Source organism: Aythya marila (assembly GCF_965140915.1).
Source record: "Aythya marila genome assembly, chromosome: 2".
Taxonomy (NCBI): domain Eukaryota; kingdom Metazoa; phylum Chordata; class Aves; order Anseriformes; family Anatidae; genus Aythya; species Aythya marila.
Window position 1 is genome coordinate 43,769,379 of NC_139043.1, and position 143,576 is coordinate 43,912,954.

The 143,576-nt window shown below is 42.8% G+C and overlaps 2 protein-coding genes across 2 annotated transcripts; one reads left to right on the forward strand and one right to left on the reverse strand.

The window, feature by feature from the left end:
* Nucleotides 1-25,322: 25,322 nt before the first annotated feature.
* CNOT10 (CCR4-NOT transcription complex subunit 10) lies at nucleotides 25,323-53,109 on the forward strand. The gene is made up of 19 exons (XM_082752109.1): nucleotides 25,323-25,459; nucleotides 27,963-28,054; nucleotides 30,194-30,355; nucleotides 30,879-31,029; nucleotides 31,695-31,840; nucleotides 32,718-32,804; nucleotides 33,508-33,591; nucleotides 34,574-34,691; nucleotides 36,508-36,657; nucleotides 37,154-37,356; nucleotides 38,911-39,032; nucleotides 39,633-39,809; nucleotides 41,292-41,372; nucleotides 46,733-46,846; nucleotides 48,206-48,336; nucleotides 49,043-49,078; nucleotides 49,171-49,298; nucleotides 51,169-51,244; nucleotides 52,822-53,109. Exons 1-19 carry the CDS (start codon nucleotides 25,438-25,440, stop codon nucleotides 52,974-52,976), a joined length of 2,235 nt encoding a protein of 744 aa, XP_082608235.1. The 5' UTR covers nucleotides 25,323-25,437; the 3' UTR covers nucleotides 52,977-53,109.
* An 8,534-nt stretch (nucleotides 53,110-61,643) lies between these two features.
* On the reverse strand, nucleotides 61,644-115,279 carry TRIM71 (tripartite motif containing 71; the record flags this gene model as incomplete). Its single annotated transcript, XM_082755063.1, has 4 exons — nucleotides 114,293-115,279; nucleotides 75,666-75,833; nucleotides 65,842-65,976; nucleotides 61,644-63,095 (listed from the first exon to the last, which is right to left on the reverse strand). The coding sequence occupies exons 1-4, from the start codon at nucleotides 115,271-115,273 to the stop codon at nucleotides 61,644-61,646; spliced, it is 2,736 nt and encodes a 911-aa protein (XP_082611189.1). The 5' UTR covers nucleotides 115,274-115,279.
* Nucleotides 115,280-143,576: the final 28,297 nt, after the last annotated feature.

Here is a 143,576-nt window from a genome sequence, read left to right on the forward strand (position 1 = left end):
CACCTTAAACATAGTCCACCCTGAAATTAACTTGGAATCAGTGGGATTTAAAATGTGCCTTATATACCCGACAAGTAAAAATATGTGCTTGCTATGCATGCATAGAAGACAACCATGCAGGGTCTGAGCAACCAAGAGTTGAGTGCCTTGCCTGCCCTTTGGGACACCAGGGACATCCCCCTCAAGGCACATTCAGTCAAAAATTTTAGAATATGTTTATTTTATTTACACAAACCTACGCTATTCCTTCCATTTTTTCCCTTTAAAAGTCTAGTAGGTCTACAGAGCTCAGAAATATGTGCCTACTTCCTTAAATTCCTGGGTTAGAAACTGCTATTTTAGCTAAGTGGTATGTTTTTTCATATGGTGGAAGGAGATACTCTTTTCTGTATTTCTATTTCTCTGAATTATGAGTAATATCTCAATTAAGAATTATGTTCTTTTCAGTAGAACTGCCTGTTAAAATCATCTTCATCCTCTGAACTGAACAAATGGATTACTTTGGTTAATATAAACAAATTGTGAATGTAATCTGATAATTGATAGAAAAAATATAGCCGAATAGAAAACAAATAGAAAACAAAAATTGGCAATATGGGGAATGAGATGGTTAATAGTTGCCTTAGAATTGCCTCACAGTTCTTTGGAAGGTTTTTTCTTAATGCTTTTAATGTGATAAAGGGAGTAATACTAGCAGTAAGAGTTCTCACTTGAAAGCAAACCTTGAAATATATCTCTATATATTCAGTAAACAGAGCTATGAAGGTTCTTTAGAGTGGAAGAAGGCTTATGTTTTTTTGGCTTTTATTTAAATCCTGAAGAAATACATCCTTATGTTGTATCGAGAGGTGCTATGTGCAAAATTCTGCTATGTAGCAGGTTTGAACCAAGTGTGCCAAGAAGATACATATTAGAAATGTGCCTGGGCAATGCAAGATAACATTTACAAAGTAAGGGGAAAAAATCAAAACGTGAATGGAAAAAAATCAGATCTTAGCACCAGGCGTTTGTAGCCATCCTTGAGACAGAGCAATGTGATGGCCCTTTGTCTGACTGGCTAAAAATAAACGCTGTGCACACTTCATATGGCTCTCTCCCCTTAATGTGTGGGAGGACAGAAAAATCCCCACAGGAACAGATGCTTCGCTCTTGTCCCTTTCCCAGCACCTGCCAGTTTCTTCTCCCTGCCCTTCTCTCGGTGAAGCTGCGCTCAAGTGAAAGGCCTGGCTTTAATTCTTAAACCTTATATGATCGCAGCAGGTTTGTAGATGTGGCTGAGGATTGACCAGTCTTCTAAAATAATGTTATTCTTTTATCTGAATTTAAAGTTTTCAATGGTATGTGGTTTCAATGGTATGCGATTCAGGCTTTAACATCAAACACTCTCCTCTTATCACTCAAACCAGAATATTTCATAGATTTATTTACATTTATTTACTCGCGATAAAAGCAAAAATCTTGCTCCTCATGGCAAAATGAAACAATTTCACCTTACTTTGGCAAGAATCTTGCCAAGGTGAAGAAAAAGGATCACAGGATTGTATTTTACTTCAGGGAAGTACTGTGCTATGAAACTCATTCACAGCAAGACTGCCTGAGTGAGTAACAGCACCAAATCAAATAAAGGAAGGAAAAAATGTTGTTTTATTCAACATGACATGCTTTATAAGACATTCGTGTTTGTTTTTTTTTCCTGCATTCTGTTCCTCACTGGACGTTGCTGAGTGTATTTTAACTTTTTTTTTCCCCTGGTTGTTTACAAGCTGCCGTGTTGCATTTGTGTTTAAGATGCTGATTTGTGGTGGAAACTGGCTGACCCCTCACTGTAGGGATACAGTAACTGTGTTTCAGCCACATATTCCTAAAGTTTTGAAATGAATATTGTTGTTTATTAACACAACGTTCAGCGTTTTGGAAAGAGCAAACACTTCAGCTGAAGAATTTGTCTGGCTCATGTCATTCAGATTGCATCTGAAATCTCTGATTGCTTTGTTTTGCCTCTGAACAGACATTTGAAATGCCAGTCGGGAGCATAAGGGGTGTATGCATAGGTATATGGATGCAGTGGTGGTGAGACATGTTATGGGGCTGATTTTTCTCTTCTACTGAATCAAGTGAAACCTCTTTTACAGTAGAGGTATTGCAGCAATGCAAAGTGAGCCTGAAAGAAAGATTAATCACAGAGAGTTTCTGCAGGCTGCTTCCTCTTATTCATTCATTTCTTCAGCACATGAGGAACACAGAAGCCAGATACAGTGCCAGAAGGACATCCATCACGACAGCAGAAAGGGAGTGAGGAAGGACCACTACGCTGCTTCCTCTACCAGGCAAATACAGGCAAATTAGACTCCGTCTAATTACACAGTCTGATTTCAGGTATGTGTTACAGATTTCCAAAATATATGTTAAAGGCTGCAAGTTGTAGCCATAATAAATTGCTTTAAAAATAAACATTTTGTGGTTTCATATTGTGGCAAATATATGCAGTCTGCATATGTGACTTCAGTAATATTTTATCTTACTTCCATAGGAATAAATATTTCATATATGATAGTCTTGTTATGTGGTTATATCCAGTACCAGCATTTAAATATGAGCAGAAGGGCAGATTTTTTAAAATGTTTCTCCATTTAATTCTTTTCCAACATATCCTTTTTCCTAATTCACCGTGTCTTTCACAGCACTTTTCCTCTCCCCATTCTAATTAATCTAAAAAACATAGGAATGTCCCTCATTTCCTTGTCCGCCAAGTCACTCTGAGCCATTGGTGTCCTGGAGCTTCTTGTGCTGTCTTTGCATTGTGATAAAGTTCTTCCTGTTTCCCTGTGTTTTGGAGCCCTTTTCTGCCCTCAGATTTATTTTTATTTTTAACATGTGTGCAGACAGTCATGCTGGTCTTCCTTTCATGATTGTGTCAAAATAGAGCCTGCTGTCCAAGCAGTTGCTCTCATTCCAACTCCTAGATCACTGCCCTTCCTCAATTTAAAGGAAGTACTAACTAATGTGAAAGTGAAGTGTTCATTCAGGTAAGCGGCAGGCTTCCTGAAGCCATGCTGTCTGTGCAGTATCTGTTAGTAAGAGTGACTCTTACAAATCTGCAGTGTGGAACAGAGCCAGAGAAGGAGCTAGCTTAGTCCAGGCTAGCTAAGCAAAATGGACTACACAGGGGAAAATTGGAACATGTGAGGAATTAAGATAGACTCTGGGGTTTTTGTTTAAAAAAAAAAAAAAAAAAAAGCAGAATCACTGACAGGTGTTGAGCTAATCTTCATTTCCTACTGCTTTATTTGAATTTCTTCTCTTCTCAGGCATCTGTTAGGAACTCTGCGATGATGATACCAGTCTGCCATTACTATATTAAGGAGGTGTTTCTTCCAGAATGGTAAGAAGTGATGTCTTTCTCACAGTAGAGTCGTCACTAAACTTCAGAATCATTGTGGTGACTCATGGGGCTAAGATTTCCAGCAAAGCTGTCAGTTCAAACTCATTGAAGACCCAGGCAAATAACACCATAATCTTTTCAGTCTTTTTTTTTTTTTTGTATGTCAGAGATTGTCATAGAAACATTAAGAACTTGATATGTATGAGAAAATTAGAATCTGTTCTGTGGAAATTCCACATTCCCAAAAGACAATTCAGAACAGAGGCAGTAAGGAGAAAGACAGCTTGGTGACCCATGGGATTAGAAGGGTACCACATGAGATAAGGAGCATAGTTGCACTGCACAGTGAACTGTGGTACAGAAATAGTTGAGCGAACCGCCACTGAACTATTTACAGATGTGAATCAGTACGGTGACACTGGTTTGGCATTGAATACATGTTGAGAAAAGCTGTCTGTCTTGGTGGCAGGGCTTATGGCTTGAAAGAAATGTGCTAGCACATCTACACAGCTCCTAGAACAAGAGATGTGTGAGTACAGAGTATTCCGTCTTTGAATATACTACCAGAGATATAAAAGCTCTGTTTAAACAAGGGAACAGCATTGGTGTAAGAGCGTAAGTCATAAGCATAAGAGCGACTAGGAAGAATACACTGAATCTAGAAATAGGAAAGATTTTTCTATGAGGGCAAAGATGCTCTGGGACTGCCATCTGATTGAGCATTTATCAAAGGGGATTTGGTCAGTTTCTGAAAGGGATTAAGAGATACAACTGCAAGCATAAGACTGGATCATTCACAGTGATTCTGGAGTTCCCTTCTGGCCCTATGTTCCCATGTTTCGTGGTTATGTTCATGGGGCAGAGTCAAACTGAATTCCACTATTGAATAATCTGAGAATAGCAGCGTCCTAATTATAATCTTAATCATCTTCTTTTACCATTTTACATATATTTCAGTCATTGTACATATATTTCATTTAACAGAATGGAAAGGTGAAAGAAGAGGGTTCTCTGGTAATCAGACTATACAACACTAAAAATATGTTGGACACTAGCCTTCTTCAGTTGTACAGTTTATGAGACAATTTTGTTCATCCTTGATTCTCTTTAAGTAATAGAGAGAGAACTGGAGATGTCCTGGACAAATTTCTTGTAAAAATATGCCAAATGGTGTAAGTCATTTTTTCATTTATTCTAGTCACAAGGACTTGAGAACTGCTGAATTCAGCCAGATGAAAAGCCCATGTAACCTAGGATCCCATCTGAGTAAGTAGGTATTCATTTTGTAAAATAAGTAAAATATTGTAAGGAGGCAGTCATGCTTGAAGTGATTTTATTTTTTTTTTTCTATCATGTTCTTCTAGCCTTCAGTGGCTAGAAGACTCTTTTGTTTAATAGTTACTGCTGGACTACTGAACAGAACTGCTGAATTCATGAAGTCATGAATTTTTTGATTCACGTATAGTTTGGGCCTTATGATATCTAATGGAAATGAATTCAGTTTATTATTACCAGAAAAATGTTCATGCCTTTCAATGCTTTTATCGTGAAAGCTAGTGGATAATTGTTCCCCGTTCACCTTTTCCATAAAATTAGTGATTTAATACATCTCTATCATATCTTCCTTTACTTTTTTTTCTAATTCAGCCACAAACTTTTTGATAGTTGAAGGACCAAAACTGCATATGTTATTCATGATGTGTCTCTGGCCTGAATATATACAGGGCAAAGACTTCTTGTGTTTGTTCTCCGACAATTTTTAGTAATTTCTAAGTGCCTCTTTAGGCAATGAGATATTTCCAGATTGCTTTCCTGGTGATGCTGACTAACACCACATGAATATATACATATGTGTATTTTCCCTTCCTCTCTTAATGTGCACTGCATTTACTGATATCAAATAGCCTCTAGCATTTTATCACCATTCAGTATTGAACCATCCTCTGAAGCTTTTCATAGCCAGCTTTAGATTTCCTCAGGCTAATAATTTTGTGTCATCTGAATTTGTCTTTTTGTTATTACGTGTCTACTTTTCATTTATGAATATGCTGAAGAACCCAGATCTCTCGTAGCTTGGACACTGTCAGTGAAACCTGATGCATTATAATGTGTGAATTTTTCTCTGTGAAGAATAAAAGCAATATAAAATCTGACCTATTAAAATCAGTTCCTTCCTGTTTTTTTTTTCATTCCAAAATAAATCTTTACTGGTTTAGTTTTATTTTTTACTGTAGATGCATTTTTGAATTCATTTTCAGGATATAGTTCTGTTTTTCAAAGGATTTACAGGATAAAGGGAAAATAAGATACCAGAAATTCACTGGTATTTGATGATTTAATTATCACACATGTTGAGTTTAATGTCTCTAATTAATGTTTTTATTTAATCTCAGTGTGAGATTCTGGCACATATGGACAATTGAGAGTGATTGTCAGGCAAGACTATATATAACATTGTTCTTTTTATTTTATTTTATTGAATATGAGCACATAAAGGTTGTCTTTAGAAGACTGGCTACAATCTTCTATTGGCTTAATCCACTATGCTTACTTATTAAGCTATGAATACCTGCAAATCCTTTAAAGGATTAACTGTATCTTCCTGCTAAGCTTTCAAGGCAGTTAAAAATAACTGCAGGCTGATTCTACTGACACACTAAAAATTGGGCCTACTCTATATTTTATGTTGTGTTTGCTGCCACTTTGACAGATAAAATGCTGTCTGTAGCTGCTGAAAACTGCTAGGAAGATTTGGGTGGACCAAGTACTTTTGAAATCCTCCTTATAACTAGCAGCCATTTTCCATTACAGCCTGTAGAGAAGCAATGTTTGTTTGTCTCATGAAAAATGCCGGTGACCAAGGACATACAAGGTGGAAACAGAAATTCAGCTTCATACAGGTGCGTGAAATAAAGGTAGGAAAGGCCAGGGCTTACAGATCTACAAAATGTAGATCTTTTCTGCATTTATGGGATTATTATCATGTTCTAACATAGTATGAGCATGTGTTCTGGATGCTGCTAGATATTGTTAGGAAAGGGAGCCAAACAGACAAAATTCACTATAACAGAAGACTTGAAGGAATGTGCAGTTTCTCTTGGTGCTCCAGAGAGTGCATGGCAAAGCAGTGCATTGAAATGTGTACTGTCTGCCTATTGGCTCTATTATTCTGTCTGATTGTCTGGGAAGAAGAGTTGGCCATCCCTTTCTTCATAACTCAGAAAAGTTATACTGTGAAATACATGAATATGGAAGCTTTGAGACAAGGCTTTTTGCAAGAGTGTTAGAAGAAAGCAGTGTTTGTGCCACTTCTGGTTCCCTGGGCTCCCTTGAGCCCCAGGTTTTAGGTCATCAGGTGTTACTTTTTCTCCCTTGGAACCTGGCCTAACATTGTCACATGGCAGAGGGATGTAAGCCAAATTATTCCTTAGCATGACGTAAAATATATGTGCTAAAAAAACTAGAAGGCTGCTCTTCATAGAAGATGGGGTTTCTCTTTGGAAAAAGCACTGAACTCGAACTACATGATTTTAGCTCAGAAATGAATAGAAACAACTGTTGTTGCCAAAATGAAATGAGACATGCTTATCTGCGGTGAGAAATATAACTTGCTCTTGAGAAACTGCCAATCTATTACTCTTCATAAGTGCAAACATCTCTACCAAAGACAGAGGATGAGCAGAATTCTTAAATCAGGACACTCCCTCCCCTGTGCTAACAGTAAAGCCCTAAGAGTGCTTGTTGTCACAGCATGGTTCACCTCATTTGCCAGATACTTTCTCTCTAAAGTTTGGTAGTGGTACAACAGAAATTCTAGGTTGTAAACCACTATTGTACATGCTGGTACCTTCCTTCTTGGCAAAACACAGAATGCCTGAGTGTCTTCCTTAAAAGATTCCATAGGTTCCTGTAAAGAAATTGAAGCTAGAGTGTACCTAACAGCTGAAACTGGCTCTAGTAATTATAAGAAATGAATGAACACAGCACTGCACAAAGCTGCTTTGCTCCCAAGTTATTTAGCTCTCAGGCTAAATAATACTTAGGGGGAGGCAAGAATCCTGTGTTTGTCGTGAGATGGTGAAGGAAGAATACTGAAAACCAAACAGAGTAACATGGAAGTATTCACAGCGTGCAACTCTGTCGGCATTGCTTATCAGTTATTACAGCTCCTGGCTGTAAAGCAATACATAGGTCATAGCTTGACAGCTCTCTGGTCAGAGTGCAACGCATTGACACAGGTACAACAGGAAAATGGCATTCATCAGCGCTGATTCAACTTTCAGTCCCCAGATATTTTTATTTATTTATTTTTAATGCAGACAGGCTGTTAAACTTCTTCAAAGTGTAGCTACTCCAAGAACTATGTAGTAGTTACTTAATTACTTAATTGTTATACTGTTTATCAAGTGAAAGGCTGTAGATTTACCCGCTTTTGTAAAAATGTGAGCAAGCAAGCACTGCACAATGCAAGCTGAAGGATCTAGCTCAGATACAGTAAGTAATATAATCTCATTAAAATTATGATGTGCTACTTTATATCTAAAATACTTTTGGAGACTGATTAAAGTTTGTACTGAAGCAACCTCATACCGAACTGAATTGGAACACATTTTCCTTTCTACTCATTCTAGCTAGGGGAAATCAACACAACTTGGGTGAGTGATAACATTTTACATCCATATTTGTAGTCATTGCTTGCCAATGGCCTTAGCCTGCCTGGAGAAGTGCCATGTTTAAGCAGATTCATTGCTTGTGATATTTTGATATTTCATCTCTTTAGTCTCTTAGCAGTAGCTGCAGAATTTCTACAACACACAGTGCTGCACTAGGCAGGCACCAGCTGACACTGAGTAACCAGGTAGATTATTTGGTTCCACCTGTTTCAATGTCAATTTTTCTAATGAGGCATTTGTTGCTTAATGTGTACTTTTATCTGAACTTTATGAGAAACTGTCAGGTTAAATTTTACCCTATGCATTTTGGAGGGAGAAAATGGACTTTTATAAAACATACTTCCTAATATAAACTATTTAGTACTTTGGTACGAATAGGATCTAGAATTTGTATGATGTAGATAAGGAGCCCTATGGAACCCAAGCTTGTCAGATCTGTGTCAGAAACTCTCTGGTTCCCTGCCAGCTCACCTACCCATCCACTTGGCAGGTTGCCCATCCTTCCCAAATACACATCTGCCTCTGTGTCAAGGATGGCAGCACTTGCAGAGCTGCTGGCTCCACAGTGGGTGGCTGGGTGGACCTCCTCGCAGGTGTCACCCAAAGGGTCCTCAGCATCACAGGGTGACGTGCCATGCAGACAGCCTCCAGATACAGCCTCCAGTCAGGGAGCTGGGCCAAGGAACTTTCGGGTCTGGGGATGTTTCATCTTGTGCCAGCTTTCGGTAGTTTTCTGAGGAAGAGGTTTATCAGTGGCCATATCCATTCCTGTCACTAAGGAAGATCCTGTATCTGAGAAGAGGGGTGTATGCACTCAACGTGCCCCTTTTTAGCAGTCTTAATTTCAAGGAACATGTAGAAATGACACAAAATGCAATCGCATGTCTAGAAGAATGTTACTTTTTAAATCATAATTTGGCTTCTGACAGAGCATTAGATTTTGCTTGGATCTTGCTTTTTTTATTTTTATTTATTTATTTATTTATCCTAACAGTCATTCCTGTTTCTCCTACAAATATATAATCTTAATTTAGATTCAGTCAGACCTCATCAGTATCTTATGGACTAACATGCATTTTTTTAATCAGAGATTCATGGTGGTTGATACACCATTTATACTAATAATGTGCTATGGAAGGACTGTGATGATAAATAAAAACTGACCTTAATAGATTTTCTTCTATCTTGTCAGTGCTGGGGACAGTACAGTTTAATAGCACAGAACAATGCTAGTGAAATTTTGGGGACTGTAACTTTTCATGTTTGTATAAAAGTAAGTGTTACCAGATGCCCCTATAAATCAAAATAAAATAAACAATAATAATAAAAAAAAATAAAACCCACTCCATTTTACTGAAGTTAAGTAACAATATTGAGAGACACAAAATTAATGTAATGAAGCAACTAGGATACAGCAAATATTTATAGACTGTTGTCTGGAGGTGATACATTTTTTATAATTACCCTCAAGGAAATGTAATAAAGAATTTTTAATTAACACAATACACTAGAGCATAAGATAATTACTGTATCTTATAATTAATTTGTCCATTAGAAGCAATGATGTTGAAAAAGATGAGATTCTGATAGATCTGCTTCATCATAGCATTAATTTACATCACATATTGCCCCAAAAGTTATTAGGTCCATCCCTGAAGTTCTCATCAGGCAGATTAATGGGTTCAGAATCTAGATGGATAATCTTTTCGCTTTATGTAATACTGAAAAATCAAACCCTGCCTTCCATTGCTTCCTTGGAAGCAATGACTTATCTAAATCGGTACAGTTTGAAGGATGGAAGCACTGTAGTTTAAAAGATAAGTTATTAGTTCTTCTGTTTCACAGCTAATGTGATATGCTGGAGTGGAGAGGGTTGACCTTGTTGCGCATTTAGCAGATGCTTTCAATAAGTCGTCCAAAATGAAACCAAACTCAATCGATTTGCATCTGTGCTACCCCAGCTTGATGTGTATTGAAAGCATTGGACCTATGCTAATAATGAGAATGAAGTAGAGATAAATCATATCTACCTGTTCTTGCTGAAATGATGACAAGTAGTTTGTCCTTGATTTTATTTCTTTTGTACCACTCAATATCAAAGTGTTGCTAATATGTTTCTCACAAACCTACATACCTCAACATTTACAGATTAAAAGTAGTTGCATCGTTGTTGTCTGCCTGCAAACTTAATAACAACATGACTGTATAAAACAATATCATGACTGTCATGTTTTCAGCTACACACTGGCATAGCTCCAACTGCATAGCTGTTGACTTCACAAGGATTTAGATACAAATTTAAAGTTAAGCATGGGCCTAAATGCTTTGTTTACGTATCTCTCTCTTCTTCCTCTTAATATCATATACATGAAATTTAGCTCATGCCAACATACAAAGGAATGTTCAACAATTTCTATACATTTTTGAAGACCAAAGTGTGATTGATTTACTCATGTTCCAAGCCCAAAAAAAAGGCTGGTGTTGTGACTTAGTATATCCACTGTGACTTCCATCATGGTGTGTTGTGAGTCCTGTAGGTGTATTTATATGTCTGTCTGTCTGTCTGTATCCATTCTCAAAGGCAATGTATGGACCTCTCATCTGACCAAAACTTCTGTAATCAGATAGATTGCATTTCAGAACAAATCCTTTCTAGTGAATCTGCTCCCAAACTCACAATCTTTTGCAGCAGATGTAAGTGAAGTCCTCTTCTTTTGTGGCTTTTGATTTAAATGGCTTGATGTTTTTCCAAAGTTATTAATACCTGTTTTTCATTGTGTTTTAAAAAGTTTTCAGGAAAATATATTAGTAATAGTAGGAAAGATTTAGAAGATGCATATAAAATAGCATAAGAGCTATTTTATAGCCTGAGACTATGTCGTCTTATATACAAGACATAAAATGTTCTAACACAAAGAAAAGTGTACTAAAATTATGGCTGTAGGCAATGGCTTTAATAAATAGTGTAGGTCTGTCTAATACTTAATAAACTAAGAGATTTTACTGGAAGTGTAACCTTATATTTCTGTGATTTATTTGCCTTCTTCCCCAAAGTAGTATTCATCTACAGTAATACTTGGGCATTTATGCCTGACTAAACTAACGAGTGTGATATTAGACTGTCAAAAGATTCATGAGTGTATTTAAACAAAAAGATTCCTGAGTGCTTTAATTGTTTTGACAAATCAGAGGCTAATTGAAAATATTAGGAAAGATTAGAATAAAGGATGTTTTAATCACATTTCCTTAGGTTTTATATCTTAAAAACATTGATAGCATGTCCATGTATCTCTCCACATTTTTAGTATTTGCTAGATGTACTGTAGTTTCTCCTGGCATACGTGTCCTGTAAGGTAAGGGACAACGGAATCAAGAAATAAACATCTGACCATGTCACAAATCCAATTAACTCTGACAAGGCTAGTAAAGTCAAGTGAATAACAAGCAGTGGTGTCTGGAAGCAGCTTTGTATTTCAGCTCATACTGAAGATGGTAGGACACCAGCTGGACAAAGCAAAACCACTCCAGGCAGCTGAATTTTCTGCATCCAAGAAGGCCATCTTATACTCTGACGAGATCATGAGCACTATAGTATTTTCAAGTGTCAGCTCTCATCTCTTCAATGCTTCCAAGTGGTAGAGAGGACGAGGGGAAGCATTCCCCTCACAGAATGTAAAATATGTGCTAATGTCACTGCGAGGTAATGCAGTGAAGCAGAAACCACAGTCAACATCACACAGCCTCTCCTCCTGAACTGCCAGCACCGTGTTTGGTTATGATAATAACCTCCATTTCAGTACAACAATCTTCAGGCAGAAATTCTGGTGAAATACTGGTGATTGTCTAATTCTGGGATCTATGCGTGTTAAAAGCAGCTTTCCTTTTTCTAGCTGTTGGCATGTAATTACTCTATGTCCCATTTAATGAAGTTGAATGGTTAAATGAGTGCTTCAGTACTTGTGCTTGAGACTCAGAAATGTGAGTGAATTTCTCATCTTGAGTGTAGCAGTGTCAACTTAAGGATGCTCCTTTGATGTTGGCAAAATTATTTGTATTTAGCCTGAGATAAGAATCCATTCCCTGACCTTCTGACTAGAAATCTAAATTGTTTCCATATAGAAAGCAAGTAAATACACCCTTTACTTTATTTTTATAATCAGTCAACACTATATTATACTGGAAATTCTACAGCTTTAATGCTCTTCACACTCAAACCTAATTCACAGTCATGCAGTACCTTCAATTACAACACTTGCTTTCCATTTACTCTTGAGTAATGTAACAAATAATAAAGACACATCAAATATTACACAACATTCACAATTATTACTGTTAACTGTTGATATTTGCAGCTCATAATAACCTATTTTTTTGAGTTGCCAGAATGGCCAAACATACAGTTTGACTCTAATATGGGCCCTAAAACTGTAACCAAGAGCTATCCTCAACTTTGGGTTGTAGAAAGGAAGGTTTTTTTTGGAAACAGCATGGGAATTGAGGCTAGATCATATCTTGTAGCTAGTTTGCGGCTGACTGGTGTTGGAAATTTCCCAGCATTTTTCTTATTTTTGTTTGATTGAAACTTAAATTGTACTCATTTCAAAAAATGTTTCCAAAGAGAGAGATTTCTCAGGTTTAAAATAGGATTTCTAGTCTAGAAATGAGAAACAAATGCTGTGACTTTGTTGTTAGGTTATTATATGATTAGATTTCGAACAGAAGTATTCCCCTCTCCTAATCCCATATTTCTTGCCCACAGGGTACATGTTGGTATGCATTGCATCTTCTGAATCTTTTTTTTTTCTCTGCAACTGAGCTTTGTTCTCACATAGAGGCCAAAAAGAGTAAAAATTGAAGTTTTTCCAGAAGTCTGTAGTGTTTGTTTTCTGGTTAATCAGAGTGTCGGTCCCATCTTTCCTGACGCTGAGAATTTAACAGGGGGTGAGATGGGTAGATTTATTTTAGCTGTCAGGATGTTCTCAGAGGTCACAAAAAGGAGTAAGGAAAGAATAAATTATGTGTAAGGTTGCTTCTACAGATAATTAAAAATTAAACATTTTTTCATGCCTGTGCATTTTTCTAACTGCACCGAAACCTGATCTTCTTGCTACAACTTATGGACACAAATAGCATTTAGCAAAGGATATAGGCTGTACGTGCAGCACAGGCATATGCTGACATACGACTCCCATATGTCAGTCCGCAGAGATTCTACAGCTCCTGAAACATGTTTCGTTCCTTAAATAGATTCCCATCTTTTTAATGTTTTGGACCATGTGACTATTTTCATTATGTTTTTTCCTCCATCCTTTGAGGCCACATTCATTTATAATTGACTTGGATTAGGCAAAGGGACAGACAGAAAGAAGGTAAAACAGCTTTCAGAGGTTTCTACATCTCTACATTTCTACAATCAAATATATTTGGAACTTGAAAGGCTAACATGAACTGTTAAAACAAAATAAAATCTACATTAATCTTTATAAGTAAATAAATCATGATATGGATGGAGATTTTTGTCCCGGATTCATCCAGGGTCATACACAGAATTTTATTTGCAAGTTAAATTTAATCAGTTTTTAATTATTAATTGTTGATTAATTTACTCAGCAAGTTAAAATTTAATCAAAAAAAAAAAAAAAAAAAGGCCTTTGTATTTAATAGCGTATCTTACATAAGGAAGTTTCAACTTGAACTGGAGGCTGCCTGAGTCTTACAGCCTTACACAGAGCTTAACCTTACAGTCTCGCACAGAGAACCATGGTAGCTGCCAATAGTGTATTTCCTGTTGGTTTTCTCAACAAAAAAATTGGATATCTTCATGTGATCTGCAGATGTGCAGTATGAAAGCATTTAGATGCGAGTTGTACAGAGGCCTACTATTTTAGGCAAAAATGAATAAGCAAACCTTCTATCTCTTCAAAATAGCAAATTGTGTGACCTATAAAATATACTCAGGTTTACATTCCTAAACTCATAAATGTTTTGGAAAAAAAAATATTTCAAGTTTACTTAAATGCCCTTGAGAATTAAAAAAAATAAATAAAATAGTATTTGTCAGCAAAATACTTAATTTATATCTTTGGAGAAAAACAAATTGCTTGAAATGTCTCAGGAAAGAAACCATCTCTTCCTGAATGCTTGGAGAAATATGAAGAATAATAACTACCACAAATGTATAATTAGTAAGAATTTACTTATCTTTTCTGATTTATAGATTGTTCCTGCCTGGTGATATAAAAATTTCTCAACAAACATCAGCTTCCTAACTGTTGCAATAGCAAGGACATCGAGCGTTAGACTTCCTGCAGTGTATGTATGAGCTTAGGCTGGCACAGGAAGAATTAAGACTGGGCCGAAGACCCAGCACTTGCTCAAGGTCTCTGATTGAACACAGGTACATTCACTTTCTATTTCTGCATCTCAGGGTCAAAGTACTCTGCAATGTGGAAGGGCATAAAGTAGTGCTTGGCGCATTGGGCAGTAGTCAAGCAGACATCTTACTGTTGTGAGCAAATCAGTTCCTGCTTGTGCTAAAAGTCACCGATGTAGTGACTAAATGAGTTAGAGCCCTGATCCTTTTCCTCTTAGCAGTGTCACACTGGAAAAGTTGCCCCCTGTGAATTAAGGATTGGGCCTCAGTATGCTTCTGTTGAAATAAATGCTCTTTTTGTCAATTTAGGATTTAAGTGGAAATTAAAGCTTCAGAAGCTTTAGAGTAGCCTTCTATACAGAAAAGTAAATAACCCAAAAAGTACAGTGATATGCCTACAGTTTTCCTTCCATGACCATGTTGATTTTCAGAGAATTGTAATCAGATGCACAATTGTTTTCTGGATGACAACAGAGAGGGGAAGTGACAAAGATGATATAAAAAACATTTTGTTTCTTACCGTAGGAAAGAAAGTCTGACAAAATAACACGATTTGGGTGATCTCAAAACTTAAAGCTATTAACAAAAAAAGATAATGAAGCTATCACAAAAGCCAGATGGAGAGAATATACATAAGAATTGCCTATACAGGCAAAATCAGAGCAGAATGAGGGAAGGGGGCGTTGAGAGATGCCATGAAGGAGCTATTTATCAGGTACTACAACGTGAGGGAAAAAAAAAAAAGAACATCTTTTCAAAAGGAGAATCATAGAGATTTATTGGGGAGACTGTAGCACTGTTCCTCTAACTGCCTTAAGCTCTGCTGTTCTGTTTCCCAGTGGTACCTCCTGCACCCAGAAGCTCTGTACCCTCTGCTTCTCTTTCCACACCCCAGGGATGCTGAGGTCCTTTCAGCCTTGGCTTGTCTCCCAGTATCGTCACCTACATTTGACTGCGAGCAAAGCTGTCATAGTGGTAAGCATTGCCTTCAAGGTATTCTCCCTCTCCTTTTTGTTTGTGGAAACAAGGTGCAAGAAGGGTTTACTTAAGGTATTTTTGGGGTACTGCTGCTGTGGCTGCAGGATGAAGTCTAGCATTCTTCCCCTGCACCACCAAGCAATGCAAATTCCAGCATCAGTGTGAAAAGCAGGATCAGGAAGGACTAAACCAGTGTCTTCCAGAACCTGCAGGAATGAGAAAAGTTAGAGGGCTCCCACCTGTGAAGCTTTTACATGGAGAGTAGGGGCTGGTGTGAAACTTACCTACATGAGGCAGATGGAAAGGGAGCATGCTCCTGCCTACATGTCCCGTGGTTGAGGATGTAAAGTTTTGTGAGATGGCTGTACCTCGGGGAGTTTGAAAATGTGCACTGGAGACGTGTGGTGCTGGGCCAGCCTCCACCTGATCCAAAATAATCTTTGAGATTATACGGGAGATGTGGGGAAGCTCTGCACCAGCTGTTTACAGCTATCACTCTACTGTTGCTCCAAGCGAATTGCTAAACACAGCCTACGCTGTTTTATTCACTGCTCACGGAAAGAACAAAAACTATAATAGTTTGCAATGCTCTGTAATTTTCCAGGAAATATATTCCATAGCGCTCTGAAGGCACAAATACTGTATTTAAATGAGATTCACAGCAGTATATTTTATTGGCTTTGAGAGATATTGGCTTTGAGAGATAGATTCAGAAAAAGAGGATTACCAAACTGAGACTAATAGCTGCATTCAACATACTTACATTTACACTAGTTTACATTTTAAATAAGAACTCCATCTGTAGGGGGAAAATACAGTGCCTAAACAGGTCTTGTTTTATTAAATAGTGCCACCTAGGGGTTAAGCGCTTTTTAATGTTAGAGGGGCAAGGGATGGGAAGCCCTATTAATAGAAGATGTATTACATAAAACGATCTGTATTTTGGAATTTACTAGGAAAACAAAGTGCTGCCCAGATTTCTATACGGTTGTATCTGGACAAAGAACTGTAGCTGTTACAGTTCCCTTTGGAGCTGGCTATGCTGTTCCCTTTCTTCCTAGGTGGTGGGGGATGTTGTAAATCCTGATTTTCTCCTCTATGAGACAGGTCTTGCTTGTACATGAACAGCAGAGAGGTTATCTGCTGCTGCAAGGCTGCGTAGGAGATGGCTGTCTTGATGGTTTTGAGTATGCAAGAACTTTGAGTATGCAAGTCTTGAAAAATTGCTTGCTTAGCGAGGCCAAAATCAGAGAGGAAACCCTGGCCTAATTAATCTTGTGTATTAAAGGAAGGTACTGCATGGGAGAGGAGTGAGATGTTGGGACTACACTCTGGCCCTAAACAGACATGATTTATTCCTCTGAAACTGCCTTTTTCCACTTACACATTACAAATTGCAGTTGGGTCCTTTTTGCTTGTTTTGACATGACCTAGAAATAAGCAGAAGAAACCTAGAATAATCTGCCCATCTCTGTTCCATGCTTGTTTGTTTGTTTGTTTGTTTGTTTTCCAAACTGAGCTTTCAGCTAAAAGCCTGAATTGGGACTATTTCTTTACTGCAAAAGTAAATACTAAAAAAAAGTTGTTGTTTTTATTAATAATATTTTTTATTAATATTATTATTAGTAGTAACAATAATAATAATAATTCTCTCAAAGGATATTTGAGTTTATTCAGGATCTTCCACAGCAGATGGCGTACCTGCCTTACTGAGCCCAGTCACAGGTTCTATTATCTGCTCACTTGACAAGATCTACTACACCTCAGGCAGAATGCAAATTGGATGTACATGCATTCAAGAAATTCTTTCCCCTACCCTTACAGTAATATAGTGATGCTATCACAGTATTCATTTTTGAAGGAAAAATGTCAATAACAATTTTGATTGCGTGACTGTATGCTTGAACTGCAATGTTAACAAAGGGCATGTGTGTCTTCCCTTCCTTCAGTACCTTTCACTCCCACATAAGCAAATAAGATATGATTATTAATAAGAAGGGGGAAAATGATTTTACTTGTGACACGTTCCTTAAAAAAAAATAAAAAAATAAAAAAATCCATATTGATAAAAGGTAAAATAAAAATAAATAAATAAATAAATAAAAACCAGCAAAAATATCTGTGCCTTAGAAATTGAATAAATATTTTGATTTTGGAAATAGAAGCCACAGACATGGGAAAACAATGGAGGAAGTATATCAAGAATTGCTGCAAGTACCCCTCAGGTAAAGAAGCCCTGCAGTAAATTCATAGCATGATGGATAAAGCAAATTACCGTGACTGTCCTCTAGATGTCACGTTGTAGAAGAGATGAGAAGCTGGATACCAGTGCTGCCATGCTTCAAGCTGAATGAGCTTTGACAGGACTGTCAAAGAAGAGGTATAGTAGGGAACAGTGAATTCATCGTGGTGCCCATCTATCTCAGAGCAGCATGCCCTGGAACTAGCAGGCTGCCTTTTCGGCACTGGTGACAAACCCAGTAGCAAACCTGAGAGAGGAAGACGTATGTTCACATTGGGTCCACATTAGGCACTCTTACTGTGTCATGGTGGCTTTTTGGCAACTTTCTTGTTTTGATAATAGTCAGAGAGAAAGCACGATTATACTAGGAGTAAAGTGCTTTTGCTTTGGTAGTTTCTACTGATTACCAAACCAGAATATACCAGCATAAATAATTAATAAGGCTAGTAAATATATACACACATCAGGAGGGCTTGCTATTACTTTGTTGGCAGTTATTGTCTAATACAGGTCTGGGCTAACAGCATGGGCCAGCTGCTATTTCTCACAAAAGAAATGCAACAAATTCAGAGGCTTGGAATAAAATGCTTACGTATATGGACTGCAGGATTTTCTCCTATATATGTACACGTGTCCATAAGAAAGTCTGAAGATCAGGGTAAATTGAAGAAGATTTGCAGGAGCTGTGATTAACAGAAATCACTAAACAGAAGTTGGAATATTCCGGATTTTAACTACAAAATAAAAAAATCACCCTGATCTTGAAATTCCCAAACCAGTGTTTTAAAAAATTTGTCATTTCACACAGCTTGGCTCCTTAAAAGCTGTGATAGTTTGAAGGTGTTCAGAGCTGGTGTGTCTACACGTGTGCTTATTTCTTTCCAACTGTATCCCCTTGTTAAATACTCTCCTTACTAACCATGCATCTCCCATGTGTCGAACAGGAGAGTTAAGAAAAATAAAGTAACTGGATACTTCTGACAAGATGACCAGTAAGAAATCCTGCTTCCAGCAAACAAGTTTTGCGGTCAGTTTCCCTAAAGACAGATTTCATCCTTAAATCTTTATCTAATGTGTAACAGGCATGCAACAGGTGTGGTATGCTTCAGATAGCCTGGTCTTTCTTGACAAATGCTGTCAGCTGGCAATGAGGTTGAAATCATATAATGCAGAATCTACGAAGATCCACAGTTCCTGTTGCAAGAACAAAACAAGCTGATGTTCAGCAGGAATAGATGTGGGTGGAGGGAAGTCTTGGAGAAACAGATCCGGAGAGATAATGCAATAAACTGTTCCCATATTAACAGATGCCAAAATTTTAGAAGCAGAGTCTTGGAGGAGCTGCCCTGACACAGAGGAAGGAGAGGGGGAGCTCAGTGATGGAAAGTCATGTGCACAGAGTGGCAGCTAATGTGGACTGTCCGTGTGTCCCCAGGGACAGCAAGACAGGGCCCCCAGGCCCCTGCTCGCAGCCTCGCTTCACATCCCGCAGTTACCTGTGGGTGGAGGTGGCTCCTCCAGGCCTGTCCCTGTCCCTATGACAGACCAGAGCTGTGCATAGCTGCTGGGCATGCAAAGACCTCTCTTGGGGGTCTTGAAATGCTTCAAGGTTTACAGTATGACCAAGTCATTACAGACGCTTAAGAGTCTTTAATATTTATGACTACTCCAGACACTGCAAATGCCATTTACCCCATGTCTTTCACCTCTTGTTGTCTTGTTCACCTTGTACTTTAACTACAAGGATAATGGCAATGATAGAAAATGTTAATCAGAGTCCTTCCCACCAGAGGACAGTGGCCTTGCAGCATGAGGGGCTCCCAGCAGGGTTAAGCCACTGCCCAAGCAGCCATCCAACAAGGAATGCAGGCCGGAGGCGCAATGCTGCCTCATCCGCCCTAATGGCTATGGCGATAAGCACCCTAACAGCACTCCAGGTAGCCAGGCAGATAATCCACACAAACTGATAAATATTTTGAAGTGATTAATGCAAAACCAAACTGAAACTCCAGATGGGTTCTTTCAGAAAAGCCTGTGTTTTTTTCTTGCACTCAGGCAAAAAAATGAAACTGCAGCGTGAGCAGTAGGTAAATAATCAAATTTTGTGCCGGAATGGTGAGGGGAAAACCCTTCTAGTGTGTGATGTGGGAACAAAAAAAGTTTCTTTTTTTTTCATCGGAATTGGTAACATAAGCATAGGAAATGCAAGGCATGTTGCTTCCTGGGATTGCACAATGTATGGGGGGAAACAAGCACTAGATTGATATTCAGCGGAAAAGCACTGGCTGGGTATACGTGACCAAAAGGCTGAAAAGCTGTTGAAAACAGTACTGAGGTTTCAAAAGATAAGGAAAACAAAGGGAAGAATTAAAGGTTGATAAGGTTTGTATGACACTAGTAACAAGCGTCGGATAGGTTGTGAACCTGTAGTACTTGGCCAATAAGTAACCAGGGGAGTTGGGAACCAGGGCATAAAAGGTGTGAAAAGTGAGTCTACAAGTGCTCTCCTGCTTGTGAGATGCTCACCACTACAATCGCAAATAAAAGGTTACTTCACTGAGATCCTTGCTTGAGCCTGTGTTATTGGCCAGTGAGTGTTTCTCACAATTTGGGAGCTCATCTGGGATCCAGTGGCCTACTGGGGACCCCGACACTGCAGCAGCAGGAAGGGGCGCCCTGCTGATTTCAGTGGTCCTGTGCATTGACAGCAGTGGTTCTAGGGAGAGCTGGCAGAGGGCCCAAGACTGGTTAAAGAAACAAGAAGTACTGTGAGAAGGGAGGAACTCCGGGTTGGAGAATTGACCCGGTAACTCTGTGCACAGACCAAGGTAAGAAATATTAAGTATTGCTTTGGGAATTGGGTAAGACTCTTGAGTGATGTGTGATTGAGATGTACTTTTGTATGAAGCGAGTGTGGAGTCCTGATCCGTGGTTCTGTAGGTCCATGAGGGGCATGGCCGGAAACAAAGTGTGAGATAAGAGAGAGAAGGGAAGAGTCTTGTGAAATGTGGTGGACAGTACCCCTTGCATGGTAAAGTGCTCGGCAGTACACCCCCATTTTCTAGAACCAGAAAGTTAGTGTGTGGTACCCTACAGGGAACAGGGAGATACCCCAAAGGTAGTGCCTACTGACAGTCCTGTAGGAAGAATGCTAAGAAATTGGAAGAATAACCCCAAAACTAAGCAAAAAGATAGGAAGAAAATGGCTAAATATTGTGTTTTAGTCTGGACAAAGGAACCAAACAAAGGAACTGCAGCATTTTGGCCAAAATATGAGTCTGATGAGGACTAGGTATGTTTGGCCAAAATATGGGTCTGATGAAGACTAGGTATGTCAGGCCTTGAATTTATATGTCAATAGCAATTCTCCAATTTCAGAAGAAGAATCAGATTATGCTGCTTGTTGGATACAAGAAACACATTTGGTTTTGAGCTAATATCAGAATAAAGAAGAAAAGAGGAGGAGAAGAGAAAGAGGAGGAGAGAAGTAATGAATGGGACCCCTTAGAGAATTTATCTTCCTTGTAACCCCCAAGCTGCAGCAGCAGAAGCTGCTGTAGTAGCTGCTCCAGAAGAAGAGAGAGGAACTGAACAAAGTTAGAGGCAGGAGGTACCCCAGGCTTGTAAAAGAATTAGAATAATGTAGAAAAGATCTTGAGAATTTTCCATTCCCAAATACTAACACTATTGATGCTACCGAAGCTGCTATGTATCCTCTCTGGGAAGTTCCGCTAGGACCTCGACAAATAGGGTATGTAAATGCTCCCCTTTCTAGTGGAGAAGTACAAAATTTTAAGAAGAAAATGAAGTCTCTCACTGAGGACCCCATTGGATTAGCAGAGCCATTACATCAATTTCAGGGGCCACAATTTATATTCCCGGGGAGAAGTGATGGCAATTCTGAATATGATATTCTCAGGGGAAGAATGAGGAATGATTAGAAGAGCAGCAATGCAGGAATGGGAAAGGGATCATCCTCCAGGAGATGGGGTAATTCCAGCAGAGCAAAAATTTCCAAATGTGGACCCTAACTGGGACAACAATAAGGCTCAGCATAGGGTTAATATGACAGACTTGTTGGAAATGGTATTTAGAGGAATTAGAGAATCAGTACTTAAGTCTCAGAATTTTATTAAAGCCTTTGAGGTTCAGCAGAGTAAAGATGAAACTCTGAGTGATTTCTTGGAAAGGCTTAGAGACAGGACGAGAAGGTATTCAGGAATGAATCCTGATGACCCTGTAGCACAGGGGCTTTTAAAGGTTAATTTCATGATGAAAGCATGGCCAGATATACAATACTTCAGAAAACAGAAGGGTAGAATCAACAACTATTAGAAAACCTTTTGAATGGGAAGACGTAGAAACGGTCCACAAACGACAATACAGATGGATCGTTTTGCCTCAGGGATTCACTGAATCCCATCAATTTGTTCTGGCAAGTATTGGAGAAGATTTTAGGAACATTTAAGATTCCAGAAGGGGCGGATGTTGTTACAAATGTAGGTGATTTGTTGATATCTGTGGTAGAAAAAATCAAAGGTAAAAGAAGCCACAAATGAACTCCTGATTATTTATTTATTTATTTATTTATTTATTTATTTATTTATTTTTAGGAGAACACAGGGTAAGGGTATCTAAGAATAAATTACAATATGTGGAAAAAGAAGTCAGATATCTAGTCTCTAAGGGCAGATGGAGAATAAACCCTGAAGGGATTCAGGGAATTGTGCAACTTCCTCTCCCTTGAACAAAGAAAGAATTAAGAGAATTTTTAGCTTTAACCAAATATTGCAGATTATGGATAGAGGCATATGCACAGAAAACAAAGATATTATATTTCAAATTATTGGAGGAGAAACCCAATACATTGAATTGGACAGAAGAAGAAAAAGAGTGGAAAAACTAAAACAGGATCTGATTACAGCACCAGTCATAGCTCTTCCTGCCCTAAATAAATCATTTCATCTTTTTATAACTGTAAATGAGGGTGCTGCTTTGAGGGTTTTAACCCAAGAGTGCGGATATAGAAGAAAAACTGTAGCATATCTGTCTAAATTATTAGATCTCGTATCCCAGGGATGGCCAGTGTGTTCAGGCAGTAGCAGCAACTGCCTTACTGGTAGAAGAAAGAAAAATTGACCTTTGGAGGGCAATTCATTGTTGTTGCCCCTCACCAAGTGAAGACTACCCTTACTCAGAAAGCAGGAAGATGGCTGACAGACTCTAGAATATGAAGCTATACTGATTGAAAAAGATGATTTACTGAATCTATTTTGAATCAAATAGATCAAAGAAGTCATTTTACTTCATATATTTTACAAGGATTAATGAGAATTTTGGGAATAAAATGGGAGTTTCATACTCCATGACATCCTTCCTCCTCTGGGAAAGTGGAACAAATGAATCAGACATTAAATAAACACCTGTCAAAACTGGTTTTAGAAACTAAACTTCTCTGGACAAAATGCTTAACTTTAACTCTTCTCAAAATTCAAACTGCTAGGAAAGCAGAGGAGTCTCACCATGTGGTATGTTTGGATTACCATACCTGGGTAGGAGCAGTGAAATACGTACTCTTGAAACTAAGGTTGTTTTTCTCAGAAACTGTGTATTCAGGTTATGTTCTTCTTTGATATTTCTTAGGATTCACAGACTGTTGGCTCAGACTGGGTCCTGATGCATACCTGGAAGGAATCAAAGCTCCGGCCTGAATGGGAAGGACCATTCCAAATACCACTTACTACTGAAACAGCTGTAAGAATGGCGGAGAAAGGCTGGACTCATTATACACGAGTAAAGGCATCCATCAATCCCAATACCTGGGAAGTTGTGCCTACAGAAGACTCATTGAAGTTCAAAGTCAGAAGGCAGACTTTGTGATAGACTCTGCATACAGGCTCATAATTGTAAATCAGTGCATAATTATTTGAGACTTAAAGCTTAAAAATGGCAATAGGGGAAGGCCAATTTTTAGCCTTGATCCAGATGGCTATATGCCTTAGAGAGAACTTCTGCCAAATAACCACTTGACAAAGAGGTGGTTGGGAAATAGGAGCAGTGGGGTATCCCGTCAAGATATGGGTAAACATGACAAAGAATGAATTACCACAAAATGTCACTTTTGATGCTTGTGAGGTGTTGACTTGTGGGAACTTAAATGCCCAATGGTGATTGAACAAATATCTTTGTCCTGAACCTTAGACTAGGGGATTGTTTGAAGCCCCCCTTGCCCAGGATGGAGTAATGTATGGTGGATGACTACTTGCAAAGGGTGGATGTATACACCCAGCTCAAGTAATAGCTTAAAAAGGTTAAAGAGCCAAATTAGCATATTTAAAGGAACTGCTCAGCCCAACTGCCAACCTCTACAATGTAATCCAATAACTATAACAATTAATAAGGCTGATGACCTTATTAACCATACCTTTGGTCTCGGAGCAGATGTGACTGGGATTGACCCAACAGCCAGGTTTAGGATAGCTGTACGGGAATTGTCCCCTAAAGTCACCTAAGATGGGGAGAGACTCTAAGATGGGGAGGTCCTCTTCAAAGTCCTACAGTTATAAAAGTTGGAAAAATGAAAAAGGATCTCAGGCAAACATCTGAAATTGACACGGGGTGTGTATAGGGATGTGAATGCCTGGATAAAATGGGTCAAATATTCCACCCAGAGCCTCAACTGTAGCAATTGCTACGGGAAGACCGATTGCCCAGGTAGTGCCCTTTCCATTGGGATGGACCAAGGGTTCCTGGGGGATCTGACTGGGGTTTGGGGTCTGGCTGCTCAGGGGTAGGCTGGGCATAGGTCAGCGGGTGGTGAGCAACTGCATCATGCATCACTTGTTTCGTACACATTATTTTTATTAGTACTGTTATTGTTTTCCTTTCTTTTCTGTCATAATAAACTGTCTCTGCCTCAACCCACAACATTTCATTTGATTTTATTTGTGTTTGATACAGCAATAAGCAACCCAACAGCACTTCAGGCAGCCAGGCAGATAATCCACACAAACTAATAAATATTCTGAAGTGATTAATTCAAAAGAAAACTGAGATTCAGTGTACACTAGTAGCAAGCTTCGGACAGGTTGTGAAACAGTAGTACTTGGCCAACGAGGAACCAAGGGAGAGAGTAAACACTGGGAACCAGGGCATAAAAGGTGTGAAAAACTGCTTGGGAGATGGGGGCTGGCCTCTTCTCACAGGTCACTGGTGATGGGACCAGAGGGAATAGCCTCAAGTTGCGCAAGGGGAGGTTCAGGTTGGAAATGAGGGGAAATTTCTTCTCAGGAAGAGTGCTCAGGGGTTGGGACGGGTTGCCCAGGGAGGTGGTGGAGTCACCGTCCCTGGGGGTGTTGAGGGAGAGGTTGGACGTGGTGCTTGGGGACACGGTTTGGTGCTGACACTGGTGGTAGGGGGCTGTCGGAGCAGGTCTCTCGGAGGGTTTTTCCGACCCTAACAGTTCAGTGACCCCACGCCGGGACCCCCGCGCCTCGCAGCCCCCCACAAGATGGCGGCGGCCCGGAAGCGGGGAGCCTCCCGCCCTCCCCTCCCGAGGCGGAGCGTTGGCGCGCCCTGACGTCAGACGCACGCTCCCCAGCAACGGCCGCACGTCGCGAGCTCGCCGGGAACCCGGAAGCGGCGGCAGCGGCGGCGGCGGCGGCGGGCGGGCAGGGTCCGGGCGGCGGAAAGTAGTCCCGGAGAGCGGCGCGGATCCCGGCGAGGACCGGGAGCATCCTCGGCAGCCCCGGCCCGGTAACCCGCCTCGGCCCGCACGGCGGCGGCGGGGATGGCGGCGGACAAGGCCGCGGGTGAGCGGGTGCGGGGGGAGCCCGGGCCGTTCCGCGGCGGAGGGATACGGTCGGCGCGGTGTATGGCAGAGGGCGGAAGGTGTCCTTCCGCGGGTGGCTGAGGGGGCAGGGGCCGGGCGGGGGGGGAGGGTTCGGTGCCGTGCCCCAGCTCTGAGGGAAAATGGCTCTGGTGGAGCCGGGCTGGGGTAACACGACGGGCTCCTTGAGCAGCCCAACCTCTGACCTAACGCTAGCAGTCCCCACTAAACCATATCCCTAAGCTCTACATCTAAACGTCTTTTGAAGACCTCCAGGGATGGTGACTCCACCACTTCCCTGGGCAGCCTGTTCCAGTGCCTCACAACCCTTTCAGTGAAGAAGTTCTTCCTAACATCTAACCTAAAACTCCCCTGGCTCAACTTAAGCCCATTCCCCCTCGTCCTGTCACCAGGCACGTGGGAGAACAGGCCAACCCCCACCTCGCTACAGCCTCCCTTGAGGTACCCATAGAGAGCGATAAGGTCGCCCCTGAGCCTCCTCTTCTCCAGGCTGAACAAGCCCAGCTCCCTCAGCCGCTCCTCACAGGACTTTTTATTTTTATTTTTAAACATATGATCAGATTTAGAGGCATGATAAGACGTGTTTGTAGACCCGTCCTGATTTTTCCCTAGGAGGTGCACCAAGCAGCATTTAAAGCACTAAGTGCCACTTTCTGTTAGGCAGCTACCAGTCTTGGTTTATCTTTCACTTGAGACATTTCAGTTCAGGACTCAGGCCTCCGTAAGCCCGCTATCACTGGCAGTGCTTTGCTCGATGAGCTTTTATAGGGTGGTACCAATGGGCAACACTGGTTTGGATGGCGCTCCTGAGAGGTAAACAAGGAACACAAGGAACCTCTTGACTAGACCGAGCCTCATCAACTTCAAAGCTTCTGGCTTCTCAAGTCTTTGCGTTGTCTTTACTTGCACTAGCATAATCTTGAAGGCCTGCTGAGCAAGTAAAGCAGATAACATGTCTGTTAGCACAAAAGTTGGAGGCAAAACCTGTTTGTTTATTCACCGCTGTCCTTGAAAGGCGACAGGTTTTTGTTCAGCTGTCCAGCCGTAAGGATTTAGATCTTTAGATGTTTAGCTTGAGGAGAAGTGCTTCTTGTTCCTTTTCTCTTTGGCTGTGGGTAAACCAGGGCATCCCAAAAGTTTTCTGGGCTTTTCTGACTTTCTTTTTTTTTTCTGTTCTGCCTCTCCCCTCTAAGGAAGAGGCAGCACAAGTGGCATCGGTAACTGCATGATGTGCAGTTGATTTTGTAGCAGGTGTGTACGGTTCTGTAACACCCTAAGGAGCCATCCCTCCTGAGTGCTGAAATTGCTGAACCCCAAAGTTTGTCTAAATCACGGTGTTTGCTTTGTAACTAGCTGGTGAAAGATTGTTGGGGTTTTAGTATCTCATCTTCTCTGGCGTCTTGATGCAGGATGAAGGCTATGGTTCATGTGGAAGTGTATTGTTGTGTGGGGTGATGGAAGGGATCTTGCTGTCCTCCCAGCAACAAGCACAAACCATGAATCGATTATTAACTCTGTTTTATTCCTACCCTGGATGTTTATAGTCTATGCTTCAAAAACATTAAGTGATTTAACTCGTGCTGAAACGTAGGAAGTATTTCTAGAACTACTGCTTCCAGATACAAGCGAGTCTGGTGTGGTGACTGTTTTTTTTTTTCCTCCAGTAGTTTATGTTCAGTAAAAGGCAGGGACTGGCTGTTATTTTCAGCTGCTCTAACATGGAACATCTGTGCTGTAGTTCAGTGCAACTTCACTGAACTCTTCATTACATGATGTCAAAAGAGTTCAGCGAGATTCCTTCCCGACCAGTAAGCTCAACAGTGCCCAACAAGTAAAAAACACATTAGAAATTTTATTTAAAATGAATTGAAGACCATTAAAATGAAAACCTTATTCTATGACTGTGTAAGTGCTCAGAGGGGCCACCATCATAAATTCTACATGCTGTTCTTCTTGTTTTAACCTGGAAAAGATAAATAGAACTGGAGAAGGTGCTGGGGAAAGAAGTGTGAGAAAGATGCAAATTAAACCATGGCTGCTCACCTTAGAAGAGAGATGGGTCACTGAAAGACCTGCGAGATCAGGACTGAGGCAGCTTATAGGCAACATTTCCTTATGGCATCTTGCTGTGTAATCACTGGATAGCATTTGATCTTCCCTACAGATTTTTATGTAAATAAAGTCTATTTCTAGTGTGTGATTGCAGCTTTTAAGATAAATCTAAAATGTGTGCATATCAAGTTAGCTTGCGGGACTTTGGTTATCGACTGAGAGCACGGTAACGTAGTTGGGATTGTTGGATAACTGGAGATGTTTTAGTGAAGTTGGGACAGAGAGCTGCAGTTATATGGAGTGTTATTCCTGCTGGCAGGTGGATCTTGAGAACCAGCAGAAACAATATTTGTAGGCTGAATAGCTTTTATCACATATACAGACTTTTTTGTAATCATCTGTCCACTTTACAGATCAAGGTACTGAGAAACATGAAGGAGCAGGTACTTCAGGGATTACTGATCAGGAGAAGGAGCTGTCGAGCAGTGCACTACAAGCTTTTCTGGTAAGACAAAGTCAAACCCATCCTTCTAACTTACCACATAACTGCTAAACTTTTGGATACGTTAAATAGATTTCAGGTAAAAAGTTAAATACTGCTTTTTGAAATTCCTGATTGTGTGTTTTACTCGTTACTACTTTTATTTTTTCCTTTTTTTCTTTTTTGCTACATCAAGTTCATGTAGTTCATCCTTAAACTGACTACAGCTGATGTCTTGAGTTTCTTGTTCAATTTTTCTTTTTCAATACTTTTTTGCCGTTTGACATTTGATCCTGAGAACTGAAGGTATAGGAAAGGGTTGCCTGTTTTCCAGCTTACCCACAGATACCTAAAATACTTCTGATCTGTTGACAGCTTCAGCTTTAGTCTTATCCTGGTCCAATGCACCTTGTTTATCTCATGATCTTTCCCTTGCTTTGAGAGCTTTGTAAGCTCTGTAAGTGTGATGCTCTGAGGAGGTGACAGATGGGAGCAGAATTAATAATGTGCCTTATTTGTCAGTTTTGCTTTGTAAAGTGATTGCTCTAGGTATCCTTGTGGACTGTCTTGCATGCTATGTTATCATGTTGCACTTGTAATTTCTGTCTTGAGAGAATTACTATAAAACACATGTATGTTATATTCTAGATCCTAACTAATGGAGTAGAGTAAAAGGACAAGAGAAAAAACACCACAAAATAAGCTGAGCATTTAAGGGTTCAAGGTGTTCAGAGTCAAAGCATGTTTAGAAGCGTTGTGGCTGTGAAGTGAAAGCAGCTCTTGTTGAAGAGGAGCTCTGAGCGAGAACAAGTGAAGAAAACCCTTGGGAGGTGGCTGTCTCACTCACAGAGCCTGCCAGCAGTTGAGCTGTAAATCCCTATGTTTATGTATCTTTGCAATAGGAAGTCCAAGGTGTTGATACAGAGTTGTGGGAATACTTTGTGTCAATATCCTGCTACATGTCGCCACAAATTGTGTAACTGTGCTGTCCTAGTAGATTGAAGGGACAGGACAGGGTGCTTCTCTTTTAAGAATAGCTGCAGAATGGCTGCTTTTTTGGGAAGAACAAAAGGCTGGGTTTCTCCTGAAGGACCAGGGAGGGTTTCTCTGCAGTGGAGGTGCCCTCAGCAGAGTGAGTTAGGTGCACAGAAGCAGCTCACTGTAACAGCACTTAGAAAAGCAGGAGAAAATGTCAGTGGAGAGTGGTGGTGGTACTCAAAAGACAGTTTTGGATTGTGAAATGTTGACAGAGCTGGAAATGATCCTGTGTATCTGACTGCCCAGATGGGAAGTAAACCTGATCTGGAAGAGGTGAAGGTGATCATTTATGTATATGAGTCAAACTTTAGAAAGCAAAGAGCTACTTAGGTTTGACTTAGTTGAAAGACTCTGGAGTTCTTTCACCACTCAATGTGACTAAATTCTTACTGCCCAAAGGAGACTTAAAATACAGAAAAGACTAAAACTGAAATAGGTTATGTGTTTCTGAAGCCCTTAAAAATAATTTGCCTATTCCTGGGGTCAAAGAAAGGGATGTCTTCATTAAATCACATCTCAGGAGCGTTACGCTTGGGTCGTGGTTTCACTTAAGCATGTGTAGGTCCCCAAATGTTTGAATACTTCATTCAACAGCTAAAATGTATACGTATATACATGTAAACCTGTCCTGGGAAAGTGACTTGCCCCTCTTTTGCCAGCCTGTCTTAAGCAGACTTCAACAGGCTAAATCATAATTTTCCTCACTTCATCTGGAATGAATGTAAAAAGGATGTGCTAAGACTTAGATAAACAGCTGCAGCTGTTCAATGCACACATGATGGGGAAAGATTAAGAAAACAGAGTAAATAATCTCAAAACTTACTATGATGAAGTATCAGAATAATGATTTTCATAGAAACATCTATGTTAACTAATCCATTGTCTTCCTCTACATTTTTTTTCAGGTTTTCTTACAACCTCAGCTTTTTGCCTTGCTTCTCATACCTATTAATCTGAATAAAAAATGAATTATGTGTGTGGCTGTTTAGCTTTAGTTCACTCCCTGTTGATAAAGGAAATGTTGCATTTGTAGACTTATACAGAGGATACTTTCATTACAGCTTACAAAGTCCAAACTAACAAGTTAATATCTTCTAATACCTTTCTGATATGTGCCATTTCTAGGCTGGAAATTATGATGCTTGTTTGCAACACCTAAATACCCTTCAAGACATAAACAAAGATGACTACAAAATAACACTGAATACTGCTGTTGCGGAGTTCTGTAAAAGTAACCAGACTACAACAGACAATTTGAGGCAAACCCTTAACCAGCTGAAGAACCAGGTAATGCAAACGTATTGATGTGAAAGGTGACATTTGAGTACTATTAATGGTGATGGGATCTTCACTATTGAAATAGAAAGAAAAGTTCTGCCCCTTCTCCCCTTGATTTGATAAATGAATAGAAAAGTAAAGTTACTTTAAAACCTTTGAGTCTCTTTAATCATTTAAGACACTGCTTTTATAGTTTTCAGTTACTGTTGAAATTGATTTGGACCTTAAGCGTTCCAGAGGTTAACTGTAGTAAGAACTGCTATGTTCTTAGAATAGATGGTTTCTTAGCCTGAAAGTCTAACTACTCTCATATAACATAAAAAGCTGAAATGTTACTTTACTACTCAGCTGAAGGTTTTCTATTTCAATATAAATCTTTCACTGCATATGTGTTGAACAACAGTGAAGTTTATTAGCTTATAACTCTGACCTCTCTTCAGATGAATTAATACCTTTGGATTCTTTTTGTAAAATATTTGACACTTTAAAATCGTAAATATGGAAAGTTTGATGAAACTTTTTTTTTTTACAGGTTCACTCTGCTGTTGAAGAAATGGATGGTTTAGATGATGTTGAAAATAGTATGCTTTATTACAATCAAGCTGTTATTTTGTACCATCTGCGTCAGTACACTGAAGCTATATCAGTTGGAGAGAAGCTGTACCAGTTTATAGAGCCTTTCGGTGTGTAGACAGAAGAGTTTTCTTCACGCAGTAACAAGAACGAGTAAATGATCTTTCTGTAGTTACCAGAAAAGTGATTTGTAACTGCCTTATTAAAAAAAAAAAAGGAAAAAAATGATAGGCTTAGGAATGAAGAATATGCTTTATTTAAATCAAGGACAACATTTGAGTTTGGGATGTGGAAGGTATTTCAGAGATATTTAGCAGACAAATAATAGTGAAACTGAAGTGGATATTTGACAACTTTAAGAGGTATTTATGAAGTGACAAGTCTGAAGCATATGTTGTGTGTGGGTCTCAATAAATCTAGTACGTGTTAGTGCTTCTCTTTCAATGCCTCCCAGTTCTTGGGTTACCTATTGGGAACTACTCAGTGAAGCCAGAAATGCAGAGATGTATTTGTATGGAATCCTCTTAAGTCCTATGGGATTCTGTGTAGGCACATGGCTCCATCTGTTTAGACATTGGATCTTTGGTGCTGATTAACTTACACCAATTCTCAAAGTCTAAGTACATGTTAAGCCATAGTCTCTGCTTCCATACTAACATCATTTGAATTAATTCGTTTTTTGTGTTTATGTACTTATCCATGGTATGTAGGAGTCTGCTTTGTTTTTTTTTCTTACACAATTGTAAAGTCACTTCTGCTTCTTTGCTTTATACAGAAGAGAAGTTTGCACAAGCTGTGTGCTTCTTGCTTGTGGACTTGTACCTGCTAACTTACCAAGCTGAGAAAGCCTTGCATCTGCTTGCTGTTCTGGAAAAAATGATTTCACAGGGCAATAATAACAGCAAGAATGGAAAAAACGAGGTAAGCTTAAAATCATATGAATGCTGCTGCCTCTTTATCAGAGGCATGTTTTTACTGAATCAAAAATTAGTCTTTTAAAGTAGTTCAGAATTTTGGAACTGTTAGAACATCTGTAACTTCAGAAAATGTACACATATTAAGTGTGTACAGCAGTTGCATATTCCTTCCATTCCACCCTTTTCTCTTACTGCTAAGGAGCTAAGAGACATCTCTGAAGTCAGAGACTTGCAATAGCAAGACAGTTGTCTTCGGTGTCAAATATACTTAGTTTTTCTTATGTGTCTTGGATTATGACCATGTGAGACCCCTGAGTTTGAAAGGAAAATCAATATCAGAGGAATTGAAACTGTGTGTCATCATGTGTGAAATCAAGCATCTGTTTGATATAGTTCCTGAAAGTATTAGGTATAATTTCAAACAAAATCTTTGGTGTGTGTCTTTTAGAAAAGATAATAGAATGAATGATGGCTTAGAAGTGAAAAGAGGACACTTTTTTGCCTTTTCCCATTGATGTCATACTTGCATTTATTTTAAAGTATGCAATAATTCTGTTGGAGATAATATGAAAGAGAGAACCTAGAATGTGCATATCATCCTCCTGGGTAGGAGAATTCTTGAAAGATCTCAATGCCATAGCGGCCTAACACTACTGTTAACATGGAACTACGTGCTTCATAGGCTGGCATGGTCATTCTTGGATTTTGATCACAAAGCTCAAGTCACAATATTTAGTGGGATATGTTTTTTTTAATTATCATTAAATAACTATTTTTCTTCCTCATAAGTGATTAAAAATAGCTGAAGAAGGAATCTGTAGACTGAATGTTAAAAGTGAATACTATTAATGATTTCTTTTTTTTTTTTTCATTTGACACAGTCAGGGAATAATACTAATAAAGACTCCTCTAATCAAAAAGCTGAAAGTGGAGCTTTAATAGAAGTTGCTAAATCTAAGATACATCAGGTAGGTGTCTACGTGTGATTTATACAAGAGTATCAGTTCAGTCTTTCTTAAAATTGAGTACCACCTGCATAAAATCCAGTTCAGCATGAATTGTGATGCTATCCTTGAATTTCATCTTGTAAAAGAAAAGAATAGGTTTATCTAACTCTCCTTTACTAAGATACATGTACAGGAGAAACTGACAACCTAAAAAATCCCAATGTCAGATCCTGCATCTTTATCATATCTTTGTTAAACTGTAGTTAGCTCTGTTGATTTTTTATCAGTTTGCTGATAAAACAGTCTAAAACAGCTAAGGCTTTTTTTCATGGTACTGTTCTGTGGAAAAATACGTGAAGAAACAAAATGCTTCTCTGTCATCTTTTGCTTCCTGGTATTGTCAGTCGAGCAGGTAAATATCTGGAATTAAAAAGCTCGGTTACTTTAGTCAGTCTCATTTTAACTGCTAGTATCTCAGCATTTGAATATAGAGTTGCTGATGACCATTGAACAAAACACAGTTCTGCTTCTTGTAAATACAAAGCCTATAAACTTGCTGGTACTCTGAATAGAATTTCTTCCTTGGAAGGGCTTTTTGAGCAACTTTTTCTTGCCTATTTTTAAAATGTATGTAGAATGTTTTGTAACAGATCTCTAGCTATGGTTCATCTTCCAAGCCTGTATAAGTTACTCTTTTTAATTTACAAATTTAATGTTTTAACAGTATAAGGTGAGAGCCTATATCCAGATGAAGTCACTAAAAGCATGCAAAAGGGAGATCAAGTCTGTTATGAATACAGCTGGAAACGTAAGTATTCTTAAAGTTCTTGTTTCTGCAATCTAGGTCTGTCCCCTCTTTTAAAGCTGAATTTACTAACTTGTTTTACAAGGAAGATGTTCTTGAGAATGGATGTCTGAAATAATAATGTATATTGTCATTTGGGCTTGTATGATCATTTCTGTAAGTGTAATTAATGTAGGATTTTCTTATTTACATTGTTTTCAGTTGTGCAGAAAATTGCTGTTTATTTTTAATGACAGGAAAAGAAGTGAAGCTATATAATAAACAGGTCAAGTTTGGTTTATAATTTAAGCAATGCAAAACAAGTGTTAGTTTACTATAAATGCTTTGGGAAATAAAGTCTTCTGATGTCACTGATTTCAGTTCCTTAATAACAGATTAATTTTGGGGTACTCAGTGTCTTGTTTTTTATATTTGATGAAGTTTTTTGGAGGCTTATCTCTTGCTAGAAAGCAGTTTCTTTTTTTACGTAGGAGTTCTCAACTCAGAATTACGTCCAACATCCCAGATATATTCTACATTAACTGAGGAGCAGGGAGTAGGAGGAGAGCACTTCCCTTTTGTTGCCAGTCTCAACAGCTGCTAGTTTGACAGAAAGCTTTCTGCATCATGATGTCTGTGGCAGACCAGGAAAATCACAGCCCAGGAGGAAGTTGTTGAACTCCGCAGGGAGGGAAGCATGGGGAGGAGTGTACTAGAAGACAGGTTGGAGAAAGATCCTCTTAAAAGGGAGATTCTCTGCACTTGGCCATTGCAATGACAGAGTTCTGTAGCATAATATTTGGTTTTAGAGCAGTAACAACAAAATCTATATAGATTTATAGTTCAGCAGAGGTAAGTGTTTAACAAAGAAATGCTACTTCATGAAATCAGTAGGGCCTAAGTATCCTTAAAATGGCAGCAGGGGGCAAGCTGAGTGTGGAGTGATTTAACACTAGAAGTAGAAATTATAAAATGAGATAATTAACTATTGTTTTCTCCTTCACAGTCAGCTCCTTCTCTCTTTCTTAAGAGTAATTTTGAATATTTGAGGGGCAATTACCGTAAAGCAGTCAAACTTTTAAACAGTGCAAACATTGCTGAACATCCAGGCTTCATGAAAACAGGTAAAATAAAAAACCTTCATCCTGCAAGTACTTAAATGTGTGGTACGAATAGGGCTACTTGTTGATATTAATTTTAAGCATATTAATAAATTACTTAGAGGCAGGCTCTAAATGTCATGGGTTTATATCCTAGGTATGTTTTCAACTATATTGTTGCACTTCTGCACTTAACGCTGTTGTGGTTTTAATCAAATGTTCATTTAGTCAGTGGATTACATATCTGTGCATCATGTATTATGTATCTAAGGATTTTTGAAGGTGTAAATGTGATATTTGCAAGGCTTATATTCAGTTCTGTAGATCAAAACGTGAAACAAAAGGCAATGTTCTAGATCTAGAAATGAGATTTTTAGGTTATACCCAAAGATGAAATTATAGCAGTTATGGTACTTATCATGGGGAAAACTCAAATGTTTCATGAAGTGTTAAGGTTTGACTTCAGTCAAATGCCATTTCAAGTTACTTTTATATCTAGAAAGTATGTATGTGTACATGTGCACAGAAAGTATTTGTATGCTCTTAAAGTTATTTGTATAATAAAAACATATACATTGTATGTGTACACACAATGTATACTAATTTACTTAAGTATGTTTGAGATTTTTAGATGTCATCTATTAAAAAATCTGGAGAGAAAGCTGTCTTGTATTAATAGAGAGTGAGGGCTTCAAAAAATATGTAGCGTAAAGCTACTAAATATCTTTACTTCCATTTGGTTCAATGCTTTTTTTGTGATAGTTCTCTTAAAAGTCCTTTTAGCACAAGAAGTTACATATGTAATGTTGTTGCACAGGTTGCAATTAGATGATAGAAGTTGCAGAATTGGCCCTGGGTTTATCATAGGACTATAAAGTTTTCAAGAAAATTCTGTATTTGCAGATAAGTTTCATAATTTAGAAAAACATTCAAAATATTTGCAGTAATGCTTATTCTGGCATTAAATTTTGAGACTTTGGCATTTGCTGTAACTTACTTTTTGGCAATTCTTATGCTTAAAGTCTTTTCTATAGTTCAGCATTTTGTTAAAAATATAGGTATATTTTAAAATGACTATTTTGTGTAAGCAACAGTGGAATGTTCACTTAAGTCTCCCAAAATTATGGTTAAAATAATGTCAGGTTAATTTGTTTGTTTGGAAATCATCTGGGTTTTCACTGTTTTGATTTGTAGTGGTGTGGGTTTTTCTTTCTTTTTTTTTTTTTTTTCTTTTTAAACAATAGTAACACTGTAAAGCTTCAGTTACCAGCAGATAAGTCAAAAGTTTATTTTTCTGTCCTTTATTGTGTAGAAGGAGCTTCTTACAGTGTTATGTCAACATGATCTATTTAGGAAGGAGAGCGCATTTCCTGCTTGTAAGGTTAGCTTAACATGTTTGTTTGTTTTGTAAAATGTAGGTAGATAACGTCATTAAAGAATTTCCTTTTTACAAGAGCCATCTGTTAGAAAAAAAAAAATAGAAATGTTTATACACACTAAGCACTGAAAAAAATCAGATAAACTTACTTCAACTTGCAGTCTGTCAAATTGGCTTTATACCTGGGTGTCCTGAAACGTGGTGCATAAGATCTGAAGCTCTCTGGTTTCTTCCTTGTAGGTCAGTTTAGGTGAACTTTCCCAGAGAAATAGAATGATATACAGAAATGCAGATTATTAAAATACCTGAGACAGGGACATAACTGCATAATCCTTGAACATCTTGCTGAAGAACATATTTAATAAACTACCGTTATAATGCTAACCAATGAGTGGTGAAAGTGCTTTGTGGGTTCAGTGATGTTTTTCAGTTTATGAAAGTACTCCTTCGCTCTTCTTTCAGGTGAATGCTTAAGGTGCATGTTCTGGAACAATCTTGGCTGCATCCACTTTGCAATGGGAAAGCACAATTTAGGAATTTTTTACTTCAAAAAAGCCTTACAGGAAAATGATAATGCATGTGCGCAGCTAGGAACAGGTAGTTCAGATCCAGGTAAGACTTGCAAGAGATGAAAATGGGTGGTGGAAAAGGGATGGGCGAATGAAGAAAGTAAAAGCTTTCATTAATTGCCAACAAAATTCCTGTTCCATCTCTTTTGAAATGTTCCTTTTTCTTGTTTTCTTTGGCATGCCATGGGGCTAGGGCAATTATTTCTATCTTGTTTTTGGTCTTTGGTTTTGTCAGATCTCCCTGACTGATAGTCAAAGTTTCTGTGACACGATATGCATCAGTAAAGACTGGTACATTACCTGTGGTCCTGCTAACAGTAGATAGAAAATAAATACTATAAAGTTTTCTTGCTTTGATTACAGAGGGAGGCTAGTGAATTCTCTAATTAGAGTGATTTTTGTTGTTTGTTTTTGTTTTAATTTTTTGGGTGTTTCTCACAGCTTCCCTCCTACTTTTCCCTCTTGTCCCCCGCTACAAGAGGTCCACGGTATCAGCTCTCCTGAGCTGCACATCCAATATTACGTATCTTTTTCTGCAGGTAAAAAATTTTCAGGGAGGCCCATGTGTACGCTGCTGACCAACAAACGGTATGAGTTGCTCTACAACTGCGGAATTCAGCTCCTGCATATCGGGAGGCCTTTAGCTGCCTTCGAATGCCTGATTGAGGCAGTCCAGGTTTATCACTCAAACCCTCGCCTTTGGCTGAGGATAGCTGAATGCTGCATTGCTGCCAACAAGGGGGTAAGTGGCTTTGCAAATTCCTTATGTTTGGTTGTGGTTATGAAATACGTTGTCTTTGTGAACAGAGGAATTGAACTTTGAGACCCCTTCCAACCTGAGCCATTCTGTGATTCTTTCAGAAACTTTGCAAAGCTATTCGCAGCAGTTTTGTAGATTTACTTGTGCCCCCGTTTCGCAGATGCAACATCGAAGTTTAGAGAGCGTTGGGTCCAAAATGTCTTTGGTTTAAAAAAAAAAAAAAAAAAAAAAAAGCTAGGAACCTGTTTACAAGAACAGTGATTAGCAGTTCGGGACAAGGGAAGAAAGTTATGGGTAACTTCTTCACTTACTGTAGACCAACTAAAGCATTAGATCGTGTTAGGCACCTGGAGCTTAATGTTCTTCCTCCTACAGCTGTAACATTGTATGGTGTATCAGGGAGCATGAATTTGGGTAACAAAAGCAGCTTGACATTTCCCAAATTTGTAATCTTATGAGGTAGAAGTTAACTTTGGGTGCTGTTAATATTTAAAGACAAAAGGGAAGTGTTCTTAAATTACAAGATTTGCAACATGACAAGTGAGGCCTTAAAACCAATGGTTAAACAAATGTAATTTGACCTTGTAGCTCAATTTACAATATACCTTGATGTCTGGCTCTGGATTCATATTTATGCCCTGAACATCCTACAGAAAATTAATTTACTGAAGCAGATTTTTACTTGCTTTAGTATTGTAGTTTATAAGCTATAGACAGATGATTCCCTCACTGCATCTTTTTAATATTTGTTTTCAAGTTACTATTAACGTGATAATGGCATTTACCATAAAATATTTTTCTTTGGATTCTGATAACTTTTTCTGAAAAGTGACACCTATTTACTAGCATAAGTTTTCCTTACAACTGCAATTCTTTGTCACTAATTCTACTTACCAACAAAGTTGGCTTAGAGTTGTTTTCTTTCTGTTTATTCTTTTAAAATAAGTGTGGTGTGGAGTTGATTTTTGGGACTTATAATTAGTGTGTTAAATTCAGTTGATCTCCAGAATATCTGCATACACCAAAATCTGTTTAACAAGTTAATTCAATGTAACTTTGCATATGTTGTAGTTCAGCGTTGTGCTCCCCATGGAACAGTTTGAGAGCATTTTGAATGCTGTGTAATCAGGGTGAGAAGATGGCAAATCATAGTGACAATTCTGATGTTATTTGGCTGATCGTATGATTTTTTTGATATCCTAGCAATTCTTCTAATGCGACTTAATTCATTGTTCTTCTGCTTTCAAAACAGAGGAGAAACTAGGTCAGTAGGCTATCAGACAAGCTGTCAGAACTAATCTGTGAAAACACTGTGCAGTTAAATCCCTCTGCAACACAAAGGCAATAGAAAGTATCTGAATCTTCATGGTACTTAAATTTAAAACTGTACCCATATGGGGTGGGAAAAAAACCAAACTATTCTTGCATTGTAGTTGGGTTTGAATTCTTCCAGTTTTCACGTATTTTGCAAAGCTCTCATTCAACAGCCATAATATCTTAGTCCTCCTTTTCTTTCTTTTTTCCCTTCTTTTTTAGACTTCAGAACAAGAGACTAAAGGTCTTCCAAGCAAAAAGGGAATTGTGCAATCTATAGTAGGTCAAGGCTACCACCGTAAGATAGTCCTGGCGTCCCAGTCAATACAGAATGTTGTTTATAAGTAAGTATGCTTTCCGTGGGTCTTTATTTTATCATAGTTTTTTTAGGGGTACGTGTTTGTTCATCAGGACTCTTAAACTTTCATGGAATAATTGTGTGTTCATTTTGGAATTACTCATGTAGTGAAAAGAGGTGTGTTTAAAATGCTCGAGTCCTGCTTAAACATCATTTGGATGTCTCCTCTGTTATGGCCAGCAGAGGGCTTAATTGTGTATTTGTTGTAATTAAGAGTCATTAAAACTTAAAATTGATTTTTCTGAAATTTGCATTTCCAGTTAGCTAAATTTGTCTTTTTCTCACTTTAAAATATATATTTTTGGTAATCCACTCTAAAAAATTACAGGTGGAATCTAGTTCCTCTGTCATAAGACTTTAAGTAGTGAATTCAATCAAAACAAGAGAACTTCTTGTAATTGCCACGTAGTTGAACCTGCCTATGCTATTTGGATGTCATGGTATACTTTCCATACATAAGAATATCAGGGTGTATTTATCTTCATAAATAAAATTTGCTCTGCATCCAGGTCTTTCTGGAGCTCTGCTTTTCCTTTTAAATTTAGTAGGATTGGTACTCACCAGCTGTCTTCTGTGTCTCTTTCAGTGATGGGCAGTCTTCAGCAATACCTGTAGCCAGCATGGAATTTGCAGCGATTTGTCTAAGAAATGCCTTGCTGTTACTTCCAGAAGACCAGCAGGAGTCAAAGCAAGAAAATGGCTCTAAAACTAGTAATCAGCTAGGTGGAAATGCAGAAAACAGTGAAAGCAGTGAAGCTTGCAGGTAATCAGAATTTTGAATTACACCTTGAATTTAATTAATTTTAATATTTCAATATTTTTTGAATATAAAACTTGAGCTAACTTACCTGTTAAGCTTTATGCAGCCCATTGAAATGAAGCTCCTCTGACTTAAGCTCACAGGGCCCATTGGGGAGCAGCAATGAAAATAAAATGGTGGCCCTAACTCAGACAAGACCTACTTTTTGTTTGCTTTTTCTTTGCCTTTTCCTTGTAGAAGTAAGGAAATAAAAGCATGCTCTGGACAGGAAAATCCCTTACTACCTTCTGCTTTTGAAAGCAGATGCTTCTTCCACTTAAAGAATAAAAAAGAATCCCTCATGTCTCTCAGTGGTCCCTGCTAATTTCAAAATCTCCAGGCTCTTCTTGCATTTGTGTGTCACGTTCTGAAAGGTTCTAAAAGGGTTTGTTCCCTCTGACAAGGGACCCTCTGAGAGAGCAGTAAAAGATATAAGGCATTTGAAGAAAATCACACTAATTGAACAGGATAATTTTGAAGCAAATCCCACTAATTGAACAGGCTGGCTATTGGGCAGATTCCTCTCATTCACAATACATCTGTGAATATTTTCAGTGGTTACAGGTATTTTTACAATCTATCTTTAGCAAAGGCGTCACATGAAGTACCTTCACTACAACAGTGTCAAGTTCCCTTCAGTGCTGTTGTTTGAAGGTCTAATTTGGAATTATCTTACCTGTTTGTAACAGACACGAAACTGTACTTCAGTGGAAAAAGCTCCGCTTGTTAAATGGCTGGAACTCATTTTCAATTCAGATTGTTTGATCTGTTCATAAACCATCTCTCTGCCAAGGTGCCACTGTTAACCTTCTCTTTCCATTTTTTATTCTGGAAGGAGGTTGTCTATCAGCTTACTGGGGAGTGAAATTGCCTATGTTTAAAAATAGAGTGAATATTTGGCCCCCAAACAAACCCCAAGCCTAATTTTAAGATAGTGTTGTTGTTTTTTTTAAGGGGTGTATTTTGACATAATAAAAATAAAGGGTAGCTAGAAATCTAATGGAAGATGTACTTTGTGGGTTTTTTCTTTATAGAATATGTATGTAACTAATCACAGAGGTGTCTAGGACAGCAGCTAGTTTACTGCTTTTCTTACTGGTTGAAGGAGAAGGTTACAAATGCAGTAAGTTCTGCATCTCCAGAGCTTAAAGTTCTTGTACTACAAGGAACTTCAAAAATAACTCAAGGCTGTGGAAAGTGACATGTGTTGTTTGGTGTGTCAGTCAAATCTTTCCCAGTATATGCCCCCATTTTTCCTTATCCTAACTATTTGATAGCAGCATTTGCCTCAATTTTTACATAGCTTCATTTTCCTGTTTTTTTTTTTAGGCTATAGAATTTTTGCAGTCCTTTAAAATGAAGTGAATAAATATCAATGCTTGTTATGCTGAGATCTTAAATTATTTGCAGTTACTCCTTCTAATTAATATACTGGTTTTATTCTAGCAATAAAAGTCATGAAGGGGATAAATTCATTGCAGCTCCACCTTCTTCGCCTTTGAAGAAACAGGAATTAGAAAATTTAAGGCAAGTAAATAACAAAGAATATTCACAACTAAATGAGACCCCTCTTAATCTGTGCTGTGATTCTGGGGTCATTGCTAGCTTTTTCATTTTTTAATGGTGTGGCACTTGCAGTATAGCATTGTAGTTGTTGATATAAGGATGACTATTTTGTTTACATGCACATGCTTCCTTTCCTCAAGGCTTTGAGTCACAACAAGTAGAAACTGCAGAATTTCAAATCAGATTATAGTTACGTTTGCGTTTGATCCCACTATTATAGGCTTGCCATTAAATATCTGGTAAAACCAAAAAATCCAGATCTATAAATGACAAAGCTAAAAATCTGACAATGGCTCTTCTGACTAGCAGAAGAGGGGAAAATTACAGTATAGTACCTTTACCTTTTAAAGATTTGGTAAGGCTGGTTTGTGAAGTCAGCCCACAATATTACATTCTTCAGTGGCAAATTCTTGCTGAGTGGAACAAAAAATCAAAGTGGTAAAAGCAGCTATACTGCTTTCAAGTCAGAGTGGTGCTCTTAAAGAAGCTGAATCAAAAGCTGACTTTTTTTTGTGGAATTAGGTAAGATATTAAACAAAACTATGCATTTAATTGAAGAAATAATTAAAATCTATTTAAATAATCCTGTTGGTAACTTTATTTCCTTTACTGTAACATATAAGACAGGATTTCAAAGGCCATTTCTAGAGTAGGGTTTAAGTTTTATGTTGGTGTGTGTGGGGAGAAGAGATAGGATGTAGGGGTGGGGTGTTGCTGTTTGGTTGTTTTTTTTTTTTTCTTCTCATCTGGACTAGGGATGAAACCTTTAATAATCCACCCTTCCCCTTAGTTTATTCACTTTCTGCCTTATCCCAACCATGGCTTAGACTAAAACCTTTTTATTTTTAATTAACTTACTATTATCACTTTTTCATATGTGACTTGGCTTTTAAAGTAATAAATACCCTAGGAATACTTTTAATACTATCCCAGTTACTGAATAGTAAGTGATGGTAGCTGTTAGGTTGCTTTTACACCTTTTCAGATGTTTTGGTTCTAAATAAAGCTTTTCTCTGAGTGATAATGAATTACTGTGAGATGATTCTTGGCTTGTCAGATCTCATGTATTCTTTGTCTCAGTTTTGACTTTGCATTTTGGAAGAGATACTTAAAGAGAGCAAGGAATCTTGCACTAAATATTTGCACAAGTATCTGCAGTTTGGAGTTTTTATCTTCCTAGAATTGATTCAACATTATTTGGCCAGGTCTTATTTTATAATCTAGATTTTATCATCTATAATATTGCATAATTTTCAGTTCAGATAACCTAGTTTTCTCTGGACTCTTCACAGCTCTTTTTTTCTTTGATTGCTGCAGTACTGTAGAAACAATTGAAAATAGATTTAAGACAAATGCGAGCCTGACAACAGGTTACAGGGCTAATTAGACAAAAGAAGCCTAAGCTAGTGTACTTGGCTTTGCTTTTGTAGCAGGCTACTAATATGTAAATGCTTCCACTGTTCCCAGTGTGATAGACAATTTGTGCTGCAACTTGATTGTTGTTTGAAGCCTTAAATTTCTTGGTATTGTAGTGCAAACAACCATTTTGTCATGTAGTTTCTTTTCACAGTTTAAACTGTTACTGCATGTTATATAAAATTCCTTCTGTCCCGGGTGACAATGAACTGATGGCAAAACAGAAAAATCCCTTTCAGCAGGTAGCCTTCCCACATGAAACAAATCCATAGTTTGCGCAGAATAGAAGGAAAAGTTGCCTTTGTCCTGGCATTTGACTTCCTTACCATGGAAGAACATGAATAAAACTTGGCTGCAGTGTTTTTGTATTCCCAAAGATCTTTGAAATACTTATTTGGAGAAACATAGACAACCAAACACAATAAATTGTCCAAATGAGTATTGTGTTGTCTGAAATCTCTTTATATTTCCCCAATTAGATCATCATATACTGAAATGTTAATGGCATTGTTCAGGTGGTTGCTAGCCCACTGAGAATCTCTTAGTATAAAGCTTGCACCACCTCTTAAAAAAGAAATCTGTTGTAAGTTTCCATTATGGACAAAGCATACAGTAATTTCCCACTTAAACTCGTGAGTAACACTTTGTTCCAGCCTAACCCCAGGTAACCTGCGGTTTATAATGACCACTGTAACCTTTACTTTGCTGCCTTGTGTATAGCAAATCTACTTGTATTTGTTTAAAGGCAATTTAGCAGTAGTCTGTGAGGAGACATTACTGAGACCTTGATTATTTATTCTGCAGTGATGCAAGAGGATACTCCTTGAAATAGAAGGCAGTGGATTAAAAACAGTGGTGTGGTGTGATTTTGTGTTTTTTTTTTTTTTCCTCTCCTGACTTGAAAATGTGGTTGCCACATGTCAAAATCACACGGTGTCACATCGTGGTTTTCTTAACTGCATAGTCTTTTCTTTCACAATCAGCTGTTATCTACTGATGAAACCTGACAGCCTGTCAGGAAAAACCTACCAGTTTAGCAAGAACTATGCTGCTTCTGGTAAAGAATGTCATGTAGAGAAAGGAAAAGCATTGATCTTTTTTCTTTTTCAATACTTGCTTTGACTGCTGGTTAAATCCATGAGACTGGACATCCTTAGAGTGTAACTGCTAAAACCATTCCTAGGTTTCTGCAGATGGCTATGAAAATGTGGTAGGCTCAAATGTTAACGTATTACTGTTGGCTTGCTCACTGAGGAGCTAAGTGAGAAAGTTAAAATCCATGTCCAGTCAGGGAACATTAAAAGAGATACTGAAATGGCGAGGATTATTCTGAGGAGTAGAATAATTTTTCCCCTTGCTGACAATCACTGGATTGAGAAGTCTCCATTGCTTCTGGTACCGACATGGAGAATTTAAATGTTTGGGATTTTTTTTTATGATTTTGTACAGTTGAACATCCTAATACGAGTTTAAAATGACTGACTGTGCCCCTAAATGACTCTTAAAAATTAAAAATGGACTCTAAACCAAGCTTAAGTGTTGGGCGTATTGTTTGCTACTTGTGTGCAAATTAGTTGGACAGACTTTTCAGGTTAGCGATGCTCTCCAACTGTTTTAGAGAAGCCATTCTTATGCCTTCATGGTAAGTTTTGAAGGAGTGGATTTGCCCTGGTTAGCCTTTTTTCCAGTGGAATGAGCTACACTGAGCACATAGGTTAGGTTGTACAACCCCTCAGTCAGTGTGGGCTGACAAATCTCGTTGCCTAAACCTACCCAGGAGGTTGTTTGACATAATCTGGCAGTTTAAAAAAACATTTTTCTTTTTCCTAGTGCAAAGGCAGTTTTATTTAGGGAACGGAGGGGCTCAGTAATGCTGGAAGTCTCCAGTGCTTAAAGACGACCTGCGGAGTTTTGTCAGAATCCCGACCGGGGTGAAAAACTAGTTTGGCTTTTCCCTTGTGGTGCAATTCTTCTGCTCTGATTAGCTGTCAGATCTCCTGAGCGTTTGGTTTGGCTGGTTCAACAATGAATCCAAGCGTTGCACGGAGGAAAACGTGGATGTTTTCTTCAGAGGACTTCTGCTGAAGGATCTCTTTGAGGTCTTGAAGGGCTTAACAGGCCCTGAATCCTTCGGGCAGAGGAATAGGTTTCCATCTAGTCGGACCCATCTGCTGTGTGACCGGAGCATGCCTGTTGTTTGGATTTATGCTTTCAAAAAGCAAAAAACAGTTTTAAAATGCTGTGGTGAACAGAAGGCTTGTATTGACTTACAGGGTAGGAGCACCCAACTCTGCAGGCCTTGACTCGTGTGTAAAGGTATTTAGCATCTCTGCTCGTTGAAAAGTTGCTCTTCCTTGAGGTCTAGAAGAAAAGAAGCTGGTTAGAAGCAGGCCATTATTTCAGGGATTTTTTTCCCCCCCCCCATTTCCCTTCCCCTCCCCACAGCCACAACCTTTCAGAAATATTTTCGGTCGGGGACTTGAGCCGGGGGAAGCTTTCCTCTCTTTCTTGAAAGCTTTTGTATGTGCTCAGATTTGATGTGACATCTGGGCATGGTAAAGAGGAAGTGGGGGGTAGGGGGGAAACACTGGCGAGGTTTCTTATCCTGCTTGTGCATAATTAAAGAGCATGCCTCCTGGGAACCGGGAATAAAGGCACCCCAGGCCCTGCCGTGAATTACATGACTTACTGCTGGACTCAGAGTGGGCTTGACAGTTGCCAGAAGGTTGGCGGGGTAATAGCCCACCTCCTGGCAGGAGAGTCGAAGGCTCTGCTTGCATCTCTCCCAACGTGAGACCTCGCTAAGAGGATCCCCTCTCCCTTCCCCGGAGGAGAAAGGAGTCCGTGCTCACAGCAAGGCAAAGCAGGCCCAGGTTTGTGCCCCCAGGGAGGACGAGGGGGCCTGCACTCACCAGGCTGGGGCAGGGACATGGAGGGGAGTTATTACCAACTGGCAAGCTTGGCTTAATGCAGGCATGCTGACGTGGGGTTCTTGTGTGAAGATGGAAAATGAGTCATTCAGATTGCCTTACAAGAGCTGTCAGAGATTTTTGTGTTTTTGGAAACCCATCAAAGTCTGTGACAGCAACAAAAATGCCACATAGCAGATCAGGCTCTTGGCAGAGGATTACAACCCTCAGCGTAACACAGAACTGGAAACAACAAAACTCCCTACGGTTTGGTCTCCTTGTGTACAAATGTTGTAAAATAGAAGAGTGAAATATTGTTACAACTTAATTGACTGCAACAAGGCAGCTGTAGTTCAAGGTGATTTATAGGATTGGGAGTTACAGAAATCTGTTACCCGTTGTTGCAGGAAGAGGGGGAGGGCAGAGAAATGTGAATGAAAACCCAGGTTTTAAAGAATAAAAAGAGGGTGGAAAAGTCCATGAGAAAAATGTCATGTGTGGTGAGGTCCATCAGTTATTAATGGTCAAAACTTCAAAATGGTACTGTGTTATTTTTGGGGGTATGACTATATCTTAGTAATTCCAAATATTTTTCCTTGAATGTGAAATAACTTCAAGTAAGAACGGAATGTATGGATGCTGTATGGCTGTTAAATTTTATATGTACTTAAACATTTGTGTATGAGCAGTTAATATCTTAAACTGTTTGTGTTGTATATGAAGTTTCTTTATTGCTTTTATCCTATATAAATAATGTCTGAAATGTAGTATGAAAACAGAAGTTATTCATAGTAGGATCAGAATCATTTTAAAGATTACAAACTGTTCTGTTTGTTCCTGCTTCTTTTTATACTCTAAGAAATGTTAAATGTCTTTAACAAATGTTCAGCAAATCCAGATAAAGGATAAAATTTACAGCTGCATTTGAAATCCCAGAATTTTCTGTTTAACATATTGGTTCCCTCCTTTTTTTCTGCCTTTTTTTTTTCTCTCCAGGTGCTCAATACTTGCCTGTAGTGCTTACGTGGCTCTGGCTTTGGGTGATAACCTCATGGCACTGAATCACGCAGATAAACTCCTTCAGCAACCAAAGCTGTCAGGGTCTCTTAAGTAAGTCTGACATGACCGTTTCTTCTTTCTCAGCCCTGCTTTTTGCTGGAGAGTTCTGAGTTGAAGCTTCCCATGTCTGTAGCTGCTTGCCCATTCTGTATCTGATGCAAAGAATTGCTTGGCGTGCTCCTGTTCTTATTGAAGCTCTGACTAAATGTTCATTGACACGCAGGAACGTGAGTCCCCTTGTTTGTGTGAATTCAGTGTAATTCAGAACCGATTGCTGCTCTTGTTGCTCTTTGTTGATCTTCAGCTGCAGTTCCCCTTCAGTGCAGGACTGTCAGATCTCTGTCCTGGCTCACTGTGGGCAGCACCTACTTGTGTTGGCACAGCACAGGGGGCAGGAGTAAGCAGCTAGGTGCAGACAACTGCCCGAGCCAGCATGCAGCTGAAAACTCACTTAGCAAACTACCACCTCAGAGGGGTGGGTTTGCTCAAACAGCAGGGCACCAGACCTTGGATGTGCAGGATTGTCACTTCACATCTTGCTGTTGCTCATAGAATTTCCATTCTTTAATTTCTGTTCTTCAGTTCTAACTTGGCTTTTATCTTTTTGGAAAGATGCACAAACCTCTTTCTGTTTGTGCTCACCAATTCTGATGCGCCTCTGCAAATCCAAAAAAAGGGAGCTCTGGCCCCGTCCTTCTGACCTTGTTTGTGCATTGAGTTCCTGTGTATGACAGGAATTGAATAAAATATACACAAGGCTATTACGGTACTAATGACATTTGGCAAAACTGGTAAAGTACAAGCAGAGAGCAAGCTAACTTGTGTTTATGGATGCTGGCAGCATTCGCTAAAATTGTCCGCGTCAATTAACATCTCTGGCTCCCATGCTTCAAACTACAGTAGAAGCTCATCTTTTTGTGCAATCTTTATAAAAGCAAGATTTTAGAGGATTTGCCAGGTAACACATAATTTTCTAAAGGCAGTGTTACTGCTATGTAATGCAAGAAATTCAAGGTATTTTACAGAATTAGTTTAACTTTTTATTGAATGTGAAGTCACTTTAACACCTCAAATTTTAGGTGTATCGATATTATGGGGGAGTTTTTGTAACCATTTCTGTTTTTTAATTCTTTGAGATGAAGCCATACTGAGTACTGTCTGTCTAGAATGGCTGTTCCTGTGCATGAATTAGTTGGCATTACTCATGTACAGAATTTTTTGGAACACTGGGGTGTAAAAAGCAGATGTCAGAAAGGGGAATTACGCAAGCAAGCTTACTTCATGCGTGTGTATTAAGCAGTCGTTGTCATGTGCTGAAGTTAAAAACTGAATTAATTTTGTCTTGTGTAAGAACAGTGAATTTTGGGGGTTGTTATGCTGACATTTGTACCTGACCCTTTTCTCTTGTAGGTTTCTTGGGCATTTGTATGCAGCAGAAGCTCTCATCTCTCTAGACAGAATATCTGATGCCATCACTCACTTGAACCCTGAGAACGTCACTGATGTTTCCCTCGGGATCTCTTCAAACGAACAGGATCAAGGTTAGTGAATCCACACTTGATTAGAACTGGTCGTGTTCTCGGCTGCTTTCTTGCTGTAACATTGTGTATAAATATGATGACGATTAGGATCACTTGTTTTAAGATGCAAGATTGTTTGGGGTTGGTCTGTTCCTCCAGGCTTTAGTTCCTGCTTTGATTTTGTTTTGTCTTTTGCATGCCCGTCCTTCCTTTGGCATGTCTAATTCTGTAATATAAATAGAACCGTATATTGTAGTGGTAAGCATAATGTTGTAAAATTCCTTTTGTTAACTTCTGCTTCGTAGTTTCTCCTCCTTTTTTTTTAATCTCTAAGCCAGGGCTTGTGTAAGAGGTAGGAGCAGGGAGAATGTAATCTGTATCTTGCAGTGCTTCCAGTTGGGAGTGTGTAGTCTGTGACAAAAATACTTCAAGAGCCCACCTGCATAATTAAGACTACAGCAGCTCTGATTTCAGTCAGATGACTGCAGTTTACACTTCATTGTTCCTACTTGCAAATCTAAAAGTTCTTAGGGAAACAAAACATTAACTATGGGAACGTGTAGCTTAAATTTAGAAAGCAAACTGATATGTTCTCCCTCTGCAATGTCAGACCGTGAAGGAAGAAGCAAATTTGTATCTGTTGACCTGTAACTATAATTTTTTTTAAATGAGCTTTAAAAAAAAGCTCAGAGAAAATGATATCTTTGTGTCTGTTTTTACTTTGTAGGGTCTGACAAAGGAGAGAATGAGGCAATGGAATCTTGTAAGTACCAGCCAGCATATTCAGCAGAGTACAGGAACTTATTTGGGCAGCTCTGAATAAAGGTTTTAAAAAAATATTTTCTTCAATTGCAGCTGGCAAGCAGACCCCCCAGTGCTATCCCAGTTCGGTCACATCTGCACGAACAATGATGTTGTTCAACCTCGGAAGTGCTTACTGCTTGAGGAGTGAATATGACAAAGCTCGAAAGTGTCTCCATCAGGTATGAAAAACAAATCTGAAGGCAGCTCTAGGGACAAATGTATGTCCTTCAAAGTGCCAGGTAGATCACAGCAAATCCTGGTGATTTCACAGCTCAACATTTATATGTGGGCTTTGCTGAGATGGCAGCTCTGTTCTGTCTTAATGAACCAACCTCTATTTGTAACATGAAGGAATTCCAAAGTTACTACTTGTAAATAGTTCAGTACTATTTTTAAGGATTTCTTTTCGATTGTGTCAAAACAGTGGAAGATGACTAGGAAGCCATTTTTCTAATTTTTTAACAGTCCAGTAGTAATTGTTATATCCTACAGGAGAAGGTTCTTTAGGGCCTTGCATTTCCTTGTCTTTGATCAGTTAACTCACCATCTAAGCTGTGAAATTTAGGGCTGAGAGAACAGCTACAATCTGCTGGACGTCTGGTTCTTGCCTGCCTGGTCTCCTGGTAAGATCAGGTCGGTTAGGGGCTGCTCACTCCCCTTCTTTCAGTAGAACAGACACAAGTTACTACTGGATGCTGAATTTGAACTGTGTAGACCATTTTCTCTTGAGCAGGTCCAGTGGATGGCTGGACCAGCCCGTATTTTAGCTTGTTGAATAATTGGTTTCTCCTCGGGGAGCATCTCCACCATCTGCTTCTTGTAGAAGGATGCAGATACCAGGTACCACTGCCAGGTAGCCCTGTAGCAAATGATTATCTTGCACCTCTTTCTGATCAGGAATCAGTCCTGTTAGCGTCTCATGTTTTGTGCAGATCTGTCCTCTCTTTCTCAGGAAATGGGTTGATCTCAAACACAATTTACTTCTACAAATGTATAGAGACAAATATGCATTTTTCGTGCCCTCTGGATTGGGCCCTTATAGAAAAAGATAAAATTTCAGGGTTCAGTCTTACTGTCATCACAGGAGTCATCCTTGTACTAGGATTATCGAGTGTTCACATTTGATAAATAATTGAAAACAGTAAGTTTCAGAGGTAGGGACAAATTCTTTATTATTTGTCATTTTTCTTGCTGCTCATGGCTGGGCTTTGCCCTGCAGTACCAAACCATACACCAACATGATGCTGATATCCAGTGACCTGGGAAGAGGGAAGGCAAAGGATAAGGAGAAAAATAGCATTTTCCTTTGAAGGGCCTGGTAGCTCACTTTCACCTTGTTATATTCTCCTCCCTTTCCCAGTGAAGTTTCAGGGAGCCCTTCTGTTTGAACCGAAGGGAAGGAGCAGCAGTCTGGTACTTGGCATGACTCCCGACAGAGAAGCTGGTGAGGCAGAAAGCAGAGACTTGTCTGGGGCCTGCTGGAGGCAGTTCTGCAGGGCTGTGTTGTTCCAAAGGCTCTCAGCTTCGGACACATCTCAGCTGGAGCACAGGGACTTAGCTGCAAGCCAAAGGAAATCAAGGGCATGTACCTGGCATGCAGGAGATCAAGAGTAGGGAAGTCAGATCTGGAGCTAATACAGAAAACAGCATCACTGACTTCATAGATGAAAAAACGTACATATTTGCTTGTGATGATCCTTGTTAACTTCGTATTCTGAACTTCGGAGCAATGGAGGTTACCTTCACCCATCATCTCAGCAGGAAATCGCAGTCAATTGGCCCAAGAATGACAGACTCGTATTGACATAAGCATACAGCAGATGGTGCTGCTAATTAGTGTGAAACAATCTTGCAAGGCAGACAGTCTTTCAATCTCTCCTTGCATGCATGAATCTAACTGTGTGTATTAGTTTGAAAAATCTTGCCCTACAGATTGTTATGTGGTTTTGTCAGCTAAGATGATGTTAATGGTCTTGTCAAGAGGCATTTTTTGAGCTGGATACTTCTCTTAAGCACTCTTTCTCCCCTCTCACCTTCTTTTTCCATAAGGCTGCTTCATTGATCCACCCCAAAGAGATCCCTCCAGAGGCTATTCTGCTGGCTGTATATCTTGAACTACAGAATGGTAAATATTACTCTTCTTCCAATATTAAAATGCTGATTTAATACATAGAATGAATATGTAATGTTGAGTGTAATGTTTGGTATTTATAATACCTTAGGTCTTTCCCTGGAGTTCACAATTAACACAGGGAAAGGATTAGAACACATTTGTAAAGTTGTGAAATGTTCTGTCAATCTAGCTTTGGGATGCATGGGGAAGAACAGTTGCCATCTTTCCTGATCTTTAGAGTTGTGCCAGCATTTTGAAGGACACCCTTTAGGCCCTATCTCCGTTCTTACACTGCCATGGATCTATGTGTCTGTACCCTCATTTCTATAGAGCAATTATTTGCAAATGTGTGGGGGTTTTATAACTTCATAGTCGTAAACTGTTTTGACAGAAGGCAGTTTATCTTAGTTGGCTGGCAATTCCTGCTGTTAAACCTGTAAAGCACACGTGTATAAGAGCAGGACTGCAGTAAACACCTGACGTTCTAAACATGCGTCTTCTGAGCTGAAATCTCCCATACTTTGTCCAGAAATCAGCAGTCTTGAATAGGCCCAGTAAAACCTGTGATGAGGTTTATACTATAAGAGAGCTTTAAAGGTTTTACAGTAAAAGAAAACTCAAATCCAAGTTCCCAAAGAAGCTACGTCAAAGGCTGTGCAGCAAGTACTCTATGACGCAAAGCTTGTACTATTGGTAACTCTTCCAAAACCCATTCTTTTCATGAAAATTCAGTGAACCTTCAAAAAAAAACAAAAAACCTACAAAATGGGAAAACGTACTTGGATTCTGCAGTGTGAGCAGATTGAATCAGCATACTCGTTTTCCTTTCATTACAGGGAAGCAGAGGTCGTGACTTTTTTTATTCTGAAATTAAGTTTTCCTTGCAAAGATATTTCCAAAATTCCAATTTAGAAACACTTTGTGCAACAAAGAAGCACAGAACAGAAGAGAGTACCAAAGGGGCTAAAGCTGTGTTTTGTTCTAAGAATGGCAAGAAAAAGCCACTTCTCTTCTGAAACTAAAACATTAATGAAAGTAAAATATTTGGTAAGAGGAAAAATGTTCTTTTCAGAACTTAACAGGTTTCCTCCTACAATTATATAGGTTTAATTTTTAACAAAGAGCTCCTTTTCCAAGTACATAGATATTTAGTTGATGGGCCATGCATACAATTGGGAAAAAAAAACATGTTTTTTTTCCTTTTAAAAACAGATTTTACATATATTCTTAACACTTGCATTCCTGTTCCTTAGTGTGACGTTGTGAGGGCATTCTGTGTGAGAACCTCTCTGCCCTAGCTGTGGGAGTGAGAAGAGGTGCCTCCAGGAGTTCAGCAGGGGCTCTGGCACCTTCCAGCTCCGAGATTAAAGCTTGATGTCTTCAGCTGAGCAGAGGTGGAATCGAGTACTAGGAGTCCAGACTTACTTCTGTTAGTGTTTTTAATGGCTGTGTCCTTCAGCGAATAGGAAGCTTGCTTTTGTACATGGTCTAGCAAGGAAATGATGCCAGGGCTTAGGCATCACTGTTGACGCAAAGGAGCTGAAAAGTCATACAAAGCTCTTACAACTCTTTTTATTTTTGCATTGCAGGTAACACTCAGCTGGCGTTGCAGATCATCAAGAGAAACCAGCTTCTCCCCTCTGTGAAAACACTCTCTGACATGCGGAAGAAGCCCGTTTTTCAGCCAGTCCATTCAATCCAGCCCATTCAGATGCCCGCTTTCACCACTGTTCAAAGGAAGTGAGGGTTTTGAGTGAGCTTGCTGCTGCCCTTTCTATGAGGGCTTGGGATTTTGTATATTTTTTTAACTTAGGACACCTGCATACCCGGGGTTGCTGGAGTGTGTTCATTTCTGTAAATTTTTAATAAAACACCTAAATGCCTCTAGTCATGTCTTTTTGGTTGTAAAGCTTATTTAAGAGAGGAAGAGATGTTGGGCTCTGTTTCAGACATGAATAGCAGTTCACTTAGCAGGAAGGGGGGTGTCCTAAAAGGCCTTGTGCTGCAGCACAGAGTTGCTTTAGTCCATCTGCCTTTGTCCTAGTGGATGGTGCAGGTGAAGAGTGTGGGGTTGTAAGAAAGAGTGGGTATGTAGATAGTGGTTCTCTTTTTGTTTTTTGCTTGCTTGCTTATAACCTTGGGTTTAGAAGACTGTATTTCAGGAAAAAATTTGAGCGAAAGGCAGAAACAAAGCAGGTGTACAATAGACAGCAGCATGAACTTTGCTTACTTACCGTGAGCACCAGAAAACAGATGAGCCTTAACCCAGCCCTAAGATAATCAGGGCCCAGTGTGGAATGTAGCCACTCTCTCCCTCCCCCTTTCCTGCCTATTTCGTGTTGTTTCAGCTAATTCTGAGGTGATTTCCCAGGGGGAGCTGGGATAACACCTTATCTCCCTGTGCTGTGTCTCTGCTGCCATTGTACTTTGTCTTCAGGCCCTTCAGGGCCCTTAACATCGCCCCTCCAGAAGGTCACAGAGCCCAGCGGTTACCAGGAGAGCAGAGCCAGAAAGTCCTGCTCTCTGTAAGGTGAGTTGTGCAAAAGGTGTCCCAGCTTTGCCCCAACAAAACAAGCAAACAGCTGTGAGCAGAACAGCAGCTTTATTAAAAATGTGCGAGTTGCAGACTGAGCATAGAAGTGGCTGTCCCTTCAGCAGTAATAATGAAGCAACTATGTTAACAGACTCATCTTTGTTAGCTGATGGGCTTCCCTAACATAATTTTTAGCCCTTGCCTCAGTAAGGCATGCCATATATCAGCAACTTTTTAATCAGTTGATGTAGGAGGTGGCACCCTTGCTGTCCTCATGGAGGGAGTATAATTTTTTTAAAAATTATTTTTAAAAAAGAAAACATTTCAGGCTCACCTTTCTAAAAAGGCAGGAGCCCAGAAGCTGATCCATCGTTCAAGTCAAAGTAGAGTGACTGATTAAACACAAAAAGGTTCAAGATACTCGCTGTGTGGTCTCAGGTCCTGAATAGAGCGGATTCTTCTCTGCCCTTCCCAGCCCCCCGAGGAATGCAGGGCATTCACATGCAAAAAATGCTAATGCAGCGCCCGGCTCCACCCCGCGGCATGCAGCGCTGCCCTGCGGCTCGGGGAAGGATGGTGGAGGTTATCCTGCCCCAAGCCCCTGCACTGCTTATCGCAGCTGCACTTGCATGTGAGCAGAACCATTCCTCCCCAGCTCTTCAGAAAGAAGCAACTCTGCCTTTGGGATTTTTTTTTTTTATTTTTTTTTTCCCCGTTGCAGGAATGAAGCTGCACAACCACAAGGGAAAGAAATTATCAAAAAACCCTTCTGGGCAAGGACCTCTCTTCTCTGGCACTGACATAATAAGTGGTGGCCTCAGCTTCTTCTTAAAATCCAACACTTGAGAAGTGAAGGCCAACTTACTGGTTCCTGCCCAAGCACAGCCTGTAGAAACCCCTAGCCCCAGCCCAGGAGAAATAGGTCCCACCTGTTGCTGTACCAGCCCCCTGGAGCTCAGGTGGAGATTTTGTCAAGTAGCAGCTGTATTAATGGGGCCCAGAGTCCTCCCAGGCTGCCTCTTCAATTTCCCTCTTTTTCTCCACAGCTGTGCCAAGCACAGAGCCCCTGGTGATCTTGAAACTCACCTGTCAGCCTTTTCCTCCTCTGCCAGCTTGCTGTGATCTCTGTACCCATCATGGTGCCAGCTGCAGGGGGATAGCAGCCAGTGACTGGAGCACACGGCATTGCTGAGCAGTCCTACACTTGCACACACTCTGAGCATAAAGCACTGCAGCTCAAAATCAGTTTCAAGTCGGTACTTTAGGGGACTAGAATCTACCTCTGCTTCTTTCCACACTGGGAAGTCAGGCAGTGGCCTTAATTCTTGAACCTTTCCTCCTGTCGTGACAGTGAGACTGGTCTTTAATAGATCAGACAAATAAGAAGCTGGCAACACATCAGAACCTTTCAGGAACACAAACAAAAAGCCCACCCTGACCCCTTAGCACCTAATTTCTCCTCCCCTTTCCACTCAGGCACCTCTAAGTTTAAGTAAGCTTCCAGAATTTGAACCTGGCTGTCTCCAGTTAATAACAACACTTCTTTTTACATCCTCATAGTAGAGAAGACTGGGTGGTTGATTAATGCAGAATAAAACACAGACAAGTTTGCCATGAAAAAACTCATCACATTTATTTGATTAAACAAAAATAAAATAAACTGCATAGGAACATTTTAAAGTCCAGAGAGACACTGACTTTGTTTTAAGGCTGCCAGTAGCTGATACATCATCTCCTTGCTACATCCTTCAGCCTTCCCTATGGACCACAGAGATACATTCAGAAGCCTCCATTAACACAAAAAGAGTTCTAACATTTTGCTCGCTTACTCTACATAAAAGTTTGCACATAACCTGTCGTGCTTGCCTCTCCGCAGCACTCAACATCCCCCAGCCAGGAATGCTGCTTTTTGTCCAAGTAGAAATGTGATGCCCTTCCCGGAGCATGGCAGCTCTTGTCACAGCCTGTTTCATTATCAATTAGATACAGAAGCTCTGAGCAGCTCATTAAAAGCAAAGCACTGTCTGTCCTGCTGAGACATTTTTATTATTATTAGGAGAGCAGCATGATTAATCGCTTAAGAGAAGAGAAACAACTGCAGCAGAACGGGAAACCACAAACCCAATTGTCTCAGGATGCCCAACATCCACGGGCTGACAAAATCATTCTGGATCCTGATGTGAGCCTGCATCGAGGCAACACCAGTTATACACTAGTAATGAAGTTTTATAGGATGGGGCCATGCACATACAGGCAATTAAATGAGGGCAGAAAATGCAAGTTTGTCGCACCGGTTTCAAGTGCACGACCTCCATTTTGTCACAGGCTTCCAATTTCTACTTGAGCAAGGCCAGAGCTCCTCACACTGCAGGCACGTGTTTGACACCCTCGCTGCGCCAACCCAGCAGCACTTGACAGGTAATGCACAGCACGAACAAGAGTCACGTACAGTAAGATACCCCCACCAACTTCGGTGACTAACCACACCTTACAACCTAGTTAAAAGCTTCAGTCGTTTTAGAAAAGAAACTAAAAACAAAACCCAGAAACAGACATCTCTCCCTCTGAAGGAAAAAACTACTACATCGTCTGAAAAGTTCTCTACAAACCTATAAAAGGACTTTTTTTTTTTTTAAACTAGTCTGGTAGCTCAAAAGGAAGTTACTTAACTACGTCACTACACAGACACTTAACATTCAGTCAGTAAGGCTCCATGAAAAGAGCTTAAAAAATTATCTACCTGAGTTTGTAAGTTGATACAATCATTTAATAGAAGGTCTAAGACCATGCAGGTACACAAAGCATTTTTAGAACCATTATTGGTTAAACAATGATGGAAAAAAGATGCCACTCTGGCTTGTTAACCCGTAAGATCACTTAGAGACATCAATGTACATTTTCCACCATAACATTTACCAAACCCAACACAGCCTATCGTTATTAGGGAGTCTCTGTACCCGCTTCTGTCACCCCCGAACGTGAGCAGGGGAGGAACAAAGATCTTTCAATACAGTGATCTGAAAATGTGCTTCTGCAACTTTACTCCACAGGTAAAACAAGGGGCACGTTGTGTGTCGCCATTAGAGTTGTGTAAAAACCCAACACACTGGTTTTAAATTGCCTCTCCTGAGAATATCTGAACTTAAACCGCCCTCCAGGAATAGGAACTTGGTTGCTTTGTCATGGTGGAAAAAATCCCATTGTGTCAAGAAAGCTACTAATACAATCACCAAGTCAAAAAAATCAGTATCTTATTCCCTTCAAGCATTTGGTACAGCATTGTGTTTACAGCAATCATAACGTTAGTCTTTCCACACAGGAACAGGACATACTCGTAGGCATGCATAAAAGTTTCTCTTGTAGAGAGAAGACCTTTAGGTCTCATCGACATAAGAACACTGCAAATAAATGAAGTATGTCAGCTAGTAGTGTCATAATACTGAAAGGAGGTTACATTTCCATACTTCGTAGTGAAAACGGATCAAACTCAAGTGTTTCAGGTATCTCAGTCCTGTTTGCCAGAGTATACGAACATTTGGTTTTATTTACAGATTCTCTAGCAAGGGCAGCTTAGTATTTCCATGGGCAGGCAGAAAAAAAAAACAACAAAAAAACAAAAACAAAAAACAAAAGCCACCGTATTGTACACATTTAATATCTGTTTCAGTTAAATGCTTGTCCAAAAAGCAGGATGAATCCTTCCCCCAGGCAGATTCTCAATTATTTCTCAAACCTGTCTGATGCTAAATTGAGGTAGATGATTAACTTCTGCAAAGTGAGGTAGAACTTCAAGAAAAGATAGTGGCATCTTTAGTTGTGCATTTTGTACCACAAACTGGGTTTCAAACTCCCAAGGACAAAGACCAAAGGTACAATATTTGTCTAACGCAAGTACCAGTGTTCATTTTTTATACAGCTCCAAACTGTGTCTAAATATCTCTATTTTTAAATACCCTCTTACCTTTTGGCACCATTTGGCTTACACTCCTTTAAAAAAAAATAAACAAAACACTTTGGCACAATTTCTTTTAAACCAGAACTGAACAGAAATCTTATGATCAAAGACATGGCCAGATAAGCCGATAAACCTGCTCTCTTCCAAAATTAATTTCGGTGTAACTGTAACAAAACAGACCAGGCCCATTTTCCTGCAATTACAAGGGAACGCCACATCCACACACTTTGCTCTTCTTTCTCCCAACTTGGTTATGTCTGGCCCCAATACGCATTAGTTTTCAGGTGTTGTCATCATTCACTAAATCTCTTTGTAGTTTGGGTTTATGGGCTTCAAGTTATTTAAAGGTACTAAATAAAAGGAGTGAGTTATCTGAAGGACCTGCATTATCAATACTGTGTCTGCTGCGGTTTGGGGCTGAAGTTCCTGCTTAACGGAGAAGGGACAAGATTGTTTCATAGGCTGAGCCTGGAACAGCCAAACTGACCGCTGATAACATTGTCAAGCAAAAAGTTTGCCGGAGAGCCACTGTTTTAACCTGGCGTGGTGAGATTCCTTTGGGAGTTCTAGCAGACAGGTCTGTTACCCACATCTCATCTGCCAACGCTAGAGCTAAGAGAAAGAGGCACAAGCTCACCTTACCCTTCTCCAGGCCATCATCTCCACCGGTTCAGAAGATTACTCCGAACACTTAGGCTTGTTTGGTTTGCAATCAAGCTTCAAAGCCTTGCTTTTTTTTTTCCCCTTTGTACACTTTTTATTATACCAGGCCATTAACCTTAGAAAGTTCATAGCATGAGAACATGTATGGAAAAAACAGCACAAGGTTTGAATCTTGTTCATTAGCTACATCTTACCCTATAAGGAACTTTTAGAAAGTGTCTGATGTTGGCATTGAACTTGTATATTATCGCTACTCATTTTCATTGCATATAAAACTCCATTTTATAAGCTACACTACTGCTTTTCAATGAGACCAAGTGTGCTTAGCACTATCTGTGACAAAGTTAAGGAATTAGTTTGGGTAGCTAAATAGTAGTGTTTTTAAAACAAAAAAGCTCCCCAACACGTGTGAGGTCAAACGCTTGAGGCCTAATGGTTTGGTTTGTGAGCAAGTCCACTGAATTAGGTGGACAGCAAGTTAAGTTAGTCATTCTTCTCCCTGACAGAGCTGGACTGGCGGTTTGTGCAATGGCTCCACACCAAACAGCAGAGGGCAACTTCTGTGTGTCACCTTCTACACTGTGCAGGCTGGAAAAAGGCAAGAATATTTCTGTTCAATAACGCTGAACACATGCTTAGCCTTTTCTTTTTCGAAGGCCTGGATAACAACTCCCTTCTCCCAGCCCCAGAGAAGGAACCCAGTAAGCATCAAAGCGAAAGAGCGTTTCTAGCACACTAACATTGACAGCCACTCAGGTCAAGATATTGATAGACCTGGCATTTTCATTAAGACATGATAGGTTAAATGCAAGGACACAGCAAACTAAATATTAAAGCTTTTAAAACCAATTTTCTTTGGTATCTAGATCCTGCAGGTATTACTTTTCACAGCCCAAAATTGCAATTAATTCTTGGACTGAATAATACGAAGCAAACACGGACATCTGCCATAAACGTTGGCCACCCCCAAGACGGGAGGCATGCACACAAGTAGAACTTGAAGCTGAAGGTAAACTAGGTTTCTCTCATACCCATGTGTTGAGTGGCCACACAAGTTTAATGACAGACATCTGTATAAAAGATTATCCTTTTGAAGACTGTTTTTAAAACATGCTATCCTAAGATTAAGCCCAGCTGAAACATACTGCCTTGAAGAGTTTGCTTCCTTGAGGCTTTGGCTGAAAGGCAGCACAGTTATTTAATTTAGATGTTTTTTCCTCACCCTTCTTTTAAAAGGTTTTGCCATCTCATTGAATTTGTCTGTTTCTTTCTGGTCCTTTAAGTTTAAGCCTCCTCTAAGTGGAGGAAGTCTATATGCAACACATCAGGATTTCTACAAAACCCAGAAAGTTAACACTCCTTGGAGGGGAAAAGCAGCAAGAAGGAAAGTGCACCTTGTGATTTCTCACACATTTATGAAGAGCCTTTCAATCTCAGGTTACTTTTGTGCATGATAGTTGGCAAAGGGATGAACCCTTTCCGCAGAGGATGGTAAAGGCCCTTCAGACATTGACCATGTTTATGTTTCAGAGATCTTCTCTTGCAAACAGTAATATAAATCCCATAGCATTTCCAAGGCAAAGACTACTGATACATGAATCCTTCCATCACTGAGTGACAGAAAAGCCCTCTGCTCCCTAACTTTAACCATTGCCACTAAGTGCCTTACCCAGAGGATAAAGCAACAACTCCAGAGGCCATACCTGCACTAACAGCTAAATGTGAATTGAAAATTTTGAATAGAACTAGAACTTCCAGGGCCTCAAAGTCCCTCATTTATTAGAAAGATATCTATTGTCCCAGAAAGTTTCTGCTTCTCAAAAGAGCATTTTTTTTTTTTTTATATCCCTGAAAGGGCTAATTTCGCCCTGCCTCCAAGCTTTTAAGGATCATTAGTTTATTTATTTATTTATTTATTTTTTACACAGAATTCTTTGGTACTGCCCTGGGAAAAAAAGAAAAAAAAAAAGAAAAAGGTTTCATCTTGATATAGTTTGCCTTAGGCTGGAACTAGTAACTTTTCATTTGGATCTGTAGCAAGAGCTACATGGAGCCACAGGCTCACCCCACCTGAAATACTGAATTAGAGCTTCTGGACTATTCCAGTCCAGCTCCCTGGGAAAGCCAGAGGATGAAAAAAGTTTCATCACTGATAGTTATTGCAATCCTCTAAACACAAGAGACTTGATTTTTCCAAAACTCACCCTGAATCTCCAAAGCTGTGCTTATTTCTTACTTTTGGAAATAGGTACCACTTCTAACAAATCCATTGAACTTTTTCCCCCTTAAAGTCTCCCTATGGGGAGGGCCAAAAAAAAAAAAAAAGAAAAAATGCTAGTCATTTCACAAAAAAATTAAATCAAGGGCTTGATTTTCCCTGTTTCAATGCTCCTCATAACTTCTTATCCAGATTAGGCATACATACTGATAACAGAAAAAACTTTAATACTAAACTTTCAGATGAAAGGAATAAAAAGAAATAACTCAAGGACAGGTTACACTACAGGAAGCCTTGCTTTGTCTAAACTTTTTGACAACTGAACTAAGCCACTAAAAGGAACAATTTGGTTTCAACTCAAAAGAATTTTTGTGCATTTTCATCAGCTTCTCTTTGTGCTGTTGGATTACTGTGTTTCAGAAAAAGTACACAGAAATGCCAAAAAGATGCAAACTTGCTCTTCCTGGCGAGTAAATCCCACTCACTTCCACAAAACGTTCAAAGTCTCTGGGAACAAGACACTGTGCTCACCAGTAAATCAAACACACTGAGGTATAAAAAGGAGAACAGGAAAAAGTTCTCTGCTGCAGCAGCAATTCAAAAAAAAAAATCCCCCTCCCGTGTCCCCACCCACAGAACTGCAGTATGGTCAAGAACACAAATTCTCTACAAATACCTACTACCATTTTCTCCATTAAAAAACTTATAGCGCCTTTTTGGCTTAAGCCTACAGAATATACCACACAAACCACCTAATGTGCACAGCAACACATGTTTGTGCATGAAACCCCATGGGGGGAGAGGTAAAAATTTTCTGAACTGTGAGTGTGTTGGAACGGGGAGGAGGAGAGAAACTGGGGATGGAAGGGAGGACAATGAGGTAGATAGAATTTAACTTTACAGGCTCACTCCCTGCAGAAAAGATAAGTACATTCATCTGTAAAAAAATTAAAGATGAGGTAGGTTTGAATCAACGTTGTATTTTTTCATTTTCTCTTAGAAGAATTTCCCTGAGACAGTTTCTTCCTAATTCAAACACAGATTAGAAGACGAGAATTCGATTGTTTCCAAAGTCGACCACAACAATCATGCCATCAGGGGTGACGGCTATACCTGAAGGACGGTCCATCTGACCAAAGCCGCTTCCCTGAGTGCCAAACTTGCATAAAAAGCTACCATTGGACTCAAATATCTGCACCCGGTGGTTCCTGGAATCGGCCACAATGATGCGCCCCTCTTGATCCACCGCCACTCCCTGCGGGCGCAGGAATTGCCCGTTGCCGCTGCCCTCCGAGCCCAGGAAGCGTGCTGACTGGCAATCTGCGTGGATGACCAGCAGGCGATGGTTGTTGAAGTCTGTCACGACCAAGTGGCCCTCGTGATTGAAAGTCACACCTCTGGGGGAATCAAAGTGCTTCCAGAGTGCCCCTTCAAAGCCATACTTGTTAAGAAACGCACCATCGGGCCCAAACAGCTGAACGCGATGGTTCCTCGTGTCAGAGACCAGGATTTTGCCCTCTGCGTTGACGGCCACATCCCACGGGTAATTGAATTGCCCATTCTTTGTTCCTTTCTCCCCAAACTTCAGGATGAACTGCCCTTCGAAGGTGAAGATCTGGATGCGATGATTGTCCTTGTCAGCCACGACGATCCTACGCGAGATGTCACAGGCCACACCAGCGGGACGATCGAACTGGCCGGGCCGGGAGCCCAGCGTGCCGAACTTGTGGTGGAAAGTCCCACACGGCTTGAACACCTGGATGCGGTTGTTGCTGCGGTCAGCCACAATGATGTAGCCTTCTTTGTCTACGCTAACCCCCCAGGGGCGGCAGAGCTTGCCGTCGCTATCTCCCTCGCTGCCAAACGAGAGCCCAGGCAGCCCGATACCGATGTAGCTGCGCCCAGATTTCACCATGACTTTGAAGGGACTGTTCTCAATGTGTTGGTTGCACATCATCACGGACACCAGGTGCTCTCCCTCTAGCTGTGGACGGTAGCTGACCAGGTAGGTCCCGTTCTGTTGATCACTGACGTCTGCCCCAAAAAGGTTTCCATCTGGACCCATCACCACTGCAGAGATCATGTCGCCTCCTGAAAGGCGAGGCTCACCATCGTGGTCATAGCCTATCACTGTGAAAGAGGCTACTTTGCCCTGCAGTGCGCGCTTGAGGCCTTCCCCGGTGGCTTTGGTCAGAGGAGCAAAAGCCCCACTGCTAACAAAGCCCATTGATTTAATGGCCATATACAAGGCCTGGTCAGGGGGCGTGAACATGATCCTGTCATCCTCCTGGGGCTGGAGAAGGCCCCTCACATTCTTCAGCTCCTGCACCTGAGCCAGCATACGGTCCCGGGCCAGAAGAATATCCATGGTACGACCTTCCTCCAGGACCTGCTGAACAGCACTAATGGTGTTGTCCAGCTTATTTAGGTTCTGACGTAACTTTTCAACTTGCAGGTAGAGTGACTTAGCCTTGACTTGACGAATCTTTTCCACCTTGGGGGAGAGGAAGGGGGAAGAAAAGCACACTTATCAGGGAAAGACAACCCGTGACACCCAAACACTTCCTAATGTTCCTTCTACATAAACAGTTACGTAGTTATTGCAGGATGCTGACACAGGAAGTGATAAGATAAACGGTAGAACAAGCCTTTAGAAACTATAGCATAGAGAACACAAGTGAGAAAAAACAACTATTAAGCCAAATTCACATGGTTTTCTCCAGTCCTCCAGTTAAAAATCACACATTCTTGCTCTATGGAGCTGCCGCATCAGTATTCTATTTGTTCTATTTGAAAGATTTGCTTGGTTAGTAGCTAATAATGACTTGCTTCCTTAAAAGCTACTCTACCCCCTACCTGCAAGGTACTTGACAGATCATCAGAAGGCACATCTTATTTAGACTCTAAAGACTAAAGTTACTGCAGCTCTCAAAGAGCAGAGTCCAAAGCATCTCTAAGAGGAGAATGGAGAAGAATTTCAGAGGGTGGGCTGTTATCACACAAGGCTGATGCTGAGTTGGCATCAGCCAGTGGATACGGGCTCTCCTCATTTTCTTGCCTGCCCAAACTGTTTTCGTGGGACTGGATAATACCAGACACCTATCTCCAGGACCTTTTAGGATCCAGTTATTTTGATATTTTCTTACAAATACTGACAGTCATGCTGAGCTACTACTTTACAACAGGATGCCATAATGTCATTTCAAAGGACAGACAGTTGCTGCCAGCCCCTACTAGGGCTGGAAGCTCAACCAACAATAGTTCTGTTTTGTTATTAAAAACATGCCCATGTTTGCATTTACTTGTCAAAATCAGTTTTGACAACTTGAAAAGTACACCTGCTTTGTAAATTTAATTAATTGCTTTATTGTTGTTAAAATGCATTTATTTATGCCTGATACTTATGTGGCTGCAGAACAATACCAATGTATTTTGGTGAGGGACAAGTCACAGTTTATAACTGAGTCTTCAGACTTCACAAAGTGAGCAGTTAACAGATGTACAAACACGTCATTTCATTTAAAATTAAGGGATATTTTTACACAACTGCTTCCAAACAAGTATCAAACATGCTTCCTCCAATATCTCATTAAAGTCACTAGTTTCCAAAAGATTACCAGTCATGAGTACTTTGACATCAGCTTTAGTACCCAAAATTATTCACTAGCACTCCTCACATCAGGCCTAAACATGCATTCTGCTTTTTCTTTTATGCTAGAATCATTTCTCACACCAGTATGCAATCAAGACCCATTTTTTCCTTCATGAAAATGAAACAGTTTTATAACTTGAAGAAAACTTGTTCTCAGTGTGGGCTTTTTTTTTTTTTTTTTTAAGTGCACCTATGCTGGGATACAAACTCTTGCTTCTGTACTAGTAATACCTCAGAAGAAAAGGCTGCCAAAGTTTCTTGGGCAAGGCCAACAGTGGAAAGTGAACTTCTCCCTCATTCCAAGTACCTCAAGAAAGCAGCCTTCAAACAGTAACTATCAAGTTTGTTCTTATAAGAATGTCTAAAACCAAGAGAACTATAAAAACACAAGCCTCTACTTTAAGAGATTACTCACTGTACCTACAGCAACAGATTAAACCAGAAAGTTACTGTTCCATTCTGTTTCAGGAGAAGAGGCAGGGCAGAAATAATTTAGCAGAATGGTACTGCCTCTTGACATCCAGTGCCTCAACCACATGTACAGGCCATCCTGGCCTTTAATAAGGGTAGTGGGCACACAGGACCTTTTTTTTTTTTTTTTGCTATACTTCATCCAGTGCACCTGCAGATTTACAGGAGCACTTGAAATTTACTTTTAAGCTTTCTCACCTTTACCATGCATTTTTGCTCCTTCCCCTATACCAATTTCAGCAATCTTGTGGTCACAGAAAAGTCCATTTGACTGGCTGATCTAAAAGAGCTAGGCCAACAGCAGAAAGAGTGTGTTTCTGCTCAGTTCTGCATTAGGACCCAAAGGACCACTGCTAGACATTAAAAAAAACATGACCATTAAATTACCTTTCCAGGTACTTCCCCCATTGTTGTCTTACCCCACCCTGCACATTTATCACGGCTGAAGCAAATGCAGGAGTTTGAGATTACTCAAAGTACTTGAGTACAGATACTGCTGCTGGAAAATATTTTCATTCTGCTAGTAAAAACCCAAAACCCTGCCATATTACTTCGTTTCACTAATCAGAAAAGGCAACTACACTTTTTATAGAATAAAGCAAGTTCTTGGGTGTGTCAAGAAAGCTAGTCTTGCCAGATTTATACTGATTTGTTTCTAAGGACACAGCATATACAGCTTTACTCCTTTCCTTTGTGTATGAGAAGTGGATCCTTCTGTAAGAACACCCATATACTACATACTTATACAGAAATATTTTAGAGGTTTTAAAGGGATATTCATTAAACAAAACGTGGACATTCTCTTCATCGTTCAGCACTGGAGATGTGATGTATTGCTGCTGAGCCAGCAGGGGGAGCGCCCACCTTACTTGTGATGCTGAGCTTGCCTCAGGATATAGTAGTCCCTACCGAGAACTAGTTTGTGATGCAAAGATACTTCCAAAACAAAATCAACCAGGACCAGAATCCAGCATCCTGCTTCCTAGAAAACAGTATTTCAATTGAAGTGGTATTTCAATTCAGTGTTCCGAGGAAAGACATTTGAATCTAGCCCTGTGCTGTTAAAGAACACATTTCCAATTTCAAGTGTACAAAGCACAAAAGTTTAAGTACTTACCTTCCAGAGCAGCTCGCACTCCCGCTCTTCCAAGGCCTTCTTGTGTCTAGTTGTCACTGCTTTGACTTCAGACTGTACCACCTTAGCTTTCATCTCAACTTGCTCTGCCACCGCCTGGGCCTGTTCAATACTCAACTGGAAAGAAAAAGACATATTTCGGGATCAACCAAACCTGTAAGAACTGACATTTAACTACACCTTCAAGAGAAGGCACAAAGTGACATTTCTAAGGTTTTACCAGGCCTTCACCCATTTTGTACTTCAAAGCCTGAAAACAGACGTGATTTTCTTCTTTTAATAAATTTATTAGGCTCCATGTCCTTCTGGTGCTGGGGGCCCCAGAGCTGAATGCAGGGCTTCAGGTGGGATCTCACAGGAACAGAGTGGAGGGGGAGAATCCCCTCCCTTTTCCTACTGGCCGTGCTTCTTTTGGTGCAGCCCAGGAAATGGTTGGCTTTCTGGGCTGCAAGTACATGTTGCTGACTCATGTTGAGCTTCTCATCAACTGACACCCCCAAATCCACTCTCCACCCAGCCTGTATTTGTGCTTGGGATTGCCCTGACCCTGGTGCAGGACCTTGCACTTGGCCTTATTGAACCTCATGAAGCTCACACAGGGCCACCTCTCAAGCCTGTCCAGGTCCCTCTGGATGGGATCCCTTCCCTCCAGGGTGTCAACTGCACCTCACAGCTTGGTGTCAAAGTTGCTGAGGTAGCACTCAACCCCACCATCCATGTTACCGATAAAGATATTGACATTGACATACCCAAGAAATCCAACACCCTACCAACAATGCACACCACTGACAGCTTGACAAGGAAAGATTTTACTTGTTGGCAGATGAGAAAACTCAACTTAATTTTCCACACTGCATACTGAAAGCCATGGAAACATCCATGAATATTTGTTTTTGAACGCAGATTTTTTCTGGTAGATTTTGATTCCTTTTCCTCACTTTGGTTTGAAAGACTGGTACATCTCAGAACTTCCCTAAGCTATTTCAGACTAGGTGGCAAAGGAAAGCTCTGGAAGAAAAATTTTTAAGTTGTACTTTGTGTGTAGTGTTGCTCAAGATACCCTCTGAACTGCAGTCTTGATAGCTGATAAAGAGAACAAATGTAATTTAAGGGCTTCACTTCTAGGGTCTTACAGAAGATATCTTCAGTTTGATCGGTCCACAGGCACTTACAGAATTAAGCAGATATGATAATCCATGAACTACCTGGTTCCAGCTTTGCCTATAAAGTTAGGCAGGGCTTCTTGTTATCTTTTATATACAGCAGAGTTAGTGGTATTTTCAGGGTCTGAACTGGCAAATTAACAGCATCTAATTTATGCCAACAATAGGACTATTACCTGTCAAACAAAAATAAGTGTTTCCTCATTCCAGGTAGTTACTCTAGAGCAAGTTTGAGTTACTGAATTAAGAGTATGTTTCCAGGTCATGTAGGAATACAGAACTGCAAGGAAAATGAAGACTAACTTTATCAAGTCATTAGCCCTTAGAGAAAAGATGAAAAAGACAAGCCTAAGAAAAACAAGACGACAACGGTTCTGATCTTTAATGAGGAGTCTCTTGCTATCTGGTAGAGGAAGATGTGAATGCTACTCTACAGCACCTCTGCAGGACAGGGCTCAGGAAGAGAAGCATGCTTCAGCTGTTCTGCCTTCATGCAGTTAGCTCCAGGTTAGAATCCCCAACTTTTTTTTCCTCCAAATTAGAAGGGACAGCCTGAACATCCTACTCCACCCAGACCTGACATGCCTTCACATGAAGCTAGCAGACAAATTCAATTCACCACTTCAAGTCCACAGAAAGGAGGAAAATCTTGTGAAATGTCTGCTTTGCAATTGTTGTAACAACTGCCCCCAGACTAGGACTTCATAAAAAGCCAGTAAGTCTCAGTCCTAGCTGAGAAAGTACACGTGCAAGAATTACAGTGCCTCCGTATATCTCTGCTTTACCATCTAAATACAGAACCAGCTTTTACTGTCAGGAAACTTATTTCTTCCAAAGCAGATTTAGTCCTGTCAAGAACAGCAGAATACCCTCCTTTTGCTAAGAGATGGGGATATATCCTTAAGAATGTAAGTAATAGGGAAATGATGTTATCCATACATATTCTAATTCTACAAAGTATTTCTGATAGCAGGAAAGTCTTGATTGAAATGGAGCTTTTTGTACAGCAGTACCCATTAGGGCTGAGCTGTGTGCACATTGCAATTAGCTATAAGGCATGAAGAATCTCAGCTATTCTCAGTTCTTTACCAAAATTACCAAAACCACTCATGAACTCCATCACAATAGGAGATGCTGATTTTTCATCCATAGGAACCAGTTACAGTTTGGCAAAGCATCCTTACAATGCTTTCTGCAAGAACTGCACTCTATAGCTTTAAATTGTCTACCAACAACTCATGGCATGTGGATTTGTTATTAGTCTGAGCCTAAACAGTTCAAAGCAGCTAAGGATGGCAAAGATGCTACAATGCTACAGCTTTAGTATTGACCAGAATATTAACAAAGCTTTAGAAAATTCACATGATCCCATAACACTCTACCCAAACAGGCTGTAACAGCCTAAGAAGGCTAACCAGCAAGCAGGGCAGCAGGTAGTGGTATGTGGGAGAACAGCAATGGGCAAATTACCTGCCTGAAGCAGGAACTAGAAGCTTTAAGGATAACTTTCGAGAGCCTTCACTATGTGGAAATCCCTCACACTAATTACTGTAAGGTATCACAACTCTGCCACAATGAATCTCCCCTTTTGTTTAGCAGGTATTTTTATGCAGAGCTTGTCCTCAGAGAGGTCAGCTTGTTGGGAACAATGCTGAGAAGCAGCATTTCTCGTTCTTGTCAGGCACATGATATTTTTATAACAAATCCTTTTAAAGAGCACTTTTAAAGAGTACACTTCATAGCATAATTATTCCAGTGCTTGTGAATGCAATGGTTTACAAGTTCATATGCTTCAGAAACTGGAGACAAGGACTTTGTCTAGGAGACCATCCAGTTCAGTTATCCCTCACAAATTCTGTAACAGCTACTGTGGCTCCTGCTGTTGGTAGATACAGTAAATTGCCTAATTGCAACTTGCACTTATGTGAGTACCCAGGGGCCAGAACATGACCAAGATATTCCCCATTCTACTATGGATGTCACCAGTGTCTTGTGTTGCTTAAAATAAAATTAAGGAAAGGACTTTGCAACATATCTTGCAAGCTTCAGACTGAAACTAGTACTTCCAATTTGTCATATTAAAATTCAAGTAATGATGGAGTGTGTTTAAGAGCCACAACAAATGGAAGCCTTGCAAATCAAGGTTCCAGGGGGCAGGCAATCATGTTTTCATGATGGAATGCAATTCAATCCAGCAAACATCCACCACTAGATGCTGTTACCAGCCCATTTCAGAATTTCTTGTTCTTCTCTATAAACCTACCCAAAAAGCAACACAGAACACATGCTTCAGGAGGACAACGGCATGCAGTATTACCTGTACTTTCAGATTACAGAGCGTTTAATGAGGATTATTAAGTGCACAAGTCTCATGATCTCCAGCTATTTTGTACAAGCTGAAAAATACAACTCCATTGAACGTTCAAGGTAGCAATACCTATCAATTCATACAGCATTTTACATATTATTCCTGGCTCTGCACAAACATGTCAAGTGTCACTGGCAGCCAGGGTGCCAGACCTACATACAGAATGCCAATTCAACCATTCCTTTTCAGGGCAAGACTAGAAACACTAGAAACCCAGATGTGCCTGGCTAGTTTCTATATGCTTCAGCCCGCTGTGAGTAAGAGGCCAAAAGCAGCGTTGTTTTGAAGCCCTGGTGCCCTTTAGGACACCTCTGTGAGCTCCCCTTTAGCTAACATCTAACAACCTGCAAAAAGCTTCCAGTAATGATCTTGCTACTGCAGTTCTGACATTACAACAGTCAGAAGTAGCAAAGTAGTATTGAGAACCTGATTGCATTTCTGGATATCTGGGCTGACTATGGAGGGGTCCAAAGCAAGATTTGCCATGTTCAGTTTTCAACAGTTCTCCAGATTTATCTTCTCTCGGACATCAAGAGCTGGTTCCACCAGGAACCAGAGCCTCAAGTTAACTAAAAGCCTTCTAGCATTTCATATTTTTTAACTTAAGTTTTCCTATAACACATTCAGAAGTATTTTTCTAGAAATCACTGCTCAAGTTTTCAGTAGTGCCACTTCCTTAAAAATACAAGTTATGACCAGAAATGTGCAACACTCAATAAGAACCCTCACTATGAGTTTCTACAGCTTGCTACCCTAATTATCTGGGTACACTCACAAGTCGGTTCACACAGTACACAATTAATCAGAGGCCAACCTAGGTCTCAAACAGAAGAGCCTGATAATCCAGATGCTTAGCCATGATGTTGCATCTGATCAGTTCAGAAAGTCCTCTATTTGAGCACTGCTGTAGAACACGACTGTGGCAAAACGCCTTTACATGTTGCATGGTGTTATGGTGATTGAATCGCCAACCATCGACGCTAAGCTTGCATGAGTGTTTAAAAGGTCCTTTCATAGACAGGGGATAAAGAACCTTAAATACACACTTCCCACCTCAATATGGAAGACTTAAACCTTAAACACTAAGGAACTTAAGAGCAAGTTTATCCTACTTAAGAAGGATGGGGGTGGAGGGGCTTTTTTCTTGGGAAGAAAAGCTTTGAGATACTCTGGCAACCCCCCTCTGGACTTTAAAAGCAACTTAAATAAAAAAAAAAAACTAGGGAAGTCTTTCTGTATATCTCAGGGTAGCCCCTTTCTACCACATGCTAAGGGTGTCCCACCCATAAATATTTTGTTACCACAAAGAAGGGAAAACAAGCAGATAGAGGGCTGGTTTTACAGGATTTTTTCCCCTATTACTTCAGCCATAAGAGCCAGCTTTCTCTATCAAGAACAGGGTATAAACTTCGTAGTGTTCCTCTACTGGAGAAATTAACTGGAGATCTTAGGTAATGTATAGCTACAGTAAGAATGTTAAGATAGACTTTGCAGTTGCTTTGAAGTAATATTGGCATGGCCACAGCACAAATCAGTCATTGGGCCAATTTAAAAGATTTCCGTAAAAAGCGTGAACAAACTAAGATGTTTTTACTTACAGTGCTTATAGAATCTCCAAGAGCTTTGACACAGGGAGGGCTCCAGCCTCATGTTGCTGAGGTTAGCTCATGGCAGACAAATTAAACCGCTTTGGTTTGTACTGCAGGAACGTGATTTTTGCCTAAATTTTAAAGGCAGAGCAGTAGCACGGACTTGCAGTGTAAAATACCATGGATTTAATGTGTGAAAATCTGCCTTCCTAGGTAATTATCTACTTGTGTATTAAACTAAGAAATTCACTAAAACAAGGCACAATATAATTAGAAGTACCTTCAGAAAATCAGCCTCTTGATAGAGAGGCTAGATTTACATTAAGGACTTAACTGACCGTTTGTGGAACTGTATTCTGCTTTATATTTCCTTTCATCTGGGCTGTTGGAAAGAGTCAATTGTGCTTTTCTGTTTTGTTTGCTAGGCTTCATTTTTAGATTCGCCACCTGGCTAGCCTGACTTCAAAGCCATGCACTGGGGTGTTTGAGCTTACTCAGTGTGACAACACCAGAAGGATGCTTTGCAGCACAGCAGTGCCATCCCTCTCAGCTATCGGTCTCCCGGCAGCAGCACAGATTCCGTATGGGAACCCACAGGGAAGCTCCAGAGGCTCAGGACAACAGATCAGCTTCCTCCTTTGGAGGACCAGATTTCCTGGTTACCTCTCTCCCTCCTTCTCCAGAGGGAAGGTGCTCAAGGTCCAGCTGATCTACTTCATACCAGTTTATTTCTGCAAGAAGGGGCACTGCCTTACTGGCTGGCTCTCCTTACCAAAGCTTAAACATTTGATGCTGGAAAGCAAGTCACTTCTTTCCACGCTCTGCTAGTGACCAGTCCCACAGCAGGCTTCCACATTTAAATGAAGCCATTGCCAAACACCCCAGCAAACACAGCTGTAAGCTGAGATACAATTTAAAAAACAAAGCTATTTTTAAGACAGCTGGCATACAAAGATCAAACCATATTTTACCATGTTCACCTGGAAATTAACCCTAAACCGAAGGAAGCACTCAATGCTTTACTGTTACTCCTCAAGTGCATTAAATTACACACACATACATATACATATATACAATTACACATGTATAGATGTATTTTAAGAACATGACATTTTGAAGAAGCCATCTATCTATCATCATAACAGATTTACGTTCAGTTTGTGGCCCACTCCCTGGAAAAAAATTCTGAAAGAAGACGGCTAAGTGTGCACTCTGATAAGGTAAAAGCAAGTCAACGGGACAAGCTGACGGGTATCAAAAGGGAACAGTCTCATGTGACACCCCCATCCCATTAATCTGATGTCAGCTGGGGCTTTCAGACCCTTATATGAATCAAGTCACTGAAAATGCTAGAAAATTATCTCCACAAGGAGGATAGCTTTGTGATGAGATAAGCCTGCTCAGAAAGAGTCCTACAAGCAACAGGGCTGGGGGGGTTCTGCTCTGCTCCTGGCATCATCAGTCCCTGTAGCACTGTAGTGAAGCAGCCCAGGGAGCTGACTCAGCCAAAAGAGTAATCCTACCGAAAGGTTACCCTCTCCGCTGGATCAGCTCACCACTCAGCTACACATGCACAAGTTCTTGTGTTGGGGATGGGCTTAGAAACGTACGCTCCAAGCCAGGAGCGGGGCAGCACCAGGCGAGCAGCTTTCCTTTGCTGCAGAATGAATAAGGGGGGAAAAAAACAAGCCTCGTGTCGCCAGGCTTTCTACTTGTTTTGGGGGGAATTTGAATCCTTTGAGGAGTCAGGTTTGTGCTTTTCAGCATCTTGATTCACTGAAGCTTGATCTGGTCAGTCAGTCCTGAAATGTATCCTAACGCACAGCAATTCCCCCCACCCCACCCCCCCAAGTCTGAAAAACAATCTTTCCTCCAAAGCCACAGGAAGAGTTTAAATAAACATTTCTTCCTAAAAGCCTTCAACTTTGGTTAACCAGATACTCTCCAGCCAGTTGACTCCTGGCTTGATTTCCCCTCTCCTGCAAGGCCCTTCGGAGTCTACCTTTTTCCCTTTCCTCCCAGCCACCCCTCTTCATCCATCCTCAACATTGCATGTCCAAGAGGTATCGCTTTCCTAGCCTATTAGGAAAGTTACTAATACAGCATTATGAAACAATCCCGCTAAGAAGTGTTAGTGCACCATATTACTTTTCAACCTCCCTTCGAACACCAGTCTGTTCCTCATATTGCAGCTTATATTGGCATTTAGTTCTACAGACTGCTTCCAAGCTTTAAGAAAAGCATTCAAGCCAATTTATTTTAATTTAGAGTCTAGTTCATTCAGGGTTTGTCCTAAATTCATGCTGACACGCTGTCTCCTCCCTGGGATAAACACATAGCTTCACAGTCCTGCTGTCCCAAGAACAAGGAAAGCTCTGCTCTTTAAAAATTGCCTTGTGTAGCAGGCTCACTGCACCAACCTTTAAGTCAGACACCTCTGCTTTCAACTGTGTCAGTTCTATTTGCTGCTGCTAGCAAGGTAGCAATACCAGAGTTGTAGTCTTCCCACATTCACTCACAGATTACTACCTCAACTTCATCACAGATCTGCTCACTCACTACCCCTGTTTCTGCAGAGTGGTCCAGATTAAAAGAACCACTGCATTAAGAAGTCAGTTCTTGAAAAACTGAGTTTATTTTACAGAATTTTTCATAAAAATTGACTAGTTAGCACTTCCAAGATGCCTCTTAACCTGCATGGACAGTATCTGGACCACAGCAAAATTAGACAAGCATAATTCAATTTTGCTATTTGCTTGAGTTACATGAGCAGCATCAGGGCCACCCACCCTTTGCCCATGCCATCATAAAGCAGTCAGCTCACCACAATAGCAGAAGCCTCCAGTAGAAAAGCCAGAAGAGAACTGAGAAGGAGGAGAGTAAACCCAGTAGGAAGCAAGGAGGCACAACAGCGTGCCTGCAATGCTAGCAGAGTGGTACTCAGTGTTATTCTGCTAGTGTGTGCTCCAAGAGACAGTCACTACTTAGATGATTTATCCAGACCAGTTAAATGATTAAGAGCCCGGGAGGTCAAAAGCAGTAATTTAATTACTAACAGACAAGCCCTTGTCCAGGACAGCCTGGAGAAATTTAAAACACTGCACTACTGAGGTTCTTTAAACTAGTATAATCCCTTCCTTCTTGCTCATTCTGGGGACATGCTAAATGTTTCAGTATGGATTCTGCTGAAGAGCCTTACAATTCAATTGAAAGCAAGTCTTAGAAGGTAAGGTTTGCAGGATTCTGTGTTGACATGCAGTTTTAAATCAGCCATTCAGTTCCAAAACTTTTGTGTTTGCTGTTCTGATGTATGCAAGCTGTTAACACCATAAATTGAAGGGAGGTATCAACATTTTAAAAGTCTATATATCATCACAATGCTTATTTCATCCCACAGGTGCAAATGAGATAAAGTTTAGCTGCTCCTGATCCACTAAACAAGTTTACCTAGAAAAGGTTATAGCTATATGTCAGGCTAAAACTTTGGGTTTATTCTCACTTATCAGCGAGGCAGGAAGTTATCGCCTCACATCACAGAAAGGGATCCCAACTTCAGAGCAGCCAGCCCTCTAGATACAAGTCCTACACCTGCCCAGAGTACACAGGAATTCTGTAGTACCACAAGAAAAGAGCTAGGAAACACCACTATTAGCAGCAACCACTCCCTTCAGAGGATGAGATTTAACAGATTTCGTAAGAAAATTTAAAAGACCCACCCAAATACTCATCTACTGGAAATAAGCAGTGATGAATGGAAAGCTTTTTCCTGTACCATGTATTTGCAAGGAAAGCGCATCCAGTTGGGAATGCTTACTTTCTTCTGCTAGTGTTTACTCAAAAAGTCTTGATGGTTAAGTCTCACATAGAAGTGTTGAGTATCCAGCTTAAATTTAAAGCGTTTAAGGCTGACAGAACAAGATGGTAGTGCAGAGTAGCTTTGCACTACACCTTGCCTGTCCAAAGACTCTTCATGCAAAGAAAACTACTGGCAATATTACAATGTTTAGTACTAGATACTACACTCAGCACAAGTTAATTATCCACAGATCCTCAGCAGGTTAATTCCCTGTGTAAATTCCTTCTGTAGATTGAATTGTGAACTGTGCTACGTTCTTTCTGGTTCTCGCTCAGTATTCGTATTTGCATTGTAAAATAGCTGAGGTAGGATGCAGTATGCACCTGTGTAGTCAGAGCAATCCTTGTATGGAGATAACCAACCCCTTCCCCAACATTAGATTAGAAGTTCCACACTAATCCAAACAGCTGATTTTACATTTGGTGGCAACGCTGAACACACATGACCAGACTTATAGGTGGCTTCAGTACAGATGCTGTACAGACAAGACAGACATGTGAAAATAAGCCTCAACTGTAAAAACAAAAACATGCTCAGCACTGCTACGTAAGATCAGAACTTGGTTCAAAATGCTTCATGCTCTAGTGTGTTTGGACAGATCTTCATATATGTTATGATTTGCATGACAGGATTACGCTGCAAGAATGCAAAATTCATAACAGCACTCTTTTCACCTACACAGCAACTTCTGTCAGTTCTGGGAGAACAGAAGGGGTGAGAAGACTGACAGAAGAAGCAGAGAGCTTTTTGCCTGACACCTTGCCCTGTAAAGAAAAAGCTGTGGGGGAACAGAAGAGAAAAATTAAGCACTTCATTTGGGAATATCTTACCTGAATAGCCTGTCGTCCTTGCTGAGCATCTGCCAGGAGCTGGATGGTAAGAGTCCTGGAGTCCTGAAGAGCATCTTGGAGGTAGATAAAGCTGTGACCCACATGTCGTCCCATGGTACATTCCCGACATATGGGGACAGAGCAAGTATCACAGTAGAAATGCAGTACCTAGAATAGAAAAACCTGTATCACTGTCTGGTGAAGACTTGAAGGCAAAAAAAAAAGTGACAGGAAAAAACAGATAATTTAAAAAGGGTGGTTGAAGGCAGTAGCAATGGGCAAAGACTTCACAATAGTTTCTCCACAGAGGAAGAGCAATCCCTCCTAGTAAGCTCCAAATTGTACTTTAACAGTTAGATGGAAGTGTCATTGTTTTCTTTGCAATACAATACTAGGAAGAATGTCCACATCAGCTCCTCTTAAGAACGGAAGCCATCTGCCAACACTTACAGATTGGAGATGTCATCTATGGCAAGTTTCAGATGAAGACTTTTCCTGCGTACACAACACTACATTCTCTGAAGTGGGTCACAATAATCACTGCAACGGAGAATAAATAGAGCATCCCCACCTTTCCCCCTCCCAGTGGGGACATTACACATGCTGAGAACCATCCCGTTTTCCCAAAGCACATAAACCACTTATGCTTATTTAGGGCAACGACAGTATTAGGCAGAACTCAATCCTACCACTCCCAACTGCAAAGCAACAAAACCTTTGCTCTGCCACAGTATTTCTACACTGGTGATACTTGGAGATGCTTGAGTTGGAGGAGAACAAGACAAGACAGTAGCGTGCCCAAAGCGTTTGTGTGTTACGGGGAACTCAGAGTAATAACTAAATCTCACTCGACTCACAAAGCACTTGAAAAGTATTTTCACTTCACAATGAAAGCCTTACACAAGGCACACAAGGCATCAGCCCAACCTAATAGTTGGGTCCATTCACTAGCCATAACAATTTCCATTCCATCCAGTAGAGGGAAGTAGCACACAAAAATAGCATCTTCCATGGAACTGCTTTCTTAGAAGAAAACAGATCAGCTGGTTTGTTTCCAAAGATGCAAGGGAACACAAAACTTCAACACAAGATAGCCTCTAAGAAAGTGCATGTAGCTAAGAGCAAGACTTTAGAGTAGCGTTAGAAAAATCTAGGCTACCACAGAAGAGTCAGAAAACCACTGTGGAGCCTTATTTGCAGCTTACAGTACAAATAATTTTTCCATCACCAGCTATTTAAGGTCTACCTCAGAAAAGGCAGCAAGAGTAGAACAAAGCCCGGGCAAGTATTCGATATGGCTGTCTCCTCACAGCTGTCATCCAGCCCCTCTGACTGCAGCTAGCAGCCTGCCATACAGCACATGACATCCCCATTTCCCTTCTCCCACAAAAGAAAGGGGGAAGGGGGACAGGTGATTCCCTCAGATTTCCTGTGTTGCATGAACTGCCATTTTAAGCTCCTGTAAGTGCAACAGCTGAAGTGGTACACGGATTAATTTCTCAAAGGGGTATGTGTGCATTTGTGCACGTGTCAGATTTTACTAAAACCCTTTTCTTGAAGGTTCAGTTTTGCTGTAGGGAAATTGGAGCAGACTTCGTTTTGCTTCTGTTCAAATACTAAACCCTTAAGCACCGTCTCAGATCCTCAGCCTTTTTTTAAGGATGTAAAAGCCGCCTCAGTTCTGGAATGCATTTTTCTATATACATCTTCCTCAACTACAGAGTTCCTTGTCTTTACACTGCGGTTGTCTAAATCTGTATACAATGTTCACTTGCTCATGCCGTTCTGTAATTTTGCTGTTGAAATTACAGGGAATGTTTATTACATGTTGCTGAATGACTCCACTTAAGCAACTGAGAAGTTGAGAGAGAATGAAAACCAAGACAGGGTATCAAGTTAAGTCATATGAATCCGATATACTTTAAAAACATACAAGAGGGATTTGGGGCCTCAATCAAGCAGAGCAGCTGAAAGGAAAATGGTGACCATATGAACAGAAGTCCAAAAGCAAGTTAAATCTGTTGCGAGCCCTCCAAAGTAGGCAACACCAGAAGCAAAAGCTAGGGTAAACACCACAGACCTGTCCTGCCAGCCAGGCATTCCTGGAAGGTGACGGTGTCCACTGCAAAGAATCATCCTGCTGTTCAAGCCAAAGAGAAACTCAATTTAACATTCACAGTTGCCTCTTGCCACCCACCATCATGTGGTGGAAAACATCCCTCTTCAATTTAGAATGAGGAGTGACAAGAGCCGTAATTTCATTTCAGAAGTGTGCAGATTATGTAGGATGTGGGTTAAAGTATTTTGAGTAAACACTACAAAGTCATTGACAAAACCTCCTGTTTGTTCCTTTGTAAATAGAAAATTCGTAAATAGAAAATGGTGAAATTACTTAGATTTAAATCGGGGAGCAAAGGAATTACCAAGCTTAGGTAAAAAGAAGGGGAAGAAGCAGACTGATGGACTGATCTCCATCAGTATACTGTTATTTAAAACAGTTCTTAAATACACAGGTGAGAAAGAACAATTGCCTAATACCCCTAGGGCACTCAGTGGGGAATGAAGGTGGTCACCAAAAGACTGGAAGAGCCCCTCAACTCCTAGATGAGCTAAGATCTGCCCAGAAATTCCCCTTTGGGCACACCAACCCCAAATGAGAAAACAAGAACAGGAGCACACAATAGGATGTACATTGGCTCTACCAAGCAGTAGGACTTTCAGCAATCCCAAGTTAAATTGGGAAGTACTCAGCTGTGCAGGGCAAAGGGGAATCTGTGCCAGTCAGACCAACAGAGCTTGGAGCACAGCATCCAGTTTGTCTGTGCTCACATCCACAGCCACTCATTTATTGTTATACTCAAGTTTTTCGCATCCCAGTCCCTAGGTCAGGGAACAGACGTTGGGTACTGATAGGTAGAGCTTCTATACATGCTTCTAAGAAGGGGGGAGAAAAGCAAACACACAAACAAGCAACTTATCTAAAAACTGGTATACTGATTTTGTGTTTCCTTGATATAGGTTTTAGGACGATACAGGACTCTGCTCTCATTTCAGCCCCAATGCAGCTGCAGTGTACCTAAAAGCTGGCAGAGCCTCCCCCTTTCAGCCTTTCTCAGCAGCAAGGCCACCCTGAATTTCTCTTGCACGGTTAATACAGCAACATACAGCTCCTTCTGGGCCCAGATCACTGCCCTTAAAACAACAAGAAGAGTCTTGAACTGTGGATGGGTGGGGGTAGTGGAAGGGAAGAGCACTACCAAGTCCTCCAAAACAGGATCTGCTTATGACACACAGCCGGGAAAACAGCACTTAAAGAGCAAAGACAAAAAATCCCCCCCTCCACCTGAAGAAGCAGAGACAATACTAAGCAAGCTAACTAAAGAGATCTAAGCTAATCAACCATCGCCCTGTTAATTTCATCATTTTCCTGAATGTACAAAGACATTTTGCAAGTAAAGCCTTCAACCATATTTTCTTCTCTAACACAGATAGGAAGGAAATAAGCAAGGAGAAAGCAGAAACAGATTGCTTTCAAAGAATTTCTGAATTGTGCTAGTTTGTTGGTTTTGTTTTTTTTTTCCTCTCCTATATAATTACATAAAACCATGATTGCTTTTAGGAGAAAAACTTACCTTATCAACACTCATTTCAGTAAAGCTTTCCAGTAAGAAGAAGTTGCATGAGCAAGTTCAGTATATTTTAAGAGAGCTGTTTTGTTACATTAAATCGTATTTTAGAGTTCCATCAAAATTAAATGAAGAGATAAAAGTCAGCAGCAAAAGCAGAATAGTTTCAGAGATAGTTAAAAGTGATTTATTTTAAAATAAATCAGCTATGGGTTGATTATTTCCCAAACAGGAAATATTTCCTGAATTGGTGGCACACAATTTTAGACACAAAACAATAAAGGGAGCCTACTTCAATTTAAACAGAATCAGTGAACCATATTACAGGGCTATTCATCTTTTACAGCCACAGCAGCCCAAGAAATACAACAGCAAGGCCATAAATGTGATTGCTTCAGGAAAGGCTGTACAGTGCACCGTAAAAACATTTTACAACAGCAGGAATTCCTGGGTGTCGCTCTCCCCATTTTTTGGTCCATCTGCTTTCAAAGGGGGCAGGGGGATGGGCGGAGATGTTGTTAAACGTCCCCTGGGACTGCACAGCAATCAATCATCATCTGATGAATGGCCACTAAAGTTAAACCCTGACCCCACTCCACAATTCCCACACCAGCGCTCCTCTCCTCGCTGCTGACCAGCTTCCAGCGCGCTCCCCCCCACCCCCACCTCCCAGCCCTCGCCAAAATTTCCCAAATACCAAGGGCAGACAAAAGCAGTGGAATGTAGTAGGCACCGGGACAGAAGAAAATGCAGCAAAAACAGCAGTTGAGGAGGCTTATCCTTAACCTGCATTTAAATAAGCGGCCTCTCAGCCATCCTGCTGATGCCGTTCATCCCCCAGCTTGCCAACACTTGATTTCCCTCATTTTAGAGCCCACAAGAGCATGTATGCACACAACTGGCGGTAAAACATGTGGAACATAGCTGCACTGCACAAAACACGCCGTCATCACGGCATTTCAGAGCCCTGACAAGATTTTTCTTCAAGCCTCCAGTGTTAGGAATTAGCACAAGGCAGCAACACAGGAGGCTATGTTTTAAAACACAAATGAAGTCTGATGCTCTGAAAGCTAGCCTGTAATCTTAAACAAAAAACCCCACAGACAAAACAGTAGTCTCTTGGTTTTACCTTTTGGAAAAAAGTAGCCAGTCTGAAATTTTCCATTAGTAAAGGTGTTTTATTATTTAATTCCCTTGACAATAACTCGAACACCAGTGGCTTTGTTAGGTACTATGCGAGGCTTTGAGCATTATGAATTTAGTATAAACTCATTTTCCAGGGAATTTCAGTCCTTTTCTTCCACTATTTTTTTTTTCAGAAGATCTAGAAAAAAATGCTTCCCCACATCATTCATGCAGCTCTATATATATATTTAAAATACACACAGGCTTTAACAGCATAAATACATCACTCAGGAGAACTGGATCGGGGCCTGATGTAGACAATTCTTGCAGAGTTTAAGTGGAAAGAGGTAATATTGTTCACACTGCACAAACCTGGTTCTTAGCTCCCATTTTAAATGCAACTTTGGAGCACAGATTTGCATCAATTAGTTTGTTTCACACCAGGATCGGAGTAGCGTTTTAGGTACCTTAACTTCTCCACTAATAACCCTTGAAACACGAATACTAAATATAAATACTGAAGATAAGCATCAAATAACTTACGAATACACAGGTAGCTCTCGAGGCCCAGTACATGAAGGGGAAGACCAACCCCTGCTTAACCAGCAGTCCTCCTGGTGGGGAGCCACAGCTCAGGGCTGTTGTTTCACCCTAAAATTAAACCACCCTGGTAGCTGGCAGCCGCTGGAAGAGGAAGCCCTGTACCTCCTGCATTCTCCTTTACCTCCACACCACCCTTCACCACTCACGCCTTCCATCCCAGTTAAGAGATGTGGGGATCTTTACAAGCAGCAGAAAACTCGTTTTAGGAACTGGTTTATTCAATCTGACCTTGTGAACTTGAGATGAGCACTGGCTAACCAGATTTGAGTCTGACAAATTAAAAGAGGTTTTTAAACCAAACCTATCATGCCCCTACATTTTGTGATTTTTTTTTTTTTTTAAACCTTTTCCAGTCTTGCTATTGTGTCATAAAGCCAGTAAAAGCAGCTGCATATTTTAGAGAGCTGATGTGGCAATGTTGGTAGTCAGATCACTTACATTAAAAGTTTTTTTGGAAGATGCACGGTTCCACTAACCAAAGTCAGAAAAAAAATCCAGTGGGTATTAGTCAGCTGGGAGTAAGCAAAGAGCATTTAAGTCATCTTTGTAGCAGAAAGCAGCATTTACAAATTCAAAGTGATTTGGGTTAGAAAGGACAACCAAGTTCCACTTTGAAGGGCACATCCTCAGTGGCACAGCAGTCTGCACTAGGAGGCAGGAAGTCACACCCTTGGCAAAGCCAATTTAAGGCTCCTCTGGCTCCAGCATGATACAAAATTGAATCCTGTGCTTTGGACTGAAATCTTACAACTAGAATTTAGTCACCCACCTGAAGCCCTGGAAACTCAGCATCCCAAGCACCTCAGCAGCACCTCTGCCAGCTGCAGGACCCTGGTCATCCACTCCAAACATGGACAGCACTGCACCACTTGCCTGGTGTCTGTCTGGCATTTGGAGATTATCATCTCATCAGCTAGCTTCCTTGAAGCTCTTGGGTGCAGGTTAACTGGGACATCTGATGCAACATACTGCCTCTGAGATTCTGGTCATCAATAGACTAGAAAGAGCATTTCACAGCCACATTGCTCCAATTCTTCCTAAATAGGGATAAGCTAGGCTTAATGTTGTTCTAATATTAATACTGAGTGGCACGGGTACAATTATCACAGTGGGTTATCAGCGTGTAACAGTAAATCTGCATTCCAAAATTTCCTTCTGAAGAAATTGTTTGGGGTAAGAAAACTCCATTTCTTTTGTCTTAAAAAAAAAGTCACAGCATCTGCTTTGGCAGTTAAGCAGGTAAAGTAGCCAGTCTGCTGGCAAATGCAATAGTATCAATAGCTAGTAGATTATGCAGCCAGTGATAAGTCAGCTCTTTTAGAGCTTTCAATAGGGGAGACCAGCCTGTGCTTCAGCATGCAACTCATTAGCTGTTTAAATGCAGCTTCTATGCCAAATCTACATGACACGAGTAGCAGCAGGGTGGTCTTGGCACAGGGGACAGTGGGCGGATCTAAATATTCAACAGTTCAAGAAAGCACATTAATAGCCTGCTGTGGATGCAGATATTAGAGCGGGTCAGGACCCAGTTCCACTTCAAGGCCGTTTTGTCCAAGCCACTGTCATGAGTCCCTGCAGGTCACTTGCTCAGCATCCCTACCTCCTTAGATCTCTTAAAAGAGAGCCTTCTTCTCTGCCAAAGCTTGCCTGCAATTTCAGTGATGCTTTAAGTTGCAATGGATTGACAATTGTTTTGCAATCACACTAACCTTTTTTTTTTTTTTTTAAGTGAAAACCAATAAACCTCTACATCCCTATGAACTTCTTCAGCACATTTTCCTCTTTTCACACACAGCTCAACATCAGAGAGCCTTTCAAATTCTCTTCCATGCCCATGAAGAGCTAGAAATGCTAGAAATGGGAATCAAGGTATGCTGGAGCTCCCACTTTCTTACCTGTGGGTACCATCAGTAGAGTCCTCACCCCTTCACATCTGTGTTCCTCAGCTCTATCCTGCTCCTTGCCTTACAGAGACCACCACCTCCATTCAGGTCCTTGGCTGGCCATTACAGAGGGTTGACAGCAAGGATGCTATTATTTATATGCCTTGCAAACAAATAGGTAGAAGCTTTGTCTCTTAACATACTGTAGAAACACCTAACCCCTTTTAATTCGATAAGGGAAATGAGAAATCAAACTCCAAAATTCCCAGCCTTCCTTCAAAGGCCAGCTCTTCCTCATGCAAGAGAGTCAATTGGGGAACATCTTAAGCTGATGGACTGTGCACAGTTTGCCAGAGCAGTTTCCCAATCCTAGCACAAACAGGTCTTTTGCAGGATTTTTTTTTTTTTTTTTTTTTTTTTTTTTACAGAGCCTGTAGTCAAACCACTGCTACCTAGGAAAATTCTTTGGTGAGCTAAGTCTTATTTACACAACAGATTCCCATTAATTTTTAGTGGGCTTCACTGGGGGGGGGGGGGGTGGGCACACAAGGCAGAGAACCTACCAGGCTAGACATCTTAATTTCATAATGCTCAATTGTTAGGGAGCTGAGAAAACTAGCTGAGGGAAAAGAACATTTACCCAGAGGAACTGTGGCTTTGCAGGTTTTTACTTTTTAAAATACTGACACAGATCCACAGCAGTTTTGGGGTGGTTTTGTTTTTAAACAAGCAGTACTAGGAGTCTTGATTCAGAAAAGTATTTAGAATATTTTGCTTTCTCTCTCACAGTGTAACACTTCAACTACAGCATCTAATACTCGTAAGAGAGAATACTGCAGTGCATATTTGAAAAACTGTTTAAACACCACGTGAATTTAACCTTTAACTCAAACTACAGCAGCTAGAGAATACTAGAAAACTACCCAACTATGAATTTCCATCTCCAACTGAATGCTTAGCCTACTTTGCACCTTTTAGTCTAGTGGTTCCCCTCTTTGCTTATGTAGCAATGATGAGCAAGGGAACCCAGAGTCAAAACTAGAACAGAAATCAGAAGTAACAAGTTTCAGAGATGACATTTCAATATGGAAGTGACATTGATATAAAAATCTAAGTATCAACAGCTTTAATTTCTATCCTGACATTTCTCTCTCCCAATCAGAGGGAGATTTGTCTGTTCCAATTTCTTAAAAATTTTTTAATGTTATATCATCTCTAGAGAATTTGAAAAGCATCTCTGTGCCTTTTTAAAAGGAGAATTTGTGCTAGGATGGATGGAAAAATGCATCGACTTTTAGGCTAGCTAACCTCAAAGCCGTTTTAACAAAGAACTGCAGATATAAATTTAGCAAAATGAAGCAATTCTGCTATCTAACACCGCCACTACTAAACTCTGCTAAGAGTAACAGCCTTGTAGGCAGTATCAGCCCACATACTTGTGGATGATGCCGTCCCTTCCCCCTTTTCCACTATCAGCTCTCCAACAGATTTACCTAGCATTATGCAAGCTAATATCACTACAGAGATAGCAATTACTGAAGGGATTGGGCTGCTTGCAATGACGCCTTGTGGTAAGGTTCAAACGCTTTTGCATATACAAGAAAGAAATACCTCCATCAGTTTAAATTCACAAACAGCACTCTGTTGCTACCCTATGACAGTTTAAGCTGTGCTGAGCAAAAAAACAAAGAACAGCACTACTGATTTATGCTTTAGGGCATAAGCTGATCACCTGGATATTAGGAAGGAATTCCTCCTGCCTCTCACATTCTCAGGAAGAAACTGCCTGGTTGGCCAAGTGTGCACATGTTTGAGGTGGACAGGGGAAGAGAAAGTCTCACCCTTCTTTTTCTTCCCCCCAGCATTCGGCATTGTCTGCTACTGCAGGTTGGACACCTGATGGGGAACAGCAATTTGGCTGTTCCTCCTGCTCCTGCCTTCCAGCTCGGCTGTCTTTAGAGGAAAGCTGTAACAAGAATGGCTGTGGTACTGAACTCACACACAGCAAGAGCTGTTAACTTTTTTTTCTTTAATTGTGAAACAATCCATGCCTATTAAACAAGTCCAGTTACCTCCAAGTGCCATATGCACATCAAACTCAGGTCAAAGCAAATATGACCGACTGTAGCCTTTTATTAGGAAATACAGGCAAGACTTGTCTGGGAAAACTGACATATAAACCCATTCCAAGTGTTTTATACTGCAATGTTTTTAGTTACTGCTTATGTGGAACAGGTTTTGTGGAAAGCACAAAGGCAGCACTGAATTGGCCCGCTCTTCTGTTCTTTGCCTTCTCTTCTCCTCTTGCCTCACACTGTCCCAATCACTATTTTTATAGCTGTATACCCACATACAAGAACTCCTTATTGGGTGAGGTCTTTGAAAAAACTTACTGTTCTTCGCTGAAACCTAAAAATTGCTAACATGAACATTTGGAAGAAATCTTCTTTAAAAGCATTCAGACTCTCCCTCTCTACCATCATCCTCCCAAACGCTCACACTAAAAATATGCAAGTGTAAAAACTTTACTAGCTTACGTACACATGTTTCAGAGCAGGAAGAAAAAGATTACAACATGTTGAGGTTTTGGTTGGGATTCCTCATAAATGAGGAAACTTAATTAAGCAAAAACAAATTTGGACTGCATTGAAAGAAAGAAGTGGTGAGTCGCAGAGCCAGGCAGTAGCTTCTCACAGCATATTATATAGGCACTGTATCGGGGTTCCTCGGCTAATACCACCTAATTGTACCATCCATGTCAAAATAATCATTATCTGCTCTCAGCATATGACTTGGCACGTATGTCTGCGTATATTATTCCCAGAAATGATGTTGAACGTGAGGATCAAAGCTTTGCTGCTAGTAGTAGAAAGCCAAGACCAAATTTATCAGATTAGCGTGCTTGTTACAATTCCCCTTAATTTTAGAGAGGATTATACAATCACATTTTATGAAAGACTCCTCCTGAAAGCGTTATCCTTTGGGTGCTAGTGCACTATTACTTCTAAATGAACTCTAGTATTTAGTGTTTGTTTTGGAAGACCTAGCTGTCTTAACAGCCACAGGGCATTTCAATAATCATATAACAAACATTACTGCAGGTTACTCTTTAATCCCTTGTGAGTGAATGAGTAAATTCTTGTCCATCTATCATATAATGACAGGGCTCTGCAGTTGCTGCCAAAAAGGTACTGTAAATCATAAAAGAAAAACAGATCTAAGAATAAGTAGATCTGTTCCTAGAAGGCAGATGTGTTTACTCAGAATAATTTTATCTCCATTACAGAACCGTAAGAACCGAAACCTTTGTTTACAAGCTGTTAACACAGAATTCAACATATTTCTTTCTGAAGGCTTCAGACAAGTCTTGATAGAGAATTCAAGTATGCCTTTAATGTTCCTCTAGCTCCTTGTCTCTCCAGTGACAGAGCAGAAGCAAGACCTCAGAAGTTTCAGAGCTCTAAATTATTCACTTACCTGCCCTCCTCTTCTTTCCAAATTGGTGAAATACAGGAACAAACAAGTTCAAATCCTATGGCTTCCCTTCCCCCCTCCAAGTTTTTTTTTTAAACTAACAAGATAATAACTATGACAGAAGGACAGAAAGCAAGTACTGCAATTTTATTTTTATTTGCCCTCATGGAGAGAATTAAGAAAGCTTTCTTTTTTAATTTGGGAGATGAGGGAAGAGAAGCATCCCAGGATGAATATAATTAAACAATGGAAGGAAAGCAGTATAACTCCTTCAAACCACAGAGAAGATTTGAAGTGCTTACAAACAGTAAACAAATCGTATTTTGTCATTGTGTCAGATACGGTTACTGTGTAGTATGTTCAGTCTAGAGAGACCAAAGACAAGCCTCTGTCCCACTCAAGGTTTAAGTTATGATTCACGCACTATTTTTAACCCATTCCATGAGGCTCCCATGGGTCAAGTATGTAGTGTGGTATACAGTGTATATGTTCACACTGCTGCCAAGTAAATTGTTATGGAGCATTATAGTTTTGTCCTAACCAAGCTAAAACAGGTTTAGGGCCAACCCTGGCATGCTTCGGCAATATACATCAGACTAAGAATTGGAAAGCATTCTGGTTTTCTAAAATGCTTAAATACTTTAAAACATTAAGTGAAAGTACCAACCTTCTCAACAGCAACATCAGCTGTTCCACATAACACTTCCTAGCTTTAGATTGCTTCTGTATTGTGCAGGCAAGTTAACCTTTATCTAAACTTCAACTGTAGCCTTGTTTGAGCTTTAAATCAGGATGAATGTAAATATAGAAGGTTTGTTCAATAGGCGACAGTAAAAACAAAAGAAAAGCTATCCAGGCAGAACTAGGGAGGAGAACCAGACGTGGCTCAAAGGAAGAGGGGAGAAGGGATAACCGACATGGTTAACTCCTTGCTCAAGCCTGGGAAGAGAACAGAGGCAGTAGTCTTAACTACAAAAAAAGTTTTGTGATTCAAGTGGCACTGCCTTGTTAAATAAGGGCTCTTCCTTAAGAGTACCTTTCCTACGAAGCAAAGATGTGGAAGTGCAGCATCCACATTATGTCAAATCTGCTATTGCTGACAAGCACCAGGAGTTCAACTGCATTTGGGGTACACAGTTTCACCAAAAGACTGGGTTTACACAAAGGAGGGTTTTGTCCTGAGGGGGGAAACCAGGTAGGCAATGCAAAATATTTTCTTAAAAACTGGGCACAATCAGCAGGAAGTCTTCACAAATGCTCATGTCCCCACATCACGCATTACAGCCAGGCATTGCTGGCATTCAGTTACTAAGGTTTTGACAAACGCATCAAATTGTAAAACACGAGTTAAGCAGCAGCCAGGTTTCTTTTCAGTGCATTGCCAAGCTAGCCCTTCATGTCCCCTACCTGCTAAAAAACTTTCAGGGGATAGATCAGTTTTTGTACAGAGATTTTCTGCAATCCTGGCAGCAGAACAAAATGTGTTTAGCCACATTCCCAAGCACAGGTAAATTAATTTACTAAATTAAGTCTGCTTGGTTAAAAGACTCTCAAGGAAGCTACCTGCCTTCCTCTGCTTCAGCCTATTTATCTGTTTAATCAAGTCTAGCACAGGAACTCCCAAAGACAACATGCTGATGAAAGAAAGGAGGAAGGGAGAGCTCCAGGGTTTTCTGACAAGGTCTTCACGCAGCTCTTTCACAGCAACTGTGTGCATTAAGCACTCCACTGTGATTCCTCAAGTCAGCTCTGAGGTTAATTTAAGACAAAAGGCTTATTGGGACAGTGTAATGGGGGTGTGTGATCAAAAGTGCAGGGGAGAATTTCAACTCTGCAAATTAACAGATGCCCACAATAGGGATTTCAGGAAACGCTGCGGCTCTACCTTTGTCCCCTACCAAGAGGTTAACTCACTGCACCCCGCATACCACCTCCACTGTAATCAAAGTAATGGAGCAACTTTAAGAGCCACACACACAGGCAAGTACCTCTGGTAGCTTAGTACCAAGACAGACCTACTGCATCAGGAACATCGCTTCCTGTAACTCCCCTTTCAAGTAATAACCAGACCACTGATTCACTTAGGATTTAATGAGATTACAGCTTGAGGTGATTTGACTGGAGACCATAAAAGTTTTAGGAGCCCATCTGCTCTGCAAAACTAACCTCTCACACACAAGGCCGGGTACGAACCGACCTCTGAAAGCTGAGCTGTAATTCAGGCAAGAAGCAAGTCCTGGTACCTGGTGGGCAGCCGGGCCAGGCAAAAACGGATTGCTGAGTGCTTGGAAAGATTCCACTCAAGTACTGATGCATATGGAAATTCCTTTTTTCATTGAAAGAATGGTCACTTCAGGGTACTTTCCCCAACATTATCACACCATTAATAGCAAATTCAAGCTGTGCCCGGTGCGGGGGTTGTAAAGAAACAGTGCAATTTTCACCTCACCCTATACACCAGAAATCCACGACAAAGTACTCAAAGTACTGATGCTTGATCAAACATTGCCGTGCTTTGAGAGGAAAAAAAAAAAAAAAAAAAAAAAAGGAAATTCCTAATCAGTAAAAGCAAAGGCATCACTGCCTTCCATCTCACTTCACACTTTCCCCCCCACCAAAAAGCAGCACACACGTTTTCGTGAGCCAACTGCTCACATTTCTCGTGCTTCCCACAATCAGATCAAACATTGATTTTTCTTCCAATCATGGGGAAAAAAAAACGATTTGAAGAGATTGGGAACAGAATGGGAAAGAGCTACTGTTTTTATTAAGTTACCTTTTACAGACCTGTAAAAAGTGGCATTTTAGAGACTGCAGTTAAAATGCTTTAGGTCTAGATGCAAATGCTGGACAAATATTCACATTTTGTTATGATAAACCCAACTACAGCCAGCAATGTCAAGCCTCGCTGGGCAGCTGTATTTTGTAGTTTAAAAGAACTTAGGTGCTGTTATTTTTCCTTCCCCTTTTAGGCCGAGATGTTTTGTTGTTTTGTTCTCACTTCAGTAACAGGCCTCAATATGCAAGTTACATCTGGAAACAGACAAAAGCCAACTGCCCAGCAGTATTGGAAAATTAAAACATTGGGTCAGGCTCAAACGGACTAGGAAGCCAAAGGTCAAAGCAGCATTAAATCATTAGTTTCCCAGCTGCCACCAAGGCATGGAGTTGACCTTTGATTTTGTAAGAAGTGGTCCAAGCAATTTTCTGGTGGCAATATGGGCAATCTGGCACAGTGCAATATTATCCTTGAGAGGGGTGGGGGTGGAAAGGAGTTTAGGTCTCGCAGGCAAAGATTAAACAAACCCTTCAATCTCTCCAGACAAAATTTGCTCTGCTAGCTGTAAGCGCAGTTCGAAAATTATCAAGCTTTAAGGCAAAGACACTCAAACATTTGAATCATGCGAGTAACTTCTATTCATCTAGTAGGGAGAGCAAGGAGAAATTAAAACCGCAATTAATACTTTTTTGAGAATATCCAAAAATTGCATTTTTCCTGGAATAATTTAAGTTTAGAAGTCACAGTTTAAAGTCTTGGCTATGTATTTTTAAGCAATACATTTGTGACTGATCATGGTTCTTCAGACTAAAGAACTAGAACATTTCATTTAACACAGCTGAGGTAGCAAAAATAGAAACAAAGGCTATCATCTCCCTCTAGTCTCCAAGACCTTAAATTTTATCTGCTACTGCCCCCTCTGGTAAGAGTTCCCAACCTGGTCCTTACACACAGCCTTGCTGAACACCAAGGCTGTGCATGCTCAGCTCTGGTCCATCAGCTTCCAAGCTCCTAGAATGGAGTTGGGGCTATTGCTGCCTGGCAAGGGGCAGAACAGGTATTTAAAGGGATTTCTGATGCCTAAGAGTCACAGCAGTGTCTCCAGGCATGGACTGAATCACATCCACAACCCTTCATGGCATGGGAGAAATATTTTTCAGAAAACTGCAAGTAGGCATTGATGACTTGAGTTGAAAACATCCCCTGTGCTGCCAGCTACCTTGTTCTTTTTGTAATCAGGGAAAAGCACACCACCTGAGCAACTAAGGGTGGGCACAACAACCCCTCTGCTCACAGCCTTTATTTCTAGGAAATGTTCACTTTCAGACAGCCAGCATGCATATAACTGGTTTCGAACGCAGATTTGTGTATGCAGGTCACACAGCTCATCACAAGAAGTGAAACTTCTGTCCAAACCTACTGTTAACTTTAAGTCTGCTTTAGTAACAAATCCTACCAGAACAGAATGCAGGAAGACCGTACCAGCAATTTCTTAAACAATCTCAAAGTTCATTCAGCTGGTAAATTAAAGAGCTACAGATGGGCTGTTTATCCTTCAAACCTTTCTGCAGGTACCCAATACAGGTAACACTTAACAGAAAACCACAACAGATGTCTCCTATACAGAGACTTGAAGACACAACTTTGTCAAGATATCTCAGAGAAAAGTCATCTGAGATTCTTACTTGGTCAGCACTCTGGTTTGACCACATTAGCACATACTCCAACCCACTCCTGAGACACCATGGTAGGCTGCTTGAAGCAAGGGTAATGTGTACCCACTGTTTGCTAGAGGATAGGTTCTACCACCGCTGCTTTCCTTACAAGAGGGGCAGAGCAACATTTGCATCAGGTCTGCAAGCTACAGCTTTAGAAAGTTGGCTGTTGCTGCACTGCCTTCCCATGCCATGGTCCTGAGAAGAGGGTACAGTACTCAAAGCTAGAAGAGGCCTTGCTAAAAATAGCCATTCCCCACTTTCCTAGCTTTCCAACCCATAGTCCTGTTAAGTTTTCTCATATAAAGAGATCGAATGATGTTAAACTAGGACTGGATAATATGGCTATTTTAGAACTGTAATTTTGGAAGTGGGTACTATACTGTGATGCAGCTTCTCATCAGCCTGGAAGAAAAGGACCTGGGGGTGTTGGTTGATGAGAAACTCAACATGAAGCAGCAATGTGTGCTTGCAGCCCAGAAAGCTAACTGTGTCCCAGGCTGCACCAAAAGCAGTGTGGCCAGCAGGACAAGGGAGGGGATTGTCCCCTTCTGCTCTGCCCTCATAAGACCCCACCTGGCAATCTGCATTCAGCACTGGGGTCTCCAGCACAAGAAGGATGTGGACCTGTTGGAGAGTCCAGGAGGGCCCCAAGGATGCTCAGATGGCTGGAGCACCTCTCCTGTGAGGACAGGCTGAGGGACTTGGTTGTTAAGCCTGAAGAGGAAGACTCTGGAGAGACTTTAGAGCAGCTTTCCAGTGCCTAAATGGGGCTATAGAAAAGCTAATGAGAGACTCTTTGTCAGGGGTTATAGTGATAGGACAAGGGATAATGGTTTTAAGAAATAAATTTATATTAGATATAAGGAAGATGTTCTTTACTCTAAGGGCAGTGAGGCCCTGGAACGGGCTACCCAGAGAAGCTGTGGATGCCCCATCCCTGGAGGCGTTCAAGGCCAGGCTGGATGGGGCTTTGGGCAACCTGGGCTGGTGGGAGGTGTCCCTGCCCATGGCAGGGGGGTTGGAACAAAGTGATCTTTAGTGTCCCTTCCAACCCAAGCCATTCTGATTCTATGGTTCTGTCAAAAACCTATGAAATCCAGCTACTTGATATACTTTCCTGAGAAGGCCCTTCTGTTTGAGCTAGAAGCAAGACAGATCTATGCCCAAGAGCTCTCCAGGGAGACAAGTATACCTTCTGGACCATAAGGAGCAGCCTAATACTACAGACTACCATTTGCTCTTAAGCAGGAAGAAGAGTGCTATGGGAATGCAATTAGATGGTAGTTGACCAATTGCCCTGACCTTACCTCAGCCCCATTCTGGCTGCTATGCAAAAGATAACTTTTCTAGTTCCACTCAGAAGATTTGCTACACCTCCATTCTCATCTCTACGAAGGGATCAGAGCCAGTATTTCCAGTTAGTTTCAAGTTAATATTTCAAGCTCACAGTGGGAGAAAACACCCTAAAACTCAAAACCATCAACAAGGAACTCCCAGAGAACCACTAATATGACTTTCTCAAGCACTCGGTCTGAAGGATGGAAATAATCTATGCATACCCCTACAGCAGTTGCTCTGAAAGAAAAAAGAAAAGCCAATAGGAAATTCTTAGATCATCTTAGATTGACTGATGATAGCAATGACTGCCAATACAGGCCATCAAGATGACACATGACAAAGGCACAACGTTATGCAGTATCCCCACGTGCTCCTCAGCTGAAGCAGTCCATTATCACTGAATGACAACAAAGGACCTTGGAGCCTTCTACAGGAGAAACACAAAGAGAAGGCAGACAGGCCTGTGGGAGTTACACCAGGGGTGACCAAAGAGGCCCCCTTTCTGCAACTGCACGTTCCTCTTTGCTACTGTGCCTCTTATCACTACAGCCAGATACCGGGGAGCTGCTGGAGAGAACAACAGGCAGCAGAAGCTGGGGACAATAGCCTGGATGTTTGGGTGTGGTGGCCAACAGCAGCCAAAACCAACTATTTAAAGCAAAGTCTTGGGCATGGCTGAAAGCTCCCTCCATTCACACACTCTTAACACCTTCTGCAAGAAGCTGGAAAGGTGCAGCTCCCCCAGAGCTCCTATGCACAGCGATCAGCCTGAACTCTTTCAGGGCAGGTAGCTTGTTTTACTTGGGCTATTACCAAGCAGGCAGCAGGCCCACTTCCTCCTCCACAGAGGTGCTTTTATGAAAGGACCTCTTACCTCTAATTCCTTTGTGAATGCACACAAAGCAACAAAAAATTTGGTTTTGTAACGTGGTCTTCTTGCTTGGTCCAGATTTGCTGCTTATTTGAAGTGAGAAGACAGTTTTTTGGGTTTTGTTGCCTTTTTTTTTTTTTTTTACTGGAAGGACAATCCATAACCCTACCTCAGGGCAGGAACCGAAGTGGAATTCAGAGATTCCTCCAAAACAAATGGTTAATAAAAGCTAATAACCCCCACAGTTTCAGGAACACAGGGCTATTGTCTCAGCCTCAGCAGACTCCATGGGCTTAGTGGACGGGCTTTCTAGTCACACTGACCTCTCTTGCTCCATGGGAGTAACAGTTTCACTAGAGACAGAGTTTACAGTCTGTTTTTATTAGAACCACACTGAGTTACTTCCCAGCTCATGATCCACTCCTGGCACTCTCATTTCCAACATTCAGAAATGCAAAGTCTTCAGATATATGCTTTGTCACATTTCTCAGTCTTCTAGAGCCACTCCCCTGAGTGACTCCAACCTGGAGTACCAAGACTGATCCCCACACAGCCCGGGCAGCACAAAGTGCTCCTGGGAGTGGCACTGGCATCTAGCACTGCATCTTATCAGGGCCGTGAACTTAACAGCTTACCAGCTGGCATCACTATTCACACAAACACAGTAACTTATTTCCAGGAAGTGTTAAATCCTACCTTGCCTTCTTTCCTGCTTGGAGAAAAGCAAAAGCTGAGATGCTTTCACCTCAAGGGTGAAGAGTAGAAGAGTACCTTGGACATTATAGCTGCACAAAGAGGCCTGATGAGGAGCAGAGCTTTGTTTTTAACCACAACAGCTTTTTTCAGCCTCCTTCTTCCATGAAGCTGCCATTAACACTTCAGACAGTGGGCCAGAACAACTAGCTCAGCCAAGAAGTCTTGAGCCTTGAGAGGACCGCTCCTGGGAGCTCAGTTTGGCCACTGATAACAGGCAGTAGGGGAAGACAGGGACCCTTGGTCATTTTGGACAGAGCAAGTATTCCTTCCTGCTCCTGATGTAATTGGGACTGGCTGGCAGCAGACCTTTGTATCTAAGTCAACAGCTCCGTTGAAGGCCTAACAGATGCCAGCAAAAACAAACATGGAATTTTCTGTTAAGATGTACCCTATATGACCTCATTAATACCCTTCTCTGCTGGCATAAATAAAACATAAGAGTCACATGCAGTATTTTCTTGATGCTGGCTTACCCAGGGTAGAAATACTGCAGATAGAGAACATTAACAGTGCTCTAATCTGGTAGATCAGCAGCAGATAGCCTCGGCTAGGTGAAGTTTAACTGTGACCTCTATAAGCAAAACTGATCTTGCAGGAAGTTGCATGCTCAGAAAACATAATTCTAGTGAAACAGAGGCACTCAAGATGCTTGAGATCTGGAGCTAATACAGACCAGGAAGGGATTTCTTTTCTTGGGGGAAGAAGGGAGGAGTCAAGAAAAAAGGAAAAAAAGCTTACTAAGAATGTTAACAGCAGACATTATACCTAATTTCTTTGCATTCCTTCCCCCCCTCCTTTTCCTCCCATTTTTAAAAAACAGGAGCAAACTTGCGAGTTAAGGATTCTGATCAATGCAACATGTTAGGAAAAGAGAGCAGGAGGTCAAGAGGAAATGATTAATCCTGTGCAGAAGACTGGCAGGATGGGTCCTGGAATGGCTTACCAGAACAATGCCCCCACTAATAAAGCAGGTCAAAAGACCCTTACAGTGAACAGAAGCCCCAGTTACACTGTACATTAATATTCTTCCCTTAGCCCAAAGTTACATTTGTTCTTTAAAGCCTGTTTCAAAAAAAAAAAAATAAAGCAAGTGTTGACTTAGAAGACAGGTGAAAAGCTGTGGTGCCAGACACAAGCAACAAATCTAAAAGATAAAGGACAACAACTTAACAACCAAGCGTTAATAGCTACATTGTAAGACCGTATTTATAGAGAGCCTATGTAAATAGAGGAATGGGGGAAAACCCACCCGTACAGATTTCAGTTGTAACACTTTTCTCTTCATGCACTGGACCAATGCTGCTGCTTGATAAAGACTGAGCTTGTGCTAACTGCATAGCTTAATGTGGAAGAAAAGAGGCCAAGCAAATTCACCGCAGGCAATGCTTTGGCTATGAAGGTGAATGTGGTTCAAGGTTTACTCTAAGAGATAGTTATTCATCCTGTCGTTTCGTGGTGTCAAGCAGATCCAACGCAGCCCTGAGTGATTCTTAGCCCCTGGTAATCACCCCAGTCCCACAGTTTCTTCTGTCTAGTTTCATCAGCATTGCACGTTCCTAGGGCTGCTATGTAGGAACAGCCAGGGAAGTCAGCTTTACTTTCAGATTATGAACCTATTAAAACATTCATCTATTTTATGGTGAAAGTATGACCTCAGATTTATGCTTGCAAATACTCAGCTGAAGTTTCACAACTGTTTCAAGGTAACACTCTCCTATTAAAGAGCAGCCCCCCAGTTCTTAGTGAATTCCCTCCTGCAGGCATTAGCATATTGCAATGCCATCGAAGATCCAATCTGGCTGAAAGCTGCCCCGAATCTAAGAGTTGCTGACAAGCCAGCTCCATTCCCTGATACAGCATGTTGTACTGATTGCTGGAAGCACTGGGAATACTACTGAAGGTACAAAAAGCTGCCAGAGCAAAGGCAAGTTGTGTGAACAGGCAGCTAGGAGCCAGGGGCCAGCCTGCCCTGCCCCTCCTCCCAGCAGCATGCACTTCGCTCTGGCCACTGCAGAACCACAGCCCGAAGGAGCAAAGTGGTGGGGAGGGAACGCCCTCCGGCAGCATTGCTGATTGCCTTTGTATCAGCAAACAGCCTCCATTTTGAGGAGCTGGAGGCTTTGGGGGCAGCCTGCAGAGGCCAAACATCAGCTTTTGGTGGCTAGGAATACAAATGGCAGGTCCGTGTTCATGCTTCCCCTCACGGGCTATCACTAATGCCAGCGGGGTTCTCTCCAGACACATGCTGCCCCTGTGCACAGGGAACATTTACCTTTTGGGTCCTCTTCTCCAGCAACCTGGGTGCTGAGCCCCTCCTCCCACCCCACACCAGGGGAAAGAGGGCAGCACACAGGGCTAAGGGACAAGGAGAGCAGGATTCCTGCAGCCAGACCAGCCCTTACAGCATCCTCTTGCTAAGTCAGGACACTCAAAACATCACTAAATTGAAAATGAAAGCAAGCGCTAATCATTTTAATTTATACACACCATTTTAATCTGCACTCTCTACCCCATCCCACTGTTTCTGCAGGGGAAAGCCACAGATTGTAAAACAGCGCACAAGTCTCAAACTGGGGAGGTCCTGGGGATTAACAGGTCGTTTCAGCTGGGGAAATCCACTCCTCTTAAGAGCAGTCAGGACAAAGCTCCAGTTTATTTACAAGCGTGTTCGACTCTGTGGGCTCCACAGGTCTCTTGGTCACGATAAAATCCAGGTAGTATACACAGCAGTTTGTGCCAGCACCTGAGTCCTGCCAGTTTGGTGGGCACAGCCTATTATTCTAGTGTGTGGCCACCCAGGTCTGCTGAGAATTAGATGTTGGGCCACAGATTTGTTTATTGAATCAGTGAATGAAGTTGAAATTTACCCCCTTCAAGTCAAAAGGACTCAGTTATTAAATTCTTTCGTGTGTGTGTCAGCCTAATTCCCTATTTAATCCACATTTAGGAAAGTGTTTTTAAAAAAAAATATGCCTGAACTACTAGTTCACATTATTCTGCACCATATATTAGGAGAGGCTGCCTTTTTTAAACACATCCTAGTCACAAATTTCAGAGTCTGTTCACCAAAGCAAGAAGCCTCAGAACAAGGTTAGGGTACGCACCAGCACAGAATCACAAGCTATTTTTCAGCAGCACATGGCAACAAAAGGTAAAGCACCTGTGAGCTCACAGTTATTTTTCCTATGTCCAGAGTGCCAATACAGAGACAGCCCTGTACTGCTGGTTCAACACGCCAAACACACAGATGTTAAAAAGCCAAATTGTTATCTGAAGCTCGGTGCACGTGCTGAGTTCAGTGCAAACATCCATTTTGCTCTGCCTCCCCACACAAAAGCAGGGAAAGTGGGTTCCAAAGTTCAAGCACTTACTACAGATGAAACCCAGAAGAGTCTCACCCTTGCAATGGCTCGTGCAAAGTTTAAAGAGCCAAGTAACACACCAACCATTTAGGCTGCATCTCCTAACCCTGTGCAATTTGTTCTTACTCCATGAGTAACACACTAACAAGTGACCTCTAACCAAAAACTGGCACCTCAGCAGAGCCAGGCTAACATGCAAGTTGGGAGGTAAATAAATGCTTGAGAGGCTTGTACTAAAACCTCCTATTTTATATTACAAGATACTGTCACAAGAACAAATCCATTTCAACTATAAATGCATTTCATGGAGATGCATTGTTTCCCTTTCCCAACCCCAGCTGGTTACCTTTAAAAAACAGACCCACCAGCCCAAGATTTAACACCATTCTTGACTGCCACAGATTGTCGTGTCCCAGCCTTCATCCTCCACTTCAAAAATCAGAAGACTCCCCCAAAAAAGGAACCACACTGTCCTCCATCAGCCCCTACAGTTATTTTCTTGACAGCCACCATCTTTCTTACAACACAACCCCCACAAAACATCAAGCAGTGTTCGGACCCCAAATCACCTTTTAATCCATCCCTTTTAATGCCCATACAAAAGCCCAGCCTACTGGTAAGTGCAAACATTTTGTGGCTTTCCAGACCTCCCAGTCCCACCCCACTCCACTTTCAAGCTTTCCCCAATGGCTGTCTCAAAGAGAGCCCTTAAAAAGGGTTTATTTCATCCGATTGGAAGTGGTACAAGGGGAAATGGCCTGTGAACACCACCATACTTAACTCGTTAGGATCTAAGCGTTTCGGAGTTTGAGAGAGGGAAGAGAAGGCATTTACCAGCCCTAGCTGTGATTGATTTAAAAACAGTTTAGGCAAACAGGCAGAAGCAAGTGCAGGGCTTCCTTTCAGATCTGAAAAGAAACATATCTTGTTGTTGGCCCTCTGGTCATGCTCTGTGCTGTTTTTCCTTAGGACCATCTAAACAAGACAGATGTAGCCAGTATCCGGGCAGCAGCTGAAGCCTAAACACTAGAAAGGCACTCTGGGGTGGGGGGTGGAAGGGAAAAGAGGGAGAAGAGAAGAGGAAGCCATTTGGCTATAAAAAGGATCTTTCTTTCCTGTTGAAATGCAGTGGGGTAAAGAGTGTCAGAATAGCTTAAGGGTGGGGAGGTCAAACGTGTTTTGAGATGTTAAAAAACTCTTAAGCTTTGCCAGAGCACTGCAAAGAAATCTTAAGGTAGGTTTTTGTTCTTCCATTCAGAGGACTTGCCACCAGAATAGCTGCAAGCAATTCTGAAGTTTCTGTGGTCTGTTTACTTGCACAAACGAACCAGAATTATCCAGTTAAGATTTTATCCTAATGAATTTTTCAGTACAAAATCATTTCCAGAAAAATAGTTTTTAATGCATTTTTGCCAATCCTCCATTTCAAAAATCAGTCCGTCCTGCTTATACAGTGTGCCAGACTCAGCAATAAGCATGCTGGTAAATGCACACTGAAAAACAGATTTTATTCAGGACGTGGCAACAGTACTCTGCATAATGCACTTTTACTCTATGCCATCAAAACTTAACATACTTCTGCTACTGAACACAATACAAATATTTTAGGAACCATTGGGACCTTTGTATGACTTACCATTTAAATCCAAGAATGAAATTTCAGAGCTCTCCTACACCTTATGACTCATGAAGACAGACAACTAAGTTCTTAATGAAAGTTGAGATATAAGGGAAGGCTTAGTAGAACGTGTTATCTTTTACCCTTTTCAATTTGCTTACTCTAAAATCTGCAAAAAGCATACAGCTTGGGGTGAAGAGATTTGCTATGCCATAGCATTTTTTAAATAGCAACTCCTGCTTATTTTCTAGTTTGTACTGTAGTAACATGCTTTTTGCTTAACTCAAGACAAAGAATTTAATGATGTGAAATAATAGCCATCTTGGAGTGTCGTCCTAGACCCCTTCCTTTCCTTTCCTACTGGAAGGAAAGCCAGGCTCATCCTTGTTCTCTCTTGGGCCAGTTCCTAAGGTTCTGCTCTACAATACTGAAAAGACCTCAACACCATCCCAGAAGTTGGGCTTGAAGGTTCATTCACAGAACAGGAAATTTGATTTATGCCCATCCCATCTTCAACAAATGCATGCAACTGGGTTAAAAAAGAGCAAAGCTGCTTCTCCACCATGACCTCCCACCAGCAAGCCCCACACTCGAAGGGGGTGGGAGTATAAGAAGGAGACCTGACTACCTCTGGGACAGGGATTGAGATGCAACTTCTGAACAGATGCTGGAAACCCATACCCGCTATTCCCCATCCCAGAGTTTAGGTTACACATCAAGAAATTAATTCCATTTGCTAATACAGAAGTCAGGGTGTTGTTAGCAACCTGACAATCCCACTCCACCACTGCTGTCCTCTCATGTTCTGTAAGCACCTTGTCTCTTTCTCAAGTTTCTGCATTCCCCTAAGACTTTCTACACGGGGTGGGGATTGCACTAACTGGTATTATAGCCTTCAAGCCTATCCCCATTGGGACATGGGCATTACTGCTCTCTGCATAGAAGAGCTAGCAGAGAGTCCTCAGAAGTGGTATGTCACACTTCTCCCTCACTTGGGCAAGCATTACGCATGAAGTCTTCCCAGCACCCAGCTGGACAGGCTTGTCAGGATTAAGAACCAGTGTTGGGTGTTCCTCAAGGCTGGTTTCAGATCTGGTAGACTGACTGGCCTGAAGTCACCCTTTTCTACATATTTTCAGGAAGAAGGCTCACCACAACCAAACACTTGGGTCAGCACAACGCTGGACACGTACAGGAAAAGATGCTGCTGCTCACAGCAAAGGCATTTGGGTAGAAGTGCTGCTTCCCTCTCACTTGGGGAAACTTCAAGAATGAAGAGACAATTAACGTAACCCCACTCACCATACGCAATACTAAAATTGTTCCATACTTAACCACTCAAGAGGTTCCAATGAAGCTGGCAATAAGAAACAATTAGAACCTAACACATCCATCCTTCCCCAACTCTAAGGAATTCAGAATTTAGTATTAGATCAACACTATTTGAATCTGGTCAAAAGAACACCACTGAAAAATATTGTTAATCCCTTTTGTAGGGAATAAAGACCGGATCCCCTTACGCCAGACATCATTACTTTCAGACGCCAGCACTACTGCCAAAATTATTTGGTCATCTAGTTTAGCAAGAACACAGCCCATCCTCACCTAATGTTTTTAAAGGAGATAACAGGTATGCCAAAAGTTGAGTTGCTAGAGGTGACATTCCCTCTTTCCTTTTATTCCAGGGTAAGATAAGTAAAGCAATTAGAATTTCCATACAAAATCTCAGGTTTGTAGTATACATGTATGTTAAGCCTTCCACAGTCATCCTCATCCAATTACTCAAATCATATCAGAAAACATTGAAAGAAATTAGAAAAATATATTTAAAAGGTCAGAACAAAGAATAGCCAAGAGATGGCAGTGTTTCTATCTGGGAAAGAAGAATACTAATTGTTGTTAGTATTCTAGTAGGTTAGGAAGACCAGCAACATAATGCTGTGAGTCTTAAACTTCTCTTCTCCTACTCCTCTCACCCACAAACCAGTTAACCAAGAACTGGGTATAGAGCCTGAAGAGGCTAGTCAGATTAGAGTAATTGTTTCAAGTAGCAGCAGTAGTATATCACTACAAACATCTAGGTTTATAGTAACTGGATGCTTCTAGACATGGCAGTGATATTTTAAGTTGTACCATGTACCAATAAATTAGAGCTACAAAAGGCCATCAGTGTAGTTTTAACATGACAAAATTATGTTTTATAGTAATCTGATTTTACTTTTTCATTTTTGACTTGGTTACAAAAAGAAAGAGGAACTGTATAAATCAGTACTTAAATTTCACTCGGCATTTAAGCTAGCCTAAGGAAATCCCAAGACTGCCTCACCTCTGAATTTTTAACATGGTTATTGAACACTGGAAGATGAAGTTTCAGTTCACATGTTCAGTGCAAAGGTCACAAGCTCTGCAAGACCATGATCAGAAACATTCCAGGGCAGTGTTGCTTAATTCATGGCAACAGCTTTATTTAACAAAAGCACTCAAGGAATGGTTTCCCTCCGTAACTCCATATGGGATCAAACATGAAACAAGTCAGCTTACTCCAAGAAGTGGCATCTTTCACCACATGAGAGCTGGGTGTTTTGAGAATTTGTTTGGTTGGTTTTGATTTTTTTTTTTATTTGTTTAAACTTTGATTTGTAGAGATCTTTCATGCTAAAAGCATTTATACATACCTAATCGTAATAAAAAAGCTATGCCATACACATTTGGCAGGAACTTCTCCCCTGCTTGGAGAAAAACAGATACATGAAATAGGAAAAAAACAACCCGCATACCATGATACTCTCTCACTGATTTAGAGTATCTTTCAGTAACAGCCATTTGCTCTTAGTGAACTGTTGGCAGCAGTTTGCCTGGGTCAGACAGGGGTCTCTGAAGATGGGAGTTTCCTTTCTTAGATTGCATGTGTAGTACTTTATATCTTTGCACATCATACTGCTCAAGGGGCACGTGCTACTTCACTAGAATACATGCACCCAAACCAAGTAACTAGATCTACAGCTGTGGAAGTCACCTTGGATATTTCCCCTTCTTTAAGGGCAAGGAACTATATAGCTGTCTATCAAACCCAGTCTCTGCCACAGAAGCCAACTGGAAAACTGCCAGCACATTTCTAAAATGAGAATCCACTAATACAGGTGGCGACTATTTCTTTACACGCATACCTTCAGTTTTCCTAAGAAAATCATAAGCCACAACATAGAAGGCGATTTTTCTTCATAGCAAGGAACAAACCAAGTTGTCAGAAGTGACAGGACTGATAATCAGAGCGTATTTTCATTAGAATGAGTAGTTTGGCAGACTTTCATGCCAAAGCCATATCCAAATGCACGTGAATTTCAGGAAGGCAGTAACTGCTCTTTCATATGCTAAGGATTACCTGGAAGAATAAACAATTTCCAAGACAGCACAGCATTTCTGCAAATCTCTCACCTGCTGATAGCATATTTGGATAGCACATAGTCATCTCAGCTGGGAAGCATCTCTCTACTCATTCTTTATTTTGGTGTTTGTTTTTACATACAACACTTCCTCTTTCCAATCTACCCCCTAGCTTATGAGAAATGTTTCCATTTATGTTTCCACCTTACATGGCATTAAAAGGAATTTAAATTTCAAAGTAAAAACAGATGAAAATGCTGTCTTCTAGAAGAGATAAAATTTCATTTGCTGTATGGTATTTTCAGGTTGAGACTTTTTTTTGCTATTGCTCAGAAAACCGATACAAAAATATTTTAGGATATTAATGCAATAATAATATAATGATATTATATCGCCACTATATTAATAATAATATTATATTAATTATTAGTAGTAATATTATTGATAATATTATTAATAATAATCTATTATATTATTAATATTAATAAATTAATATTAATTTAGGATACAAATAAGTTATAACAGAAGGACACCTTGTGAACTCTTTTCTTTAGAACTGTGTACTTCACAGCTTCACATTTTTTTCCTGAAGCATCTGCATTGAACACTTAAGACAGAAGGGTGGTTCTAACAGGACTCTGGTTCAATACACTACTCTTCGATTGATTAGCTATCAAATTTTATCTTTTCTTCGAGAAAAGCCAGCCTGCCTTACTATGCTAGCCAAATCTTCATAAACACTATATAAAATATTTACATAGGTATACTGATAATATACAATCAACAAATTAACAAAAGCATGTTACTCAATAGAAGTGATGTCTTCCATGCTTAGACAGTGCCCAGACCTAACAAATAGTGAGATACTTGATCACAAGAATACTTTATAACAAAAGGCGAGTTACAGCTTTCAACAAAAACCCATGCAAAGCATATTAGCTATTTAATTCCATTTCAGTGTTTGGGTGGCTAAACTTATGGAAGAGCCAGGGAAGAAGAGCAAGTTTGGACAAGAGACAGGGAACAACTTCAGTACTTATTTGTCCCTCTTCCATACTGCATTTACAGCTGCAGGGTTTTCCTACCTCTGTTGTCCAGTTAGTTCAGCCAGCCTGGCATTTGCTTCCTTCCTCCTAGTTTTCAGCCAGCTCACCCTGCTGCTTTTTGCCAATGAATGGGTAAAGGGATCAGATACAGGATATACAGACTGAAAGAGGCTGAAGCACAGGAAGTTCAGATTTAGATGACAGGAGATACCTGTGCCAAGTGATGCAACTGGCTGGTTCTGTGTAGGTCTTCTTGCTTTGCCTGCATGTTAAACACCAATTCATTTTTTCCTCCCCAGAAAAATATGCAGCTTCCTCTTCCCACACTCTGCTTAGAGTCCACTCACCAAGTGGTTTCATCAGCTTGAATGCCTCAGCAGTCCTGTTCTTTGCTGAATGCATACCAAGAATAGGTTTCAAAGTTGTTGGCATTTATAGAATGAAGATATCCTAATCGTCTTTACGAATAAGATGAAGCTATTAATTTAACTTTGTGACTTCTTAAACTATGATCCTTTCTACCAATTTTGACATTCAATTACTGTGCAGCATTTACAAACTGAGGTATAAAAGTGAAGCTATTAACTGAAACAGTAGTTCAAGGTGAATTTGCCTTCTAGTGACAAAAAAAAGCATACTTTTGCAACACCTGTACTTATAAAATTAAGGTTCTCCCCTTTCTGCTCTCAGTGTCACAAGTTTTTTTTTTTGGCATCATTGCCAGGAGACCAAGCTATGAGGAACACCAATAAGTAATTGAAGTACTCTGTGATTACAGACTTTGCTAGCTCAGAGACAGAGGAGCCATAATGAAAGAACAGACATGGAAGTGATCAGGTAGAAGAGCAGCCTTTGGATCTGATCCAGACCTGAGCATATAGTATGCCACTAGAAGCTCCAGTGGCCAGAGAACACAACTACTCAAGTCTTCACAAAGACAAGCCCGCCTTACCTATATCCAGTCAATGCCAAGGGCTCTTGAAAGGGAAAATGAATGTGTGCACTGTTAATTCAGTGCTGTACAGCTTCCAGCGGATTCTCTAACACTCCTTTGAAGGCTTATCATCTTGGATCGTACAGGAATTATTATAACAGCACCACACTCAGTTAAAACCTACAATTACTCCCTGAAAAATATTTCACACCAAAGTGACTCCATCCCTGACTCCCTCACATCTATTTAGTCTGTTTTAATGACAGTGATGTAAGATGCCAACACTTAATTCTCAAGCTGCTAAGTGTTTTAGTGGTGACTGGTTACCCTCAACCTAAGTAAGGACAGAAGATAAATAAGGAGAAGAGTAGGTACCTAGCCACAGTTACACATACTTTTCAAGCAAACCCCAAGGATTCAGTCACTTTGTTTCACCTTAAGACTGCAGCAACCCCTGCCACAAGCAGCTCTTCCCTCCCTTCAAGCCCACATGGAGGGGAGGTTTCCTACCCTTGGTACAAAGACATAACTTACTAGAGCATGTCCGATCCCTTCAGCTGGCTTCACTCAACTGCTTCAGTTAGCAGCTCAAATTCAGAGGTGCTTACTTGACTTTACTGAACTACTTTTTGACAAGATGTAGAGATAACGTATTTACTAGGAAGGCAAGAACATGAAGATAAATTGTTTTTTTGACAAGTAACAGTTCTCCAAAACCTATCCCAGCAAGTATATCAAATTCATAAGTATCTGTATGCAGTTTCTCCCTGGCAAAAGTAAACCTTAAGAGTGGCCTGAGGTTTGGAGCAGGTAGCCTTCCAACAGCATGCCAGATATGCAGAAAGAGTCAGTTCAAGACCCTCCAGGCTTGTTTCCTTTCACAGCAGCCTGCCAACCTCTGTATTAGCCCTTTCACCTACAGCCATACAGCATACCTCAAGTAAAGGAGCCATGCCTCACACCAGAGAGCTCTAGGGTCATACACCTCAGTTATCAGTTATTTCTGCTTTGGTAAGAGACCCACAGCCTTTGAGAAAACAGATGATGCTAGAAAAACCACCACGAAACAGTATTGTCAGTTAAAATAGACAGTCTGGAATGTAGAAAGCAGCAGACACCTCAACTTTAAGAAAGAGCACAGTTACCTTTCTGGACATCACCAACAGCCCCTGCTTTAACCTTGACCTCATGCCTAACCCTCAATACCTCCACAATACTCCAAAGGGAGGAAGAAGGGAAGCAAGAAAGTATATTACAGTCCCTCCCAACCATCCTCAGTTGCCATTTTATTAAGTAAAAGCAGCACTGGAAAAACAGGGACCTCACTGTTTCAGTAGTTTTCTTATTTTGTTTTCTGCGATTTTAAGGCTGTCTGTTAGTTTGGTTATTTCTTCCAGAGAAATTCATCTACTCCTGACCACTGCCAGATCTCTAGTTCTGCTTTAGAGTTTGTTTTTTTAAATAACAGTCCCTCCCTTCTCTTCCAAAAATATTTGCCCATCCACTTAAACCCCTGTAGCAGAAGTTGACACCAAAGACATTGTGTTGGGACACCTTTGTCATGTTGCAGCTGCTTCTACAATAACTAGGAATGCTATTTGTTATTTCTTTCATCTTTTACTCAGTTGATTCAATATAACTCAAGAATTTATCCATGCAACAGTTTCTGGAACTTGCAAACATGTCAGCGGCAGAAGCAGGGTTTTTATTACCCCTGCAAATAATGACTTCTCTGCAAAGATGGTTCTCACCAGAATTTGGGCTGCCCTTCCTATTTATGGCCAGCCACAGAAAGCCTGGCTGCCAAGCTGCCCACGTAGTGTGTCTGACCCACTGGGGCAGCTCCTTTGGCAACCCGTTTCTCGCCGAGAAGTGCCTTTCTCAAGTAACATCCTTGTATGGATCAAGTATTCCTGAAATCTGAGTGACTTTGTCTAGCAGGCTGCAGACCCCCTTCACGCTCCGACTTCAATGTATTAAATCCCCAGCGCCTTTGGGCACACCATATATAGCGGTGGGGGCGGGGGCGCTGCTGGGGGAGCTTAACCCTTTACCAGCAGGCCCTGGGAAGGGAAGGGGAGTCCTTTTGTTCTGAGGTTCTTCCTCAAGGGAAGAGATGCACTCTGCTCCACATGTCTGTGCACTTACCAAGGCATTTTAGAACCCGGTAGTTCTGTAGTGGACTTCCAAATGACAAAGACACAGCAAAACGCTGGAAGCAACCTGATTTTTATCTTGCATCCCCCATCACCTGATGTGACATTACTCAATGTAAGGGAAGATCAGGAATGGTTACCTGCTCAGGTGACAGGGACTGGTGCCAGCTAGTTCCCAGTAGGAGGGCAGCATCCTCTCGCTCCTTGGTGCGACACTGGCTTGGGTTCCAAAGCTTAAAGGCATCTACAGAGCAGACAGCTTTCAAGCTTTGCTTACACCAAACATTCAGGGAATTTTATATTGTACACTTTACTGACAGTATGGATGGCACAAGCAATAAGCAGCAATTAAATGAAGAGAAAGGAGGTGTTTTGAAGTTGATAGCTGGCATTTTCCCCTAAACAAGTTTGCTTTTTGTTCACCAAGATCAGCTGAAGAAAAAGTTGTACAAAGTTAGTCTTCTAGCATATGCCTGCCACTCTCTATGCTTAGGTACTTGCTGTCCAAACAGAACCCAGGACAGCACAGGACAAAGGGAAGGTACAGCAACAAGGTAGAGCTATTGCCATCTGATAATACCACCAGTTTAATTTCTGAATGAGAAGTCCCTCACAGCCCTTTAACTCAGCTGAACACATCCTTTAGTAGTTAGGTATGTTGACAACACTTTAACCAGGGAAAGGAAATATTTACAGTAATTGGCAGTTTATAGCAACATTGCCTACCCACAAAATGCATGGGATGAACATGCAAGACCAACAGAAAAACAGAAAAAGATAAGGTTCAGCAAACTTAAAATACCTTTAAATATTTTGGCTATGCACGCAGGCCAACATTAAAGGGAAGATGATGCAACACGAGCTTAGCTATTACCTCTAACTCAGAGCTATCACCAGAGACCATACATGCTTTTCCTCCCAGAGCACCAAGACCCTTGCAAGGGCTGGCAGTTGCTACTCAGCAGTCCTGGAAAGCATTGGGACCAGCCTTGGTGGTGATAGTGTGAGCTTGGTGAGGATCATACCACAGAGTAACTGACAGGAGGAAGATAACTACTCAGGTAGCTACAGGAAGGCAGCAGCCTTTGACTATTAATCTGCTGCTTATTTCAAACACAAGGTTTTTCCACTTCTCTTTGGTTAGAAGAAACTATTTTCACAACAGATACCATCTTAGAAATACCATTTTAGAAATGCATGCTATACACAAGTGAAACAGAGGGCTGGACCTCTTATTTCCTGCAGCTGAACATGTAACTATGAATTAATTGTTTTGAAGTGTCTGTATTGTCCACATAGCCAAAATGTAGCACAGCAATACAACACAGAACATACATTCATAAGCCTCATCTGTGGGTACCAAGTTTTTCACTCCTTTTCATGCTGAAGAACTAGAGCATTCAGAACTGTTCAGCATTTTTCATTCACAAATGAAGTGATTAGCTATAGATGCCATAGTTGACAAATTATTTGAAGGTTGGTAAAAGGAAAGAAAAAGGGAGAAGTAGCTTAGACACAGAATTTTAGCAAAAGGACTACTGTACCAACTACAAACCATTTTTCTTTAAAGAAAAAGAAAGAAAGAAGAACAAAAGCTAAAATTGTCCAATGTCATATCGCACTGTAAAGAAGCTTTTGAACTCCAGTTAATATTCAGATAGTATCGTTGATTCTTTATTAATCTTTTTTCTATTTCTATGAATTGCAAAGTTGATTTGGATGCACAAACAATTTATTAGACAAGAGGACAATACCATCCCATCCCCACAGCCCTTCAACAAGCACAGGAATGGAAATTAGAGAGTAGGTCAATGGATTTGTACATGCACTTGGCTGCAGCTCCTTTCATGTACAACACAACCCCACTCTTAGTGTTTAGAATCAGGGATGTCCATTCATTAAATTTAAAGAGTTCTTGCATTACCAAGCAGTATTTCCATTCCCATCCAGTATTTCTACACTTTCAAGTTTAGTGACATGGTAAAAGCATTTTTAAGAATTATGTACTACATATTTATGATCCAATATTATATTTTTAATTGCTCTATTGAAAGCAGATTACAGGTAAAGACAAACCTGTGAAATCTTATCTTTGGTAACACCAGTTATGTGTTCAACACATCATTCATGCAAATTAAGATCTGTGCTCTCAACACATCAAGATCTTTTGTCTGATGGAAAGACACAAACAGCATTGCAGGAAGGAAGGGAGCATGGCAGGAGAACTAACAGGGCCAAGACAGTACCAAAAGAAGAGTGATACCTTCTTAACTTTAAAAGGGATAACTAGGTAGTTTTCCTCTAAGGAAGCATGGCCTGGCACGCATGTTTACACACTGAAAATTTAGCTGAAAGGATACTCCTAAACACACAAGATTTTTTTGCCAAATTGATACAAAATTCAGACAGACCCTCTCTTGAAGTGATACTGTAACCATGATGTCTCCAAGTGTGAAAGTGAAATTACAAAAAGAACTTTCCTTTCCCCTCAGTATAGAGATTAGTTTCATGCCTTTCTGTATGCACATATTCAGCCTTATTTTATAAAGTTATTATAACTTCATAAGTCTATGCTGTGTTCTGCATGCAAGCTTCTACTGTACTGATACTGTTGGATTCTAAGAAGTTTTCCAAGTAAAAAGAGCTCATGAAAGTCCCTCAAACAGATAAGGCATTTATATTTCTTCCAGTTAACTCACTGGAAACCATCTGAAGTCATGCTTAATTAGGCCAGGAACATAATGGTATCAAATTATCACCAGGAAAAGCTTCACGGTATTTTCCCTAAATGTTGTGAGTATTTGAATGTCAGTTGTACCAAACGAGAGGAGTAGAGGGTAGGTTTTTGTTCTGTCCCATATGGTATTGCTAACTGATTTTTATTCTATCTGGTATGATATTGCTAACTTGAACGGACTTACATTCTCTTACAAAATAAAACAATTGAAGAAAATACCTTTTCATACAGGGAAGAGCCAGAAGTTAAACGCTTACTGGAGGAAAGCAAGGCAATTTAAGAGGTGAGCTGCTTAGCACCAGGTATCTGAACACTGTCCAGAAGTAAGAAGCTAGATATATGTCAAATTAGAGGTTTATAAAGCCTTTCATCATCCAGAAGCTATGTCCCCATTCCATGGGCCATGTATGAACAAAGTAACTCAGTGTTCTGCTTTTTTTTACCAGGTAAAAACCAAAAAAAAAAAGGAAAACAAATGTCAGAACTTGAATTCAAAGTACTGTCTTTAGAATGGACACTTGCACATGCATTTGATATACAAAAAGATGCAGCAAATACGATAAACAAAGCAGCAATATTTAAAGAAGTCTGTGCACAATTTATATACTGGTAATACACATTTCTCTAGATCATGTAGAAGTTGTCCTATAAAGCTAAAGGTATAGGAGGCACTACTATGAAGTACATATGAAAACTGATGCCTCCAGAATGTACTCCTAAGAGTTTAATTATTTGTTTGGAGGTAAAAAAAAAAATAAATCCCAGTGATCAGAAAAAAAACAGATAGGAAAACCCTGCATTTGAATCATGTACCTCAGTTTCATACAAATAGCCTTTAAGATAGAACTAAGGGGACAGGCATATTTCCCCTTATGCCAGCTGTTTTGGTGAGACATTAGGGTGGACAACATAAAGAGTGCCATAGAGCAAAGCTCAATGTTGGCAGCAGTGGCAAACTATTACAAAAGGGAACCATATCTAACCTATGCTTCCTTCCCAGAAACACTCTTCCTCCTTTTCCCTTGTAAAGTTTCAGTTTTAACCAGGTTCTTCTGCAACTAAAATTTGCAGTAATGCTAGGAGGAGGAATACAAGTTTCCTACCACATTAATCAGCTAAACTGGCTCAGGCTCATCTGCTGAGCACATACAACCAAGCCTGGTGGGAAGAGGAAGAGATGAGATTCTCTTCTTTGAAGAGCCATGAGATGTCACCACACAGCTTGCTCTTGCTGTGGAACCAGAGAAGCACACTAATAAGAGCAGCTTAGGTATGAATTCAGTCAGCAATTTCAGCCAAGGTACCAGACTTTCAGCTGAGATGGCAGATGTTCGTATTCCTTCTCCTAGGGACACATAAGTTTTCAAAGTTTTCTTTTACAACCTGCAGAACAATAAGTGCAATTTGTTGTCTAAAGAGACAAATAGGGAATATATGCAACTCTAGGATTCAAAATAGCTGTCTGATTTCAGCCAGTCTTGCCCAAGTGCACTGATATCCCCATGAATCTATTTCAACTCACTGACCCAATAAGAAACTGCTAAAGAGTTTGTGAATTAATCATTGAAGAATTTGACCATAATCAAACCATAATTGATACAAGAAAAAAAGGAAAAAGGAAAAAAATTGAAACCCTTTCTTGCAGCAGGGGTAAGCCATGGTACTATAGGATTTTGCCTATGGTCTCTGAACCACTTTAGAGATGGAACCTGTAAAGCAATATGAGAACTATGGGGTCACAGACCATTAAGCTGACTGAGTTTATCCACTCTGCACTTTCCCTAGAAAGTGTTAGAAGTCTGCTATTGTAGTCTTTTGACCAAGTACCAAGTGATACTAACTAAACCATGTAGCACAGCTGAGGACTGGCACACAAAGGAAACTCCACATCATTTAACTTGATACTTGCTGTGTTTTCCACTCCTTGCAATAGTGAAGTTATTTGAATCCAGTTACTTTCTTTCATCTCAACAAGCCAAACATTCTACAGCAATTCCAGCATTTTTTAAGCACCTAGTTCGGTTTGTAGTCTCTTTGATAATTCTACAAAAAGAAAAATAGACCTTTCATGCCAAGATATGAGACAATCAAGTACGCTGAAAAACAATCAGCTCATTTGATTTAATTATGGATTGCGGTAGAACCTTTTCCATGGTAAAGTCCTATTCTACTGGCTTTTATCACAGCATCATCCAGTTATTACTGCAACAGTTTTATCCGTACAAACATGGTCACACAGATGAAAACTTCAGGGCTGCAACAGAAGTATTGGTACCTTTGTAGAATGCTCTGAAATATCTGACTGAAATTAAGTATTCCCCTTGCTGTCCCAAAAACATTTTATACCAGGCAATGAGGTTCCAAGTGTTAACTAGCCCAACTGGACCAGGTATCAGCAGAAGCTCTGTTAACAAACACAGAAAGATTGGCCTTTACTTTTTCCCCAGGAACACAGTTCACTTTCCTTTCATGCATCTCTAGTATTTACAGGCACTATCCACCTTGAAAGCAGTGCCTGGAGTTTTGTTTTCCCTAAGGAAAACAAATATTTGCCTCCAAACAATATGTTGTTATTGTTATTGTGAGTGAAGTTGAGCTGTTAAATTGTGTTCTGTGAGTGCCTGAAGTCACTTACTAATTACCATCAGTGAGAGCTGAAATCTTTATTTTTCTGCACTGAAAGGATGGGCAGCTATGTTGATTTCATCCAGCAAACGTGTTTCGGTAGCCTTGTTCTGAGACTTGGAACACACCCAGCAAGCAGCCATCGGCAGTGCTGTCTCCCCCCTTTCATTTGACGGGGTCTCAAAATGGGGATGTGGGAATGGGGGAGGATTGGAACTACACAGAACTTCCCAGGAGGAGGGGAGGAAAAAAACACTGAAAACTAGAACCAAAAGGTGACAAGTGATATACTGATGGTGGAAGGACAGAGGAATATCACGTTAAGAGAGGAAGAAGATAAGGAAGCCAGCTGCTTTGGCCCAGAGAAGCTGCAGGAACAGGGTCAAACTCTTTGCAACTTATCTCAAATAGGATGAGGAGGATATATCCTAGGGAAGCAGCACTCTACATCTGAGAACTACTGTTCTAGCAGCTTACAGATTAGATTGCCTGTGCCTGAACTTACCTGCAGGACACACGCCTGTGAGGGAATATCCTGCTCTGTCACCAGCTTTTTCTACTTGCATACCAAGTAGAACCACATTTTATAACTGCGCAGACTAACATTTCGAGCTACCATTCCAGCCTTGCATTTTAGGTTTGCTTTTACTTTGTTTGGCTGTCTAATAATGCGTTTAGTGCATCACTTAAGCACTCTCTTGGAAGGCTGCCTTTCTATTTATCATACCTTTTATGAGGCTGTAAATAGCATTCTTTGAATTAAACAAGCAATAACCCTCACTGTTTTGCAGCCACCCTCTCTCAAAAGTTGTACATCTTGCATCCCACATGTTGTTTTTCTTTTTTAATTGAGAAAGATTTACAGTATAAACTGTCCTCATAGTCTCTCCCAAATGTTTCCCCTTGAGTTAATAAATACTTGCAAATACTAATCAGGCACACCCACATTAAGAAACCACCAAAACTCACCAATCAAGAACAGCCGTAGATCATTAATTTGCAGAATAAAAGCTTCTCAACAGGAGCTGAGGGCTTGAAAACACTCACTTGTTTTAAAACAATTTCTCGGTCTACAGGACACAAGGACACCCAAGACTGATCTTGATGCATACACCCTTTTCCAAGCACACTTTTGAAAATAAAGTTACATAGAATAAGTTAACAAGCCTCTTTAGAGGTCACTTCTAGTTAAGCTGTACATTTGGAGCCAGCCTAGGATGTCTTCCCTTTGGTGTTTATACTTAAGAAGTCTACAAAATAACTTGAAGCTCCTGCCCCTGCCACTTCTTTGTTGGGTGGTAAGGACTACTCAACATCTACTCTAGGAGCTGCGCACTTGTGATACAGCCACAGCTCATGCTCCAGCACGTCACTTAACACACTCCAACAAGAAGTTTTGGGTTCTGCAAACACAACAATGAGAAGTTTTTAGCCCAAAGGTGTAGTCCAAAATGAGGGTAAAGCGCAATTTTTTAGTATATTAAGAATTCCATGTCCCTTCACTCCAGCATTCCCTGTTACATATAGCAAGAAACCCACAAGCAGAAAGATACCATAAAAAGCTGTAAAAACAGCAAAATGGCCAGTAAGATGGGTTTTGAAAACAAAACCTAAAAAGTTTCCTTGCCCCTTGAGCACACCCTCTGACCCCCAGTGCTATTTTAAGTTTTTTCCCCTTTCTCCACTGAACTCCTACTCTCCCTCCTCAGTCACTGGGAGCTTTAACAAACAAGAAGAGGTCTTCCAGAGCTTTCTAGAAAGTTCAAGACACAGGAGAGTTAGAGGAGGTAGAAGTGCCTCTGCTTTCAGTTTGCCCTTAAGGACATCACCACGTTTCACTACGTTAAATGCTTTCGAGCATTTATTAAACAAGCATCCCACAGAAAACTCTTACACCTCTCACACTACCCTGTCTTCAGCCAGTGTTTCCCTCTGAAGCAGCTTATGCTGATATGGCACGGGGAGGAAACTATTTCTAGCACTGAGGCAACTGGAAAATTCGAGCAAAGCCCCCCATCCTGACCCCCAGAAGGGGGGGGGACACAGCAAGCCACCATTTCCCACTTGGAGAAGAAAAACCAGGTTGCGAGTTATCACAGCGAGAAGCCACATCCCAAGAGGACTGAACACACTTCCAGCACATTTTGAAGAAGGAGCGGTCTCTTTGAGAGCGCTTGAAATCATTTGGAGGGCAGCTTTCAGGCAAAAAGAGAGACCACATAGAGCAAAATTTTTTTCGCCCCACAAGAAACTGTTAGCCACTGGCGGGAGACGGAGGTGGGATGCACGGGGGCGGACAACTTTGGGTCAAAAATACGAATCATTTTACCAACTTCACAAGGAAAAAAGATGTCTTTTATTTATTTATTTTGAGTCGAAGGGTTAAAAAAAAAAAACCTTCACCCTCTCGGTTTCGGGTCTGCTCCGTGCCCACCACCCCCCCGAGGGGCTCGGGGAGGCTCCGCGGCCATTTTCCCCCACCCTTCCCTCCCTTCCTCCTCGCCCACCGCACCCCTCGGGGGGGCCCCATACCGACCCTTAACGGCACTCAGCACCCCGGGAGGGGCCCCACAGCCCTACACCCGGCCTCACCTCATCGTCGTGGTGCTGGCAGTAGCTGGCCCGGTCGGGGAAGACGGAGAGGATGTTGTAGGGCGAGGCGGGGTAGGGCGGGCTGAGGGCGAGCGGGGCAGCCGGCCCGGCGGCGGCAGCAGCAGCAGCAGCAGAGGGGGGCGGCCCGGCGGCGAAGCGCTCGATGAAGTGGTCCTTGGTGAGGCGGACCCGCTGGTGAGCCCGCACGCAGTTGTCGCACAGGTGCTCCTGGCAGTCGAGGCAGCGGGAGCTGGCGGCGTTGCCCTCGTCGCAGGAGCTGCAGCGCGGCTCGCCCTGCCGGCTGTGCGGCCGCCGCAGCAGCAGCGCGGCCGTGGAGGAGCCGCCGCCGCCCCCCGACGACGAGGAGGAGGACGAGGACGTCGAGGAAGGCGCTGCGGACGACGAGGAGGAGGAGGACGACGACGAGGAGGCGGCGGCGGCGGGCGAGGAGCCCGGCGGAGCCGAGCGGTGCGGCGGGGGGCGGCCGTGGTGCCGGTTGTTGCCGCCGCCCACCCCGGGGGCCGAGCCGGCGGCGGAGGGGCCGGGGGCGACGGGGCGGCCGTTCTTGTGCTCGTCGGCGGCCGCCGCCACCACCACGACGTCCAGCAGGTTGCTGAGGAGGAAGTTGGAGGAGGGCAGCGCGTCCATGCCCGACGGCTCCGAGATCACCACCTTCTGGTCGCAGATGGGGCAGCGCAGCTTGAGCGCGTCCCCCGCGCCGGGGTGCCGCTGCGCCTCCAGGCACTGGCGGCAGAAGGCGTGCAGGCAGGGCAGGACGTGCAGCCGCCTCGGAGGGCCCCCCCCGCAGGACGAGGAGCCGCCACCTCCTCCTCCTCCTCCTCCTCCACCCCCCCCGGAGGAGCTGGAGGTCTGCGAGGAAGACGACGAGGTGGAGGAGTTGGAGGAGAGGGGAGCCGGCGAGCCGCACATCTCCTTGCAGAGCGGGCAGATCTGGAAGTCGGCCTCCGGGAACGAAGCCATTTGCGAGGGGCCTGATCCGGGTGGAACTGAAGGCGGGGGGTGGAGGGGGGGACGGAGAAAAGCCGATCTCCCCCTCAACACGCAAAAAAAGAAATAAAAGAAAAGGAAAAGTGAGGCAAGGGGTGGGTGGGGGGGCGTGCCGAAGGTAGTTTTGCAAAGGGCTTTACGAGCACGCTGGCATCGATCAGTCGTTTTGCCAAGTGGGATCGATTGGCCGGGTTTGCAAATAGGGTGTCATCGATCCGGCGGTCCGCAGGGAGCTGCTGGATCCTCGCCTCGTACCTCGCCGCCGTGGGGATGAGGGGAGTAAGGGGGGGGGGGGTATTTTTGGTATCAAGGTGTAGCCGACCTGCTCTCCCTCAGCAAATGGATCCTCTCTTCCCTTCCATGTACTTAACCCCCGATCCCCCGCTGCATTAGCCGAATTGTATCGATCCCCGCAGCAGTCAATACCTCACGCAGTCCTCTCATTTCCCCCCCTCGGGTCAGCAGTTTGACAAGGCGCTTTGGTTACCCGTCTTCTCCCTCGACGGAAAGTGCATGGGCGCCGGGCGCCAGGTCCCCCCCCGTGGCCGCCGGGGCCCGGGCTCAGCTCAGCTCTGCTTTGCTCTGTCCTGGCTCTTTTGCTTTGCTCTGTCCTGGCTCTTTTGCTTTGCTCTCCTCCGGCCGCTGCGGCTCCCTCCGGGCTGGGGGCAGCGGGGCTTAGCGCGACTTTCGCTCTTTCTTCTTGGGGCGTTGGGTTTTGTCCTCTTTTCCTTTAAACCTGTGCTTGGCGGGGGGGAAGGGGAAATTTCGTTTCAGTTCCCCCCTCCACTTTTGCAATCCAGAGCAGCTCTAGGAGAGAGAGAGGCACTGAAACACAGCGGCCGGGCAGACTTCTCCGGCTCCAGTCCTCCCCCGCCGACGCCTGCTCCGCCACCGCATGACTGGGGGTGGGGATGGAGGGCGGCCTCGGTGCCCACCCCACCGGCGGGACCCAGGGGAGGAGGAGATGGATGGGGCAGGGAGGGAGGAAAAAAATTCAAGAAAAGGCTGCGGGGACGGCGAGGGGATGGGATCCGGAGGCTGCTCGGAGCAGCACCCCTGGGCTGGGCTCGCACACGCCGCGGCCGGGCAGAGGAGCAGCGGCAGGTCCCCGCCGGCCGCCCTGAATTATTCATGGGGGGTGGATTATATTCGCTCGCACAAATTGGAGCCGCTGTGCAATGCTATCCGAGAGCGCTCCGCTCGCCCCCCTCCTCCTCCTCCTCTCCTCGGTTCTCGCTCGCTCGGAGCCCCTGCAGCGCCTGGGATCACGTTTCCTTTGTCATCGCGCCTCTTCGCGTGGGGTTTTATTGAGAAAACAAAAATAATATAAAACCCGGGCGGAGGGAGCGAAGAGGAGGAGGGGGAGGAAGGAAAAAAAAAAAAAAAAAAAAAAGGAAAGCAGCCAACCCCCCCGCCCCCCTTTTAAAACCCACCTCCCCCTGCAAAACGCCTGGCCGGAGCCCGGCGGCCCCGGGGGGCGAATTAGCAGCAATTACTCACTGATGCGGCGGCACCGTCCCGGCAGCCGGGGAGAGCCATCGCGCCGGGCGCCTTCCCCGGCCCGGCGGGGGTGCGGCGGGGCCGAGCCCGGCCCCGGCGGCGCGGCTGGGAGGTGGGGAAGGGTCCGGGGAAGGGGTTCAAGGCGGGGGGCAGCGCATGGCCCGGCCTCGGCAGGGCTGGCGGCGCTGCCTCTGGCCCCGCTGCGGCCGCCGGCACTGGGGCTGGGCGGCGTGCGGGAGCCTTTTAAGCTCCGACGGCGCGGGCTGACTTCCGCCCGGCTCCGGGGGGCGGCCGGGGGGCGGCGGCGGCGGGCAGGAAACATTCGCCCTCCTCCTCCTCCTCCTCCTCCATCTCCTCCTCCTCCTCCTTCTCCTCTTGCTGCCCGACCTGCCCCCATCCGCCCTGCCGGACCCCCCGCCCTTTGCCGTGGCTCCTTTCGGAGCCGGGAACCCCCAGCCGCCTTCACCCCCCACCCCCTTTATTTTTATTTTTTTTTCCCTTTTAATTTATTTATTCCTTTTCGTCTGGGGGCTTTGCGAAAGCGTCGGGGCGCTAAGGTGGCTTCAAACCTGCCGCATCCTTGCGCCCAGCCCGTTTTGCGCCGCTGCGGCCGGCCCCGGCTCTGCTGCTCTTTCCCCTCCCGACCACGAAGCCAGCAAAAAATCGGCGTCCATCCCCCTCGCACCGCCGCGAAATCCCGGCTGTGACAGCAGCAGGGCGAGGGGGGCTCGCATCCATCCCAACTGGCTGCCGCGGCGCCGCGCCCCTCGCGAGGGGAGATGATGGAGAGCGAAGAGCTGAGATTGGGAAGGGTACGTGGAGGATTGTGAATGGAAGAGGTGGTTAAACAAACAAACAAACAAAAAAAGCCAAATGAACTCAAAACAAATGTGCATCAAGTAGTGATAATAAATAAGGGAAAAAAGAGTGAAAAGGAAAACAGGCTATCGATCTACACAGAATGATGTTCCTCCTCTCTTTAGGCCCTAGACGTATAAAAAACTAGGCACTGACTGAAACTGTGTACTTAGAAATAAAAACGCCTTTTGCTGACAGGTACTAAACCCAGCAATGAGCCATGCCTGCGAACATCTCCAAAAGCTCTTCAGAGACCTGAGAAACTCAAGAGCACAGCATCCTTATGCCAGACCGTGCACCGGGAATCGCTGAAGAAGTCCACAGGGCAGCTCCTGTGCATTAGGTTATAAACAAGCATGAATATTTATCGTGCCCCTCAGTAGTGTATGCAGCTGGGAACTTGCGTTATTTATCAGTAAAGGATTCGGCTCCGGGGCTCTGTTCTTTGTATCCTGTATCCATATGTTCACAACGGAGCGTGCAGGTGAAACCCACCACGGCTTTGACTAGCAGAGGTTAAAAAATCATTGAGCCTTGACTCGACTCTGTTTATTTGTACTGTGGTTGACGCAGAGGATTATGATGCTGTGGAGCTTGTCCTTTTCCAGATGAAGCCAGTTAGTTGCGAAGAGCGGTAACTCCCCGAACAACAAACGCCCAGCCGGGCTGTTTGGGTTTCCCAGATAATGCCTTCCACTAGCCCCCTCGGTTGAAATCCTCGCCTTTTGCATTCAGAAATATTTTAATTGGGCAGAAATCCCCCGATGCGTGTCTCCAGGCATATCTGACACCCCTGCCTTCCTCGGTGACAGCTGTTTGCTTTTCAGCTAGCCGGCTGAGGGGGGAAATGCTGCGCCTCCATGCTTCAAATGGCCCCTGTGGGTTCACGAGGCTACCTGCCTGTGGAAGGTCCTTTTTTGCTGACAGGATCCACTGTGCTTGTGCCAAAGCTCCTGCACCTCCTGTACCACTTAAACCCTCCCCGAGCTTGTAAAAACCTATAAGCATTCCCTGTCCCCAGACAGTGGGTCCTTATTCCCCGACTGTCATCCCCGTGTTTGGGCACCTCTGTCTTTCTAGATCTAAGTCCCTCTTTTCTCCTCCTTCCACAACCCCGAAGGAATGCAGCATTTTGAGGCTTTCAAGTATGGATGCCTTTCTGTTTTCATTATGAAAAGCACTGAAATAAAGCTAAAGGGAATACACTGATCTCACGCTCGCTTCTGAAACATCAGCTGCTGGAGCACTCGTGTGCCCGGCGACACAGCAGACAGCGCTGAGCATTTTTCTGCTTAGTGCATTGACTCGATGCTTTTCGATCCAATTAACTTCTTCTGCTATAAAAAAACCCTCGGCTCTCCTCAGACAGAGCAAGGCCTTGATATATTTCATTTGTTTTCTAAGCCGACAAACATGGGGGTGAGTAACAGCGCGAGGGTGATAGGTGAAGTACGGGGGTCCGCTGGTTCCTCGGTAGACAGCAGGATGAGAACTTATTTTTATGATTTTTCCCTGGGAAGCTCATGCTTCGCATCTACCCTTTTTGTTTCCTAAAAACAAAAGAACAATAGCTATCCTGGTTAGCAGGGCTATTGTCCCTCCGTGCCAAATAAATGAAATCTTACTGCTTACGTGAGCGTCTGAAGCATTTCTCGGCATTCTCCTTTGTGTCACTCTGCTGAGGTTTCTCGCATTTCTTCCCTTCTCTCCTGTATTTTTCATGCCTGTTTCTCCCATCTTTCTTTTGTCCCCCATTCATATGCTGTTGCCATCTGAATTTGAAACGGCGTAGCTTGTTCTCGAGGCAAGTCCCTCACTTAGACTGCGGCGAAATCACAACTCTGCTGCGATCGCATCGGAGCTGTGTTAAGATATGAAATGTTAAAACATTCTGACAATGTGAAAATCTGGGCACAACTGGCCAGATCTTTGGAGACACCTACCTAGCCTCAAAATAGCTCCGAGGATTTGGGCCAGCTCCTGCCTAATTGGAAAATCTCTATTTGGCAACGTTTGTCTGCCCTTGACTAACCGCCCAGCCACTGTAGCTGACCTGTGCATTAAAAATACATTATTTTTTTTTTTCCTTTTCCCCTTTTATTTCAGAGAAAAATAAGGCTTTAGGATGGAAGACTGCACCTGAGTCATTCCCTAGCATCTGCTTCAAATGTCGGGATGTGCTTTCCACACTGTCCGTGCTTGGAAACTTTGTCTGCTTGAAGGAAAGCATCTGCTTTCTGCCAGCAGCACGACAGGACAAACAGAACAGTGTTCCTGCCAAAAGCAATACAGCTGGAAAAGCCAGGGGTCTGAAGGTTAAAAGCTTTGTTAAATAGAACCAGGTACAGTAATTGTGGGTTTGGGGATATTTTACTGTAATTTTAGAGGCAAACACTCACATAAGGAGCTCTCCCCTATACCACCTGCGTCAAACGGTCCAGCAGCCGGGCGGTTTTTGCCCTGCTGTGTTGAGCACTACGGCAGCACACAAGCTCAAAGCTCATTATGGTGTGTGAACAGAAGAGGATGAGTAGCTGGTAAAAGTCCCTGAACACACACACACATAAGAGTAATAAACATATAGGAGCAAACTTCTCTGTCATTGTGGCTTTTTTTTTGCACCTAAGGACCTGGAAAACATTTCCATCCCTGATATTGCTATACCAAAGGAGCCCACAGATATAAAAAATAAAAAACAAGCCAGTAGTTCATCAATTTAAGTGTTATGTAACATTTTCTATGAATTATAAAAGCCTAAAACTCTCCCTGTCCTGGTGCACCCGAGAATCCTCTTCCTTCTCCATTTGTTAACAGTGAGGAAGAGGCAAGAGCCGCAGCGCTGCATCCTCCTTGGATCTTTGCCTCCCCCACTCAATCCGTGTGTGAGGGGGTCACTTCCAGCAGATCTGTCCCAGTAAAGGCTTCAGCAAGGCTTTGATGCTGCCTCCATCTTTGGGGATTTCACATTTGTCGAATAGTCCCAAATAAGTGAAAGAGGAAGGGTGTGCTGTTGTTCCTTAGCTTGCTGTTGGCGGCTTTTTCATTACACTCAGAGGAATATCCATCTTTTTTTTTTGGCTTTCACCATGACGGTACTCCATGGACAACTGTGCCACTTAAGTCCAGCCACTTTAGCGCTGATTTGTGCTTTTTTCCCCCCCTTTCCTCATTTTTCCTCTTGCAAGCACAAACTTCTAAATTTGCCTCAGATTCCAAATTTGCCATGCCTGCTCTTGCGCACTGACTCTCGCTCAACCATATATCTGTCATTGGATCCATTAGTAAGTACAGTAGTAAGTTCAACTTTCTGCATGTGTTGCTGAGCTTCCTGTATGGTATGCTGGGTCTCGAGCAGGGTGGAGGGCTGGGGAGTAAAGGAGCGGTGAAGTGGTGTCCCCACGGTATAAATCACGGGGAACTGGCTTGCGCAGCAATTTAATTCAAGCTCTTGATGCCCCCTCCTCCACCCATCCATCTCCCCTCCAGCAGGGTCACCTTGAGTTTAAGGATGTGCTTGTTGGGATGTGGTAGGATCCAGAGGGGAACAGAGAGCCTCCCTGTTCACACGTGCAAGTGAAATCTCTAGACCGTGTTGGCGTGCATGCAACTTTGCATCTTTGCACCCTTCAAGGGCTGTTGGCAAGCAGGGATATTGTGCTCGAGCAGCTGACAATGCTTTTAACCCCAGACACAACCAGGTTAGGGGATCGATGCTCTTCTCTCCATTCCTGAGAGCAGTAAGCCCCTGCTGTCATGCCTGACAACACAGAGCCGATCCAAAGGTGTCAATTTTTGGATGTGCTAAAGTAAGTTTTTTTCACTTATGTTGATAGTCTCACCTTTTATGCTTAGGCGTCTCTCTAGCTCTCCTGCTCCTCGGTATGCACCTGAGAACTATTTTTTTCCCTGTGCATTCTTATTCTTTGACTCTTCCTTTCAGAAATTCTGGCTGAAAATCATATATTTCTAACCACTGAGAGGGATTTACATCTCAAGGACTTTTAGCACCTTTTTCTCCCAGTAACTGCATCTCAAAAAGTAGTTTCCAGACCTCTCAAATCTCTCCGTATTCACCATCTGTTCAATCAGATCCCTTGCTCCACTAAGTACCTGCGTTGGCTTTAATCTCATGCTGACAGCACAACTATTGCCCTCCAGGATGGGCTCAAGGCCAGAAGATGAAAATGTCTGTTCTCCTCACCCCAGCCCTGCCCTAATCCTGTCATGGTTTTCAGAAGTGATGCTTGCCTTTAAGAACGGTCTAAATCCAGGTTTGGGAGCACAGGCAAGTGACTGGATGTTGGGCTATATAAAACACACACAAAAACTGATGCTGGAGTGGTATTAAAAAGGGCTCTCAACTCACCTTCAAAGAAAAGTCCCATCGGGTCCCCTTTCCCTTCAGGAAAAGCTTGGCAGAGTAGACACATCTTGTAAACACACTCTGCAGGTCAAGGAACACAAGCTCAGCGCAGCTGGGGGCAGCAAGCAGGTGCCAACATTACGGGCTAATAATTGCAAACGTTTCGTTATTAGTCTCCTGTTTCATGACAGCGCCGCTGCCCCAATACCTCCCTCAGCGTTTATCCTCTCTGCATGCTTAACTCGGCTGTAACTCCCCAGTCAGCCCCACCTTTACTGTCCTCCACCCCCCCCCCCCGGACCCTTTTACAGGGCTGGGGGAGCACATTTAGCTGCAGGAGGTGGTACACGCTGCCGCTCGGGGGAGAAAGGCTTGCCAGCTGCTAACGCTTCCACGCAGCTGTGTAAACTCAGGGTGCAAGCAGCTGCTCCCTCCAGACCTGCTGGAGGGAGCTGAAATGCTTGGGCACCTCGGTTCTTTGCTAGCAGCCCCCGGTTTGGCCCCAAACACCCCGCAGCACCGCCACGGCCAGCCCTGTGCGGGGCAGGATACGGCCCTTGTGCATGTCTTCAGGATAGCTGAGACAGAGTGCTGCCCTTACACCTCCTCCTCATTCCCCAGGGACCACAATTCCTGGAGCATGGGTGAACCATGACCCATGCAAGCACTTGTGGCACCGATCCTAACCCTGCTCCCTAGCACAGGAGCAGCTCTGACCAAGGCAGGTCTGGTCCAGAGGTGTGAATTGGATGCTGAGAGAGAAAAGCGGAGGTGTTTTTGCAGCGTCCTTAGCAGAAAAATAGTCTCAGAGCTAACCCAGAGCTCAAATGTTTCGGGTTTTATGTGTTGAAACTGACTGGTCAGTGAGAGTACAGCAATGGTAACACGCTCCTTTACCAGAGGGAATACACAAGCCAGTAGCCCTGCAGAGTGATAATCGAAGTTTCGGGTTCGCTCGAGTATTGTAATTGGCTATAATTGCATTTCCTGCAGGGAAAGCCATAAGGTGGGCTCAGAGGAAGCTTTTGCTACCTCGCTACCTCCAGACTCAGGTTACAGGATGAGGCTCTTGTGCACCCGCGGGACGTGCGAGAGGTTCAAGTCTCAGACCCCAATTCCACTTGGCTCCACAAGGCAGCCAAGGAGGGAGAAACTCTTGCTCAGACAGCTCTCCCTGGCCATGAGAAGCTCTTGGGGTGGCTCCTCTCCTACACGGGACCCTGACAGCACTTGTATGGTCCTTCGTAAATGCCCTTCTTGCATGCTGATGGCACAACACTCAGCTGAATCCCTTTTTGCTACAGCCTCCTTCCCAAAAATGCACCTCAAGGACCCTCTGGTTTCTTGGAGGCTCTCCGGTGTCCCTTTGCAGTGTGCCTCGTGTCCGCACGCAGAAGGGCACATTGGTGTAAATCCCTCCCAGTATACCTCCACCCTGGGAGCCACAAATAGGCCGGGGGATAAGACAAAGGGAAGCTTTCTTCAAGCAGAGGATGCCACAGAAACTGTTTGCAAGAGCGGGAACTTTAAAGGGAAGGCGGCGACTCGGGGAAATTTTAGAGCCGTTGAGCCAGGACTTGGCTGATGCTGAAGGTCTCACACAGGGGAACCCCACAGCTCCGAGTATCTTTTCCCTTTTTCTGCTCTGCTGAAGCAGGGCGTTGTCTCTCCTTCCAAATAAAACCCACGTACGTTAGGATGATGGATGGCAGCTGGGAAGAGAAGTTTGTGTGTCTTCTGTTTGCTCGCCGCGGAGCGCCGGAGTTGTGTTGAGGCTGACAGCCCCTTTTGTGAGCCACGGCCTCGCCGTACAGATGCTCATTTGTTTCGATAAAAGCAGCCAAGGGGCTTGTGTGGTCTCTGCGGTGCGGACCCTTCCCTTCCTCAGCATTTCAGAGCTACCAGCCTCTGGATGCTACCGCGAGGCGGAGAGGTAAAAATAAGGAAGGAGGGAGCGAGCCTCAGGAAGCCAACTCAAACGGCGGAGGCGGCATCTCAGGAAGCTCTCCCAAGACGCTGGGGTGCAGGGCAGGTGAAGAAGATCAGAAGCGTAGGAAATCAGGGAAACAGATGTGGCCGTGCCAGGCTTAGGGGAGGGAGCTCCCGAGATGCGGGGACGGCATTCCCATGCCTTCCCATCTGGCGGCGAAGGAAATTATGTAAAGTGGAGGGGCGAGGGGCCCCCTTTCTTTTTTTTTTTTTTTTTTTTTTTTCTCCCAATTCTTTTCTCCCCTCACTTCCCATGATGCAATTAAGCATCCATTGCTGACATCACCATGCATGCACGCTGAATGCAGCCATTGTGTCTCGGCCGTGGTGCTGTACTATATATAGATTAGTTGCCAATCTCTGCTCTCTATCAGCAGGGAAGACACCCAAGGAATTAAGCGAGCGGTTGCGCTGGAGGGCCCCTGGCTTCTGTCCCGTGCCCTCAAGACACGACGGACTGCACGGTGGAACCAGAAATAATCAAAGATAAGTGATTTGGGGGCTGCGCCAGGAAACTTTTTCGAAGGATTGATTTGCAGCAGCTCTTCTGTGGCGGTAGGAAGGCAGCCTTCAAGGTGGCGGTGCAGGAAGCAGAGAGACAGCTTGACCTGCAGGTAAAAGTAAATGGCTAGTCAGTAATCTCCCCTGGCCAGTCGCTGTGCCAGGTATCAATGCGTAGTTGCAGATCCTGCTTCTTCAGTGCCAAGTGGATGGAGGAAAACCAGCTGCCTGGGGATTCGCAGGAGGTGGAGGGCTGGGGTCCCGGGCTGGGGTCCCCGAGCCACGCAGCCCCTCCCTGCTCAGCAGCGAGCTGTTAGATTGACACACGTTGGCGGCAGACAACTCCAAGGTGTAAATTGACCCCGAGAGGAAAGCTTTGATGTTGGGGGTTTTATTCCTTCTTTCTTGTTGACTTCACTCCAGGCCAAATTCCAGATATGCTGTGGCCACTAGCGGCTTTCTCCATCATTTCGTAAAGTCCCATTCCAAGGTGATGAGACCGAGTGTTGTCTCAGCCCTAGGCACTCACCTTCCTGCCCTCGTGCCACCCTTGGGCCAGCCACAGCTTCTCCATTCCCCAGAGGTGTTCAGCTCGTCACTCGGCACTTTTTGTTGCTCTGCTCTGGCCAAGCATTTAAGAATAAGCTGGGTAAAAATGTTTGCTTCTTGTAGTCCCTGGAAGAGCGATGTTATATAGGTAGCAGGTAGAGAAAAAGCTATGAGGGCAGTTTTGAAAATCTCCATGACAGAAATCCCCAGCCTCTCTGCCCCCTGCTGCCTCCCCTCCACCAACAAAGAATTTTTCCTTACGTCCAGGCATGATTTCCTTCCCTGCAGCTCATGACTTCTGCCAGTTTTTTCAGGCGATGCAAACCCAGCTCCCTTACCCGTTCTTCACACATCACGCTCCAGTCCTCCAACCACATCAGAGACTCCTTGCTCCAGTAAGTCCATATCCTTTTTTGTACTGGGAGCCCCAAACTGGACATGGTACCCCACCTGCAGTTTCACTAATGCTGAAAACAGGGAAAGGATCCCTTCCTGGAAAGAGTCCCTCAGGGCTTGCTTCATAATTTTCCTTGACACAAGGATGAGGCTTGTCGGCTGCTCCTTCCCCACATTGTCCTTTCTACCTTTCTTTTGAAGGCAGGCATCTTTCTCTGGTCATCAGGTTGCCATGACCTTCCAGATATGAGAGAGTGGTCTCACAGCAACATGGACCAACGTCCCCAGCATCCTCAGGTCCCATGGACTTGCCTCCATCCAACTTACTTCTCTGGTGCTTAGCCTGACCATCCTCCACTGTGGCACTGAGGCAAATCACAGAATCACAGAATTTTCTAGGTTGGAAGAGACCTCAAGGTCATCGAGTCCAACCTCTGACCTAACGCTAACAGCCCTCCACTAAACCATATCCCTAAGCTCTACATCTAAACGTCTTTTGAAGACTTCCAGGGATGGTGACTCCACCACTTCCCTGGGCAGCCTGTTCCAGTGCCTAACAACCCTTTCAGTGAAGAAGTTCTTCCTAACATCTAACCTAAAACTCCCCTGGCTCAACTTAAGCCCATTCCCCCTCGTCCTGTCACCAGGCACGTGGGAGAACAGGCCAACCCCCACCTCGCTACAGCCTCCCTTGAGGTACCTAAAAAGAGCGATAAGGTCACCCCTGAGCCTCCTCTTCTCCAGGAGAAAGTATTGAAAGAGTTTTTTCCAAGTCCATTGTCAGATGGCAATGGAAGGTAGGAAGCCGTGTGCCTGGGCACATCACAGCTTGGTGAGGTTGGTGCTCGCCCCATATGAAAGACAGAAAATTAGATATTTAAATACAGAGCAACTCCTTGCAGTTCTTGTTGACCAGGTGAACTCTGCCTTTCTTTTAGGTGGTAGTAAAATCTGCTGCTGTGGAACAAAAACATCTCATACATGGGCTGAGGGCATTCAGTAGCAAGCTGGTCTAGCACCAGGGGATTCATTACTTGGGTCTCACCCCGGCACCCATCCCCTCTCGCTGTGTGCTCAGATGCTGGGGCACAGCAGAGCGGTCCCCAGCTTTGCTCCAAGCTGTGGTGACAGCTAATGACCACAATTAAGATGGCAGAAGATGGAAAAGTTTTAAGTTTTAAACTTCCTGGACTGTTAGGCACCTCTCAAAGATACTTTAAATATTGGTCAAAGGCCTGGCTGGGGGAAGGCTGACTACGTGACTGTCAAAACAGAACTGCCAGTGCCCCTGGGAACCTGTGCAACTCAGAAAAAAATAAAACTTCCAAGCCCTCCAGCAGTAGTTGAGAGTCCTGGCAGTTTCTGCCTTGTCCTGACTGCCCTTGGGCATCTTGCCATGGGGGTCCTGGCATGGAGAGGCTCCGAACTGAACTCGTGTATTTGTCTTTTATGATGAAGTTTTGTTGGATTTCTATCACTGCATGGATCCAAATGGCAGCAGAAACCCCAGTACAAGTGGTGGTTCCTCAGTGGCTAAAGAGAAAAGCCCTACCTTTTAGCAAAGCCTGAAGTGCTGATTCTCTCCTGACATGACAGACTGAGGCTGTCTCAAGAAAAGGTAGATAATTATCTGATCCCAGCACCAGTGATCTGCAAGGCTCTGAAGCCATCTCTGCTTTGCAGGTTTCTGATAAAAGCCCGTTGTGTAATACCCCTGGCTCGCAGGTATAGGAACCGTGGCCAGCCCGTGAGGCCGAATGCATATCTTATCCACCTTGAGGCCAAAATAGCCTGACCTTTAGATGATCTTCGGAAGATGATGAATAATGTATTGCATCTCCCAGAAGGCCGGTTCCTGCCCATGCACTAACTGATGGTTTTCCTGACATCAACCAAGCATGCCAGCTCATATCTTGTCAAAAAGGGTTCTGACATTACTGAGGGGAAAAACCTGCACAGAGGGGGAGGACCGCTGCGAAAAGAAGTCAAAAACTACTGCAGTTATAAAACAGGAGTGAGTCTTGGGGCAGCCTTGCCGTTATGCAGTGTCTGCAGAGCTGGGATTCTCCCGAGCACAGTAAAATCTATCAAAGAACCATCAGCAGGTCTAGAGAGAGACAGCAGGGACAGAGGGCTACAAGAGCACTTCGGAGAAGTTAATTAGTCTTCTGCTTGTGATTGTGGCTGAGCAGACCTGTGAGTAAGGGTACTGATGAGATCAAGTAGAAACTCCTGTTGGCAAATGACAGCACTGAGCCACTGCTGACAAACCTACTCACTGCTACAAAGGGTAATTTAGATGCCACCTGTGATGGAGAAGACAACTTTACGAGGCAAAGTCCAAGTCCCGTGGTTCGAGGTGATCTCCAGAGCTGCTTCATCCTCCCATCACCAGCCATTTCCTGCTGGGGCCAGGGCTGTGCCCAGGAGCCCTGGTGTGCCTGGGACAAGAGAAATGTGTCCGTGTGAGGGAACATCCCTGTGGGTGGAGGGTGAGCAGTCTCCTGAGCCAGGCAAGGCTCCTTCCCTGGGCTGCCACTAGCAGGGTCCAGGAACAGAGGCTTCCTGTCACGAGGCAAATTCTCAAAAGCACCAAAGTGACTTTTAAGCCTAGAGGGAATTTTCAAAGTGATTTAATGCTTAGAAGTTTACACCTGTTCAGGGGACGGGTAAAGCTCCTAAGCCTTGCTTTGGTGCCTTTGAAAGCGCTGTGCCGTGCCAATTAGCCCCAGACGTGTTTGCAGGGTAAGAAAGACGCTGCTGGAGTTTCACCTGCTTCTCCGGGCTAGACAACTTCCTGCAAAATGCCTGAGCTCTCACCCTCAAAGCATGGGGAGATGTCGTGGTGGCAGCAATGGGCACAGTTTTGGGGCACTGCAGCCCTTTGATGCTCTGTCCTGCTCCCCTTGCCATCCCTCATGGTGCTCATCTCTGCTCCTCACACATCCACCACCAGCTCTTCCTAAAAAATTCTCCTAAAAAAAATTCTGCTAAAAAAGCCTGTGTGCAGGGGCTTGTATCCATCAGCAGGACTGGAACTACTTGGAAGTGATAGCAGTCTTCTTTCAAAGAGTAATAAAAAGAGTGCTTCTCTGTGCCTTATTACATATTCCTTTTGCCTAAGCTGACACCACTCGTAATCCTTACACGCTTTGCTCAATTACCATCTTAAGCACTTGCATGATTTTAAGCACCTGGAGAGCTTGGCTGGCTTCACGGGGTGGTGTTTGTGTTTAACGCAACGCCTGGGTTATGCTGCTGACATGCTACAGTGCAACCAAGGCAAACTGCTGGTTTTGACTCGAGCATAGGTGGTCTCTTACTTCTCTTAGGGCTTTATCTTCCAGCGAGGCTCTCTGAACTGAGCATTGCTCCGAGGACTTCTCCATGCCTCTGGAAGATAACATCCATCCTGCTGGGACTTGCTGCTCGGGCTGTGTGGGAACGAAGGGTCATCTGCCCCAGGGCTGCTGCCATCCCTCAGCACGGCAGCTTGGGTGACAAACCAAGAGCTCCTGGGGCATCCCGTGTCTGTGCTGCTCTGCTGAGAAGCAAAATGCGTAACTGGAGCAAAGTGGGAACCAGGGAGCTGGGAGAGCAAAGTCTCACCACCAAGGCTGGTGGGCAGGAGAACAGCCCCAGAAAAAAGGCTCTGAGTACGATGAGTGGTGATGGCAGAAGGTCACTGAGTGGGCTGGGGAAAAGCACACTTTTGGGGAGGGGGCAAGGTGGACACGAACCTGCTCGCAGCCACTCTTCACCCAGCATCTCCCATCACAAGAAAAGCTGACAAATTGTTTGTTAAATTATTTAAGATGTTGCTGACTGGTTATGAATTATTAAAGTGTTTAGTACTTACCATTGGGATGGCAACTCGGCCCAGAAAATCGCAAGCCTTTCAAGAAACCCGAGGCTGGCCGTGGCTTGCCAGGCCTCGCGGGGGTGGCCCGAGGTGGTCGGCACAGCAGTTTCAGCACGAGGAAAGGCACGGCTGATGCCTGGAGCGTGTTGCAGCCTGCGCTGCTGCAGCCGGCTCTGCTGCAGTCTCACAACCTCCCACCACTCCTCCCAGTGCTATTTTTATTTAATATTCACATGCTGGCAGTGCTAAGAGCCAAGAGCCCATGGCACCATGTGCCGTATACCACAGAGACGATCCTTGTTCAGTAGTTAGCTTCTACTACTGTGATTTGCTTCCAAAATTATCTTGAGGGAAGAGAGGCGCTAAAGCAAGAATATGCCGATTCCCACCCTTAAATGCATGTTTGTCTTACGTTTCTGCTCCGTTGGAGATATCTGAAGATTTTTATACTGGCCCTTTTTCCTCCCTTTCCACCCTCCCCCATGTTTGGGGCTCTTCCTTTCTCTTTTAGTTTTCCCATTCCTTGAAACTGTAATCATGTGCTGGCCATTACAACTTCTGTTCAATGCATACTTATCCTTTGTGGTCACCCTTCAAGAGACGGAGATTACTGATCAAAGAAAGAGTGTACCTTATCTTCCAATGTTATTTTGAGAAAGACAAAGCAAGGAGATAAATGCAGCCCATTTTGACTTGCAGCTCTGCTTAACAATACCCTCCATCAGTGTTGAGACAGAAAGGATTGGGCATGCGGTTAAAATATAACTCGTTGGAACAAAAATTCTGCTAATGAGTTCTGACTACACAACACGGCTGTTAAATAATGAGAAGAAGTTCACAATTACACTTGTGAATGAGCAACACGAGTTTGATTTGCAGGCACACGTACTATCATGGCATCCAGCATCCACAATCTAGTTGGCGATGGCTAGAAATCTCTGAAAGTGTTTGTGACTACAGTCAGCTTAATATGTTTGTCCTTGAAACGCACTGTTTCTTATTTAGTATCCTGTGTTCGTTTTTCCTCCCTTGCAAACATTTCAGTCATGCAGCCCAGGAACTGATTAAACCTCCCAATAAACACAGTACAGATGTCAAAGTGAAAAATTCACAAGCTATTCATAACAAGCCATCTGCTGAAAATAATTTGTCTAAACTATTTGGTGAAAATTGACAAAGTAATGAAAATGCTCAGAGATATTTGGGAAATTTCTAATTACCAAAAATCGATAGAAGGCCTAATTACATGTTTTGGACATGACTGAAATCTTCGCAGCTTTTTGCAGGATTTTGGATAATTATTACTCCTTGGCCTGCCTTGCTAGTTTTGCAGTTTTGAAGCAGATAAGTGCATTTCAAGTTCATGCTTACCCTATGGGAACGAGCAGTTTAGGTGTAGCCAGACCATGGTCTGATTTATTGTCCCAGGGCAATAAAAGGCAAAACTCCCACTCATGCTCTATTTGGACTATATGGTAACTACAGCCTTCAGAAATTCAGACAACCCAAACAATAGCATTCATTTTTCCTCAGGAAAAGGAATACCTAATCTTCAATATACTTTATTCTTCTTATTATCATTATTCAGGTAAATAATTTTTTCTGTGGTCTTTCAAACCGCTCTTGGTGGTGTTTTCACTAGTGCCATGTCCTGGCTTTCAGAGCTCCTTGCTGAGCCCCAGAGGTGGGCTTTTTCGTCTGCCTTAGCTCCAGGAGCACATTTTTTCAGTTCTCTGTATCTCTTCTTTTACCTGGTTTACATACTGAGATAGCTAAAGCGTTTTTTTGTGGGTGAGGTGCAGATTCTGGCCACTGTGAGATGTATTTTTTGGTAGATCTGAGATCTCACCTTAAAATCACAAGCTATTTCCTGAAGAAGGCTTAAAGCAAAACATGGCAAGAAAAATAAAGGAGAAAGATCAGTGTCTTCAGGAGGCAAAATTTTCCAGCACATTGCTTAAACCCTCCTCTCCCCCACAGGGGCTGAGTAGAGATTAATTTCACAGCATATGAAATCCCATACAATCCACATTCCCTCAATATTCACATTTCCAGGAGGGATTCATCTGACTGAGCATAGCCCGCAGACACGCAGAAAGGTGTCTCGGAGTTTTATGGCTAGAAGTCAGTGGAGACCTAGGTCCATCCATCTCCAGTGGTCATAAAAGCAACACGGGGACATTGCTGTGGGCTATGGGGACACTGCTGCTGTGCACATGTGGGATGGGGGCTTCCTTTATGGGGGACCATGCGGCACAAGGAGAAATCCTGCTCCGAAAGCCTGCATGGAGATGTAGTTGTCAGGGCTTTCACTCTGGGATTAATAGTCTTGAGGTCAAACAGAGAGGTAGGTAGGTACCAATGAATTTTTCAGTAGAGGTTAAATCTGAAATCTGTACTTACAGAGTCATTCCCGTGCCTTGTTTCTTTTTTCTTTTCAAACATCAGTGTAAATGTCCTAAATAACCTGAAATTTCTGTGTATACTGCTGGTAGGCATAGAATTTAACAATAATTACCACAAGACATTTGATTTGACGGTTGCAGCAAGCACTTGCTTCCCATTTTTTTTAATGTGAATTCTGATATTGTGGTCTCAGTTATGTACTTTCAGTAGGAACTGTGGGTGCTGTGTGGAAAACACGAGGTGCAAACCTGGCGGTGCTCTCAGCTTGACGAGGCGATGTCCACCCCACACAGCAAGGCAGACAGCAGGCACATTGCAGACTGCAGTCTGTGCATCCTTGTGAGGAGACAGAGTGCTTTTTTACCCATTTGTGCAGATTTATAAGCTACAGCAGGGTGGGTAGCTTCTCCCTGATCACACCAGACATCACAGCACTGAGCACACGAGAGCCCTTTGGGATGGTGGTCGCAGGAATCTCCTCAAGGAAAGCATCTCCTGGCGGCATATGCCTCAGCACCTCACGTCCCTCATGGGCAGGCCCACCGCCCGCTCCCTGCCATCCTGAGGAGAAGGTGCCTCCATCCATGCCTTGCCACCCCACAGCCGGTGGGCATGGCGGCCCCACAGGCTACTTTTGGGGTTTTCCTCCTCCTCGGCAGCTGTTCCGGCGGGGTTTGGTAGGACAAGAGTGGCACCCAGTGGCTGGTTCCTCCATCACACTGATCTTCCCCTCACCGCCTCTCCAGGCGGTGGGCGAGGGGGGACCATCGTTGCAAACACCAGAAGGAGAGGTTTTCCCAGCCCTGGGTTTTGTTCTGAGGGAGCCCACATTAGACGAGGATGCGGGATTGCAAGAGAACAAAGTGAAATTTTGTCTGGCAAGACTGAGAAGTGGAAGAGGAGGTAGCTGCAAAGAACCTCTGTCAGACTTAACCCCAACTCCTGATCCTCATCAGGAGCTGCTGATCGCTGAGCCTGCTGCCTGTAAGAACAGATGTTTGGCAAAAACCATGTAACCCGTTGCCTCAGAGTAACAAAGACCACATTAATCATGCCTAGCAAGCGATGGTCTGCAAGTCCACGTGAACCAGCCCCAAAGCCCGCAGCAAGCACTGGTGGTATCTGCTGGAGGTGTGGAAAACCACCAGAGCAACACAGCCGTGGGAGCCCATGGGCCACTGAGCCCAGGCAGAAGGGAGAGCTGGAGCTGGCCCATCACTTGTCTTCCTCTGTGGGTCTGATCCACAAGACAGCTCCAACAGAAATGCTGCCAAATTCTGCCTTTTTTAATTCCTGCTGAACCCATAGGGTGAGCAGACCTCAGCTCTACCCCTATTTAGTGCACGGGATGTTGCTGTCTTTGTAAGGACAGACTCTTGATAAGGATGATCTGGCTGTGTTGTTAGAAGTGTGATAAATAAATGGTGCTCAAATGGCTACGTTTCAATACAAGTGGGGTTTGGTGGAAAAAATGTTTTAAGAAAAGCTATATTTATTATTGGTTTTAATCTTTTTAGAGTGATTACAGAGCAGCAGACAATCTACTTTTCTAGTGGTGTAAGAGAATCCTCCTAAATGAATAAAATATGGGGTATGTTAGAACTCAGCTTAAAAACTAGAGAACAGAGCAAAGGAAAAAGGAGAGAGAACACAGTCAGGTCCCTGTCTCAGTTCTCATTGCCATCTGAGAACTCATGGCTGGAATCCTATGAAAGAACAACCCCTGGTGGGACAAGAATTAAAATTAGAAGAAGAAGAAAAAAAAATAATACAAAGTGACCCATGAAACCTAGCAGAGAAACAAGGAGGGCCACCAGAGGAAATGAAGTTAAGGATATGTTTGGAGGGAGTTTGTTTTCTCAAAGCCTTCCGTTTCACTGCAGCCGATTTAAAGCGAGGGTTGTGTTTCAGCAGAACCACTGGTAGGAGGGCAAGAGGGGAGCCTGCCACCTCAGCCTCCGCCGGCACGCGTTGCATGTAGCTCTTTCTGGGACCATGCTCAGAAGATGTTCCTGGGACCAGACCCAGAGCAAAAGCTGCTCCAGCGGGTTTCATTGCCTGCAGAAATGTCCCTGAGCACAGCGATTTGAGCTGCACAGAAACCCAAGCAGATTTCATGTGCCTGAGGAGCTGGTGCCAGCCATTGAAACCTTGCACATGATAATCGTCATCGTCTCAGCTTTGTCCCTCCCAAATTAATGGTCTCACACATGTGCCCATGTGCTTATTTAATGAAGGTACTGGGTGAAGGCATGGTGGTGCCTGCTGCCCCATCATGATGCAGGGACGTTTGTTTGCTTGTCCATGGCTCTGCTGCTGCCCCAGGCTCCGACCCTTCTTGGGGGCATGATGGGGGTCCTAGTGGTGGAGGTTGCTGACACCACTAAGGAAACACATTTCAAGGGATGGTTTAAATCATAGATAAATTATGGAAAACTTTCTGCTTAACAAGGATCTTTACACTTGAAATACCGGCACTAACTGGGTCTGAAAATAGCAGCGCGGATGGGGAAAAGTAAATTACGCTGTCAGAAGCTGAGCTGAGTAAATGCTGCAGTGGGGATGTTTCAAGTTCATTAGCTCTTTACAAAACCATTCTTATACTGAACAGAGTAGAAAAATATCTCCAGTGAAGGGCACAATCCTGCCAGCGTCGTCTAGGGACCCGAGAGCCTGGTTGTCCCTCTCCACAGCACAGGTGCCTGGGTGCTGAGCGTTCGCTCTGCCTCCGGAGCACAACATCTTACTGCATGTCATGGCTGAGGACACTTTATTGCTTTCTGTCAACACCCTAGCACCGAGCTAGGAAGTAATATGTGCTTCTAGTGATGCGATCCCTCAGATGACATTTTAAATCAAGCTCCTGTCTGCAGGGAGGCATGAAAGATCCCATGGCACCATTTTTATTTCAAGAAGAATAAAGGCATTCATCTCTGCAACATTGGCGAGATTCACTGTGTTGTCCCAATAGGGCATCTTCACATAAACTCTTGAATTAAACTTCAGTCTGGAATAGCAGTCAGGGGTAGGAAGCGGGCTGTATCAGGCCAGAAACTCATGAACTAATTTTACTTCTTCACTAAAACTATCTGTGTTTTATTACTCTGAAGGAGGGCAACCGGCAGTTTTTGGTACAGCTTCCAAATAATGGCTGCATTTTTCCTCGGACTCCAGAGTCATTTTTATTTGAATGTGGATGGCTGGTATTTATGTTTTCAAACCCAGCTGTGGCCAGGAGTGTGAGAAGAAAATCAAATGCAAGCTCCAAGCCTTGTTTTCAAGGAATCTGGCCAAGTTGTGAAGGTCAAATTGCAGTTTAGAGCTTTAAAATGCAGTTTTAGTTCTAAAAGGAGAAAGATTACACCCAGACAGCTTAAAGATGTGATAACGATTCTAATACCAGTGGAGACAGCTGATTTTACTTAAGCCTTTTCTCTCAAGGGAGAGATAGCAGCCCTTATAAGGCCCACATCTCCCAGCAGTGGAGCTTCTTGTGACCATTAATAGTCACTATCCTCCCAATAGCCATTCAAGCTTTGAAAGTGTTACCCCCATTTTACAGCTCTGGAACAGTGGCCCAGAACCTCCCCAGAACACTCAGCAGTTTTGCAGCTGAGCCAATGCTGAAACTCAGGGGAGTTGCTCCCATGTCCTTGCCCTCCATGAGCATCTTCTGAACCTCACACCCTGCCCCTCGGACAGCTCAGAGCCACCAGCTCTTCTTCTTCTCTCCAGAAGACTGCTTTGTGCCAGGGCAGAAGAGCCAGAAAGCTTATTTGGCCCAACTGATTTCAGTCTCCACATAGCAGAAATCAAAAATAAGGAGGAAAAAGAAATCAGTGTGAGAGTTAGAAAGCAAAGTTGTTGAAGGATGTAGATATGTATGCTAACCACAGACTATGGAGTACTTAAATAATGCAGCAAGGATTTAAAAAAACACAATCTTGATTCTATTATTTTGAAAGTAAGCATCACTTGTGAACATATGGCTGGATGAGTTAATCATTTTGTGTTATTTTTAGTTCTTTGAGTTGTTTATACGTTTTTAAAGATGTTTCAGCCTCAGTGGGTCTAAACAACTCAAGAGGACAGGGAAATGCAAAGCACATTATTCTTATTTCTTTTCTCCTTTCAAATTCTGCATTGGTTTGACTGATTTTTTGTTTCAGGTCAGTTGATATTGTTGTTAGTTCAGATCTGCATGTAGGCATCCCCACATTATAAAGATCCAAAGCAGAGATCCGCTACTCTACAAGCCTACATTCAAGAACCATTTTGAGTTTTTTCATCTTGCCTTTTCACAGACTCATCAATTTCCCTAGCTGTTGGCAGCAAATGGGGAAAAACATCTCCAGATGAACTGTACACAGCATGGCCTGCCCTATTCCCTGCATGGCTCAGGGCTTCCCTGCCTTCCTCCCTGTGCTGGGTCCTCAGGACATCATGTTCCTCCTGGATCCTAGGAGGTCCAACATTTGGGGTACAGGAGACCTCTCCTTTGTGGAACCACTTTTCCCCTTTCCCAAGCAATGCTGCTGGAGGGAAACAGAGGTTTAGCATCCCCCACCTGGCACCAAGGAGAGATGCTTACATGAAATATTCCTTCTCCATTCTTCCAGAAAGCCACATCCCTCCCTCCCCAAGGTCTGGGGTGGCCCCCAGGAACAGAAACCCTACCCTGGGGTGCCAGTCCCATAGAAACCGTACCTTGCCGGAGACGAGCGCTGCAGATCGCAGCTGTCGGAGCCAACTGGGAAGCAGCCGCCGGCCCCCACGCGCCAGCCCCGCGTCTCAGGTGTCCTCAGGAAGGAGAGAATTAGCCAGGACTTTAATGCTGGATTAGGCTGCCCCAAGTCTTTCCCTCCTCTCCTACCGCCGGCTCAGGCCGGGAAAGCGAGCAGGCGGTCTCCGGTGTGGGTTACAGCCTGGGGCTGCCCCTCGGGCTGGCCACGTCCTCTCCTTGACCTGCCTTGCTGGCATTTTCAGGCATTTCCTTTGCCTACAAAAAAAATTAGGGATGCTTAACCCAGCTGCAGCAATCCCTGCAGCCATTACTTGTCCTTTAGCCCCCGAGGATGGAGCAACACGAGGCTGCGGCCTTGCTCTTACACCGCAGAGGAACACGCGCCATTCAGCCTGTGGTCACTGTCGCAACCATTAATGTAACCACTAGGAAGCTGGAGTTAGCGTGACTTGTTGAGTGGTGTTTCGTGGGCTTCCTGGCTGGATTTGGGTAGCCTGGCAGGCTGCCCTCTCACAGCAGTCATGTGGCAAGCCGCACAGAAGATCTGGCTATTGCGATAATGCCGTCTTTCTGAAAAGCCTGCTCGGTGGCTGAATGAGCTCATGTGGATTCGGGACAAAAATCCCACATTCATGCATCACAGAAAGAAGAATTAGAGAAGATCTCATATATATGTTTTCCCCTGGCACTCACAACTTTGCCAAAAGCACTGTGTGCTGAAAGCTGGGAGGACGTATAAGGAGAAGATCACTTTGCATTTACCCTGCTTCTCATCTTTCCTTAAACATCTGCTACTCGTTGTTGCTAGAGAGAGGGTTGGGGTGAGGAGACGCATCAGATCGGTCCCACAGTCACCACTCTTTTGCTTTCTGCTATGTATTCTTCGTGTTTTACCCCATTTCACTTTCTGAGAACAGCCAGATGAGATGTCTTCTCCCAGGTAATTCATCAGCATTCCTAAAAGGTAATTAAAAAGCTTCTGTTAAATTATGCCAGGTCTCTCTTGCTGGACTGAACAAACATTAGAGGTATCAATTTGTTGCACTGTGGTTTGCAAAACATATCCATGTCAAACAAATGGAGCATGATGACCTTGCTTTTGCAGAGTTACCCATCCAAAGTGGATATTTTCCCCGGTCCCTCTCCTAAATGCCCTTCACTACTGGATCCTTTTCTGCCCTATTCCTCCGATCAGGCCCAACATGAGGAACAAAGTACACCAAATCCCATTTTAATTTGCTGAGCAAGGGTCTCTGCCCATGGTTAAAGCCAAGTTGCCTGCAGGAGGGTATGGAAACTGAGGCAAAACACCCATATGGACATGGGTCATACTCTGTGCCACACCACCCAGCTGCTGAACGGTGAAATTTCTCAAGAGCAACCAGTGCAAGATACATAGCTTGGCAAGCTGGTGGAGCTTAAGGCGCTCACACCAAAATGCCACGAGGAATCAGTGTTGTTCACAGCAAAAAAACATTTCCAAGTGCACCCAATTCCCTTTAGCCGGTGTGGTTTATCTCTGATCCCACACCATGACCATTCCCAGTCTTGTCTAAACCAGGCTCCTCTTGGGAGGATTTTATTTTCAGCACTCGCTCTCTTCTTAGGAAGAATGAGAGGAGGTAGGGAAGCCTCACACTACAGGCCCTGGGCTGAGCTGCAGGATACAGGAATCAACTGGTAGCTCGGGCTGTCTGTCTGTCCCTGTCTGTACAACCGTGCCACTTGGAGCAGAAATTCACACACAAATGAAGCCAGCCAGCGCTGTGGAAAAAGCCCTGAGAAAAGCATCCTGAGCTCAGTTCCCTTCATGGCTCCTCATCGGCCTGCAGAGGTCACACCACATATCATGAGGTTCGGGTCTGGCCTCCTCACGTAGGCTCAGCGTCCATGTTTGAGCTGCCCAAGGTGCTCAGTTGGGGCAGACACAGAGGGATTTTTCCTTATGTGAACAAGTCAGAGTCAGGAGGAAATTTTTCTCAGCTTTCAGGAAATGTTGCAGTCTGTGCTTGTATAAATCCTCATTTTTTTTTTGAGGGGCTGAACACATGATAACCCTGTGACTGCCACAGCACCGTGCACTTCAGCCGTCGCATGGCCAATACAGTGCAGTTTTGTGGGTGCTTGCTGACACCAGCTGGAAAGGAGAGCCTATGGCAGCCCCACCAGCTTGCTGAAAGCAGGATTTCAACCCAAAATGGCATTTCCTGCTAACCAGCACTACACCAGGACATGGTAATCCAACACACAGGAGAGCTCGAGGGCATCGAGGCAGCAGCCAACATCTTCCTGCAGGCAGCCCCGGGCACTGCTGTCCTTGGGGGACCTGGGGAACTGCAGGGTCTGGTTTTGGGTGTCCCTACATGGCTGAGGGAGAGAACTTTGGTCCCTCAAAGGCTTTGAGGGAAGACTTTGGTGCAATAAGCCTCAGAAAGGGCCCTCAGTCACTCAAGATGCCCAGCAGTTCCCCACAGGGTTTCACCAGGCCCAGGTGGTGGCAAGGCCACATGTGAGCCCCTGGCAAGGGCAGGGATTTTGCAGCCCCACAGAGCTCACCATAAGCCTGAGTTTGAGGATGCCCATGGCCTCATGTCATGCTTAACCACAGCACCAAAAGCTCGTGCCACATGCCTGGTCTCCAGGCTGTCACTCTCCAGGTGTCAGCTGAAGTGACACAGCCTCCTACAGAGATTTTTGTTACCAGTTTGCACGGCAGATCCCATCAGGGTCAGTGAAGCTTCCCACTGGAAGAGCTTGGATTTTTTTTTTTTTTTTTAAAGCAGTTCTTCGATTTATTTGCAGAGCTGAAGTCTTTTCAGGACCCTAAGGCAAATCGCGCCTCAGATGGTGGATCCTGGTTTTGCAGAGGAAGCAAATAAACATCAAAATGACACGCACCAAGTTTTCCACACTTCATTACAGATACAGGCACGTGCCCGGAATAGATTTAAAACATACAGAAGCAGAAAAATGCAGAAGTGCAGCTTTCAGCTGATGAATGTTTTACGCAGGGAATGTGCCCGCTAAGAAGATATTTCCTCTTGTGTGAATAAAAAGGGATATTACTCTAAATATAGTATTTTAGAGTGATTTTGCAGTATTAACACTGTGAATTTTAAATAAGTATTGACTATCTTGTTGATATATGTGCTATGTATGTTGACCTACTGTACCCACACAATCGAAATGTAGCTGAAGAGCACATGGCTCCACACTGCTCCTGGAAAGTTTTTTCTTCTGTAGGCCGGCCACCACCTCCCTGTGTGGCCCGGTTATTTTGGGAGAGGATGGGTGGACTGGCATGGAGACGCCTGTCTTTGAAATCCTCCGCCGTGTTTTACAGGAAAGGATCGCAGGTATGCAGGATGCGGGAGGAGGCTGGACACAGGCAAGCGAGAGTGGAGCGCCGGGAATGTGGCGGCCGGGGCTTTTAGGACAAAGCAAGGGACAAGGACAAAGCGAGGGGACAGCAAACACTGATGGCAGTGGTTAAGATAACCGTTCAGACCTCAGAAATACTGCTGCAGTAAAATCAAACCATGGAGTGAAATGCTAGCAGACATGAAGATCTGCAAATGAAAAAACCAACACGTCCTGTTTTGTTACTATGCCAGGCCGCTGTGCACCTCCCTGCACTGCTGCAGAAGGAAACATAAAGCAAAGCACGTTAAAAACAATCACCCCAACATTTTAGAAGTTATTCGAGCAGGGAAAAAGCTAAGGAAGGTGAAGTTATTTCTCACCAGCTGGGAAAAACAAGGCCGCAATTGCCAAGACACTGCCCTCTGCATTCCCCATGCTGGGTCCTGAGTTCCCAACACCACTTCAGTATTTTATGACTTTTATGGCTGATTTTATTTTGATTTTATGGCTGCACAGGCATGCTCAACCATCTGACCCTACAAATGGACGGGCTGGCTTTAGGAACCCGCTGCTTGTGTGCTTGCAAAGGGAAAAACCCTACACGGCGTGGGGCTTCAGCGCCCCAAAACCCAACTGGCTCTGGCAGGGCTGGGTCGCAGCTGCGGGCAAGGAAGGAGCGGCTGCAGGCGGCAGGAAAGCGGATGGGGAGCTGGGGAAAGGGGGATAAAAAGGAGGAAGCCCCTGACCAGAGGTCACTGCTGACGGCTGTGCCCAGGGCACGCAGCTCGGCCACTTCTGGTCCGGAAACGGCGCCGGGAGGCCCAGCAGAGGAGAGCCAGGGCGGGAGAAAAGCAGCCTCGGAGCATGCCTGAGGTCACGACACTTGACCCGTTCGCTTCGCTTCCTCTTTGAAACCTGATTATGTCTATTTTTAGGCCCGTGCTCTGGGAAGGAGGGGGCCGGGGTGGCTGGACCCTGCTCGGCCATGCGGCTGGCCTGGCGTCCATCCCCTGCGGGTGCCCCCCGTTGCATGCCGAGCATCTCCAGGCCTGGGTGCACTCCTATACCAGCGGCCATCTCGTGCTGGTTCGTTGGGCTTCAGTCCTTGTGACCATCACCGGTTTTCAGGGAAATGCAAAATCACATCCTAAAGGGATCCTTCAAACCCAAGAAAGTGCTGTTTGCCCTCACAGACATGGCAGAGTCTCTCTCTGGCTCCTTCTCTCCATCCTTACTTTTATTTTAAAGCACGGGTTATTCTGTCTGCCTGGGACCTGGCATCACCCATGCAGTAGCACCTCCCAAACACATTCATCAAAAAAAAAAAAAAAACCAACCTCACAAATCACAGTTCTGCAATCTAACACAACATGTACATGTTATTTAACATGCTCCTAACACATGCACGTGGACACACAAACACACACAAAGCTTTCTGCTTTTTCTTTTTTTTTTTAAAAAAAAAAAAAAAGGACAAGGGTATGGTCAACCAATTCTCTTGGCTGCTTAGCAACAGGCAATTGAGACTGCCTATCAATTCTCAGTTTATAATAACCTGAGGCAGACCTAGATTTTTGTTTTCCCTTGAGCTTTTGTCTTCCCGTCCCTCCGTAATAAATACCAGAAATCTACGGGCAGCGTGTGTCAGAGACGCCCCGGTGGAATATCTTTCATCGCGCTTGCTGGGCTGCTGCTCCAGCAGGACACAGCTCTGGTCTCAAGTGCCATTCCCTTTGTTAAAGCATTTGAAAGGTTCGTTCTGCACTGGACCTCTAAGTAGATTTATGTTCAACATAGATAAATAAATGTTAAAAATAAGCATTTTCTGCTTTGTATTAAAAAAAAATAAATATATAGACCCAAAGAGTTTATCCATAGAGGCAGACTGAACACAATCCTCAATCATCAGGATATACAGATAATCCAGGTATTTTTCTTTTTGAATGCACCATAAAAAGAGTCAGAATATAACTCATTTTACCAGCTAATGAAGCCTTGCTGGTCCCTAGGCAGTGTCCCCACAGCTGGAGCTGGTGGGGCTGGTCTGGGTGTGCTCCTGGGCAACGCAGTGGTGGTGGCAGGCAAAGGCAGGAGGCGCAACAAGGAACACTTTGCCGCCTGTGTTGGCCCCAAACTGAGCTGAATTTGGTCCACACTCTCTGCTAGCAGGTAGAAAATAAAAGCTTAAATAATAAAAGACCCCCAGTTCAACCCTCCTGGTGAGCCAGGTGCTCATGGGGATGGTGAGAAGCTCTGTCCTGCAGATGGATGCTGATCATTGTCTGCTCTCTGCTGTACCCTGTAGGACCAAGGGCTGCTACTCCTCAGAGCTCACAGCCCGAATGATGGCCAGAAACCCAATGGCTTTGCTTTCTTGATCGTTGTGTACAGATCAATGGGTACTTCAAACGCTGGGTCATGCTCTCCCCAGAGGCGACAGAGGTGAAAGATGAGGGAGACTTGGAAATCCAATAATATGCACGAATCTCCTCCCACAAGGGCCAGACTGAAGGATCATCAAAACCTTCCCCTCGCAGCAAGAACAGAGGGGAGGACCAAGGTTTTTGAGCCATTTGCAAAGCTGAAAGGGACTAAGCGTGGTCAGGAATATTGAAAACTCCCTCCCAATTTGAAAAGATACACATGGGAAGTGGGAGAACTGTGCGGGCAGCAGGTCATCATGAACCATACTAACTTCTAACATGAAAGTATGGGATCTACAAACTCAGAGCTTCTTCCAGAAATACAGTGAGGGCAGGCGCCCTGGCACTAGAAAGCAACAAACATCATGTTTGCTGAGGAGAAAAAAACACGGAGGTCATCTAAGATGTATGCAGAGGTTACACTGTGCACGTGTCCCTCTGGGTCACAAACTCAAGCAAGGCATGGTCACTGCAGCCAGACTGCCTCCAATCTTAACCTCTTTAATGAGTTCATCTGCACCAGGCCCAGTAGCATTTGTCCTCAGGTTGGTTTGTGCTGGAAGTTATCCCCAACACACCCTAGGAGTTTCCTGGATCGCGTACAGCCTGCTGTGTAGCTTTTCCAGCAGATGCCTGGTGGTTGAAGATGAGAATGAGAGCACACGAGCGCAATGCTTCTTGTAGCTGAAGCAAGAAGGCCTCAAGAAGCTCTGAGCTCCCAGCTCCTGCAGCTTAAAAGCTGGGAGCTTGCCAGGAGGCGATGCTCTGGGGGAAGCACAGCACAGCCCCTGCCACCTCCTGCCTCTCTTTACGTCCCCTTGGGCTTCACAGCCTGTGCATTATCACCTTGCCGCTATTGATCTGCAGATGCTGTGGTGAAGGAGGTGGATAAAAGCAAACCCACAGGAGAAATGAAACGCCAGCTGTGCCAGCCTCCACATCTGCCTCCGGTGGCCTGAGGCTCACCCTGGCAGCACCCTTCATCGACCCAGCCCTCCTGCCTCCTTCCTGATGGAGACCCCGCTGATCCGTGCTCCCCCAGGCCAGCACTAAGATGTCACCAGGCTGTCACCTCGTGGCACCGGGAGAGGAGCAGGCCAGCAGCAGCAGGGCCGCGGTTCAGCTGGGTTTGGACGCATCAGCTTTCTGCTGAACACCAAGCAAATACCCAGAGGAGATGTAAAGGGAAGGGGCTCAGAGGGCTGAGCTCTGCGCTCGTGGCAGCAGCTATCTCTGGCAATGTGAACAGCAAGACCCTTTTCCAGCAGCCCTGCAGGAAAGCTGCACTGAAGCACCAAGGGCCAGGGTCAAGTGACAGTGGA

Coding starts and splice junctions, on each gene's coding strand:
- CNOT10 (XM_082752109.1), top strand. CDS start 25,438: ATGGCGGCGGACAAGGCCGCGG. Junction 31,841..32,717: donor GCAAGAATGGAAAAAACGAG/GTAAGCTTAAAA, acceptor CATTTGACACAG/TCAGGGAATAATACTAATAA. Junction 48,337..49,042: donor TTCAAACGAACAGGATCAAG/GTTAGTGAATCC, acceptor TTTACTTTGTAG/GGTCTGACAAAGGAGAGAAT.